Source organism: Macaca nemestrina, chromosome 7 (genome assembly GCF_043159975.1).
Source record: "Macaca nemestrina isolate mMacNem1 chromosome 7, mMacNem.hap1, whole genome shotgun sequence".
In the NCBI taxonomy this organism is placed as follows: Eukaryota; Metazoa; Chordata; class Mammalia; order Primates; family Cercopithecidae; genus Macaca; species Macaca nemestrina.
The window spans coordinates 125,496,026-125,617,921 of record NC_092131.1 but is presented as its reverse complement, the minus strand read 5'-3'; the positions used below and the strand labels follow the sequence as shown (position 1 = coordinate 125,617,921).

The following is a 121,896-nucleotide window of genomic DNA, read 5'->3' as shown; positions in this document are numbered from 1 at the left end:
TCCCTTCTTATCTGTGGATCAGCTTCCTCTCCTATAATAAGAGGATAACATAGCAATCCTTGCCCTGTTATGAAGATCAAATGTGATGATAAAGTGTGCTTTATCACCTGGTAAGGTTCTGAGCTGCTGTGGAAGCCAAAGACCCAGCATTTGACAGTGATACTAGGTAGCACATGTGCTATGGATGCAGTTACTCATGGAGGATTTACAACTGGAACAGTTACCGCCACTCAGAGAACCAGGCTTTGCTGACACTGTCCATGGTCCTATGTGTGCCACACTGGTGGGGACCTCCTTCTGAACACTTGGCAGACTGAGTTTCTTGAGGACAGACACTTTGATTCACCTCTGAGCCCCCAGAGCTCACTGTAGTCAGGTACATGGGGCCCTTTGGAAGGGTCCAGTGATGGTTTCTGACTCAGTATGTTGACACCTGGACAGCAGAGCAAGTCCCACATTCTTTGGAAAAGAGAATCCTTGATTTGGTGACATTGTCCCAAATGTCACCTGCCAGCTGCCAGCTGCACTGAGGGGTTGCATCCATGCTACTCCCCCCACTACCCTATCAGTGAAGACAAAACTAAGTGGACTTTGTGAACCAACTGGTATAGGTAAAAATAATAATGATAATAACAAAATAAAATTAAGTGGACTTGGGTAAGGGCCCTCCTAGGAGAAATCACATTGGTAGGTCAGGTTCTGTTTCCTGGAGGCCCCTTTTATGTGAAAAGTCTCATAGACCAGCCTGGGGAACACAGTGAGACTGTCTCTACAAAAACTAAAAACAAATTTAGTTGGGCATGGTGGCATGTCCCTGTGGTCCCAGTTACTCAAGAGGCTGAGGCAGGAAGTTCACCTGAGTCTGGGAGGTTAAGACTGCTGTTAGCTGTAATCACACCACTGCACTTGAGCCTGGGAGACAGAGCGAGACCCTGTCTCAAACAACAACAACAAATTCTTGTAGAGTTTGTGAGTTAGGGATTATTATCCTTAGTTATAGATGAGCAAACTGAGGCCAACAGCAGTAGAGTGACTTGCTCAAGTCAAATAGTTAAGGGAAGTCTAGGTCCAAAGCCTGAGCTTTACCTACACTCCCACATGCTGTCTTTGTGCACTCCAGCTGGTGACCCAGGTTGGGGCCTGGAGAAAAACAGCCTGACTCCCCTGTTGTTCCACACTCCTCACCTCTCTAACTTAAAGATCAGTTTATCCTTAATTCTAAATGATTTCTGGCCTTTTCCAGAAAATTATCCAGAAAAGCAACATTTGTCTGATGCACATACATACATACACAAAAGACCTAAACTCACAACACATAAACTCAAATCTGTCACACCTCCTGACACCCTCAATCTCACAGGCATCTCACATACACCCTCTCTCATTCACAAAAAGGACTCATTCAAAGTTCTTTAGGGCACTTATGGTAGGTGGTGATTGAGAGACATTTAGGGCCTGCATTCCAGTGACTCTGCCAAGGATATCAGTGCCAGCACCCTGTCGACACAATCTCTGAGGGCTAATTCTCTCAGTAATATCCAGGTAAGGAGGATATGAGGCTGGCTCCCACAACCCAAAGCATCTTCTAGGTTCAAGGCAAGATGATTTTGGCAAATCATTTATCTTTTCAGTTTCTTTATCTGTAATCTAAGAATCAGAATACCTACTTCAGTGGGAAGATGTGAGATTTAAAATTAAGTGTGCCTGCCAGGCGTGGTGGTTCACACCTATAACCCCAACACTTTGGTTAAGGAGGTCAGGAGATCAAGACTATCCTGGCTAACACTGTGAAACCCCCGTCTCTACTAAAACTACAAAAAATTAGCCGGGCATGGTGGCACACACCTGTAATCCCAGCTACTTGGGAGGCTGAGGCAGGAGAATTACTTGAGCCGGGGAGCCAGAGGTTGCAGTGAGCCGAGATGGCACCACTGCATTCCAGCCTGGGTGACAGAGCAAGACTCTGTCTTAAAAAAAAAAAAATTAAGTACCCCTAGCATTCAGTCAAGAGTTCTACCTTTTTTCCCCTCCTTTATCTCATCCCTACTTCCCTCTTCTCCTGGCCATTCAAATGCAAAGCCCATTTGAGCAATGAGCCCTGCCAGCAGGCCTAGAGGGCCAAATAATCCCATGATGTGAAGAAACTCCATTTTTCTTGCAACCAGGTTTAGATGGTATATATTCCATAATTTCTGATTTCTGGGTGGCCTTGGAGGCTCGGAATTTTTGAAGGAGTTTTATGACTGCTACTCACTGCCTTGAAATGTTTCACTGGCTGAGCAGTAGTTTACCCTTCTGGGACACTCAGCATGTTCCTCAGTTTACCTGGCTTTATGTTTTCAAAGTGTTTACTTCTCTTTACCTTTTTTTTTTTTTTGAGACAGAGTTTCGCTCTTGGTGCCCAGGCTGGAGTGCGATGGCGCGATCTCGGCTCACCGCAACCTCTGTCTCCCGGGTTCAAGTGATTCTTCTGCCTCAGTGTCCCGAGTAGCTGGGATTATAGGCATGCACCACCATACCTGACTAATTTTGTATTTTTAGTAGAGACGGGGTTTCTCTGTGTTGGTCAGGCTGGTCTCAAACTCGGGGAACCTCAGGGGTTCCGCCTGCCTTGGCCTCCCAAGGTGCTGGGATTACAGGCGTGAGCCACCGCACCTGGCCTGGCTTTTTTTTTTTTTTTTTTTTTTAAAGCAACAAGTTCCTTTGTTACTGCTTTTTAAAAATAGAATAGCTTGCCATATGATAATTTTTTATTTTTATTTATTTTTTTAGAGACGCAGTTTTGCCATGTTGCTCAGGTCGGTCTGAAACTCCCGGCCTCAAGTGATCCTCCCACTTCAGTCTCCCAAATCGCTGGGATTACAGGCCTGAGCCACTGCACCCAGCCAGCAAGGTCCTTTGTTCAAAGAAAATCTTATTCAGAAGCCTAATGTATAAGAGATCAAGGTGGGCCTTGTTTTGGTTTAAGTGAGGACAGCCTGAGCACTGCAGTCAATTCCTTCACATCTCTCTCATGCAGCCTCCCTGACAGCCACATAGTCCCTTCGAAGACTTCTAATGAACCCACATTTCAGATCTTGTTCATTCGTCCCAGCCACTACCTACCTCTCAGCAGCCTGTGACAGAGCAGCCTGGCTTTGTGCTCAGTTACCTCTGCCTGTTCATTAGTATCCTTCAGCAGCTCTTCTTCCTCCACCCATTATCTAAATGTTGGTGACATCCAAACATATCTCCTCTCTTGCCTTCCTCATTCTCACTTCAAGGCTCATTGCTTCTGTCTAACTAAGTCCTAAATTAACATCTCCAGACCAGTATCTGCCCTGAACATCAGACTCCAGACTTCCACTGGATGCTGGCCGGAGAAAATTTTTTTTATTAAAAATTCATTAAAAGTCAAGAAAGAGCCCCCAGATAAAATGGCCGACTTACTCAGGTGCACATCTGGCCAGTCTTGAGGCTTTAAGACAAACAGCAGCATTAGAGAAGGAGCCAGATTATAATGTGCAGGGAGGGGAGACGGACGTGAGCCTGGAACATATTCCCCTCAATTGCTGAAAGCACTATAGTATCTCCATCCAACACCCCCAGCCAGGATTCTAGTGGAGTTAGCTATGTCCACCATGGCCTTAGCCTGAAAAATATGGGTATTTAAGACTTCAGCAGGCCACATTTAGCTCAAAACAGGAGGATTTTATGACAACCAAGGTGAAGAAGGGAGATTTAAACATTGTACCAAGTTTCAAAGTTCTAGATTTTTTTTCCCCCAAGAAAACATCTCCAAGTAAAAGTGCTAGATTTCTATTTGTGGAGAAGACCCCAGTCTTCTCTGTAGCCAATTATAAGCAGTACAGTCCAAAACACTTGATATTCACAAGTGTCATATAAAGGGAACTACAGGGCAGATACCTCCTAACAGAAAAAGATGGTTCCCAGGCTGATGGGCACTTCCACTCCTGCCCTTGGTAGGCTCACAGTGGTTTGTGGGTAGTAACCAAGGCCAGAGAGAAATCTAAGGACTCGGTTGGCAGCTCTGGGACCCTTGGTCAGTTCATGCTTTGCCTCTGAGTCACCCTGTAGACCCCACATTAAGAAACAGGGAAACTTTAAAGGCCTATAGGCTGGTCTTGGAGATGACAGGGACCTGACCTGCTTTTCCTCCAATTAGAAGGCCAAGGGGGAAAAGAACTGAGGGAAGCTAGGGGAGTAGCAGCAGCTTGAAAGAAGAGACTCTGAAAACACACTAAAACTGGGGAGGCTGTTTTACAGGGTATGGTGGCCCATGCCTGTAATCCTCTCATTTTGGGAGGCTTAGGCAGGAGGATCGCTTGAGGCTGGGAGTTTGAGACCAGCTTGGGCAACAGTGAGATCCTGTCTCTAGAGAGAGAGAGAAAAAAAAAAGCAGATTTCCTGCTTGAGCCCAGATGTTGAGACTGCAGTGAGCCATGATCATGCCACTACACTCTAACCTAGGCAACAGAGCGAGACTCTGTCTCTGGAAAAAAAAAAAAAAAAAAAAAGTGGGGCGTGCCAGTGGGAGCTGACTCAACCCAAGTAAGGGCCTAATAGCTCCTCTATGGGTGTTTGCACTGTCCAACAAAGCACTGGACCCTTACAGTCAGAGGACCCATGGTAGGATCATCTGGTGTAGCCCCTTTTTTTACAGAGGGAACCTAGGACTTGGGTTGGGTTGAGTGGTAAGACCTCAAAACCACCAAAGAGCTGGGTCACTCTAGAGGAGCCTTTCTACTTGGCCAGTGCCTCTTGGCCCAATTCCCTCTAGGTCTCTGATTTATAAAAGTTTTTGTATGTGTGTCTGTCTGTCCCAATAGACAAGAAGCATCCCTTTCAGGGAAGGAACCAAATTTCCCTAGGGCTGTGATGCTAAATAGTCTATTCTCCCAAGAACAAGTCCTACTCTGTCATTTACCTGCATACTGTCACATGAAGACTGACAAGGGTGGGCCTCCTAGGCTGAGGATGCTGGCGCACCCTTCACCTCAGAAGTCCCATCCTAGCCAACAAGGATGGGCAAGATGAAGGGAGCAATGGGAAAAAGGACATGGGGATTCTCTCATGTTTGAAAAATTATATAGCATAGGAATGTTAGAGAAAGGTGAAAAAAACAGCAATCAAATCAGAAGCAGAAGCCTGCTTTAGCTCACAGTGTTTTCTTCTTTCCTGAACATTGTCTTTCTTTTTTATTTATTTACTTTTTTTGAGACGGAGTTTCACTCTTGTTGCCCAGGCTAGAGTGCAATGGCACGATCTCAGCTCACTGCAACCTCTGCCTCTCAGATTCAAACGATTCTCCTGTTTCAGCCTCCCGAGTAGCTGGGATTACAGGCACAAGCCACCGTACCCAGGTAATTTTTGTATTTTTAGTAGAGACGGGGTTTCATCATATTGGTCAGGCTGGTCTCGAACTCCTGACCTCAGGTGATCTGCCCACCTCGGCCTCCCAAACTACTGGGATTACAGGCGTGAGCCACCGCACCCAGACCCTGAACATTTTCTCTTGCTTTGTTCAGTAAGTCTCCTATATGAGAACCCCGACTTGCCAAACAGATTCTGGGTTGCGTCTCTGCCTTCCCTTTCCCTCCTCCTTTAACACCTAACACAGGTAGGATCAAACTGGTAAAAGCTACAAACAATGGCAGTGGGAGGAGTTCCTCGAGTTTTATTGAAAATTTAGGAGACATCAATTCGTTAACTCTCTACAGAGTCAGAAACATGAACTAAATCTGTGGTTCCCAAACCTGGATCATCCTGTCACTCACTAACAACCTACTGGATGGACCCAGGAATCAGCATTTTATGGAGCTCAAGTGATAGATAACCTCACCAATCTTCAGATATGCAATGAGGAATTCAAGCATAACTTTATATTCACAGGGCAGTTGGGTTACAGCCTCTTCAAATAAATGACAATTTAAAGTTACCTCCTCCAGGCCTTTTATCATTAATCCCATTTCTTACACGTTCCACTAAACCCCTAACCTCTCTGGTTTCTCAAATTTCCAAGAATCTCTGTTCACTTCTTATGTTTGTGCACTCCCAAGAGAATGGAGGCTTATCTGGAGAAGGAACTAGATTAATCTTCTGCTCTACACTTGAGCTCCTGATTATAGTAAGAAACTCAATAAAAATTTATTGGCAGATCAGAAGATGGATCCTTAGAGGAAGTCTAGTGTAAGAGTTGAAAGAAGGTACTTTGGAGTCAGATGGTCTGGATCCTGGCTGTAGCAAATTAACATTCCTGTCTCTCAATTTTTTTCTTCTGTCAATACCTACCTCAAAAGGTTGTGGAGGGTGAATGAAATGATACCTAGAAATTAAACAGTGCCTGGAATAGAGTAAGCATCCAGTAAATTGGTTGCTATGACTATTATTAAGAACACCTTAATATTTCCCAGCCACAATTGCCCCAACTGGGCAAGCCATCACCAGCCAACAGGTGTGATATGGGGAGTGGTCTTCCATGGACAAAGCTTCTGGTTCCATTCTTTCTACGAGAGAAATGCAAATGACTCAAAATCTTCTCACAAACACCATGTATCCATAGATAGGGAGTTTCCTGGGGAGAATGACAACCCTTTTGGTACTCTGCAGACATGAGGACCCTACATCAGGAGGTCCTAGCTAGGAAAGTCAGTCAGACATGAGGACCCTACATCAGGAGGTCCTAGCTAGGAGAGTCAGTCACCAACCCTGTCGCGCTTCGAGTCTACTACATGAAGCATGGGCACAAGAACAACAACCTGGAACTTAAGAACTATTTATACTCTGAAAGGACAGCTAAACAAACCTCTGTTCTCCAAAGACAAGATCTCCATCTTCCATGCAGTGAGGAGACCACAGGCTTTGTAAGCAGACCAACTTGAGCTCGTTTTAGAGCAAATCACTGTAACCCTCTGGACCTCACTTTCCTCATCTATATAGAAATGAGAAAGGGGTGCACAGGAGAAGGGAGAGAAGATAATAATATCTCACTGAATTGTTGTGAGGTTTGAATGAAGCAATGAGGAAAAAAGCACCTAGCATAGCACTTAGCACATCTCAAGCACTGAACTGGTGCTGGTCCCTCTGTCCAGATATAGGGCCATGGCTTACAGACAAGGTGAACTCATAGTGTCAGAACTCTAAGTCTCAGATACTGAAGCCTTGGGTCCCTCCCTGCCTCCCTCATCCCTCCCAGACCAGCTCCTGGACCCCCTCCCTCATGTCCCAGGCTGCTAAATTGATGAAGCTAAAAGGGTTTTGATCATGTCGGTATATTTATATGTAAATACAAAACTGTATCACTGTAAGATATTGAATATGAACATTACAATTATTTTCTGAATCTGCCTCAGTCCATTGATATTAAATACAAAAATGAAATGATTGTAAAAAATAAGAATATACACATTCAAAGAGCTTATTACAATATAAAATTATTGAGGTCTCATCAGCTGCCAACCTCATCTTCTGTGACAGGGGAAGGTTTAGGAGTTCCTGGGATTTTCTTGGGAATGTGGAGTGCTAAGGACTCTTGATTTATCCCTAGCACATAAGGATGAGTGGGCTGGGAGCAGGCAGGGACAGGCTGGGTGGGTAGGGGACAAACAGTGATTGCAGGGGACCACCTCACTCAGCCAGAGGGTAAAGCTTTTTATTGACACAGAACCCACCCAGTTTGAGGGTCTAGCAGGCTAGCAGGCAGGAAGAGATGGGCATCTCAGTAGACGGCCAAGCTTCATAAAGGAACCATCCAGCAAAAGAAAAAGGGCCCCAGCCCATCCTCCCAGGGAGGCATTTTCTTAGTAGTTTTTTCTCTCTCATACCTGGGCTACGCCTCCTTCCTTCTAAGACTTCGTACCGATTGCATGTGGCTCTGGCTGCTCAGTGAGTTCATCTCTACCCTCCGCCTCCCATCCATGGGATAGTGAAAGCAAAGAGAGAGTATGGAATCACAGTGGAGGTCTGTTCCCCAAATTGGCCAAGTAAACACAGAAAAATCATCAGATAAGGGAAATCCATGCTGAGCTAACCCAGTGTCACCACAAACTAATACATTCGTGGCTCCAATAGGAGGGAGATAAGTCATTACTTAAGGAAGGGGCCCTGTGGCAGGAACATGGAGAAGTGTGTGTGTCCTCTTCCACCACTCTGTAGCCTGACAACAGGAGACATGATCACCAACCCAAGCTAGTCCAGGATAAATAGCAGGGTCCAAGAGCAAGGAGTCCTGAACTGCAACACAGAGCCCCAGGAACTTCTACAAAGGAATATCTGTGTGTATATGTATTTATAGAATACGATCATATTATCACATACAATATATATTATATACACACGTACATATGGACCCATACACATAAGTACACACACGCACACACACAGAATGACAGGACTCGAATACACGCCCTACTTATAAACGTGCTTGGCACTCAGGACGATCTCTAGAATATGTAACTTGGTCAAGCTCTCTGGGGAGAAAGGCAAATGCTCATCAAACCTCCCCATAAAATCCTAGCAAAGGGAAGGAGTGGGAGACAGGAGACCTCCAGAAAGAGAATGGTGGGAGAAAGGAGGAGGGAGGTTCCTTCCCCACTTACCTCGGGGACCCTGGCAAAAATCAATAGCCACAATTTGGTTTTAATAAGGCACAGTTTGATAGCAGGTGCTAGGAATTAAGAACACATTGCTGCTGGCCCTTTCTAGTGGCAATTTCACCACATTTATCTAGCCAAAGGGAAAGGCTGCCTTGTGTGCACACGTGTGCCGGGAGACAGAAGAAAGAAGTTGATCCATGGCTTCAGCGTAACTGATGGCAACCTATAGGCTCAGCGGTGTCCAGGGTAGTTTAAGGAAGGCTGGCCAGCAGGTAGGAGGTTCGTGGGAGAGTTACTGACCCTCCACAGCCAGCAGGTTTTGGCCAGAGGATACCATGCCCTCCTTCTCTGCGAACTCCAGGATGGCCTTGTAGCAAAAATAGTACTGCTCAGGGGTCTGGATGCTGAAGGCCCTCTGGGTCCTCATGCGTGACACCGTCTGGAACACATTAAGGGTGCCAAGCTCCTCCAGCTGTGCCAGGCAGATGTCCAGTGAGCAGAAGGTACCTGAAGAAGGAAGGAAGTGATCACATCTGGTTTACCTCTCCTCTCCTCCTCCCTCTACCAAATAACCCAGGGAGAACTGAATGAATGAATTCAAAGGCAAAGCACCTCTTGGCAGAAGGCCAGGTGGCCTTAGGCCTGAAAGGACTCGAGGAGGAGGTCACAGGGAGTGTTGGAGGCCAGAGAAATGAGAAGGCCTCTTACCTCTCAGGACATACACTGGGGTAACAGGAAGTGGAAACGGGAAGGTGACATAAGGGAACTTCCTGCTTCAATCCCAGACAGACAGACTGACAGCACTCCCACACCTAATTTCCAGAGTCCACAAGTTTTTCAGAGGCCTAACACAAACCTATTCCCAACTTTCTCCCAAAGGACCTTTGAACTAGAAAGGCCAACATTTTCTACCATGTACATGCCCTTAAGACAAAAGCTGCTAACTGGCTCCAGAATGGAGAACACAGCACAGGGTGGGGAGTCCCTCCAGGGAGGGCTATATGGGAAGGAAGCAGCAGACCAGCTGAGCTCCCTGGGATACCTGCAGCGACAGTGCTAACAAGTGACAGGATCAGCGTTATGATGGGGTATATAAAACATCAACCCCTAGAGGACTTGGCTTGTGAAATATATATTCTGGCCATCACTTGGTCCACCAAAAGGACATTAGAAGAGGGATTTTTCACAGCAATTCACCACCAAGGGAGCAAGTGAGTTCCTTCTCCAATCACAGATGTGGGCTAAGAGCTTTGTTTTTCCTCCTCCACCCCTACTGCCTCTGCAGACACCAACAGCTGCATTAGGTGCATTACCTGTCCTGCCAATGCCTGCACTGCAATGGACCACAATGGGTGGCTCAGAGCACTGCCCTTTGGAGCGTGCTCCCATGTTGCTCACAGCCAGGCTCTGCTGGTTTCTGACCACTCTCAAGAAGTCAATGAGGGAAGCTGCTGAGGAAGGGACACCATAGTCTGGCCAGCTCAAGAACTGGAAGTGGGTCACCTGGCGTTTCTGCCGTTCCTTAGATGAGAAAAGAAGTAAACGTTAACGAGGTTATTTCTGCCTGCCCCTAGCTACCACTGGCTTTTCCAGATTCTCAACACCCTGGTTATCCCTACCACCAAGGCTCCTATCCACCACTGTCAACTTTTCCCGTAACTGCTTCTTTACTATAAACCCAAAGGAAGGGTTGGTTAATTGTTTGGAAAAGAGAGAATTCCTATACTGTAAGATCCAGAATTTTTTTTTGAGACAGGATCTCACTCTGTCGCCCAGGCTGGAGTACGGTGGCATGATCAAACTTACTGCTGCCTTGACCTCACAGGCGTGTGCCACCATGATCAGCTAATTTTTTCTATGTTTTGTAGAGACGAGATCTCACTGTGTTGCCTAGATTGTCTTGAACTCCTGGGCTCAAGTGATCCTTCCACCTCTGCCTCCCAGAGTGCTGGGATTATAGACGTAAGCCATTGCATCCAGCCCCAGATTTCTTTCTTTATTTTACTTTTTTTTGAGACAGTCTCTCACTGTCGCCCAGGCTGGAGTGCAGTGGTGAGGTCTCTGCTCACTTCAACCTCCGCATTGTGAGTTCAAGCGATTCTGCCTCCCAGCTAATTTTTTCTATTTTTTAGTAGAGACAGGGTTTCACTACATTGGCCAGGCTGGTCTTGAACTCCTGACTTTGTGATCCGCCCGCCTCAGCCTCCCAAAGTGCTGGGATTACAGGCTTGAGCCACCGCGCCCGGCCTTACCCAGCCCCAGATTTCTATAAGCTTTACTCCTATTTAATGTTCCTCTTGTGCTGCAGTAATATGGCTATATTGGCTGTGAGTTAAATATCCTCATCCTGTCCCTAGAAAAACAGAAGCAACTCATAACCTCCCTGGTATCCTATCTATTCCCTCTGGAGATTTTCATGACAGTAAGTATTCTCCCCCTGTTTCAATAAGGTGAGAAAAAAGAAACCTGGATTTACCTCTGTGTTGTGAATTTCTAGTGTTGTTTTCTTATAATGATTCATGTTCTCCACGCCTAGATTGGTCACTGTGAGGAAGCCAAATCGGATCCGAGAGTCTTTTTCTAAAGGCCAGTACTGGCCACACTTTCTCCTGCCGCCTTCTTCAAAGCTGAAGACACACAGAGCAAGGTAAGCCTTCCATCCTTCCTCTCCACAGCAGTAACCGGGCTTCCACAAAGACCTGATATACCCCCAGGCAGCAATATCATCTCTTGCATTGCTTCTAACTTACACCATTTATTCTCAGCAGAAAGGAAAGGAAACCTCTTCATTCTAAACAAATGTACTCACAGCCAAAGTTTCTGCATGTACTCATATAGCATACAGTTACTGAGCACTTACTACAGCATTTAGTCTTTTTCCTAATATGCAATAGTACTTCTCATATATGTGGGATAAATACCAGGTGAACAGAGAAAAAAACAGTATAGTAGCTGGGGGTAGTAGTACATGCCTGTAACCCCAGCTACTTGAGAGGCTTAGGAAGGAGAATCACCTAAGACCAGGAGTTTGAGACCAGCCTGGGCAACATGGTGAGACTCCATCTCAAAAAAAAAAAGAAAAAGAAAAAGAAAAAAAAAAACAGTAGAGAAAATATGATAGGTCAGAGAGAACTCTCTGGCCTATACCTCAGCCACTGCTTATTGTATTCCCCAATAAGAGATGTTGGATAATAGAGAACTGATAAACACACATCTCCTGGAATGTTAGCAGGAGGTTTGTGTAAAGGCCTAAAGTCCCAGCCCAGGTAACATGGAAACCCTGTCTCTACTAAAAATACAAAAACTAGCCAGGCATGGTGGTGGGTACCTGTAGTCCCAGCTACTTAGGAGGCTGAGGCAGGAGGATTGCTTGAATCCAGGAGGTTGAGACTGCAGTGAGCTGAGATGGTACCACTGCACTCCAGCCTAGATGACAAAGCGAGACTCTGTCTCAAAAAAAAAAAAAAAAAAAAAAAAAAAGCTTAGGCTGGGCGCAGTGACTCGTGCCTGTAATCCCAGCACTTTAGGAGACTGAGGTGGCGGATCGCCTGAGGTCAGGAGTTCAAGACCAGCCTGGCCAACATGGTGAAACCCCATCTCTACTAAAAATACAAAAATTAGCCAGGCATGGAGGTGGGCACCTGTAATCCCAGCTACTTGGGAATTCTTCTGCTGAGGCAGAAGAATCGCTCGAACCTGGGAGGCAGAGGTTGCAGTGAGCTGAGGTCGCACCACTGAACTCCAGCCTGCGCAACAGAGTGAGACTCTGTCTCAAAAAAAAAAAAAGCCTAAATCTACCTTGCCACCCTCCAGTGCCCCCAAGGTATTCCAAGGTAGAACTTCTCCCACTACCTCCTCTCCAAATAAGAGGTGGTTATAACAGTGCTAAGGAAGGAAATTGAACATTCATTTTTTTCCTTCCTCATCTGAAATAGGTTATTCCTGAAATTTGCCAGATTTGTAGACCAAACTTTCAAAAATATTCCTTTCATTAAAACCTTCCTGGCCGGGCGCAGTGGCTCACACTTACAATCCCAGCACTTTGGGAGGCTGAGGTGACAGATCATGAGGTCAGGAGCTCAAGACCAGCCTGACCAACATGGTAAAACCCCATCTCTACTAAAAATACAAAAATTAGCCGGGCATGGTGGCACATGCCTATAATCTCAGCTACTCAGGAGAATCACTTGAACCCGGGAGGCGGAGGTTGCGGCGAGCTGAGATAGAGCCATTGTACTACCGCCTGGGTGACAGAGCGAGACACCATCTCCAAAAAAAAAAAAAAATTAGCTGGGCGTGGTGGCACATCCTAGCTACTCAGGAGGCTGAGGCAGGAGAATTGCTTGAACCTGGGAGACGGAGGTTACAGTGAGCCAAGATCACGCCACTGCACTCCAGCCTGGCGGCAGAGTGAGACTCCATCTCAAAAGAAAAAAAAAAAAGTAGCAACAAATGGAGAGCAAAGGGGATCTGGTAATTCGGTAGTCAGGAAGAGAGCACCCCTCTGGAAATAGGGAACACATTAAAGAATTGTCCCATGTTTCCCAGAACTTCCTTTAGTGGATAAGGCCAGGACCTCAAAATAGGGTATAACTGGCACAGGGTTGCCAGAGCCAGGGATTAAAGCTTTAACAAGTTAGATCTATTCATCTCCACGATATCCGGGTTGTGGATTAGCTAAGAGATATCTCAAAATCTTTGCCATGGCTTTCCTAATCCTCAAAAAAATTTTTTTAAAAAATTGAGACATAGTCTCGCTCTGTAGCCCAGGCTGGAGTACAATGGCGTGATGTCAGCTCACTGCAACCTCTGCCTCTTGGGTTCAAGTGATTCTCCTGCCTCAGCCTCCCGAGTAGCTGGGATTACAGGCAAACACCACCATGCCTGGCTAATTTTTTGTACTTTTAATAGAGATGGGGTTTCACCAGGCTGGCCAGGCTGGTCTGGAACTCCTGACCTCATGATCCGCCTGCCTCGGCCTCCCTAAGTGCTGGGATTACAAGCGTGAGCCACTGCACCAGGCTGGCCCACATTATTTCTAAAAGCTAAACTTCCCTCTTCAATCACCTATGCTTAGGGGACAGAGTAGAGGTGGAGACCAGTGGAAAAAAGGGATTAACTCACCGGGTGGTCATGACAATCACCAAGACTTTTTGCTCCCATACCATGAGCCAGAAATCACGATAGGTATTCTCCAAAGGACCTGTAATAAAAATAGAATACAAGAAACATGACTCTGGGAAACACTTTTTTTCCTTTGTAGGCTCTTCTGTTTTACTCCCCAATGGTAACTCCAAACCATAGATGTTAGCTCCTTGCTCATCTTTCCACATCCCTGCTATTCAGTGTGGTCCGTGGACAAATCACACCAGCATCGTATGGGAGAGTGTAAGAAACATGAATCTGCATGTTAACAAGATCCCCAGGTGAGTCATAGGTAGGTTTGGGAAGCACTGCTACATACCCTCTCAGAGCCTTAATCATCAGAACTTCAGCCATCACATCAGGCCGACAGTGTCAACTGTGTATGAGTCTCTAGCTGTTTTCATCTCACCTAAGCTTCAGTTTTATAATCACAGATTGCTTACTAAACCATTAACCTTCTGTTTCCCATCATCTCAGATCCATTATGTCTGCAACTAAGTCTCCTCCTTCAAAATTAGCTTTATCTTGGCCAGGTGCAGTGGCTCATGCCTATAATTCCAGCCCTCTGGGAGGCCAAGGCAGGCAGGTTGCCTGAGCTCAGCAGTTTGAGATCAGCCTGGCAACATGGTAAAACCCCGTCTCTATGAAAAATACAAAAATTAGCCGAGTGTGCTGGCACATGCCTGTAGTCCCAGGTACTTGGGAGGCTGAAGCACAAGAATTGCTTGACCCCAGGAGGTTGAGGTTGCAGTGAGCCAAGATTGCACCACTGCACTCCAGCCTGGGCAGTAGAATGAGACTCCGTCTCAAAAAAAAGAAAAATTAGCTTTATCTTGCAACTTTCTTATCTCTGTTAACAATACTAGCATTCTTAAATCATTCAGTCTTAAAAAGTTGAAGTCAACACTGACTTACCCATTTCCTTCATCTCTCACAAGCAGTCACCAAATCCTAGAGATTTTTTACCTTTGAAATGTTTTTGCTTTTTATTCTTTTGCCCCCCATTTTCTCCCCATCCTGCTCTTCCTGCTCAATTTCACTGACACAAAGACCACATCATCTTCTGTCTAAGTTACTGTAACACCCTCTTAGTCTATTTTTCTGAATAGGCCTTTTTCCGTTCCAGTCTACTCTGGGAAACCCCACCAGTTTAATCTTTCTTAAAAGTTTCTTCATCAGAACATAGACACACCATGCTCACCTTGGCCTCTATTCTTTTGCTCAAGCTGTCTCCATTACCTCCAATGCTATTCATTTTCTACCCATTTTCAAGTGCCGCCTCTTCCTTGAAGCTTTCTCTGACCTCCTTATTCCTTGTGAAGCTTCTTCTCTTTTGCTTTTGATGGCATAGCTGGCTAACCATTTAATTTATATACTCTTCCATCCATTATTTTACTTTGTGGGAATTAATGATATCTCAGTAAACATTATCCTAAGGGATTACAGGCATGAGCCACTGCGCCTGGCCGAATTCTCCTTTTTTAGTTAGAACCTGCATAGGGCTGAGCACTCAGCAATAACTTTGAAGATACTTGTGGACTACCAACTCCACTTTGATCAAGACAGTAACCGGCCAGGCGCAGGGCTCACACCTATAATCCCAACACTTTGGGAGGCCAAGGCGGGCAGATCACTTGAGGTCAGGAGTCCGAGACCAGCCTGGCCAACATGGTAAAACCCAATCTCTACTAAAAATACAAAAATTAGCTGGGCATGATGGCGGGTGCCTGTAATCCCAGCTACTTGGGAGCCTGAGTTAGGAGAATTGCTTAAACCCGTGAGGTGGAGGTTGCATTGAGCCTAGATCGCACTGTTGAACTCCAACCTGGGTGACAGGAAGACTCCATCTCAAGAAAAAAAAAAAGTAACAACTCAAGATAATTCCTCATACTTTCCGGGTGTTTCTTCCCTCTCTGCTTTCAGGAAAGCAGGGCAGTACTAATGGTTAATTTTGGCCTAGAAGTCTGCTGGTTCTACTACCATTATTGCTAAGTCTTTTAGCAAGCACTAACATGATACTGGAATGCCCTCTCTGCAGAATTGGATGATGTCAAAAGCATGTGAGGTCTTAGAAATACGCTAAATATCCAATAAGAGAGGATTAATTAAATTATGGCATGTCAAGTGTAATCCCAGCCCTTTGGAAGGATGAGGTAGGCAGATCACTTGAGCCCAGGAGTTTGAGACCAACCTGGGCAACATTGTGAAACCCTGTCCCTACAAAAAATACAAAAATTAGCCAGGTGTAGTAGCACATGCCTGTAGTCCCGGCTACTCAGGAGACTGAGGTGAGAGGATCACCTGTGCCTGGAGAGACCGAGGCTACATTGAGTCATGATCATGAACCATGATCATACCACTCTGTCACCCAGCCTAGGTGACAGAGTGAGACCTTGTCTCAAAAATAAATAAATAAATAATAGCATACCCATAATTTATACAGTCTATAAAGCTGATGTTGTAAGAGCTATATTTTTTGCTATGGAAAGGTATTCACAGATACCATTAAATGAAATAAGAGATGTGTATAGAAAGAGCATATTTGGTTAAATTAAAAGTTTAGTTTTTTTTTTTTTTTTGAGACCGAGTATCACTCTGTCACCCCGGCTGGAGTTCAGTGGCGTGATCTCAGCTCACTGCAACCTCTGCCTCCCGGGTTCAAGCGATTCTCCTCCCTCAGTCTCCCAAGCAGCTGGGACTATAGGCGCCCACCACCACACCCGGCTAATTTTAGTAGGGACTGGGTTTCACCGTGTTAGCCAGGCTGGTCTCGAACTCCTGACCTTGAACTCCTGACCTCAGGTGATCCACCTGCCTCGGCCTCCCAAAGTGCGGGAATTACAGGCTTAAGCCACCGTGCCTGGCCTTTTTTTTTTTTTTTTTTTAAGACAGAGTCTCACTCTGTTGCCCAGGCTGGAGTGCAGTGGCACAATTTCGGCTCACTGCAACCTCCACCTCCTGGGTTCCAGCGATTCTCGTGCCTCAGCCTCCCAAGTAGCTGGGATTACAGGCGCACACCACCATGCCTGGCTAACTTTTGTATTTTTAGTAGAGACAAGGTTTCACCATGTTGGCCAGGCTGGTCTCAAACTCTTGACCTCAGGTGATTCACCCACCTCGGCCTCCCAAAGTGCTGGGATTACAGGCTTGAGCTGCTGTGCCCAGCCTGGTTAAATATTTTGTATGCCTATATCTGCATGTATGCATAGATAAAGGTCTAGGAGGAGACGCTGTAAAATGTTAACATTATCTCTGGGTCCTAGGGTTATAAGGGATTATTTTTATTTTCTAAATGTTCCACAATGGACATGCATTACCCTAGTATACACATCAAGAAGACAGTAAGGACACCTTTTCTACATCTCTGACCCTCAGCCTCATCCACATCCTACTCTCCTGCACCACAGCAACTCTCATATACTTCATTTTCCACATTCAGACAACTAGCAGAATTGGAGTACTGAGCAGTCAGAGCACATGGTAACTCAGTTACCAGACTCAGACTGGGCAAACTTCTCACAGGCTCAAGAGAGATACTTAGAAGGGAAAGTTGTACTTCCCAGCTTAGACCCTTTAACAGTAGACTTCTCTCAAGAAATAAAGTCAGCAGTTTATACTGACATAGGTGAAACAATCCACTGACTTGGCTTGTAAAAACTTCTGAATCAAGCAAACATGGGTTCAAACCCTGGTTCTGTCACTTACTAGCTGCATGGTCCAAGGTCATGTCAACTTTTGGGTTTCAGTTTGCTCATCTATAAATTAATAAACTTCCCTTGCAGAGTCTCTATAATAATTAGATAGCATTTATGCATCTGATATATAATAGGTCTTCTCATTAGATTACATCATTAGTAGAAATATAGGCCAGGCACAGTGGCTGATGCCTGTAATCCCAGCACTTTGGGAAGCTGAGGTAGGCAGATCACTTCAGGCCGGGAGTTCAAGACCAGCCTAGGCAACATGGCGAAACCCTGGTTCCACCAAAAATACAAAAATTAGCTGGGCATGGTGGCAGGTGCCTGTAATCCCAGCTACTTGGGAGGCTGAGGCAGGAGGATCATTTGAGCCCTGGAAGTGGAAGGTGAAGTGAGCCGAGATCACATCATTGCACTGCAGCCTGGGCGACAGAGCAAAACTCCATCTCAAAAAATTAATTAATTAAAAATAAAGAAGTTGCAGACATTATGATATTTTATTCCCAAATACTTGAGCATTTACTAGGAAAACAAGGACATCTTCCTATACAAGAATACCATTATCACCTTAAGCATACATTAAACATGGATATAATGTTGGCTAACACAAAGTCTCCAATTGTCTCAATAGTTTGTCTTCAATAGTTTTTTTCTCCCAATTGAGGATCTAATCACAGATCCTCTTATTTTTTTTCTTTTTGAGACGGAGTTTTGCTCTTGTTGCCCAGGCTGGAGTGCAATGGCGCAATCTTGGCTCACTGCAACTTTCGCCTCCTGGGTTCAAGCGATTCTTCTGCCTCGGCGTCCCAAGTAGCTGGGATTACAGGCATGTGCCACCACGCCCGGCTAATTTTGTATTTTTAGTAGAAATGGGGTTTCTCCATGTTGGTCAGGCTGGTCTCGAACTACCGACCTCAGGTGATCCACCTGCCCTGGCCTCCCAAAGTGCTGGAATTACAGGTGTGAGTCATTGCGCCCAGCCTTTTTATTTATTTATTTATTTTTGAGGCAGGATCTCGCTGTGTCAGCCAGGCTGGAGTACAGTGGCGCAATCTCGGCTCACAGCAACCTCTGCTTCGTGGGCTCAAGTGATACTCCCACCTCAGCCTCCCAAAGTACTGGGGTTACAGGTGTGAGCCACTGTGTCCGGCCATGGTTCTCTTTAGTCTCCCTTTAATCTAGAACAGTTCTCTGCCTTTTTGTTTTTTATGGCATTAACTTTGGAGAGTCTGAGCCAGTTTTCTTATAGTATGTCACACAATCTGGAGTGTTTCCCATAACTAGATTCAGATTTTAAAACTCGCAATACACAATGCAGGTGATATTTATTTCTCAATGTATCATATCAGGAGTTATACATAATGTCCCTTTGTCCTTTACTGGTGATACTAAGTTTGATCACTTGATTAAGGAGGTATCCACCATATCTTGCTCTGCAGTGGTCAAAGGGCCTTATGCCCATTGATGGTTTGTTGTCTTTTTGTGTTATGATTTCCTCCTACCATCTTTGAAAGTGACATGATATTCTTGAGATGGAGAGGCCAGGTCAGAAAGAGTACTAGGATCATAGGAACAGTTATAGAAACTCCATCTGAAATCCTCCTAGAGGCCGGGCATGGTGGCTTATGCCTATAATCCCAACACTTTCGGAGGCCGAGGTGGGCAGATCACGAGGTCAGGAATTCGAGACCAGCCTGTCCAACATGGTGAAACCCAGTCTCTACTAAAAATACAACAATTAGCTGGGCGTGGTAGCACACACCTGTAGTCCCAGCTACTCAGGAGGCTGAGGCAGGAGAATCACTTGAACCCGGGAGGTGGAGGTTGCAGTGAGCTGAGGTGGTGCCACTGCACTCTAGCCTGGGTGAAAGAGCAAGACTCCGTCTCAAAAGAGAGAGAAAAAAAATGAGAAATCCTCCTAGAGTTCAGTTTTCACTGTCAGACTTACTAGCACATATTATCTATGTCAGAACATTTATTGGAGTGCTCTGTGATGGTATAGGAACCAGCCTAGGCCTATTAGGACAGCAATACTCATTCCTAGATTGGACTCAATCTCTGGGGTGTCCGCTATTCTTGGCCTCTTACTAGAGAGGAAGAGCATGAAGAGCTCACTGGCTGATGAATTCTGATACCCTACACCCTTGCCAATATTAAGAAATAGCCCAAAACTTGCAGGCCATAGTGTTATGTGTTTAAATCTCCAGTTTATCTCCATGCGGTGAGTTTCCAGGCACACCTGGTACAGAAACCCCAGACTTCTTATCTGCTTTTCTCAACCACCACCAATCTTTATAAAAGGCCAGGATCTAGTGGCCAAAACCTCCACTCAAGTTACCATTCGTTTAAAAATTATGCTATCATTTGGCACAAGGAATCATAAGTAGATGGCACAAAATCAACATGGGAGGGACGGACCAGCTTACCTTGTGTGCCAATGTAAGCATTCTTCTGCTTGTAGCCATCCATGAAGCTGGCATTGATGTAATCTGTCTAATGATAAAAAAGGAGACATCACTATAGCTACACAGAATATACCATTTGGGTCATAAAATGATGTACTCAGTAAGTAAAACCCAAGGTGTGAATATTCTCTTCTTGTTGAGCAGAAAATGAGCAGTGAAATGGTCAGCTCAAACCCTCAGTTCAATAAATGGTGCTGGGACAAGTAGATATCTACATGCAGAGAAATCAAGCTGACTCCTTCCTCACACCATACACAAAAACTGCAAAATGGATCAAAGACCAAATGTAAGGGATTAAAACTATTAAAACTCTCAGAATAAAATGTAAGGTAAGAGTAAATCTTTGTGACCTTGGTTTAGGCAAAGTCTTCACAGATATGACAGATATGACACCAAAGGCATAAGTGACAATAGAAAAGAGATAAACTATATTAAAATTAAAAACTTATGCCAGGCATGGTGGCTCACGCCTGTAATCCCAGCAGTTTGGGAGGCCGAGGAGGATGGATCACGAGGTCAGGAGATCGAGACCATCCTGGCTAACACAGTGAAACCCCATCTCTACTAAAAATACAAAAAAAAAAAAAAAAAAAAAAATAGCTGGGCATGGTGGCAGGCACCTGTAGTCCCAGCTACTCAGGAGGCTGAGGCAGGAGAATGGCATGAACCCAGGAGGCAGAGCTTGCAGTGAGCCAAGATGGTGCCACTGCACTCCAGCCTGGGTGACAGAGCAAGACTCCGTCTCAAAAAAAAAAAAAAAAAAAAAATCTTTCATCATTAGCCATCAGGGAAATGCAAATCCATACTACGATACTAATCACCCACTAGGATGACTACAGATATCAATTATAGATAATATTGCTGGCAAGGATGTGGAAAAACTGAAACCCTCATACACATGTATACCATGCTTATACATTGCTAGTGATAATGTAAAATGCTGCAGTTACTTTAGAAAACAGCCTGGTTGTTCCTCAAAAGATTAAAAAGTTACCATATGACCCAGCAATTCCACTCCTTAGCAAAATAATAACATACGTCCATACAAAACCTTATACATAAATATCCATAGCAGCATTATTCATAATAGCCAAAAATGGAAACAACTCAAATGTCCTTCAACTGATAAATGAATAAAGGTGGTATATCCATACAATGGAATATTATTTGGCAGTAAAAAGGAGTGATGTGATAATACATGCTATGACATGGATGGACCTAGAAAACATTACACTAAGTAATAGAAGCCAGACACAAGAAGTTACATAGTCTAGGATTCTCTTTGTATGAGATCCCTAGAACAGGCAAATCTATGGAGATAGGAAATAAATTAGGGTGGGTTAGAGGGAAATAGGTAGTAACTGCCAATGGTGTGAGGTTTCTTTGGGAAATGAAAAACATGTTCTAAAGTTGATTGTGGTGATGGTTGCACAACTCTGTGAATATATTAACAGCCATTGACTTATATACTTTATTTTTATTATTATTATTTTTTTGAGATGGAGTCTCACTCTGTCGCCCAGGCTGTAGTGCAGTGGCGCAATCTCGGCTCATTGCAAGCTCCGCCTCCCGGGTTTATGCCATTCTCCTGCCTCAGCCACTCGAGTAGCTGAGACTACAGGTGCCCACTACCATGCCTAGCTAATTTTTTGTATTTTTAGTAGAGACGGGGTTTCACCGTGGTCTTGATCTCCTGACCTCGTGATCTGCCTGCCTCGGCCTCCCAAAGTGCTGGGATTACAGGCGTGAGCCACTGCGCCTGGCGACTTACATACTTTAAATAGGTAAATTGTATGGTATGTGAACTGTTGGAGGCCGAAAGAATGAGGGTCATGATCAACTCAGTATACCACTGGAGGCTATATGAGCAAAAAGCAAACTTCTCATGAAAGCAGGATGTTAGCAAACTGACAAACTGCGTCTGCCACCAAGAAGGAATGCCGAGGGCAGTCACGACCAAGGCACAAGTGTTGCTTGTGATTAGGCACATCTGAAGCCTGTCAACAATAATATGAACCTGTGATCAATTAAGCAGCTGACCAATAGTTACCTCCTCCTCCCTGCTCTTGCTACCCAATAAATACAAAGGGCTGTAGAAGCTCAGGGCTGCCTTTGCTCAGTAGAAGTAGGGAGATGTCTTCTTCTTCCCCATGTTACCCTTCCTTTAGAGTAGTTATTTTTGTCTTAAGTTTTCATTTCTATGTTTGTTCCCCTTCATTCAGTCTCCTAATGACAGTCTCAAGTATTAACAGTAGTAACTGCCCCAGTGACATCTCAAGTAGTAACAGTGGCAGTATGCCAGAGTGAACTATAACTCAACAGAAACTGTTATTTACAAGAAAAGGGTCCATCAGGACTTGCAACACTGTAGCACAGGACCAAATGAGCAAGGCAAGCAAGTAGGAATATCTGGTCCGTCCTGCCATACACAAAAGGCAAAATGTGAATGGAGAAGAAATAAAGCTACACCTCATACTTAGGACCATTAACAGGGCAGGCCATACACCTGAACTCCATTACTACCTGAATTAATGCAAAGCAACTTCCAGTCAAATTCAAAGGCATCTCAATGAATAGCTCCTGACTCCCTCACTTCCAGGGTATTCTCCCACCTTTTAATGTCCTCAGTCTTAATTACTTCAACATCATTTTTTATTAATACCTACTCAAAAGATCCTTTGATCCAGGCTGATAAAAGAGAAACATCGATCAGCTGCAGTTTCATGTTATAGTATAACTAGTTGAGAGTTGAATGGATGGAGGCAGTGGAATGGATAAGGGAAGGTGTGAAGGGTTACAGAGGACAAAAGAAAAGTTTCAATAGCAAACTAGGGAAAACTCATAACCCACTGCACTACAGAGAGGTCAGACTGACTTTCCTCAACCTATCACTCTTTCTCCTGTGGGTCCTATCACTGGGAGGGCAGTCTGAACTGTCAGTATTCCATAGCTAACCTCCTAAGATATCTCTACCTCATGGTCAAACCCGTGTTATTTGGATTTGTGTTCCTTAGCCAGTCAGTCTACCAGTTTATCACTCTACTACTTATTTAGTCAAGACTTTCCTCCTTAGAAACTATTTCTTTGACTAAATAGTGGAGTGATAAACTCACAGTTTTCCCTCCCATAGCAGCTAGTATTGGCCTCATACGATTACTGTCCTACCCTAACTCAGACAACTTCACTGAGCTAACAGACCACTTGCAGCAGACTCAGCATGCTAAAAGCCTCACTCACTTCCAAACAGGCTTCTCAATCCAGGGTGCAGTTAGCCTAAGCCTATCCTCTACTCAACCTGGCACATACAAATGGTATAACCTCTTGAGGACCAAGGGAGAAGGTATGGAAAAGTACAAAAGATTTACCTGGTATATGCCAGTCAACATTAGTAAGAACATAAGGAGGAACTAACTTCATGCTTCGAAAAGAATTGTCACTTCTTTACATTATTGCTTTATAACTAAGAACTATCAGCTTTAGCATTGGTCTCTGAGACTGCTGATTTTTAATTCCCAGGGAATTAAAATTTTTAATTTCAGCAACTTTGGAAGAATCATTGGATATTAAAACTGAAGGCTGGGCACAGTGGCTCACGCCTGTAATCCCAACACTTTGGGAGGCCGAGATGGGCGGATCACGAGGTCAGAAGATCGGGACCATACTGGCTAACACAGTGAAACCCCATCTCTACTAAAAATACAAAACAAAACAAAACAAAAAAATTAGCCGGGCGTGGTGGTGGGCGCCTGTAGTTCCAGCTACACAGGAGGCTGAGGCAGGAGGATGGTGTGAACCCAGGAGGCGGAGCTTGCAGTGAGCTGAGATCGCGCCACTGCACTCCAGCCAGGGCGACAGAGTGAGACTCCGTCTCAAAACTGAAAATGACCCAGAGGCAAAGTATATACTTGGGGGCAAATTGAAATAGCAGGAAGAACAAACCCGGCACACTATGTTATGGGCCATTGCTATAGACTGAACATTTGTGTCCCCCATAACTTTAAATGTATACATCCCAACCCCAAACCCTCAATGTAATGGTATTAGGAGATGGGGCCTTGAGACAGGTGATTGAGTGATGAGGACCATGAGGACAGAGCTCTCACAAATGGGATTAGTACCCTTGTAAAACAGAAGAGTTCTGAAGTGCTCCCTCACCCCTTTCCCTTCTGCCATGTGAGGATGCAATGAGTAGACGGTGGTCTATGAACCAAGAAAGGGGCCCTCACCAGACCCCAAATCTGCCAGCACATTGATCTAGGACTTCCCAGACTCTACAATAGTGCGAAATAAATTTCTGTTGTTTATAAGCCATCCTGCCTGTGGTATTTTTCTTGCAGCAGCCCAAACAGATTAAGGTAGCCGTGTTCAACAGAAACTGGGACTAACAGCTTTAAAATTCCAGAAGCAAATCAAGTGAACAAGTCACTAAAAAGCCTGAATCCTCCAATTAACAAGGTATTGTATACTTGAAAATTGCGGACAGCAGATTTTAAGTGTTTTCACCACAAAACAAGGTAAATATGTGAAGTAATGCATATGTTAACTAGCTTGACTTAGCCTCTCTGCAATGCACAATATTTTAAAATATTATACTGTATACCATAAATATATAAAATTTTATCACTTAAAATTTAAAAACAACTAAATATCAGGAAACAATGGAAAAATAGCCCCATAGGTGGAAATTTCATGACAGTGTTAAGTCCCCAAAGCTAAGTAAATAATTTTTTTTTTGCTTTCCTAACCCCCCAAAGTGAATAATGTCAAAAAAACACTAAAATCAAAATAAAACAAACAAAAGCCTAAATACTCCATTTGCTATAAAAATAAAGCCTCCACTAATGTTTCAGTAAGGAGAGGGACTACAAATCAGACAATGATCTTCATATTAACCACAGGATGACTAGAAGAGTCTCCCGGTACACTAAGATTCACTGATTCACAAATATGTCCTGAGTGTCTAATACGTATCAGGCACTGTTCTAGGTACTGGAGACAGGGAAATCAACAAAATGGATAAATACAGATATCTCTGACTCCAAAGCCCCAACTCAACCGCTGTACTCTACTCCTTCAGGGCATATATGATGATGATCTCAGCAGTACTTATGAATTTACCCTCCAGCCAGCCAGTCTCTTAGCTCAAATGCTCCTGCAGGAAAATCTTCTCCAAGGGTCCTGGATAAGGCTGTGAATTCAGTTTATGTGCTTGAAACAACAGGGACAAGAGAGTTGGAAACCATGATCCTGGGGTCCCAACCCACATATCATATATGCCCAAATACAAGGCAATAATTTTTCCAAAAATTATTCCCCAGAAAGAGAAGGGATATAACAAGTCCTTACAGTGTGTATCATGTTTTTTTTTTTTTTTTTTGAGACGGAGTCTCGCTCTGTCGCCCAGGCTGGAGTGCAGTGGCGCGATCTCGGCTCACTGCAAGCTCCGCCTCCCGGGTTCACGCCATTCTCCTGCCTCAGCCTCCCGAGTAGCTGGGACTACAGGCGCCCACAACCGCGCCCGGCTAATTTTTTGTATTTTTAGTAGAGACGGGGTTTCACTGTGGTCTCGATCTTCTGACCTTGTGATCCGCCTGCCTGGGCCTCCCAAAGTGCTGGGATTACAGGCGTGAGCCACCGCGCCCGGAGTGTGTATCATGTTAAAGAGGTACTATTTAAATTACTTTACTTTGCTGGCGCAGTGGCTCATGCCTGTAATCCCAGTACTTTGGGAAGTCAAGGCAGGCAGATCACCTCAGGTCAGGCGTTCGAGACCAAATGATGAAACCCGTATCTACTAAAAATACAAAAATTAGCTGGGTGTGGTGGCATGCACCTGTAATCCCAGCTACTCAGGAGGTTGAGACAGGAGAATCGCTTGAACCCGGGAGGTGGAGGTTGCAGTGAGCTGAGATCACGCCATTGCACTCCAGCCTGGGCAACAAGAGCGAAACTCTGTCTCAAAAAAAATAAATAAATAAAAATAAAATAACTTTACTTTGAACAACACCTCAGTCAATGCTGCTTTTTTTTTTTTTATGAGATCACCTAACAAAATTGGTTTTTTTAGAGACATCACCTAATAAAATTGGTATATCAGAAGGGAAAAAAAGGAAGATAATAATTTAGTCATTCATCTCAAAATTCTAAGGTTGGATGTTGCTATAAACAAGTTATATTAAAAAGGAATTTATGGCCAGGCACACTGGCTCATGCCTGTAATCCCAGCACTTTGGGAGGCCAAGGTGAGAGGATTGCTTGAGCCCAGGAGGAACCTGGGCAACAGAGTGAGACCCTAGCTCTACAAAAATTAAAAAAAAAAAATCAGGCATGTGTAATGGCATGTGCCTGTAGTCTCAGCTACTTAGGAGGCAGAGGTGGGAGGATCGCTTGAGCCCAGAAGTTCAAGGGTGCAGTGAGCTATGATCAAGTCACTGCACTCCAGTCTGGGTAACAGAGTAAGACCCTGTCTCTCTATTTTTTTTTTAAGGATTTTACAAAGGAATAAGTGAATGAATCACATTATAGGGGATGCATAAGACGCAGGATGAATTAAAAAACCAACTTGTCCTAATGTTACCCTAACAGATTTTCCTGTTTTAGGATAAAATTTCAGTCACAATGCCACACACTTAAAAATAAATAAAGACACTGTACTCTGGAAAACCTTGTTAGACTGACTCAAAAAGTGGCCTGTAATTCCAGCACTTAGGGAGGCTGATGCAAGAGGATTGTTTGAGCACAAGAGTTCAAGACCAGACTGGGCAACATAGTGAGAACTTGTCTCTACAAAAATATTTTAAAATTAGCCAGGTATGTGGCACATGCCTGTGGTCTCAGCTACTTGGGAGGCTGAGGTACAAGAATCACTTGAGCCCAGGAGGTCAAGGTTGCAGTGAGCTGTGATCACTGTACTCTAGCCTGGGCAATAAAGCAAGACTCTGTCTTGAGGGAGAAAAAAAAGTGGCTCAAATGTGACAAAGACACTAAAGACACCTTTAACTTTAGTTAAAGGTGTATGTAAAGTGTTTGAATAAAATGTTTGTTAAATATCTCGTAATAGATTACATATGAGGTTTTTAACATGTAGATATAATCAAATTAATATATTAAATAAATAGTCATTTGACCATTTCATCTCTATCCCTAGACATTTATGTATACATAAGTTGTCCACAGTTTCCTCAGATACAGATGGAGAAATCAGAGGTCACTTAAAATCAAGGTTGCTTTGTATTGATGCATATATACTCACCAAAGGAATTGGACTATATGACCATGACTTTACAACTAAGGAGTAAAGGATAAATAATTTAACACCTATGAAGCACCTACAATATATCAGACCTTGCACTATCAGCATTCATATAAAGAATTTCATTTAATTTCCACTCAATACTGTGAGATGGGCATTCAAGGACTTGCCTATGGTCACAGACTAGTATGTAGCAAAATATAAACTCAAACCTAATCTCTCTGGCCTCGGAGTCTACTTTCATTCTACTAAAGTATTAGTAAGCTTAACTCTGGAAGAAGCTCAATTTCCCCCAGTGCACGTAAAAAGATTACATTTATCTGTCTACCTGAGTATGGCCACTTCGCTTTGTTAGCTTCACTCTAGTTTGGTCCAGGCAGGGTACATCCCCATAACGGTTTTTCTCTAGGTTTCCCGGAGACCTGAAGGAAATGAAACAAACAAGCAAGAATAAAGAAAAAGTAGGGACAGTATGTATGTACAAAGTCTGACTATGCAAAAGGGGTGTCAATTACTCTTAGGGGTGGAGACATGGAAGCTTTTCAATCTCTAGCCCATACAGTTCCATATCATTTAACATTTTTTGTGGTAAGTACATACTACTTCTAAAAGTAAACATATCTCCATTCAAAAGACAGAGGGAAACCAGGCATGGTGGCTCACACCTGTAGTCCCAGCACTTTGGGAGGCAAGAGGATTGCTTGAGGCCAGGAGTTTGTGACCCCTCTGGGAAATGTAATGAGAGCTTATCTCTCTCTCTTTTTTTTCTTTTTTTTTTTTTTGAGGCGGAGTCTCGCTCTGTTGCCCAGGCTGGAGTGCAGTGGCGCGATCTTGGCTCACTGCAAGCTCCACCTCCCGGGTTCACACCATTCTCCTGCCTCAGCCTCCGGAGTAGCTGGGACTACAGGCGCCCGCCACCACACCTGGTTAATTTTTTGTATTTTTAGTGGAGACGGGGTTTCACCATGTTAGCCAGGATGGTCTCAATCTCCTTACCTCGTGATCCACCCGTCTCGGCCTCCCAAAGTGTTGGGATTACAGGCATGAGCCACCACACCTGGACTAATGAGAACTTATCTCTAGAGAGAAGTCAAAAAATTAGCCAGGCATCATGGCACACACCTGTACTCTTAGCTATTCAGGAGTCTAAGGTGGAAGGACTGCTTCAGCCCAGGAAGTCAAGGCTGCAGTGAGCTATGACGGTGCCACTGCACACCAACCTGGGTGACGGAGAGACACCTTGACTTAAGAAAAAAAAAAGAGAGAGAAGCTGGGCATGGTGGCTTATGCCTGTAATCCCAGCACTTTGGGACGCCAAGGCGGGTGGATCACCTGAGGTCAGGAGTTCAAGACCAGACTGGCCAAGATGATGAAACCCCGCCTCTACTACAAATACAAAAATTAGCCAACTGTGATGGCACACACCTGTAATCCCAGCTATTCAGGAGGCTGAGGCAGGAAAATCACTTGAACCTGGGAGGTGGAGGATGCAGTGAGCCAAAATCCCACCACTGCACTCTAGTCTGGGTGACAAAGCAAGGCTCTATCTCAAAAAATAAAAATAAATTAATTAAATTTTAAAAGAGAGAGAAAGAGTGGGGATGGGAGTCCCCACTCTTTCTCTCTTTCTGCCAAACGGCCAAGGCAGAAATTGGTACTAAGAAGTGGGGTGCTGCTGTAACAAATAACTAAAAATGTGGAAGCAGCTTTGGAACTGGTTAATGGACAGAGCTGATAGAATTTGGAAGTACATGCAGAAAAAGCCTATGTTACCATAAACAGGCATAAAAGTCTATTCTAGTAAGGGATCAGAAAAAGGAGAGCTGTAGAGAAAGCCTCAATCTTCTTAGAGATTACCTAAATGATACTGATCAGAAAACTGGTAGAAATATGGGTGGTAAAATCCATTTTGATAAGGTCTCAAGACAGAGATGAGGAGCACATTAGTAAAAAAGAGAGAGGGAGAGAAGGGGAGAGTAATGGGGCATACCACCAAAAAAACTCTAGCTGCAGATAAAAATTTCTACTACTTATTTGTCAAAAGATTTTCAAACCAAATCTCCTAAATTCCAATTTCATTTACTTTTTGAGACATCTCAAAGGTTTCCAGGGTCACCCAGGCTGGAGTCCACTGGCACAATCACAGCTCACTGCAGCCTTAATCTCTCTGGGCTCAAGTGATCCTGAGCCCAGGAGTAGCTAGGACTACAGATGAACACCACCACGCCCAGCTAATTTTTAAATTTTTTGTAGAGAAAGGGTTTTGCCACATTGCCCAGGCTGGTCTCACACTCCTGGACTCAAGCAATCCTCCCGCCTCAGCCTCCCAAAGTGCTGGGATTATAGGTGTGAGTCACCAAGCCTGACCTTAAATGCCAGTCTAACACATATTGACTCCACTCCATTCACCCAGTAGCTTCACTAAAATGATGATAAAGGAATATTCACTACAAACCCAAAAAGTGACAGTGGAGACATCAGCACACAAAGAGTGTTCAACCCATTTTGACAGAGAAAAATCAGGAGGATTTTGGCTGACATGGCCAAACATAGAAGCTAGGACCAAGGGAGGTACCTATAGAGAGACAAGATGGCACACCCTCAGAACTCCCTTACCATGGAAAGCAAGGTGAGGAACAGAGCTAAAAATGGGAATAAAATGAAAATCTGAATGTTATATAGTGAAAATCCCTGACCCATTTTCACTGTCCTGTCCTACACTCATATTCAAGCTCAGATCCCATCAGTGGATCCAAAGGATGGGAGAACTCTTCTCTGGATAAAGTAAACAGCATCAGGTTAAAGAATTCTGTCATTTGGAGTATACCCAACAACAAGCTAGTTGTCTGATCATTATAATCTGAAGCTCATCCATGCAAAACGAGCTTCCATGCAGCTTGTTTTTGTTTTGTTCATCACTATCTGCTTTCGTAACCATGCAGCTTTTAAGGACCATAAATGTGAACTAAAAGCCAAGGATCTCAATGTAATTAAGGAAAGCCCCTAACACAAATACTTTAATACACAATTCAAATAACACAATTCAGGCTGGTCATGGTGGCTGATGCCTGTAATCCTAACTCTTTGGGAGGGCCAAGGTGGAGGATCACTTGAGCTCAGGAGTTCAAAGACCAGCCTGGGCAACATAGCAAGACCTTGTCTCTACTGAAAATTTTAAATATCAGCTGGGCATGGTGGTACATACCCGTAGTCCCTGCTATTTAGGAAGCTGAGGTAGGAGGATCACCTAAGCTTGGGGGACAGAAGCTGTAGTGAGCTATGATTGCATCACTGCACTCCAGCCTGGGTGACAAAGTGAGACCCTGTCTCAAAATCAAACAAAAAACAAACAAATGGAAAAACTCATAATTCAAACACATGGGGGCTACAGAAGTTTTAAAAAAAAGTCAGTAAGAGAAAACCTCTAAAAGGCTATCATTAACATCCTCAAAGAGAAAAGAGATGATACAATTATACATAAAATAAGAAGAGTACAATGAAAAAGGAACAGAGAAGAAAAGCTCTTGGAAATTAAAAATAATATCAAAAATAAGAATTTTAATAGATGAGATAAAAGAGAAAGTTGAGGAAATTTCCAGAATACAAAACAAAATGAAAAAAGTGATGAAAATATGAGAAAAACTGGCCAGGCACAGTGGCTCATGCCTGTTATCCCAGCACTTTGGGAGGATGGGGCGGGCGGATTACTTGAGGTCAGGAGTTCAAGACCAGCCTGGCCAACATGTTGAAACTTGTCTCTACTAAAAATATAAAAATTAGCAGGGTGTGGTGGTGTGCGCTTTGTAGTCCCAGCTACTCAGGAGGCTGAGGCATGAGAATCGCTTTAACGCGGGAAGTGGAGGTTGCAGTGAGCTGAAATTGCACCACTGTACTCCAGCCTAGGCGTCAGAGTGAGACTGTCTCATTTAATTAAAAAAAAAAAAAAGAAAAAAATGAAGAAAGTTAAGAGAATCATTCTGAGACACAAGTCAGTAAACTATGCCCTGGCCACTTGTTTTTGTAAATGAAGTTTTACTGAAACATAGTCAAGCCCATTTATTTCTGTACTCACTAAGTATACATTGACAGTGTTGAGTCAGTAAACTATGCCCTGGTTACTTGTTTTTGTAAATAAAGTTTTATTGGAACACAGTCAAGCTCATTTATTTCTGTACTCACTAAGTATATTTTGGCAGTGTTGAGTACTTGTAACAAAGACTGTAAGCCCCACAATACTGAAATATTTACTATCTTGTCTTTTAAGGAAAAGTTTGTCAATTCTTACTCTAGAAGATCCAACCAGACTGATAGGAATATATATATATTTACATATATAGAGAGAGAGAACTAACATAATGCAAGGAAAGAAATCATTTAAAAAACAATGTAACAAGAAAAACCCTGTAACTAAATAACAAGCCTTCAGATTAAAAGAATCTATCAAGTAACTATTGTAATAAATTTTAAAAGAGGACCTACACTAAGGCACATCATTGTTAATTTTTTGGGGGGCGGGGTGGGGACAGAGTCTCGCTCTGTCCCCCAGGCTGGAGTGCAGTGGCGCAATCTCAGCTCACGGCAACCTCCGCCTCCCAGGTTCAAGGGATTCTGCCTTAGCCTCCGGAGTAGCTGGGATTACAGGAGACTCCCCACACCTGGCTGATTTTTATATTTTTAGTAGAGACAGGGTTTCGCCATGTTGGCCAGGCTGGTCTTGAACTCCTGACCTCGGGTGATCTGCCCTCCTCGGCGTCCCAAAGTGCTGGGGTTACAGGCGTGAGCCACCATGCCCAGCCTCTCTCAATCCTTTTAAATGATCTATTGTTTTTCTTTTTTCTTCCCTGAGCATTTTAAAGATAATTTCTTTTTCTGTTTAAGAAATTTAGACTGGGTGAAGTGGCTCACTCCTGCAATCCGAGCACTTTGAGAGGCCAAGAAGGGCAGATCTCCTGAAGTCAGGAGTTTGAGACCAGCCTGGCCAACATGGTGAAACTCCGTTTCTACCAAAAATACAAAAATTAGGTGGGCATGATGGCACACGCCTGTAGTCCCAGCAACTCAGGAGGCTGAGGTAGGAGAATCACTTGAACCCAGAAGGTGGAGGTTGCAGTGAGCCGAGATTGTGCCACTGCACTCCAGCCTGGGCGACAGAGTGAGACTCCATCACAAACAAACAAACAAATAAATAGATTGAGAAAGAATAAGATCAGACAATTCACAGACAGCATAACTAGTAATTGGAAAGGCATTGCCTTAAAAATTCTGAGATAAAGTTATTTCCAACCTAGACTCTAGCAAAACAGAATAAAAGTAAAGAAAGAAGATGGTCTACAATTAGGAAACAAGATCCAACAAAGGAAAGAGGGAAAATTACAAGATAAAAAGTGAGGAACAAGCCTACAGAATAACCAACCACAGTTTAGACTAGAACAAAAGAAAAAGTTCTGAAAGTGAGGTCTCAGGAAAAAAAAAAGACACAATTGACTATCTGATACATTCAACCACTTGGAAACTAATGATGACACTGTAAAATAATTCTGATTGTGCATATAGAAAAATAATGAAGGGCCAAGCACAGTGGCTCACACCTATAATCCCATCTCTTTGGGAGGCCAAGGTGGGCAGATCGCTTGAGGTCAGGAGTTCGAAACCAGCCTGGCCAAAATGGTGAAACCATGTCTCTAATAAAAATACCAAAAAAAATTAGCTGGGCGAGGTGGCAGGTGCCTATAATCCCAGCTACTCAGGAGGCTGAGATACAAGAATCGCTTGAACCCAGGGTGTGGAGGTTGCGGTGAGTCGAGATCATGCCACTGCACTCCAGCCTGGGTAACATCAAAAAACCAAAAAACAAAAAGAAAAAAAGAGAAAGAATGAGGAACGTACACAGAAAACTAAAGGAAATGAAAAAATTTGGTAATTAACTCCAGAAGAAACAAAAAATTGAATTCATAAGATTATTAGGCCAGGTGTAGTGGCTCATTCCTGTAATCCCAGTACTTTGGGAGGCTGAAGCAGGTGGATGGCCTGAGCTCAGGAGTTTGGGACCAGCCTGGGCAACATGGCCAAACCCCATCTCTACCAGAAATGCAAAAAATTAGCCAGACGTGGTGAAGCATGCCTGTGGTCCCAGCTACTCTGGAGGCTGAGGCGAGAGAATTGCTTGAGTCTGGGAAGCGGAGGTTGCAGTGAGCCGAGATAGAGCACTCCAACCTGGGTGACAGAGTGAGAGCCTGTCTAAAAAAAAAAAAGAAACAAAAAAGGCTGGACACAGTAGTTCACACCTGTAATCCCAGCACTTTGGGAGGCCGAGGCAGGTGAATCACTTGAGGCCAGGAGTTTGAGACCAGCCTGGCCAACATGGTGAAATCCCACCTCTACTAAAAAAAAAAAAAAAAAAAAAAAAATTGTTAATATATTTGATCATTTCATAGTAGCCCATGTAGCTCTCCAGTAAAAATAATTTATATAGTCACAATAATGTACAATGATGATTCAATTTAAGAATGTTACATGTAATTATTATATATCGGAAGAGTAGTCAAAAGGAAAGTGGAGACATAGTATAAGAGCTAAATGAGCACCTACAATAAAAGTCACTAAAAGTACTATTAAGTTTTTTTTTTGTTTTTTTGAGACAGAGTCTTGCTCTGTATTCCAAGCTGGAGTCCAGTGGCACAATTTTGGCTCACTGCAGCCTCAACGTCCCAGGCTCAAGTGAGCTTCCCACCTCAGCCTCCTAAGTACCTGGGATTACAAACACACGCCACCACACCCAGCTTATTTTTGTAATTTTTGTAGAGACAGGGTTTCACCATGTTGCTCAGGCTGGTCTTGAAATCCTGAGCTCAAATGATCTACCCACTTCAGCCTCCCAAATTGCTGGGATTACAGGCATGAGCCACTGTGCCTGGCATATTATAAGCATTTTAATTTAGAATTAGGGATGAAATACCAGGGGCAACAGCTACAAGAGGTGAATACATGATTATAGGTAATGGAACTGAGGGTAAAATGAGAGTTTGCTATTTATTTTGTCATTGCTTGTCTTCTCTTTTTTTTTTTTTTTTTTTTTTTTTTTTGATATGGAGTTTTACTCTGTCGCCCAGGCTGCAGTGCAGTGGCATGATCTCAGCTCACTGCAAGCTCCACCTCCCGGGTTCACGCCATTCTCCTGCCTTAGCCTCTGGAGTAGCTGGGACTACAGGTGCCCGCCACCAGGCCGACTACATTTTTTTTTTGTATTTTTAGTAGAGATGGGGTTTCACCATGTTAGCCAGGATGGTCTTGAACTCCTGACCTCATGATCTGCCTGCCTCGGCCTCCCAAAGTGCTGGGATTACAGGTGTGAGCCACCGCGCCCGGCCATTGCTTGTCTTCTTTAGAACTTTTGGTTTTGAAAAAAAATTATTTGCACATATTAACTGAAAGCAAAGAAATTACAAAGGTCACACATATAAAATAATACTCTATATTGTTCATAACTGCTTATGTATATATAACAGTATAAACAAAATAAACTATGAAGAAACACCATATTCATACTAGTAGCTGCTTATGATGACTGGGGAGAACTAAGAATGAGGATTAGAAGGAATTTCAACTTTATAATAAATTCTTTCTTTTATATAATAACAAAAAAGATAGCTGGGCACAGTGGCTCATGCCTAAAATCCTAGTGCTTTGGGAGGCTGAGGTTGGAGAATCACTTGAGCCCAGGAGTTTGAGACCAGCCTAGGCCAACAGAGCAAGACTCCATCTCTACAAAAACTTCAAAAAAATTAGCAAGATGTGGTACCCCACACCTCTAGTTCCAGCTACTAGGAAGGCTAAGGCAAGAAAATCACTTGAGCCCAGGAGGTTGAGGCTGCCGTAAGCTATGACAGTGCCACCGCACCTGCACTCCAACCCCCAGAGCAAGAACACATGTCTCTCTTAAAAAAAAAAGGGGGGGGGGCGGCTGGGCACGGTGGCTCAAGCCTGTAATCCCAGCACTTTGGTAGGCCAAGGCAGGTGGATCATGAGGTCAGGAGATTGAGACCATCCTAGTTAACATGGTGAAACCCCGTCTCTACTAAAAAAAAAAAAATTAGCCAGGCGTGGTGGCGGGCACCTGTAGTCCCAGCTACTCGGGAGGCTGAGGCAGGAGGATGGCATGAACCCAGGAGGTGGAGCTTGCAGTGAGCCGAGATCATGCCACTGCACTCCAGCCTGAGCGACAGAGTGAGACTCCACCTCAAAAAAAAAAAAAGGCCGGCCAAAGCGGGTGGATCACCTGAGGTGAGGAGCTCAAGACCACCCTGACCAACATGGCAAAACCCCGTCTCTATGAAAAATACAAAAAATTAGCTGGGCTTGGTAGTGGGCACCTGTAATCCCAACTACTTGGGAGGCTAAGGCAGAAGAATCGCTTGAACCCAGGAGGCAGAGGTTGCAGTGAGCTGAGGTCACGCCATCGCACTCCAGCCTGGGCAACAAGAGCAAAACTCTGTCTCAAAAAAAAAAAAAAGAGATGAAGTAAATATAACAAAATATTAACAAGAGTCAGTATTGATTCTGTAGTAGGAACATAGTTGTCTATAGTGTCATACTGTGTATTTTTCTGTATCTTAAAAAATTTCAGCCCGGCGCAGTGGCTCATGCCTGTAATCCCAGCACTTTGGGAGGCCGAGGCTGGCAGATCACCTGCAGTCAGGAGTTGGAGACCAGCCTAGTCAGTATGGTGAAACCCCATCTTTACTAAAAATACAAAAAAAATTAGCTGGGCATGGTAGCGGGCACCTGTAATCCCGGCTACTTGGGAGACTGAGGCGGGAGAATCACTTGAACCCATGAGGCAGAGGTTGCAGTGAGCTGAGATCGTGCCACTGAACTCCAGCCTGGGTGACAGAGTGAGACCACATCTCAAAGAAAAAAAATATATATTTCCCCCTTCCCATACAAATATGCCTAATGAATAAAACCAATCCTAAAAGATTACATACAGTATGTATCTAATTTTTTTACATTTTATATAATGTTATTTGATATAACAACAATTTGGAAAGGACAAAATTATAGAAATGGAGAATAGATTAGTGGTTGCAGGGGTTAGGAATGGGGAGGTGGTGGGAAGGAGGTATATGTTTATTAAAGGGCAACGAGGCTGGGTGCAGTGGCTCACGCCTGTGATCCCAGCACTTTGGGAGGCCGAATCAGCTGAGGTCAGGAGTTTGAGACAAGCCTGGCCAACATAGTGAAACCCCAACTGTACTAAAAATACAGAAGTGCGCCAAGCATGGTGGTGCATGCCTGTAATCCCAGCTACTCAGGAGGCTGAGGCAGGATAATCACTTCAACCTGGGAAGCAGAGGTTGCAGGGAGCCAAGATTGTGCCACAGCACTCCAGCTTGGGTGACAGAGCAAGACTCCATCTTAAAAAAGTAAATAAAGATAAAAATATTGAAGGGCAACGAGGGGAGGCTTGTGGTGATAGAACTCTTTGTATATTGACTATGGTGACAGATACACAAACCTACATGTGTGACAAAACTGCATAGAACTAAACACACACAAACAAAGTAAAACTGGGGAAGTCTAAATGAGATTGGTGGATTGTATCAATATTAACATTCTGGCTGTGATATTACACTATAGTTCTGGAAGATGTTATCATGGGATAACTGCAGAAAGGGTACATGTGATATGTCTCTATTATTTCTTACAACTGCAGGTGAATCTACAATTATAAGAAAAAGTAAAAAGAGAAAAGGGAAAGAAAGTCTCTTGGTCCAGGGGAATCCTGGGCAAGAGTGAATATACACTGATAGCCACTTCATAATCCAGAATTCCAAGAGAAACAGTTTGTTCTGTGTTAAGTAGCTCTACTGGGAATTGGTGTCAGAGGCCTGGAGCTGATGAGGATTCTAGGTTCTAAATTATCAAGTGGGGAATCAATCATTCAATAGGCAAGACTAGTAAGTCCTCTCATTGGATGAGGGATCTGTTCTCTGATTGTCAAATGGTAGCTGGTTTGGATGATGCCAACAAGACGATCTAAACCCACTTTTTTTTTTTTTTTTGAGACAGTCTTGCTCTGTCACCCAGGCTGGAGTGCAGTGGCATGATCTCAGCTCACAGCAACCTCCATCTTCTGGGCTCAAGCAATTCTCCTGCCTCAGCCTCCCGAGTAGCTGGGGCTACAGGTGCATGCCACCATGCCAAGCTAATTTTTGTATTTTTAGTAGAGATGGGATTTCACCATGTTGGCCAGGATGGTCTCAATCTCTTGACCTTGTGACCCACAGCCTTGGCCTCCCAAAGTGCTAGGATTACAGGCGTAAGCCACCACGCCCAGCCAAACCCACTTTTTTAATGGAGGAGGGAAGACTCCATAGTAGAAGTGACATCTCAAGGGCCTCACAGCAGTTGGTAGCTGCAGAAGCACCAAGAGCAAGGTGAAGAATCCCCAGGAAAAGTGTGCATACTCTTAGATCAGCCTAGCATTCCTCCCTGCTCCAACGTACTTCCTTGATTTAAGACTGCAAGGGAGGTTGGGCACGGTGGCTTATGCCTGTAATCCCAGCATTTGCGGGGCCGAGGTGGGCAGATCACTTGTCAGGAGTTGGAGATCAGCCTGGCCAACGTGGCAAAACCCCATCTCTACTAAAAATACACAAATTAGGCCAGGCACGGTGGCTCACACCTGTAATCCCAACACTTTGGGAAGCCAAGGAGGGTGAATCACCCGACGTCAGGAGTTTGAGACCTGCCTGGCCAACACGGTGAAACCCCATCTCTACTAAAAATACAAAATTAGCTGGGCATGGTGTCACATGCCTGTAATCCCAGATACTCAGGAGGCTGAGGCAGGAGAATTGCTTGAATATGGGAGATGGAGGTTGCAGTGGGCCGATATCGTGCCACTGCACTCTAGCCTGGCCAACAGAGTGAGACTCTGTCTCTAAATAAGTAAATTAATTAATTAATAAACACACACACACACACACACACACATATATATACACACACACACACAAATTAGCTGGGTGTGGTGGCACACACCTGTAATTCCATCTACTTGGGAGACTAAGGCACAGAATGGCTTGAACCCACGAGGCGGAGGTTGCAGTGAGTTGAGATCACACCATTGCACTCCAGCCTGGGCAATGGAGTGAGACTCTGTCTCAACAACAAAAAAGACTTTAACGGAATAACGGTTCTGTTTGCAAAAGAGATTGGATGTAAACAGGGAGTCTGGTAGCTGGGCATAGGTAGCACCTATAATTCCAGCACTTTGGAAGGCTGAGGCAGGAGGATCACTTGAGTCCAGGGGTTCAAGACCAACCTGGGTAAGATAGGGAGACTCTACAAACAATTTTAAAAAATTAGCCAGGCATGGTGGTGCATGTCTGTGGTCTCAGCTACTCAAGAGGCTGAGGCAGGAGAATCAACTGAGCATCAAGTGATGGAGGCTGCAGTAAGCCATGATCATGCCACTATGCTCCAGCCTAGGGGACAGAACAAGACTCTGTCTCTAAAAATAATAATAATAAAATAATAAATACAATAAATAAAATGAAATAAAAATTAAATAAAAATAGGGGTCTGGAGCTGGTAGGGAAGAAACAGAGCTGTATGGGAGAAAAGAATACTTTCCCTTGTTGATATGGGATCTGTGTCCCCTATGTCTCCTCTTATTTTCTTCTGCATTCTTGCTCTGATTGACTTCCTTCCCAAGTGCCTCTTCTCTCTGACTTTCCCTGTCTCATTATTTTCCCTCTTTGCTTTGCTAAAAGACTCTGTCCCTGCATCTTATTCACAGCACACTGACTACACTGGGCAGGAGTTACAAGAGAGAAGAGGTACTCACAGAATCCTAGATTTCTAAAACATTTAAGCTACAAAGGTAGGTGAATATCAGAGTCCAGCAGTCACATATTACACAGAGGAAAACCGAAGTGCTGAGAAGGGAAATAACTTGTGTCGCTCACAGAGGGAATTTTTGGTTAAGTTGGAATATGAGGCTGGGACCCACTAGGACAGCTTCCCTAATTTTCTTTCCTTTTTTTTTTCTTTTTATTTTTTTTCCTTAGACAAAGTCTTACTCTGTCACTCAGGCTGGAGTTCAGTAGCGTGATCATAACTCACTGCGGTCTTGACCTCCCCGGCTCAAGTCATCCTCCAGCGCAGCTGGGACAACAGGAGTGTGCCACCATGCCTGGCTAATTTTTTTGTTTTTTATTTTTGTAGAGGTGGGGTCTTGCTATGCTGCTCAGGTTGGTCTCAAACTCCTGGGCACAAATGATCCTCCTATTCCTTTACTCCCAAAGTGCTGGGTATAGGCCTGAGACACTGCACCCAGCCCTAGTTTCTGCAGTTTTCAAAAGACACAGCTCACTAGTTGGAGAGAAAGAGATTTCTGGGGCAGCCAATTAAAACATGGTAAGAGAAATGACAGTAATATGGTAGATAAATAATCTGACTGGGTGCACTGGCTCACGCCTGTAATCCCAACCCTTTGGGAGGTTGAGGCAGGAGGATCACTTGAGCCTCGGAGTTTAGGACCAGCCTGGGCAACATGCTGAAATCCCATCTCTTCAAAAAATAAAATAGTAGCTGGACATAGTGGCACATACCTATAGTCCCAGCTACTCAGGAGGCTGAGGTAGGAGGATCACTTGAACCTAGGAATTTGAGGAAAATAAAATAGAAGAAAAGGAGAAGAGAAGAGAAAAAAGAAAAAAGGCCGGGTGTGGTAGCTCATGCCTCTAATCCCAGCACTTTGGGAGGCTGTGGCGGGCAGATCACCTGAGGTCAGGAGTTCGAGACCAACCTGGCCAACACCGTGAAACCCTATCTCTGCTAAAAATACAAAAATTAACCAGGCGTTGTGGTGCGTGCCTATAATCCCAGCTACTTGGGAGGGTGAGGCAGGGAGAATTGCTTGAACCTGGGAAGTGGAGGTTGCAGTGAGCCGAGATCATGCCATTGCACTCCAGCCTAGGTGACAGAATGAGACTCCATCTCAAAAAGAAAAAAAAAAGGAAAGAGGGAGGGAGGAAGGAAGGGAGGATCTATGTTCTATGGCCAACAGTACTTATCAAGTAGTTATGAGCCAGAGTTATAAACTAGCTAGATGGTTTTGTGGTAAGATTTGAGTAGAATGAAAATCTCAAGGGGTTAAAGTCCTATGAGGCAACTGTACTCTCTTACTAACTGTGGATTATTTTAAGTGTACTACACCCCTCCTCAAGATGTAATGTTATACCATAAATGTTATGGGGAGAAACTGCCTAAATGAACAAACCAGCGCTCACACTGAGAACTGGAATAGAGAGTAGCCTATTTTGAACCTACTTTAAAAAAAACACTTGCATTTCAGAAAAATATCCAAAAATATGTCCAACAGGTTTATCCTGTTGGTACCAAAGACCTTCAGAAATTTCAGAGCATAGGATGTTGGCAAGAGCACCAAAGCAGAAAGTACCTCTTTCTGCATGCAAGAAACCATCATTTATGTGGGAGTGATGTTGGCTAACACAAGGAAGGGTCTCTGTTAAGCAAGTGAAGGGTGGAAGGAGCTGTTGCCAGAGCCCGCCAGAAGCATCCTGGTAACCAGCTGCTGGCCCACACCTTTCCTACTTACATGGAACAGTGGAAAGTGCCAACAGGGTTCTCACGACGAATGTCTTCATATTCCTCATAGATTCCTTGCTTTTGCCTGGCGTTAACATAGTCCACCAACTCTTGGATGGTCATAGCATGGGGACCTGGAACATGTACTGAGTCCCAGTCTAAGGCAGGAGGGAGGGAGAACAGGATGATCTCATCGAAGGGATCTGGATGGCCGTTCACCTGTGGTAGGAACTGGAAATTCCAAGTGGCGAGATCAATTTTGACGTACCCACCCAGGTTTTCTGGAAGACACTCCCTGGGCAGATGCTGCGTGACCTCAGATGTCTTTAGTATCTGAATCTAGAAAGTTAGAAAGAACCATGTGAGTATGTGGGGAGAGGGAAAGGCATATAGAGAGTGATAAAGAATAAATGTGTTGGGCCGGGCGCGGTGGCTCAAGCCTGTAATCCCAGCACTTTGGGAGGCCGAGACGGGCGGATCACGAGGTCAGGAGATCGAGACCATCCTGGCTGACACGGTGAAACCCCGTCTCTACTTTAAAAATACAAAAAACTAGCCGGGCGAGGTGGCGGGCGCCTGTAGTCCCAGCTACTCGGGAGGCTGAGGCAGGAGAATGGCGTGAACCCGGGAGGCGGAGCTTGCAGTGAGCTGAGATCTGGCCACTGCACTCCAGCCTGGGCGGCAGAGCAAGACTCCGTCTCAAAAAAAAAAAAAAAAAAAGAATAAATGTGTTTATATCAGGTTTGGGGGATGGGATGAGATTTTCTTGAAATACAAGGTATACTGTAAAAGTAATAGACTACATTTCATCTGCCTGAGATTTAAGTCCTATGAATTTGCCAGATAAAAGTATGAACTCCCAGAATGTATATAAAATTCACTCCTGGAATTAGGGACACTGTTATACATCTTCTGAAAGGATGATATAGTGAATGAAAGCTTTATATTATTAACAAGGCTTCCCAGCATCGCTGCATGCTGGTGACTCTTTTTTTGGCCACTAAGAATGCATAGGTAGTAGTTATTTTTGTCAACCCCATACTCAGACAACCAATTCTAAGACCTGTTGGCTTGTGTTTTACTCAGCTTGGTATAAGTGTTCACAAAGATAGGATTCTATGAAAGCAACACACCCAGAGGCAGGGTAGCCCAGGAATAATGTTAGATAACACTTTTGTTTTGAGACAGGGTCTCACTTTTTCACCTAGCCTGGAGTATAGTGGCGCGATCAAGGCTCACTGCAGCCTCAACATCCTGGGCTCAAGTGATCCTCCCACCTCAGCCCCTCAAGTAACTGGGACTGCAGATGCACACCACCACGCCCAGACAATTTTTTTGTAGTAATCATAAGACTTAATGCTGCTCTTTGCTTGGACATAGCCATGCTGGAGCAAATTAGCTTAACTGGTTCTCCTTAGGATCTCTGTGGAATGGGGATGCTCTTCCTCCTAAAAGCTCATCTCTTTTGCTGTTGCCTCTTCTTGGAATGCCTTCTTTTCCTCCTCTGCCTCTTCATGGACCAGCACAGCTCACCTCTTCTGTGAAGTCTTTCCTGACTGCTTGAGGCAATATGCCCCTCTGCATTCCTGCAGAGCCAAAGTTCTCATACGTGTATCTCTGTGTTCCCTATCAAGACCATAAGCTCCTTGAGGGTGGACTATCTCACTTAATTTTTAATTATCAGGAACCAGTGCTTCATCTACAAAAAGTACTTAATATATTTTGAGTTTATACATGTATGCATAATTCCTATCATTCAAGTGCAAGAACTTGCCTATGGAATCCTCTCAAAGAGTTATCTTAGAAAAGATCTCTCCAGCTGGCATGGTGGCTCACACCTGTAATCCCAGCACTTTGGGAGGCTGAGGCAGGTGGATCACCTGAGGTCAGGAGTTCGAGACCAGCCTGTCCAACATGGTGAAACACCATCTCTACTAAAAAAAAATACAAGAATTATCTGGACGTGGTGGTGGGAGCCTATAATCCCAGCAACTTGGGAGGCTGAGGCAGGAGAATCACTTGAACCTGGGGGTTGGAGGTTGCAGTGAGCCAAGATCATGCCATTGCACTCTAGCCTGAGCGACAAGAGCAAACCTCCATCTCAAAAAAGAAAGAAAAGATCTCTCATGGCCGGGCATGGTGCTCACGCCTATAATCCCAGCACTTTGGGAGGCCGAGGCGGGTGGATCACAAAGTCAGGAGATCAAGACTCTATCTTGGCTAACACAGTGAAACCCCATCTCTACTAAAAATACAAAAAATTAGCTGGGCGTGACAGCATGCGCCTGTAGTCCCAGCTACTAGAGAGGCTGAGGCAGGAGAATCGCTTGAACCTGGGAGGCAGAGCTTGCAGTGAGCTGAGATCGCACCACTGTACTCCAGCCTGGGAGACAGAGCAAGACTCCATCTCAAAACAAACAAACAAACAAAACAACAACAACAACAAAAAACCACGGTGGCTCACGCCTGTAATCCCAGCATTTTGGGAGGCCAAGGCGGGCGGATCATGAGGTCAGGAGTTCGAGACCAGCCTGGCCAATATGGTGAAACCCCATCTCTACTAAAAATACAAAAATTGGCTGGGCGTGGTGGCGTGTGCCTGTACTCTCAGCTACTCGGGAGGCTGAGGCAGAAGAATCACTTGAACTCAAGAGGCGGGGCTGCAGTGAGCCGAGATCATGCCACTGCACTCCAGCCTGGGCGACAGAGTGAGACTCCGTCTCAAAAAAAAAAAAAAAAAAAAAAAAAAGAAAGAAAGAAAAAAAAGAAAAGATCTCTCCTACTTTGTGTCATTAGGTGTTTAAGTAGCTAACACAGAAACAAATGTCTTCATTTTCATATGTCCTATCTTTTAATGGCTGCAATCAGTAACTGAGACCATAAAACTTTTAATCATGGGACACTCAGGAGATTATAACAGAATTAAAGTTTTCGGTTTTATTGTGGTGACAGGGTCTCACTATACTGCCCAGGCTGGTCTTGAACTCCTGGCCTCAAGCGATCTTCCCGCCTTGGCCTCAGACTCCCAAAGTGTTAGGATTATAGGCATGAGCCACTACACTCGGCCCAGAATTAAGGTAATTTTGAACGCTTTTGAAATTGGGAAGCAACAAGATGTTCTGAGAAAACAAATGCCAGGAATAAACGTAGAAAGAGACATAATGAAAAACTTTCCTCCACAACCCTGGTGGTCAAAGGGATTGAATGATGTTTCCAGTTGAACAAATTCAAATGCCAGTTCAATGAATACAATTATATTACAAGCTGTTAAATATTAAAGGCCTATGCAGCTCTAGGATAAATTTTGGAAGTAGCAGCTATCTCTAAGTTACCTCCAGGACACAATCCTTCAGTACTATCTTATGCAAGGTGCTATAGGAAGTGAGAACCAGATAAACTGTGTCTAGTTTCAAACTTCAAGAAGCTTGTAGTACAGTAAGAGAGGCAGTCTGTATTGAACTGACTAATGAATCAGGTAGAGAATATGAGTGAATGCACTAACAGAAGCAGAACAGGCTCTAGGAGACACGCCAAGAGGATTTTTTGAAGGTAGAAAATTAGTTGGCAGGAATTCAGTGGTAGAGATGAGAATGTATCTATTCCCCTCCAAATAAAAAAGGGCGAGCTTGCCTTACCCTCTCCCGGACTTTGTCCTTCAGGAGGAGGCTGATGATGGAATAGGGCACTCGGAACCATATGGGTGCCCCCACAATCAGTACTTTCTTCAAACGAGCTGGAAATGCTCCCTGTGGAGAAAACACATAAGTGTAATGGAACCTGTGACTCTTCAAGCCCAAGTTTAGGTTTTCTGCTCTTCTCCCCATTCTTACCCAGCAGGGGGAGTCTATAGCCTAATTCAGGTTTGACCTCAGCAGCTACAGGAAAAGTGGTTAAACAAACTAAAGAAATTAGAAGCTGATTTACCTTTAAAAATAACAATGTTAAGTTCTTGTCTACCATAAGCTTTATGAATCAGAAACTATTCTGACTTCTCAACAGATATCCTACACATACCACACATCAACATACATATGTGCCTCCTAAAAAAGTTCTGTTACTAAAATGAAGAAAAAATGATATTATGAATAAACTGAACATTAAACATTTCTCGACCAGGTGCGGTGGCTCATGCCTATAATCCCAGCACTATGGGAGGCTGAGGTGAGTGGATCACTGGAGGTCAGGAGTTCAAGACCAGCCTCGCCAACATGGTAAAACCTGTCAGTACTAAAAATACAAAACTAGCCAGGTGTGGTGGCAGACACCTATAATCCCAACTACTCAGAAGGCCGAGGCAGGAGAATCACTTGAACCCAGGAAGCAGAGGCTGCAGTGAGTTGAGATCACGCCATTGCACTTTACCCTGGGCAACAAGAGCGAAACTCTGTCTCAAAAAAAACAATATGGCTGGGCGTGGTGGCTCACGCCTGTAATCCCAGCACTTCTGGAAGCCGAGGCGGGCAGATCACTTGAAGTCAGGAGTTTGAAACCAGCCCGGCCAACATGGTGCAACCCCATCTCTACTAAAAATACAAAGATTAGCCAGGCATGGTGGCATGCGCCTGTAATCCCTGCTACTTGGGAGGCTGAGGCAGAAGAATCGCTTGAACCTAGGAGGTGGAGGTTGCAGTAAGCCAAGATCGCGCCACTGCACTCCAGCCTGGGCAACAAGAGCAAAACTCCATCTCAAAATAATAATAATAATAATAATAAATAAATAAAAATTTAAAAATTTAAAAAATTTCTCTTTCATAACTTTTCATTCAGTCTGATGTATGCATAATCATTTTTTAATCTATTCGTTCATCTATGTATTTACCAATCAATAAATATAATCTAATGTGCACTATGGCAAACGAGATCTAAAAAAAGGAGATACCCTCATCCACACATGATATGAAGATGAAAAAACCATTCATTCCTACTCCACAGTGCTTAGTTTTTTTGTTTGGTTGGTTGTCCGGTTTTTGTTTTGTTTTGTTTTTGAGACAGGGTCTTGCTCTGTTGCCTAGGCTGGAGTGCAGTGGTACAATCACTGCTCACTGCGTCCTGTACTTCCCAGGCTCAAATGATCCTCCCACCTCAGGCTCCCAAGTAACTGGGACTGAGCCACTACACTTGGCTAATTATTGTATTTTTAGTAGAGACAGAATTTCACCATGTTGGCTGGCTGGTTTTGAACTCCTGACCTCAAGTGATCTGCCTATCTTGGCCTTGGCCTCCCAGAGTTCTGGGATTATAGGCATCGATCCACTGCTCCTGGCGTGAAGTTCTTAATTTTTTTTTTTTTTTTTTGAGATGAAGTCTCGCTCTGTCACCCAGGCTGGAGTGCAGTGGCCAGATCTCAGCTCACTGCAAGCTCTGCCTCCCGGGTTTACGCCATTCTCCTGCCTCAGCCTCCCGAGTAGCTGGGACTATAGGTGCCCCGCCACCTTGCCAGGCTAGTTTTTTATATTTTTTAGTAGAGACAGGGTTTCACCATGTTAGCCAGGATGGTCTCGATCTCCTGACCTTGTGATCCGCCCGACTCGGCCTCCCAAAGTGCTGGGATTACAGGCTTGAGCCACCGTGCCTGGCCAAGTGCTTAATTTTAATATGGTTAAATGTTTTCTTTTCTGGTTAGTGTATTTTGTGTCTTAAATCCTTTTCTATTTTAATGTCAGAAAAAGTACTATTTTTTTTTTTTTACTGGTCTACCACTGATTCCACCATGTGTATTGATTTTTCTAAGTTGGTTTTTTATTGTAAAATATACACAACAAAATTGACCTTTTAAAACATATTAAGTGTACAATTATTGGCATTAAGTATGTTCACAATTAAGCCATCACCACTATTCATTTTCAGAACTATTTCATCATCACAAACAAAAACCCTGTACCCATTAAACAACATATCCCTATTCCCTTCTCCCCCTAATCCCTAGTAACCTTGGTTCTACTTTCTGTCTCTATGAATTTGCATATTTTTGGTCCTCATATTATTGGAATCGTACTATAGTTGTCCTTTTTTGTCTTGTTTATCCTACTTAGCATAATGTTTTCAAGGTTAATCCATATTGTAGCATGTCTCAGAATTACATTGCTTTCTAAGGCTGAATAATATTTCCTCATAAATATACCAATTTTTCTTATCTATTAATCCGTTGATGGACATTTGAGTTGTTTCCACTTGTGCACATTGGTTGTTTCCACTTGTCCATTTGAGGAGCTATTTTCTTTTAAAAATTTAAACTTTTGTTTTTGTCCTTTTGTTTTTTTTGAGATAAGGTCTCACTCTGTTGCCCAGGCTGGAGTACGGTGGCACCATCATGGCTCACCATAGCCTTGACCTCCCAGGTTCAAAGTGATCCTCCTACCTCAGCCTCACAAGTAGAATGTGCCACCATGCCTAATTTTTGTATTTTTGTAGAATAAAAATACAAGTGGTTTCATCGTGTTGCCCAGGCTGGCTTCAAACTACTGGGCTCAAGCAATCTGCCTGCCTTGGCCTCCCAGTGTTGGGATTCCAGGTGTGAGGCTCCACACCTGGCCTGTTTTTGCTATTTAAGACTTTAATCTATCTGAAGTTGATTTTTGAACATAGTATGAGATGTAGGAATCTGACATTTTTTTCTATATGGGTAGCTGTTTTGTTTTCCACCTTTACGTATTAAAAAGTCCCTCCTTTCCCCAACTTAGACTTTCTATTTGTCAGTTTTAACAAAGTCACAATATCCGGGGGAATAAATATGACACAGGTAATTTAATTAACCATGTAACCATCATTCTGATTATTCAGTTTGTTTTCAGGCCTAAATAATCCTGATATGCTCATTTTATCTTTTCCTTTTCATTCTTTTTTGAAACTCAATTCATTTTTTTTTTTTTTTTTTTTTTTTTTTTAGTCTCACATGGTCACCCAAGCTGGAGTGCAGTGGCACGATATCTGCTCAAGGGTTCAACCAATTCTCCTGCCTCAGCTTCCCGAGTAGCTGGGATTACAGGCGTGCACCATCACGCCTGGCTAACTTTTTTGTATTTTTAGCAGAGATGATCTTTGACCATGTTGGCCAGGCTGGTCTTGAACTCTTGGCCTCAAGTGATCCGCCCATCTCGGCCTTTCAAAGTGCTAGGATTACAGGCATAAGTCACTGTACCCAGCCTCCTTTTAAATTATTTTAAGAAGCTGTTTCTAAGACTGGGATTATTTGGCTAAAGATTATGAATATTCTTTTTTTTTTTTTTTCTTTTTTTTAAAGACAGGGTGTTATCAACTGGGCTGGAATGCAATCATATGATCATAGCTCACTGAAGCCTCATATCCTGGGCTCAAGTGATCCTCCTGCCTCAGCCTCCTGGGTAGCTGGGACAATAAGCACATACCACCACATGCAGCTAAATTTTGTAGAGTCAGGGTCTTGCTCTGTGGCCTAGACTGGTCCTGAACCCCTTGCCTTAGGCAATTCTCCCACCTCAAACTCCCAAAGGGCTGAGATTATAGATTTAAGTCACTGGAGTCAGCTTAAGATATTATTTTTAATTATCTAAAATAAATATGCAGTAAATACTCTTTTTATAAATCTTTGTTTTCCTGATTGTTTCCTTAGCATATAATCTCAGAAATACAACTGATCAAAGGGTATGTGCATTTTTTTTTTTTTTTTTTGAGACGGAGTCTCGCTCTGTCGCCCAGGCTGGAGTGCAGTGGCGCGATCTCAGCTCACTGCAAGCTCCGCCTCCCGGGTTCACGCCATTCTCCTGCCTCAGCCTCCCGAGTAGCTGGGACTACAGGCGCTGCCACCACGCCCGGCTAGTTTTTTTTTTGTATTTTTAGTAGAGACGGGGTTTCACCGTGTTAGCCAGGATGGTCTCGATCTCCTGACCTCGTGATCCGCCCACCTCGGCCTCCCAAAGTGCTGGGATTACAGGCGTGAGCCACCGCGCCCGGCCGGTATGTGCATTTTTAAGGATTTATAATGCCAGATGCCTTCCAAAAGGTGTTAACAACTTACTGAACTGACAGTATATGAGGGTGCTATAGAGTCATTTATTTATTTGAAAAACAAACAAATTTTTATTGTCTAGAAATATATATTTTAAAAATCCCCCAGAAAAGATGCTATTCTCTCATTTTCCCATCCTCTTCCTCTTTCCACACCTCTGAGACAAAGGACATTATTATAGTTTAGTAAAACTTCATCCAGATGTCCAGACAATACCCCAACTATGTATTCTTCTGTATTTGCAAGCTACATGTTCATATAGATACATCTATAGATCTGGTTCATCTACAGATACCAGTTAGCCTTTGTAATCCATTCCCCACTTAAGTTTCACCATCACTGGCTTTTCTGTTAATCCCTTGAGGAAAGGTTTGGGATTCAGGGGTAAATCCTTTATAACCACAGGAGAACGCTGCAGGCTATTCTCCACTGACCAAGCTGCCACCCATCTCTCGTGACTGCAGCAGGTACCCCCAGACAGTCATGTAAATGGACTAGGCCCAGGTCTGTAGTTCTTTGCTCTGAAAAAACAGATGTAATAGCTTCTATTTTCTATTTATCATTTTGTGGAAATAACAGGTGTTTCCCTAGAATGGTTTTTGATTTGGTGTTAAAAGGACCTTGGACATTTAGGCCCTGAAATAAATTGTTGCATCTTTGAAGGAAAAGATGAAAGTAGTTTATCACACTTCAGTGAAGAGGCCTTTGGAGAAGTTTGTTCTAGATGCTGTATATTCGCCGTAGAGGAGTGCTGGGGATTCCCCAAATCAGTAGAACTAAAGGAAAACTGAAGAGAACAGAGTGACCTGTCAGACTGAGAATCAGTCTTTTGAGGCTGGGCATGGTGGCTCACACCTGTAATCCCAGCACTTTGAGAGGCCAAGGTGGGCAGATCACTTGAGGTCAGGAGTTCGAGACCAACCTGGCCAACATGGTGAAACCCCATCACTACTAAAAATTAGCCGAGTGTGGTGGTAGGCACCTGTAATGCCAGCTACTTAGGATGCTGAAGCAGGAGAATCACTTGAACCCAGGAGGCAGAGGTTGCAGTGAGCCGAGATCACGCCATTGCACTCCAGCCTGGGGGACAGAGAGACACCCCGTCTCAGAACAAACAAACAACAAAAAAGAATCAGTCTTTTGAAAGTGGCAAAAAGGGCTGGGCACAGTGGCTCACGTCTGTAATCCTAGCACTTTGGGAGGTCAAGGCTGGTGGATCACTTGAGGTAAGGAGATCGAGTCTAGCCTGGCCAACATGGCAAAATCCTGTCTCCACTAAAAATACAAAAATTAGCTGGATGTGGTGACAGGTACCTGTAATCTCAACTACTTGGGAGGCTGAGGCAGGAAAATCGCTTGAACCTGGGAGGAGGAGGTTGCAGTGAGCCGAGATAGCACCACTGCACTCTATTATGGGAAAAGGAGCGAAACTCTCTCTCAAAAAAAAAAAAAAAAGAAAGAAAAAAAAGTGGCAAAAAGAGTAGGCTAGAAGATACTAGCTACAATTCCTCTTTTTTTTTTTCTTTTCTTTTGGATTTCTTGGGAACGATTTCTTCCTAGTTAGACCGCCAGTGTTGCATGGTAACCCCATCCATGAAAAGGGCTGGAATATTGAAAAACTGCATGAAACTAAGTTCTGTGGGTCGGGCACAGTGGTTCACGCGTGTAATCCCAGCACTTTGGGAAGCCAAGGTGGCTGGATTGCTTGAGCTCAAGACCTTGAGACCAGCCTAGGCACTATGGTGAAACTCCATCTCTACAAAAGATACAAAAATTAGTTGGGTGTGGTGGCGCATGCCTGTAATTCTAGCTACTCAGGAGGTTGAGGCATGAGAACTGCTTGAACCCAGGAGGTAGAAGTTGCAGGAGCCAAGATCGTGCCACTGCACTCAGCTTTGGCAACAGAGCAAGACTTGGGTCTCAAAAAAAAAAAAAAAAAAAAAGAACTCTGTTAGTCAAAGAACTTCATAAAAAGTGAAAAAACAAGCTATAAATTAAGAGACAGTTTACTGTGCGCACACATTATATGTGTGTATATATATATGTATCTTTATGGATTAGAATCAATAATATATTAAAAACTATTAATTCCTAAATGGAGAAATCATAAATAGACATTTCACAGAAGAAGAAAAAATATACAGCTAACAAATATATGAAGAGATAGTTAATTTCACTAATAAAAGAAACGCAAGCTGTACCACAAGATACCATTTCATATCCATTTGATTGAGAAAAAAATTAAGAAATCTGACATTAGTAAGTGCCGAAGAGGATGCAGACCAACGAAAATCATTACACATGGCAAGGGGGTACGACCACTTTGAAACACAGTTTGACATTGTCTTATAAAGTTAAATCTTCACAGACTTTAGGACCCAACAATCCACTCCTAGGTGTATACCCTAGAGCATGCATTCTCAATGGGGGAGATATCACCTCACCAAAGGGGTAAAATTAGTAGAACAGGGTGAGGTGAGCCAGAAAAAAAAAAAGAAATCGGGCCGGGTGCGGTGGCTCACACCTGTAATCCCAGCACTTTGGGAAGCCGAGGCGGGCAGATCACGAGGTCAGGAAATTGAGACCATCCTGGCTAACACGGTGAAACCCTGTCTACTAAAAATACAAAAAAATTAACCGGGCGTGGGGGTGTGCACCTGTAGTCCCAGCTACTTGGGAGGCTGAGGCAGGAGAGTGGCGTGAACCTGGGAGGCGGGGCTTGCAGTGAGCCGAGATCATGCCACTGCACTCCAGCCTGGGCGACAGTGCGAGACTCCATCTCGGGGGGGAAAAAAAAAAGAAATCTTACTCTTTTTATGTATACAGAGTACATAAAGAGGCCAGGCACAGAGGCCATACCTATAATCCCAGCACTTTGGGAGGCCAAGGAGGTGGTACTGCTTGAGCCCAGGAATTCAAGACCACCCTGGGCAACATAGCGAGACTCTGCCTCTATTAAAAAATAAGGAGAATCACTCAAACCTGGGAAGCGGAGGTTGCAGTGAGCCGAGATGGCGCCACTGCACTCCTGTCTGGCGACAGAGTGAGACTTCGTCTCCGAAAAAAAAAAAAAAAAAAAAAATGCACAGGAACATTCTGAGTCATAAAAGTGGAATGGGCTGGGTGCCCTGACTCACTCCTGTAATCCCAGCACTTTGGGAGGCTGAGGCACACTTATGTGTATAAGGTGTATATGAAACATACATAAATTTAGGCTGGGCGTGGTGGCTCACGCCTATAATCCCAGCACTTTGGGAGGCCGAGGCGGTGGTCAGGAGTTTGAGACCAGCCTGGCCAACGTGGAGAAACTCCATCTCTACCAAAAGTACAAAAATTGGCCAGGCGTGGTGGCGGGCGCCTATAATCCTAGCTACTCAGGAGGCTGAGGCAGGAGAATCACTTGAACCAGGAGGTGGAGGTTGGCAGTGAGCCGACATTGCACTACCACACTCCAGCCTGGGCGACAAGAGCAAAAAAAATAAATAAATAAAATATAAATAAATTTTAAAGAGTACATAGAGATATGCAGTATATCTATGGTATTTAAATTTCATTAGAAGAGGAATTATTAGGGGAAAAAAATACTGAAAAAGGTTCCTTAGTGAGGCAACAATGAAAAAAGGTTGAGAAACACTCCCCTAGAGACCCTCTTACACATATGCACCAGAAAACATGTTTAAGAATGTTCGTAACAGCACCATTCATAACACAGGTTGGGTATTCCTTATCCAAAATACTTCGGACTAGAAGTGTTTCAGATTTTGAATTTTTTTCAGATTTTAGAATATCTGCATATACATAATGAGATATCGTAGGGATGGGACCCAAGTCTAAGCAGGAAATTTATGTATGTTTCTTTTTTTTTTTTTTTTTTTTGAGACGGAGTCTCGCTCTGTCTCCCAGGCTGGAGTGCAGTGGCACGATGTTGGCTCACTGCAACCTCCACCTCCCCAGTTCACGCTATTCCCCTGCCTCAGCCTCCCGAGTAGCTGGGACTACAGGCACGCCCACCACCACACCCAGCTAATTTTTTTTTTAGAGATGGGGTTTCACCGTGTTAGCCAGGATGGTTTCGATCTCCTGACCTCGTGATCCACTCGCCTTGGCCTCCCAAAGTGCTGGGATTATAAGCGTGATCCACGCTCAGCCTAAATTTATGTATGTTTCATATACACCTTATACACATAAGTGTGCCTTAGCCTCCCAAAGTGCTGGGATTACAGAAGTGAGTCAGGGCACCCGGCCCATTCCACTTTTATGACTCAGAATGTTCCTGTGCATTTTTTTTTTTGGAGACGAAGTCTCACTCTGTTGCCAGACTCACTCTGTCGCGAGATCGCAGTGGCGCGATCTCCGCTCACTGCAACCTCCACTTCCCAGGTTTGAGCGATTCTCCTGCCTCAGTCTCCCAAGTAGCTGGCACTACAGGCACACACCACCATGCCCAGCTAATGTTTGTGTTTTTAGTAGAGACAGAGTTTCACCATGTTGGCCAAGATGGCCTTGATCTCTTTTTTTTTTTTTTTTTTGAGACGGAGTCTTGCTCTGTCGCCCAGGCTGGAGTGCAGTCGCTGGATCTCAGCTCACTGCAAGCTCCGCCTCCCAGGTTCACGACATTCTCCTGCCTCAGCCTCCCGAGTAGCTGGGACTACAGGCGCCCACCACCGCGCCCGGCTAATTTTTTGTATTTTTTAGTAGAGACGGGGTTTCACCGTGTTAGCCAGGATGGTCTCGATCTCCTGACCTCGTGATCCGCCCGTCTCGGCCTCCCAAAGTGCTGGGATTACAGGCTTGAGCCACCGCGCCCGGCCGGCCTTGATCTCTTGACCTCATGATCCACCCACCTCGGCCTCCCAAAGTGCTGGGATTACAGGCATGAGCCACCATGCCCAGCCGTTCCTGTGCATTTTTTACCTTAATTTCTCCCACTTCACTTTTAAGGTCATTTCTTGTTCTATGGAAGCAGAGAGTAGTCATCATTTACAGATGGCCTTTACATTGAACATAATTTCTGAAGTTTGTATCTTTCCTAAATCTTTTCCCAAAGAATTAAAAAAAAAAAAAAAAAAAATCCCAAGCATTGAAGGAAAGTTGAGAGGGCCTTCCATAGCCTTACCTTCAGCAGGTTTAGGACTTTCTTGCCAAGATCCAGCTCAAAGTTGGCATAATTGGAACCACACATGTCATAGATAAACACGAGTCCATTCCTCTGAGTTTCAAAGCTGTAAATCAACCATTGAACAAAAACATTTGTAAGTAAGAAAATGGATGAGGCAGGTTGAAAGCCTAATGCCAAAACAAAACCCGACAGTATGAAACATCTAGGATCAAAACAACTGCCTGACTGCACATTGGTCTTACAAAAAGATCTCTTATCTTTTGTATCTGCTATGTTTATTAAGGCAGATTTATCCAGATTTACCAAATGCCAAACTCGTAGGTTGAGAATGATCTATAGCAACTAAGTTATCAAAATCTGAACTGTTTTCTCCCACCCTTCTGAATCTACCTACCCAAATCCTGTAACATATTCCGTACTCAACCCCAAAGTCTCCTCTTCCATGAAAGTCTCGCTGGTAACTGTAATCAAATATGCTACCGATCATTTTTTCCTTTAAAGCCCCATAAATCTTTCTGTGGATTTTTCTTGTGGCCTTAATATACTCTATGTAGCCATCTAATTCTATCCTAAAGGACAAGAACTTGTTGTTCAACTCATTACACCCAATAGTCCCTAGCACAGCCCTTAAAAATAAATGGTCACTGAATTGTAATTCAGTAGACTGGAAGCCCATCTCTAAGAAAATGTTTCAGACCTATGGAAAACTGTGTAGAACAAGAATGCCTCTAAGCTCATTGATAGTAAATCTGTCTCTTACGACCCAATAGAGGAAGACAACAAACCCATAAATGGCCTTTGGAAAGCATTCCTAAAAAGTAGATTAAGGCGGCATGGTGGCTTATGCCTGTAGCCTCAGTACTTTGGAAGGCTAAGGAGGGCGGATAGCTTGAGCCCAGGAATTTGCGACCAGGCTGGGCAACATGACAATACCTCATCATGTAGTGACCTGTGCCTATAGTCCCAGCTACCCAGGAGGCTGAGGTGGGAGGGTCGCTTGAGTGAGGAGGTCGAGGCTGCAGTGAGATCATGCCACTGCACTCCAGCATGGGAGACAGAGTGAGATCTTATCTTAAGAAAAAGTAAGGCTGGGCGCAGTGGCTCATGCCTCTAATCCTAGCACTTTGGGAAGCCAAGGCAGCCGGATCGCTTGAACCCAGGAGTTTAAGACCAGCCTGGGCAACATGGCAAGACCATGACTCTATTTAAAAAAAAAAAAAAAAAAAAAAGGGAAAGGAAGGAAAAAAAAAAGTAGATTAACAGGTATTAATAGTAAGCCATGGCCGGGTATGGTGGCTCACACCTGTAATCCCCACACTCTGGGAGGCAGAAGCGGGTGGATCACCTGAGGTCAGGAGTTCGAGACCAGACTGACCAATATGGTGAAGCCCCATTTCCACAAAAAATACAAAATTAGCCGGGTATGGTGGCACATGCCTGTAATCCCAACTACTCAGGAGGCTGAGGCAGGAGAATTGCCTGAGCCCAAGAGGCAGAGGTTGCAGTGAGTCGAGACTGTACCACTGCACTCCAGCCAGAGCAACAGAGTGAGACTCCATCTCAGGGGAAAAAAAAAAAAGAGTAAGCCTATTCCCAGACCAAAATTAGGAACATTTGAAGATATAGAAAGTATTCCTCAGTCCAATTTCCCAGATTTATAAAGATTTCTCAAAGATGTACTCTTCCACCAAGCCAGATTCGTACGTATTATATGTGATTTGCAGACCCAAATGGTCATTAGGAATAAATTATTTGATTGGACTACTCACAGATGACAGCAACAGTTTTCACATCTATTTAGAATTGAGAAAATGTTTGGCACAAAATACATTCCTGAAATCTCAAAGTTATTGTTTTTTGTTTTGAGACAGAGTTTCACTCTTGTCACCCAGGCTAGAGTACAATGGCACGATCCCGGCTCACTGCAACCTCCGCCGACCGGGTTCAAGCAATTCTTCTGCCTCAGCCTCCCGAGTAGCTGGGACTACAGGCATGCACCACCACACTTGGCTAATGTATTTTTAGTAGAGACAGGGTTTCGCCATGTTGGCCAGGCTGGTCTTGAACTCCTGACCTTAGGTGATCCACCCACATCGGCCTCCGATGTTGGGATTACAGGCGTGAGCCACCATGCCCAGTCTCAAAGTTATTTTGTATCTTACTATTTTTGCACCAGCACCTCCTGGGAACCTCCATATCTTCATCCCTTTAACAAATTCCAAGGCAGAAGCACCCGCCCATGAGCTAACATTTCAAAAATGTCTAATTCTGAGGTACATGAAAGTTTCTCCAGCAGACTTGGTTTCAACTGGCACCTAATGTGTTACATTAGTGTTAAATCTTTACTCCTTTTTCTTATTTATTTACTTATTTTTAAATTTTTAGTAGAGATGGGGTTTCATTATGTTGCCCAGGCTGGTCCCAAGCTCCTGACCTCAAGTGATCCACCCCCCTCAGCCTCCCAAAGTGCTGGGATTACAGGTATGAGTCACTGCGCCCTACCCTTGACTCCTTTTTCACAACCCAAGAGAGACTATGATCCACGAAGATCCAAGATGCTGTTAAAATGTGTGGCACAGGACAGGTGCAGTGACTCACACCTGTAATCTCAGCACTTTGGGAGACTGAGATGTGAAGACTGCTTGAGGTCAGGAGTTTGAAACCAGCCTGATGAACAGAGTGAAACTCCATCTCTACAAAACAATTTTTAAATTGAACAAGTTTAGTAGTACGTGCCTGTGGTCCCAGCTCCTTGGGAGACAGAGGCAGGAGGATCATTTGAGCCTAGGAGTTGAGGCTACTGTGAGTTATGATGATGCAACTGCACTTCAGCCTGAGCAACAGAGTGAGACCCTGTCTCTTAAATAAAAAGAACGAAACAAAGAAAATGTGTGGCACAATTATTGAACAGGCTATCCAGATCTAGATACTTGCTATTTCTCCATGAGCTCCTAAAGGGTCAAATTCAACTTATGGGCTCTCTGCTCATGACTCCAGCTTGTGGCAGGGGACTAAAACAAAAACAAGTCAGTAAGGGGGCAAAGAGAATTTAAGAAAAAGAAGCTTGGATGCATAATGAATGATCCAGGTTCTATATTCCCAGATCAAAGTGCTCATCCTGTGAAGGCACATAAAACATGAATGCAGTAAGATTTTTACACTTTAGGGTATAGAATAGACAGATAGATGTGTGTGTGTTTATATATATGTGTGTATATATTACACACATATATATATACACACACACACACTTTTTTTTTATTTGAGACAGAGTTTTGTTCTTGTTGCCCAGGCTGAAGTGCAATAGCGCGATCTCTGCTCACTGCAACCTCAGCCCAAGTTCAAGCGATTCTCCTGTCTCAGCCTCCTGAGTAGTTGGGATTACAGGCACCCATCACCATGCCCGGCTAATTTTTTGTATTTTTAGTAGACATGGGATTTCACCATATTGGCCAGGCTGGTCTCGAACTCCTGACTTCAGGAGATCCAACCCCTTGGCCTCCCAAAGTGCTGGGACTACAGGCATGAGCCACCAGAATATATATATATTTTAAGACAACATTTTGCTCTGTCGCCCATGCTGTAGTGCACTGGCACAATCATGGCTTATTGCAGCCTCAACCTCCCAGGGCTCAGGTGATCCTCCCAGTTCAGCCTTCTGTGAGTGTCTGGGACTACAGGCAAACTTCACCATGCCCAGCTGGCTAATTTTTAAACTTTTTGTAGAGACGAGGTCTTGCTATGTTGCCCAGGCAAGTCTCGAACTTCTGGACTCAAGCGATCCTCTCACCTGGCCTCCCAAAGCATTGGGATTACAGGCATGAGCCACTGCACCCAGTTTAAGATTTACAATGGGCCGGGCGCGATGGCTCACGCCTATAATCTCAGCACTTTGGGAGGCCAAGTTGGGTGGATCACGAGGTCAGGAGATCGAGACCATCCTGACTAACATGGTGAAACCCTGTCTCTACTAAAAATACAAAAAAATTAGCTGGGCATGGTGGCCAGCGCTGTAGTCCCAGCTACTCAGGAGGCTGAGGCAGGAGAATGGCATGAATCTGGGAAGCGGAGCTTGCAGTGAGCCAAGAAAGCACCACTGCACTCTAGCCTGGGGGACAGAGTGAGACTCTGACTCAAAAAAAAAAAAAATTTACAATGACAGCTGACTGATTCCCTACTGAGTTTGATTCCTGAGCTACATGTTACAGAAAACACCAAGAAGTTTAAAACACAGTCCCTGACATTTGTTTTTAAAACACTGAGAAGCCAGATGCAGTGGTTTATGCTTGTAATCTCAGCATTTTGGGAGGCCAGGATGGGAGGATCACTTAAGGCCAGGAGTTCAAGGCTGCAGTGAGCTACAATCATGCTACTGCACTCCAGCCTGGGTGACAAAGCAAGACCTAGTCTCAAAAAAAAAAAAAAAAAAAGGAAAGAAAGCAACTGAGGATAGGAGATCCATGAGAGGCTACCAATGAAACAAGATGGTTACAGATCACTTTGAAGAAGATGGATGATGGATATGTGGATGTTCATGATACCATTCTCTCTCTACATACAGAGATTCAGATATTTTCCATTATATATGTTAAAAAGAAAGTTCCCTGCCCTCAAGAAATGGGTGGTTTCATCATGTTTCCCAGGGCTGGTCTCAAACTCCTGGGCTCAGACAATCTGCCAGTCTCAGCCTCCCAAAGTGCTAGGATTACAGGCATGAATCAATGCACTTGGCCTCAATATAGCACTTCTAAGCCGGAGGACCAGCCAAAGATGTCAAGAGCAGTAAGAAACTGTAAATTGCAAGCACCAGGGAAAAAGAAATAGCAGAACAACAGCGTGAGAGGATAGAAATAACTCTGCCCAAGAGTGAAGAAACCAGGATCTTAGAACCAGCTGGACTAACATGTGATGACTGTAAAAAACTTCTTGGGGCTTGAGTTTAATTGTCAATTGAATTGTAACAATACCATTTACCTTAGCAGGGAGAGAGTGATGACCTGAGCTCATTCTTTATGCTTATGCACCTGTTTTTATTAAGGATGGTTTTTGCTTAACTTGATACTTTTGGACTTCTCCCTAAATGTTTTTTGTTGTTGTTGTTTGTTTTGTGTGGGCTTTTTTGTGTTTTTTTTTTTTGAGACAGGTCTTCTCTGTCACCCAGGCTGGAATGCAGTGGCGTGATCATGGCTCACTACAGCCTCACCCTTCTGGGCTCAAGTGATCCTCCCACCTCAGCAACCTCTCCCACCTCCCCCAAGAAGCTGGGACTAAAGGCACACACTACCACACCCAGCTAATTTTTTGTATTTTTATCAGAGACAGGGTTTCACCATGTTGTCCAGGCTGGTCTCAATTCCTGGCCTCAAGTAGGATCCGCCTGCCTCGGCCTCCCAAAGTGCTAGGATTATAGGCGTGAGCCACTGCGCCTGGCCAAAAGTTAAATTTTAAAAAAATTTTTCATAATCTGCATTTCTTTTTTGTATGTTTTATATTGGCTATATTAATGTGGTAATTAATGTTTATTATTTATAAATATAGATTTGTGAATTTTTACTTGTTCTTCACTACTAGAAATGTGCAAAAAGTTTGGAGTTTTGTATTTTTTAAATTTGCCTGCCCAGAGAGACAGGAAGGTCCATGAAAGTAATGACCTTCCCATTATATTCCCCACAGGGCTAATACCTTGTGTAGCATGTAAAATACTAATTTGGGGCCAGGCATGGTGGCTCACGCCTGTAATCCCAGCACTTTGTGAAGCTGAGGTGGTTGGATTACCTGAGGTCAGGAGTTCGAGACCAGCCTGGCCAATGTGGTGAAACCTAAAAATACAAAAATTAGCTGGGCATGGTGGCAGGCACCTGTAAGCCCAGCTACTTGGGAGGCTGAGGCAGGAAAATTGCATGAACCCGGGAAGTGGAGGTTGCAGGGAGCTGAGATCACACCACTGCTCACTGCTCTTCAGCCTGGGTAACAAGAGCAAAACTCTGTCTCAAAAACAAAACAAAACAAAACAAAAAAACCTCATTTGGGAATACAGCTTATTGTTAAAACACCATTCTGGAAAGAAGGATTGCTCACCTGGCTTCCCATTTATGGATATCTCAATCCTGACTTCATTGTCAGTTGAGTTTAAATCTATGTGATCAGTCTTAGTACTCAGAAGACTTTATTAACTTGAGGTTTTATAAAGAGAACATAAAAAGATTGAGACTGATTAAATCTATGTTATGGAATTTTATAAGACTCAGTATAAAATGGATATGAAATCCCAAATACTATAGAAGACAGTTCTGTTTTTCATGCTTAGACCCTCCTTACTAAGGAATACTAAGAGAAGGTAAAGCCCTAAGTAAGATGTGGTTACAAAACATGTCCATTTCTCCTTGGTGTTGGCTCTGAGCGTTCGTCCCTTGCTTCTACTGCCCCACAAACATCTGGTGTGGATATGGTTGATGGCTTCCTCCTTGGAGGCCCTTCTGCTTTTAGAGAGCTCTCTATCTCTGTTAATTCCAATTGCTCTAAGTTCAGACTTCCCCAGGATTTCCTTAAGTTTCTTTAACTTGAGCACTCTCTTTTCTTAATTACACATTGCTTAAAGGAACTTCCTTGCTCCTTTAAGAACCTGGGTTCAGCCGGGCGCGGTGGCTCAAGCCTGTAATCCCAGCACTTTGGGAGGCCGAGACGGGCGGATCACGAGGTCAGGAGATCGAGACCATCCTGGCTAACACGGTGAAACCCCGTCTCTATTAAGAAATACAAAAAAAACTAGCCGGGCGAGGTGGCGGGCGCCTGTAGTCCCAGCTACTCGGGAGGCTGAGGCAGGAGAATGGCGTGAACCCGAGAGGCGGAGCTTGCAGTGAGCTGAGATCCGGCCACTGCACTCCAGCCTGGGTGACAGAGCGAGACTCCGTCTCAAAAAAAAAAAAAAAAAAAAAAAAAAGAACCTGGGTTCTGAGTTATTTTATCTGTGTATCTTCTGCTGGGCTGCCCTGTCTCCCAGAAGACTTCTAGATGGAACTGTAGCACTGGTTGATAGAAAAGTATATGCTGTTTACCAATCCATTTTTTTTTCTTTTTTTTTTTGAGACGAAATCTCGCTCTGTCACCCAGGCTGGAGTGCAGTGGCATGATCTCGGCTCACTGCAAGCCCCGCCTCCCAGGTTCATGTCATTCTCCTGCCTCAAGCAATCCGCCCACTTCAGCCTCCCAAAGTGCTGGGATTACAGGTGTGAGCCACTGCACCCAGCCCTCCCCTGAATGTTGAGTCTCAAAATCCTCTGAACTAAATGGCATTATTCCTGTTATGCAGACAAAGAAACTGAGGCCCTAGAGGGTTCTGATATGAGCAAAAAGAACCAGCACAGGTCACCTACCCTTCATTCTCTTCCAATAAGTAGTTTTCCATACACTGAAGATTGCCGATAATTGACTTTCTCAGCTTCTGTTTTCCTGACATAGAGCCAAGGTGGTAAAGAGAACACCCACCGGCCAGGCGCGGTGGCTCAAGCCTATAATCCCAGCACTTTGGGAGACCGAGGCAGGCAGATCACGAGGTCAGGAGATCGAGACTACGTTGAAACCCCATCTCTACTAAAAATAAAAAAAATTAGCCAGGCGCAGTGGCAGGTGCCTATAGTCCCAGCTACTCGGGAGACTGAGGCAGGAGAATGGCGTGAACCTGGGAGGCGGAGCTTGCAGTGAGCTGAGATCACACCACTGCACTCCAGCCTGGGTGACAGAGCAAGACTCCGTCTCAAAATAAAAATAAAAATAAAAATAAAATAAAATAAAAAAAGAACACCCACCATCTTGATAATGCCTGCAAACATGCCGCATCCTGAAGGACAGGGACTGTTTTCTATTCATAGCATTGCCCAGGGCACATCCTAGGAGAATGGTGAAGGCACTGCTGAATTTAATCAAGTAAAAAACTGTCACTTTCCTACCTGCATGTAGAATACCTAAAAAATAGTCTCAGTGCTTACCTATCCACAGCTCTGTCTAGCAAGTAAAACAGAGCCTGAAGTACCACATGTTGGACTGACTTGTGGGGATGATGCAACCTGGCAGTAAAGAGGGCAATGGAGGCTCCTGTTGGGTCCCGAACATTCTAAAGCAAATAAAACAAGAAACATTTTAAAAAATCAAATAGAAAATCACAGCAATTACTAAGACATACACTGGATAAGGGTTTGATACATGTAGAAAACAGATGCTAAGAATAATTCCCTGACTTCACCAATTGCTCCCCAAAGGGAAGAATGTTAATATCATCCCTTGCCTGATTCTCTCAGGACTCCCTGGACCATATTTCTGTGACAAGAAAAAAAAAAACACACATTCTCTTTGCTCTTCAACTGCAGACAGATCAAAGGATGGCTCTGCACTGGCTTCCTAGCTAACTTCCCTGGCAGAATGGCAAAAGAAACAAGCAGCAGCAGAGAACCAGGGAACAGGATCATGATTTCCACCCTCTGCCTTAAAAGTGCCATTGTATGTTTACTTGAAAGGCTGAGGTCTCAACTAAGTGGAGAGCTTGCGTTAAGTATGGAAGCATGGGTGTCTGACACATTGCATACCTATCCCAAAGACCATGATTAACCTTAATGGACCAACTGAAGAAACTTTTCTAAGTCTACTGTACAACTGATTTTCCATAATTTAATTATTCAATTATCATTCATAACTGTAATTACTAGAAACTATTAGTAATTCAGTTGTTACTAAAATAATTTTATACCAAACTGCATGGCTGTTTCACATCTGCTCCTAACTGTGGAGACTCTCTAGATTCAGGATAAGGTATATAGGAACAAAGTCCAAACAGGACACCAGTTAAAAAAGGAAGTAATAAGGCCCTACGAGATAGGGTCCCTAAACACTCACTAAGATGGTGAATTTTCCACTGAGGATCTCAGAACGAAGAGGTTCCTCATGAGGTTTCAGCTTCACAATGCCTTCCTTCCTTCGCGTTTCCTAAAAAGGAAGCATTCCAAAATGTATTAATATGAAAATACTGTATATTCAGGACAGTGCCATGTAACCACCAAATCTCAGAGATAAGGTGGTTATCAGTGAGTGAATGAATTATAAATTTCATAACTAAATAAATTTCATAACTAACTCTACTTCATTTAGTTGAACTAGAATTCAACTAAATGGGCCGGGTGCGGTGGTTCACGCCTGTAATCCCACCACTTTGGGAGGCTGAGGCAGGCAGGTCACCTGAGGTCAGGAGTTCCAGACCAGCCTGGCCAACATGGTGAAACCTTGTCTCGGCTATTAGCCTGGCATGGTGGTGCGTGCCCATAATCCCAGCTACTCAGGAGGCTGAGGCAGGAGAATCGCTTGAACCCAGAAGGTGGAGGTTGCAGTGAGCCAAGATAGCACCACTGCAACTCCAGTCTGGGCAACAGAATGAGACTCTGTCTCAAAAAAAAAAAAACAAAAAACAAAAAGAATTCAGCTAAATGAATAATGAAGTCAACTAAATGGATTATGAATTTCTTTGTAACCTGCCTCCAAGCCAGCCAAGCATTTTCAGAATTCCTGTCCAAATCTACTTTATCAGCCCCTCAGGTAGGGTATTTTTCTCTGACTCAGTAAGAATCCTAATCCTAACCCTGAAGAGTAACCAGTATGTTACATTCAGGTGCAGGATCAAGGTTCTTAAACATGCAGCAGCACTGACATGGTACCAGGACACTAAAATATGGACCTCAAAAATGTCTGGACGCATACATCCTCACACATTTTCTAGGTTTAGGCCTCTCCTATGTTTAAATAGGAGTCTTCTCTCCACCTGATATTGTCTCCAACAGCAGCTACGACGACTTCATTTTCCTCACTCTGATGACCAGATTCTTTTTTTTTTTTTTCAATCAAGACCGAGTCTCACACTGTTGCCGAGGCTGGAGTGCAGTGGCATGGTCTTGGCTCACCGCAACCTCTGCATCCAAGATACTCTCTTGCCTCAGCCTCCTGAGTATCTGGGATTACAGGCACATGCCACCATGCCTGGCTAATTTTTGTACAGACAGGGTTTTGCCATGTTGCCCAGGTTGGTCTCGAACTCCGGGGCTGAAGTGATCTACCTGCCTCGGCCTCCCAAAGTGCTGGGATTACAGGTGTGAGCTACCGCACCCTGCCTCTTCAGTCCTCCTCTTAAATGACAAGGTTGACCACTTACATTTCCTTTCTCCAGAGACATTCTCTACCTTTACATATCGATAACAAAAAAAAATATTATCTTGGTTTGTCCTATTTCATCAACTGCTTGTTTTTTTTTTTTGGTTTTTTTTGTTTTTTTTTTTTGAGGCGGAGTCTTCACTCTGTTGCCCAGGCTGGAGTGCAGTGGCACCATCTCGGCTCACTGCAAGCTCCGCCTCCCGGGTTCGCGCCATTCTCCTGCCTCAGCCTCCCGAGTAGCTGGGACTACAGGCGCCCGCCACCGCGCCCGGCTAATTTTTTTTTTGTATTTTAGTAGAGATGGGGTTTCACCGTGTTAGCCAGGATGGTATCGATCTCCTGACCTCGTGATCCGCCCATCTCGGCCTCCCAAAGTGCAGGGATTACAGGCGTGAGCCACCGCGCCCGGCCCAACTGCTTGTTTTTAAACCTCTTAGGCTGGGGACGGTGACTCACGCCTGTAATCCCAGTACTTTGGGAGGCTGAGGTGGGCAGATCACTTGAGCTCCCTCCCTCCCTCCCTCCCTCCCTTCCTTCCTTCACAGAGTCTCACTCTGTTGCCCAGGTTGGAATGCAATAGTGTGATCTCGGCTCACTGCAACCTCCACTTCTTTGGTTCAAGTGATTCTCCTTCCTCAGCCTCCTGAGTAGCTGGAAATGTGGGTGCCACTATACCCAGCTAATTTTTGTAGTTTTAGTAGAGATACGGTTTTGCCATTTTGGTCAGGTTGGTCTCAAACTCCTGACCTCAAGTGATCCACCTGCCTTGGCCTCCCGAAGTGCTGGGATTAAAGGCATGAGCCACTGCACCCAGCCCTAGTCTCTCTTTCTAAATAGTAATCTCTGCCCCTGGAACACAGTAAGTATAAAATAAGTATCTGTTGAGTAAATGAATAAATATTGAATGAGTTGGTCCACAACATAGATGTAACTGAACTTCAGTTAAGCTAATCCTAGTGCTTGTTATCCCAGTTTTTTTTTTTAGGGAGATTTTGTATTTCTTTAGAAGGATTCTGACCCCAAAGTAACATGCTGTATAGTGTTTTATCAAAGACACTACAAACTGAGAAAGCAAACAGAAGCACAAAACCAAAGTGTGTGCCCCCTCAAAAAACAAAAATCAAAACAAAGTAAAATCCAGATGCCGCTACATTTGCATAAAGATGCTTTAAGATAATGGACCTAGCTAAATGCAGTTGCTCTTCTTTTCCAGGGTTAAAACTTCCCTTCCTAAAAATAAAAAAAATAAAAAAATAAAATAAAAAACAACTTCCCTTCCTAAACTGCCCACTAAGCTCAGCATTCATCTGAATGGCAAGTTTCTAAAAGCCCTAGACATCCTAAAAACCAACAGATGTTCATGTGGCCAGAGTCCAGTGAAAAGAGCTAGGATTAAAATTCTAGGAAGGGTGAACCCCTGTCCTGCCACCAGGATGCTGTCAGGCTACTTCCTCCATCTCAATCATTAGATGTGGCATCCTGGTGTACAATCAAAACTTAGATACAAAAGTAGTGACTTCCAGCAGCTGCCTTGCCCAGCTTCAGCTCTCACAAAGGCTCCTAGATATGGATTCATTTTTTATGGGAGTGGGGAGGAACACTTAGAGAACCGATGTGTGTGTCGAGCATGATAGGGACAACAGCAACACTAAGCCCAACTGCCACAGGTCTAGTCCACCCCTGAGCAACATACTCTGTAGGAGTGGAACAATTCTATGGCACGGAGCACATCAAACTTCCTTGCCATGAGGAACTTGACAGCCACATTCCAAGACAGCGGGGAAACATTGTACTGAACTGTCCACTTGTTAATCTCTTCGAGAAACTGCTTGGTAGCCTGTTTGACAAAGAAAGAAAGAATAATTAGTAAGAAGAGAATATATTTATGGAGTCAAAAAACAAACAAGTAAAAACTATCATCCCTTCCCCAAGCAAGTCTGAACCAGTTTGCTACAGGGAGCAGAGAAAGACAAACAAAAAGGTAGAAACAGGTCTGAAACTGAAATAGTTAAAATTTGTATAATTCAGTGAAGCCAGAAGCCAGATCTAGGTTCAGAGAACAGGACTTAGCACAGGTACGCATGAAAAAATGAGGGGGGAGAAGAGCTATCCTGAATGAAATGCAAATTACTGGTCCCAAAGCAAAAAAAAAAAAAAAAAAAAAAGCTGGGAGGCCACATTTTGGGAGGTGGAAGCAGGAGGATCACTTGAGGTCAGGAGTTCAAGACCAGCCTGACCAACATGGTGAAACTCCATCTCTACTAAAAACACAAAACTAGCCAGACGTGGTGGTGCATGCCTGTAGTCTCAGCTACTTGGGAGGCTGAGGTAGGAGAACTGCTTAAACCCAAGAGGCAGAGGTTGCAGTGAGCTGAGATCACGCCATTGTACTCCAGCCTGGGCAACAAGAGCAAAACTGTCTCAAAAAAAAAAAAAAGAAAAAAAAAAAGAAAAGTGGCCAGGCCTTCCAAAGGATTATTGCCTAATACACAGTGTAGTATAGCAGTCTCAGCTGCTGCTTTGGTCCCACAAGCCAATTGGACACAGCAAAAGAATCAGAAAATGGTTTTGGCTTTGGAATTTGAAACCAATAAAACTATTAAGAAGAATTTAACAAATCAAAAGAGCAGCTATTCTTTGTGCTGACTGACCCCACCACACCTTTTCATGCTTTACATGGCAACCCCAAAACTGGATACTAGTATCCACAGTCAGTAATAGCCCCTCTGGATAGTGGTTTTGGAAAGGGGAGGAAATTTTTCATTTTTACTGTCTGAGCCAGGCTGGCAAGATGCCTGCTTCCAGAACTGTTTCTATCTCTCAACTAATTCATGTTCATTTATGTACTCTCACCCTATTTCTCCTTACATTATAACCAATTTCCTTTTTAGACAAACTACTTTTCTCTTTCTTCATTTTAGAATGATTTAAATTGGGATTTTTATTTTTTTCTTTTTTTGAGACAGGGTCTCACTCTGTGACCCAGGCTGGAATGTAGTGGCACAATCTTGGCTCACTGCAGCTTCAACCTCCTGGGCTCAAACAATTCTCCTGCCTCAGCCTCTCAAGTAGCTGGGACTATAGCCATTGCATGTGTCACCATACCCAGTAATTTCTTTGTTATTTTTAGTAGAGACAAGGTCTCACTACATAGCCCAGGATTGGTCTCAAACTCTGGGGCTCAAGAGATCCTCTCACTATCCCTCTCAAAGTGCTGGGATTACAGACATGAGCTGCTGCCCTCAGCATTTTTTTTTTTTTGAGACAATGTCTCACTCTGTCACCCAGCAGACTGGAGTGCAGTGGCACAATCACTGCTCATTGCAGCCTTAAACTCCTGGGCTCAAGGGATCCTCCCGTCTCCGCCTTCTGAGTAGCTGTGACTACAGGTGCATACCACCACACCTGGGTAATTTTTTTGACTTTTTTGTAGAGACGAGGACTCCCTCTGTTGGCCAGGCTGGTCTTGAACTCCAGTGCTCAAGTGATCATTCCATCTTGCGTTCCCAAAGTGCTGGGATTGCAGCTGTGAGCTAAATTAGGATTTTTTTTTCCCTTTTTTTTAGACAGTCTTGCTCTGTCGCCCAGGCTGGAGTGCAGTGGCGCGATCTTGGCTCACTACAACATCTGCCTCCTGGGTTCAAGTGATTCTTCTGCCTCAGCCTCCCAAGTATCTGGGACTACAGGTGCACACCACCACGCCCAGCTAATTTTTGTATTTTCAGTAGAGACAAGGTTTCACCATATTGGCCAGGCTGGTCTCCAACTCCTCACCTCATGATCCGTCCACCTCAGCCTCCCAAAGTGCTGGGATTACAGGTGTGAGCCACCATGCCCAGTCAGGAATAATTTTTTTGTAGGCATTCTACACTACTAAAAGCTTCATGCACAGCTATTCTGTCCCTTCCATCCAGAAACTTTTCTCAGCTGTTTGTCTACAATATGATGAATCTGATGAGAATTCTGAATTTTAACCATACTTCTATTCCCAATCAACCCACAGTTATGAGTTATTTATTCATATTTAATAAGCACCTGTTATTTGTGTTTTTTTGTTTGTTTTTTTGTTTGTTTGTTTTTTGAGATAGAGTGTCACTCTATCTCCCAGGCTGTATGTAGTGCAGTTGCCCGAGCTCAGCTCACCACAACCTCTGCCTCCCAGGTTCGAGCAATTCTCCTGCCTCAGCCTTCCGAGTACTACGCCCAGCTAATTTTTTGTATTTTTAGTAAATATGGGGTTTCACCATATTAGCCAGGCTGTTCGCGAACTCCTGACCTTGTGATCCGCCCTCCATGGCCTCCCAAAGTGCTAGGATTACAGGTGTGAGCCACCATGCCTGGCCATAAGCACCTGTTATTTGTTAAGCTAATACTTGCACTGAGAGGTATAAGGAATACAAAAATGAGGTTTGCTTCAAAAGGTATAAAACTAGCTTACCATGTGACCATGGACAAGGTAATTCTGTCTTTGCTAATTTTTCAATTGAAAAATAAAGGGAGGGCTGGGCATGGTGGCTCACAACTATAATCCCAGCACTTTGGGATGCCAAGGTGGGTGTATCATTTGAGGTCAGGAATTCAAGACCAGCCTGGCCAACATGGTGAAACCCTGTCTCTACTCAAAATACAAAAATCAGCCAGGTATGGTGGCGCATGTCTGTAATCCCAGCTACTCGGGAGGATGAGGTAGGAAAATTGCTTGAACCCAGGATGTGGAGGTTACAGTAGCCAAGATCGTGCCATTGCACTCCAGCCTGGGTGACAGAGCGAGACTCTGTTTCAAAGAAAAAAAATGGTTGGGTGCGGTGGCTCATGCCTGTAATCCCAGCACTTTGGGAGGCTGAGGAGGGTGGATCACGAGGTCAGGAATTCGAGATCAGCCCGGCCAATATGGTGAAACCCTGTCTCTACTAAAAATACAAAACTTAGCTGGGCGTGGTGGCATGCGCCTGTACTCCCAGCTACTCAGGAGGCTGAGGCAGAAGAATCGCTTGAACTCAGGAGGCGGGGTTGTAGTGAGCCAAGATCGTGCCATTGCACTTCAGCCTGGGCGACAGAGCGAGACTCCACCTCAAAAAAAGAAAAAGAAAGGGAGGGCTGGGTGCGGTGGCTCACACCTGTAATCCTAGCACTTTGGGAGGCCAAGGCAGGAAGATCACTTGAGGCCAATTCTAGCCTGGCCAACACAGTGAGACCCTGTCTCTAGAAAAAAAAAATTATATATATATAGAAAAGAAAAATAAAGAGAAAAAGCATAATAGCAATGACCTACTTCGGAGTCTTGGCAACAAGTCCTACCTTGCAAATACAATCCAAATTGCTACACACTGGTTAAACAACTGGCAAACTAAAATCCCAGGAGAGTCAGCAATACCTCATAACAGAGCATCTGATTCATCCTCCAATTTCTAGGAAAGGACAAAAGTACTTGGGGAAAGTCTAAACGGCCTGAGGCTGCACCTGAGCTTTACAGCCTTACAATTAAGGCAACATAGCTTACACCATTGGAGAAGGAAAGCACCAGCAAAACCAATCAGGCAAAGTGCATGAAAAGAGCCAAGAAATAAAGGCCATGAAGAAAAGTTTTCAGAAGATCATTTTGGCCTGGAACCAGCTAAAGCCACGCCAGAGAAAATAGTTTGACTTGCCTCTGTGGAGTGAGTAGCCAGCATCAGAATGAGGAAAGATGGAAGGAAAAAGAAGTGAGCACAGAAAGATCCCAGAAATAAAACTCTAGCCAGTCAGTAAATTCCCCAGGAGACTTGGTACCTGTTTGTTTGTTTTTTTGAGATGGAGTCTCACTCTATTGCCCAGGCTGGAGTGCAGTGGCGCAATCTTGGCTCACTGCAAGCTCCGCCTCACCGGTTCATGCCATTCTCCTGCCTCACGAACTCCTGACCTCGTGATCCGCCCACCTCAGCCTCCCAAAGTGCTGGGATTACAGGTGTGAACCACCGCGCCCGGCTGAGACATGGTAACTGATTTTTAATTAACCTATTATATTTTAAATCCAGTTCTCTAGTGGGCCTCTCTGATGTTGCTTATAGAATAAAACACCAGAATAATAGAACATATTTTTCCTGCTACTTAGCTGGGTATACAATTTCTAATGAGAAATAATCAACAGATAAATCAATGTATAAGTAGAATCAGAAAATCTAAATGACCAAGAGGTGATATGAACTCATCACATATCCATCTGTTAAGATAACTTTTCATTTTTTGGCCGGGCACAGTGGCTCACGCCTGTAATCCTAGCACTTTGGGAGGCCAAGGCAAGCGGATCACGAGGTCAGGAGTTCGAGACCAGCCTGGCCAACATAGTGAAACCCTGTCTCTACTGAAAATACAAAAAATTAACAGGGTGTGGTGGCAGGTGCCTGTAATCCCAGCTACTTGGGAGGCTGAGGCAGGAGAATAGCTTGAACCTAGGAGGCGGAGGTTGCAGTGATCCAAGATTGTGCCACTGCACTCCAGCCCAGGAGACAGTATGAGACTGTCTCAAAAAAAAAAAAAGATCTTTTCATTTTTCATAAATAAACCATGTCCTAATAAGAGAAAGGCACACAGGTTTCACACACTTCCTTCAAAGTACATCTTGCCTTCCTTTTTATTAAGCTCAGTTACTCCAAGTTTCTTAGTGTTCTGTAGCTCCCAAGAGCTGTTGCCTTGAGCTGACCTCTGTCCTCCTGCTGGTCAGGATGTTATTCTTGGCTTTAAGCACAGGAACAGTTCCTCCTGGTTTGGTCTGACCAGGCCTTGCATGTAGAGAGTCCAGTGTACTGTAAACAGTGATGTGATATTTACAGATACAAATACACACGCATAGCACCTGCTCTGTTCAGCCTCAGATTACCCTCCTGCATACCCATCCCTCTGGTGGAAGAGATGAACCTCTAAAAGGAGTCAGAAAGAAGGGTCTCATCTTCAACAACCTTCCTTTAGACAGTTAATCAGATTTCTCCCTCTGTTTACACATGGGTTTAACATAACCACTGAGTACAAACTAATTTGTAGCCCTACTGGTTACCAGAAAAACAAGTCCCAGCAACTTTAATGAGCAACACACTCTTCAGAAGGGATAACTGAAATTCTCGAAATTAAAATTCAGTGTATTTCCTAGTGAAAGAAAGAATGGGTCAAAAGATGAGTCACAGCTTAGAAAATATTTTAAGTCCAGGACAGTGGTTTGAATCTATCTACGCTTATGAAACACAAGTTGTTAACACCTGGCAGCTAAGGAAGAGCTGGAGTTCAAACAGCTCTGGTCTTCCTTTGGGATAAGATCTGAATCGATAATATGGAGAAACTAACATTACCACTTACAACTCTCCTTAACCAGTTTTTCAGGTAAGAGTGAGATTTGTTTTGTTTTGCTTGAGATAGGGTGTTGCTCTATCACCAAGGATGGAGTGGAGCGATCATGGCTCACTGCAGCCTCAACCTCCTGGGCTCAATTGATCCTCCTGCCTCAGTCTCCTGAGTAGCTGAGACTACACGCACGCGTCATCATGCCTGACTAATTTTTTCATTTTTTAGTAGAGACGGGGTTTCGCCATGTAGCCCAGGCCGATCTCAAATTCTTGGGCTCAAGCAATCCGCCTTCCTCAGCCTCCCAAAGTGCTAGAATTACAGGCATGAGCCACCATGCCTGCCTGGCCTCAAGGGTAAGATTTGTTCCTGCATAGTCAAAAAGCATACTATAGTTACCTACTCCCATAATCATGTTTAAATAAATAAAAACAAGTTTCTTGACTATAGCCATGAAGATAAAGATACTGGAGAACCTGCTATAAAACAGCTGAGAAAGCTGTCAATTAAGCAGGGTACACACTGGACACAATTCACTAGTGTTCAAATAATGGTATCAGAGAGAATAAAACCAACAACATAGTCTCCATGTTACATCAAACTCTCAAGAGCAGCTATAATTTTGAGATGAGCTTTGGGTAAGGAACTAGTCACTCAAGAGGTCAAGAATAATGTGCTGGCACTCTCAGTTCCACAGGTAGTACCTTAAATCCTATAACCCAAGACAACCTAGGAGAGTGAAGAGCCAGACCGATAAGAAACCTGCTCCTGAAATTAAAAAAAAAAAAAAAATTTTGTCTCCTGAAATTTCAGTCAGCTAACCACAAAGGAGAAAGTTTAGTGTGGTTTTGGAGATTATAAAGTACCAATCCATCTTCTTATTCACTACTGTGTGTTATTTGGGCAAGTCATTTAACCTCTCTGTGCCTCAATTTCCTCACTTTGAATGAGAAATGGATGGAAGAGCACCCACTGCCATACCTAGCACTTGGTTGTCTCTGATTGGATGAATGTTCATTCTCTTTTTTCTTTACTCTGGTCATTTCACACTAAAACTTCTTTCAACAGAGATAGAGTTTCTTAGAATCATATGACCTCTGTTGCTTCCCTTTAGCCTCTATCAATGCAATCTCTCTAATCCATTTTATAAAAAACCATACATTTAAACTAGAAATATGTGTTCAGGCCAGGAGTGGTGGCTCACATCTATAATCCCAGCACTTTGGAAGGCCAAGGTGGGAGGACTACTTGAGCCCAGGAGTTAGAGACCAGCCTGGGCAACATGGTGAGACCCATCTCTACAAAAAATTTTAAAATTAGCCATGCATGGTGGCACATGCCTGTGGTCCCAGCTACTCGGGGAGCTGAGGTGGGAGGATTGCTTGAGCCTAGGAGGCCAAGGCTGTAGAGCGCCAAGATCATACCACTGTACTCCAGCTTGGGTGACTGAGACTCTATCTCAAAAAAAAAAAAAAAAAAAAAAAAAAGGCCAGGTGCAGTGGTTCCCACCTATAATCCCCAGCACCTTGGGAGACCAAGGTAGGTGAATCACCTGAGGTCAGAAGTTTGAGACCAGCCTGGCCAACAGGGTGAAATCTCATCTCTACTAAAAATACAAAAATTAACCAGGCATGCTGGCTTGCTCCTGTAATCCCAGCTACTCAGGAGGCTGATGCAGGAGAATTGCTTGAACCCAGGAGGCGGAGGTTGCAGTAAGCCAAGATCACGCCATTGTACTCCAGCCTGGGTGACAAGAAAAAAAGAAAAACAAAAGAAATAAGCATTCAACTGAAAACACTTTTTTAAAGGACCAATTCTTCCTCATTCAGGGCTCTGTGGCTATAAAAAAAAGCTGAGGCCAGAAGTATTTAGACTTCAGTTCCCATCTTTTCGTCCCTACTTTCAGACTACTCTGGTAGCTCCAGAGATTAACACTGCCATCCTAGGCACAAGCTCCTTTTAACAGCGCAAACTAACTATGGAAAGGTCTCAATACAATAAAGAAGCAGGTGTTGATACAGGTGTTGTGCAGAACAAATACCATGAAAAAATGCAGTCAGTCATCCTGCAATGAAAACCGAAATAAGGAAAGTGATTCAATGTAAGACGCAATGTCTGGCTTTCTTTTTTTTTTGTTTTTGAGACGGAATCTTGCTCTGTCGCCCAAGCTGGAGAGCAGTGGCACAATCTCGGTTCACTACAAGCTCCGCCTCCCGGGTTCACACCATTCTCCTGCCTCAGCTTCCCAAGTAGCTGGGACTTCAGGTGCCTGCCACCATGCCCAGCTAATTTTTTTTTGTATTTTTAGTAGAGACGGGGTTTCACCATGTTAGCCAGGATGGTCTCAATCTCCTGACCTTGTGATCCACCTGCATCAGACTTCCAAGGTGCTGAGATTACAGGCATGAGCCACCACACCCGGCCGCAATGTCTGGCTTTTACCAAATTTGAAGATACTTCTGTATTTCAACAAATATGCCATTTCTCCATTATTTCAGTGACGGATGCATTAATGAACTCCTTCCTCTCATGCCTCTCTCCTTCATTGTGAATTACTGCCTTTTTATATATATTGATACCTTCAGTCCACATTAATCTGCTGGGAGACAGACTCTGAGCAAAGACACTGGTTTGCTATAAGGCAACAAGAGGTTTGATGAATTTCCAAACTAAAACTACAATTTTTCCATAAGCACTTTGTTAATGTACCAAAAAAGGAAACAAATCCAGTCCCTTTAATATTTACTGGTTTATCTCAAATATTTTCCACTTATCAGGAAAACATTGCCTTTTCTTAAAATGTGATTTTAAAAGAGATAATGCTTTCTTAAATAGGCTCTTACTGCATTTGGGAAAAGTTTTAAGTATATTTTCTAATTTTATCGTATTATAAAACAATGTAATAACAAAAATTTGCAAAAAAGTGAAAGGCCAGTCATAATCCCATCACCCTACACAAGTGTTTTCATGTTTTTTAATGATTTAAAAATTGAATTCAGGCCGGGTGTGGTGGCTCACGCCTGTAATCCCAGCACTTTGGGAGGCCAAGGCGGGCGGATCACGAGGTCAGGAGATCGAGACCATTCTGGCTAGCATGGTGAAACCCTGTCTCTACTAAAAAATATAAAAAATTAGCTGGGCATGGTGGCGAGCGCCTGTAGTCCCAGCTGCTCAGGAGGCTGAGGTGAGAGAATGGCGTGAACTCGGGAGGCAGAGCTTGCAGTGAGCCAAGATCGCACCACTGCACTCCAGCCTGGGCGACAGAGTGAGGCTCTGTCTCAAAAAAAAAAAAAAAAAAAATTGAATTCAATGGAAACATACTAATAAATACACAATTTTATAAGTATATATCACCACAAGCACCATACACTTTTAAAGAAAAACTTAGGGAAGGGGAGAAGAAAGGATTAGTCAAACATTCACAACAAGTATTTGCTGAGGGCCCATTCTGTGCTAATCAGTACAGTAGTTGTTGAGAAGACACAACATAGATCGCTCCTAGGCCTTTGGCTAAGATCAAGTGAGAAGACACACACAGAGACATACAAACCCTATTCCAAACAGTTTACAATCATTTAACTATGGAGACAGATGTATAAATAAGTCTTCACCATATAATGTAATAAGTTCTAGGAAGGCTCTATGAACAGAATGCTATGGGATTCAAACTTTCTCTACGGATATAAAAAAATTTTTTTAGGAGTGCCTTGAAGGATGAGTAGGAATTTGTCAGGCAGAGAAAAGTACTCTAGTCAGAGAAAACAAAATGTTTCAAATCAGGGTCATAAAAGAACAGGGCTTATTGGGGATATCACATGGATATCACATAGCTAGTGTGTCCAATGTGTATGAGGGAGAACAGTGGGAGATGTGTGAACAGGGGGACTGAACCAGACCAGGAAGGCGCTTGTAAGCTACACGTCAAATTCCAGACATGGTCCTATAAACATAAAAGATTCAATAGAGATCTTTAAGCAAAGGGATGAGATGATGAGTTTGGTTCCCCTCTCCCACCTCAAAAAATAACTATAAGCAGTGGGGAAGTCAGACTGAAAGGAAAAAAAATCTAGCAACAGGGAGGTAAGTTCCCTGAAGACAGGGATCATATCTATTTTATTCACCTAGTTCCTAGTACTGTGCCTGCCACAAAGCACTTACTTAATAAATACCTACGATAAATGAATTAATTAATTACTGAAGTCTCAAGAATATTAACATTTAGAGGGCAGACAGAAGATGAAGAACAAAGGAACTTTTAAATTTTCCTTTTAGAAATACTAGTGATTGCAGGCTGGGCGCGGTGGCTCACACCTGTAATCCCAGAACTTTGGGAGGCCAAGGCAGGCGGATCACCTGAGGTCAGAAGTTCGAGACCAGCCTGACCAACAATGTAAAACCCCATCTCTACTAAAAATACAAAAATTAGCCAGGCGTGGTGGTGGACGCCTGTAATCCTAACTACTCAGGAGGCTGAGGCAGGAGAATCGCTTGAACCCGGGAGGCAGAGGTTGCAGTGAGCCGAGATCGCGCCATTGCACTCCAGCCTGGGCGACACAGTGAGACTCTGTCTCAAAAAAACAAAAACAAACAAAAAAAAAAACTAGTGATTGCTGAAAATCAAAGAAATGGAGATTTAAACACAAACAAGAGGAATTGTCAAATATCTTCCTTAAAAAAAAATAGGCCAGGCTCGGTGGCTCACGCCTGTAATCCCAGCACTTTGGGAGGCCAAGGTGGGCAGGCCATGAGGTTAAGAGATCGAGACCATCCTGGCCAACATGGTGAAACTCAGCCTTTACTAAAAATACAAAAAACTTAGCTGGGCGTGGTGATGCACACCTGTAGTCCCAGCTACTCCGGAGGCTGAGGCAAGAGGATCACTTGAACCCGGAAGGCGGAAGTTGCAGTGAGACGAGATGGTGCCACTGCACTCTAGCTGGGTGACAGAGCGAGACTCTGTCTCAAAAAAAAAAAAACTTGCCAGGCACAGTGGCTCATCATGCCTGTAATCACAGCACTTTGGGAGGCCGAGGTGGGCAGATCACGAGGTCAGGAGATTGAGACCATCCTGGCTAACACGGTGAAACCCTCTCTCTACTAAAAATACAAAAAATAAGCCGTGCGTAGTGGTGGGTGCTTGTAGTCCCAGCTACTCAGGAGGCTGAGGCAGAAGAATGGCGTGAACCCAGGAGGAGCTGAGATCGCGCCACTGCACTCAGCCTGGGCGACAGAGCAAGACCCCGTCTCAAAAAAAAAAAAAAAAAAAAAAGGCTAGGTGCGGTGGTTCACGCCTGTAATCCCAGCACTTTGGGAGGCCAAGGCAGGCAGATCACCTGAGGTCAGAAGTTTGAGACCAGCCTGACCAACACTGCAAAACCCCGTCTCTACTAAAAATACAAAAATTAGCCAGGCGTGGTGGTGGGCACCTGTAATCCCAGCTACTCAGGAGGCTGAGGCAGGAGAATCACTTGAACCCGAGAGGCAAAGGTTGCAGTGAGCTGAGATCGTGTCACTGCACTTCAGCCTGGGAAAAAGAGCGAGACTTTGTCTCAAAAAACAAAAACAAAACAAAACAAAACCAAAAAACTTCACAGTAAAGATAGCTCTCACATTATAGGCTTCTCCAAGGAATGTAAAGACTTGGTTTAACATCAGGAGATCTATCAAAGCAATTTTTATGTTAACAGGAAAAGAAAAAAAGTATATAACCTTCTCAACAGATGCTGAAAATGCACTGCATAAAATCCATCACACATAAGCCCCATAATTTTTTTGTATTAAAGATGGGAAGGCCAGCAGGTCTGCTATTACCACCATTATGCAACATTGCACTGAAGGTCATGCCTAACACAGCCAAAAGATGCGTAACAACCTGATGCATAAAGACAGGAATTTTAGGCCAGGTGCACTGGCTCCAATCTATAATCCCAGCACTCTGGGAGGCCACGGTGGTCGGACTGCTTGAGCCAGGAGTTCAAGACCAGCCTAAACAACATGACAAAACCCGTCTCTACAAAAAATACAAAAATTTGCCCAGCATGATGGCACACGCCTATAGTCCCACAAGTGGGAGGATCACTTAAGCCCGGGAGGCAGAGGCTGCAGTGAGCTGAGACTGCACCACTGCATGGCACCCCAGCCTGGGTGACACAGCCAGACTCTGTCTCAAAAAAAAAAACAAAAAAAACAAAAGGAATGTTAAGGAAGAGAATAAAATTCAGAAACCATACGGTGTATATCTAAGTATATAGTATATGAAACAAATAATATGACAATTAGTAAGCAAAAAGTATTATAGGAATTTATATATGCATATAAGTATTTGTAGGATACACAAAAAACTGGTAATAATGGTCACCTCTGGGGAGAAAAAATGAACTGAGGCTGGGTGCAATGCTTCACACTTGTAACCCCAACACTTTGGGAGGCTAAGGCAGGAGGATCACTTCAAAGTCCAGGAGTTCCAGACCAGCCTAGGCAACAAAACAACACCCTGTCTCTATAAAAAAATTAAAAAATAAAAAAAGAAAGAAAAGAAAAGAGAAAGGAAGGAAGGAAGGAAGGAAGGAAGGAAGGAAGGAAGGAAGGAAGGAAGGAAGGGAGGGAGGGAGGGAGGGAGGGAGGGAGGGAGGACGGACAGACTGGGAAACAGCATGGGAAGATAAACTATAAGCAACCCTTAAAATTTGTTTTTTTGGCTGGGCGCGGTGGCTCACGCCTGTACTCTCAGGGGTTTCACCATGTTGGCCAGGATGGTCTTGATCTCTTGATATCATAATCCGCCTGCCTTGGATTATAGGCGTGAGCCACCGTGCCTGGCCAGTGATTTATCTTTAGTAAACAAATTACCATTTACTATCTTCTCTCTGAAGGAAGCTGGTATTTAGAAGATTTTTTTTTTTTTTTTGAGATGGAGTCTGGCACTGCCGCCCAGGCTGGAGTGCAATGGCTCAATCTTGGCTCACTGCAACCTCCGCCTCCCAAGTTCAAGTGATTCTCCTGCCTCAGCCTCCCGAGTAGCTGGGATTACAAGTGTATCTGGCTACTTTTTCTATGTGTTTTTAGTAGAGACGGGGTTTCACTACTTTGACCAGACTGGTCTCAAACTCCTGACCTCGTGATTTGCCCGCCTTGGCCTCCCAAAGTGCTGCAATTACAGGCGTGAGCCACCGCACCCGGCCTAGTACAGAATATTTAATTGGAGGGCCACGAAGACAGAAATGTTCACCTATTTGAATATGTGAACTTTTTTTTGTTTTTTGAGATGGAATCTCCCTCTGTCACCCAGGCTGGAGTGCAGTGGTGCGATCTCAGCTCACTGCAACCTTGGCCTCCCAGGTTCAAGTGATTCTTCTGCCCCAGACTCCCGAGTAGCTGGGATTACAGGTGCACACCACCACACTAGGCTTACTTTTGTATTTTTAGTGGAGACGGGGTTTCACCATGTTGGCCGGGCTGGTCTCGAACTCCTGGCCTCAAGTAATTCGCCTCAAGCAACTCCCCTGGCCTCCCAAAGTGCTGCAATTATAGGCGTGAGCCACCACTCCTGGCCTGAATGTGTGAACTTCTAAATTATATGTCACGTTTTATTTATTAGCAAGTGTGGAATATAGAATTTCTTATGGCTAAGACCTGTAAAGGTATCATTAAAAAATTTAAAGACATAGAATACCCCACAGTTTCTCTACCTTTTTGAAGGAAAGCATCAGAAATAAAAAAACAAAAGTGGGCCTGGCGCGGTGGCTCAAGCCTGTAATCCCAACACTTTGGGAGGCCGAGGCGGGCGGATCACAAGATCAGGAGATCGAGACCCCAGTGAAACCCCGTCTCTACTAAAAATACAAAAAATTAGCCGGGCGCGGTGGCGGGCGCCTGTAGTCCCAGCTACTCAGGAGGCTGAGGCAGGAGAATGGCGGGAACCCAGGAGGCGGAGCTTGCAGTGAGCCGAGATCGCGCCACTGCACTCCAGCCTGGGCAACAGCGTGAGACTCCGTCTCAAAACAAAACAAAACAAAACAAAAAAAAAACAAAAGTGAAACTGACTTTTAGAAAAGTTTAGTCCATAGAGATACAGCAAATAAATAGGCACAATAAAAGAAAGGGGAGTAGAGTCAACTAAGTTTGAGTGCACTGTAAATAGTTTTTAAAAAAATAAGGTGTGACGGGCACATTGGTTTACGCCTGTAATCCCAGCACTTTGGGAAGCCAAGGCAGGTGGATCTCAAGAGTTCGAGACCAGCCTGGCCAACATGGCAAAACTCTGTCTCTACTAAAAATACAAAAATTAGCTGGACGTGGTGGCACATGCCTGTAATCCCACACTCAGGAGGCTGAAGCAGGAGAATCACTTGAACCCAGGAGGTGGAGGTTGCAGTGAGCTGAGATCGCACCAGCCTGGGTGACAGAGCACGACTCTGTCAAAAAAAAGAAAGAGAGAGAGAGAGAGAGAGAGGAAGGAGGGAGGGAGGGAGGGAGGGAGGGAGAGAGGGAGGGAGGAAGGAAGGAAGGAAAGAAGGGAGGGAGGGAGGGAGGGAGGAAAGAAGAAAAGGAAGGAAGGAAGGAAGGAAGGAAGGAAGGAAGGAAGGAAGGAAGGAAGGAAGGAAGGAAGGAAGGAAGGAAAAGAAAATGTGAAGCAGGTCTCATTGGAAGCACTACTTCTGCTGCCTTCCTGTTTGTACTTTTCAGCTGCTGAGAATGATCCAGACGGCTGCTGGGTGAGGTGATTCACGTAATCCCAGCACTTTGGGAGGCTGAGGTGGGAGGATTCCTTGAGACCAACATGGGTAACATAGTGAGATCCTGTCTCTATTTAAAACAAAAAAAGGATGATCCAGGTGGGATGGGATGACTCACACCGGTAGTCCTAGCACTTTGGGAAGCTGAGGTAGAAGGATCGCTTGAGCTCAGGAGTTTGAGACCAGCCTGGGCAACATAGGGAAACCTCATCTCTAAAAAAAATAAATAAAAATTAGCCAGGCATGGTGATGCACACCTGTAGTCCCAGGTACTCGGGAGGCTGAGGTAGGAGGATCACTTGAGCCTAGGAGGTCCAGGCTGCAGTGAGCCGTGATCATTGCACTTCAGCCTGGGTAACAATGAAACCCTGTCTCAAAAAATAAAATAAAATAAAATAAAATAAAATAAAATAAAATAAAATAAAGAGACAGGATCTTGCTCTTGCCCAGGCTTGAGTGCAGTGGCATGATCATAGCTCAGTGTAACCTTGAAGTCCTGGGCTCAAAGGATTCTCCTGCCTCAGCCTCCCTAGTAGCTGGAACTACAGGTGTGTGCCACCACGTCTGGCTACTTTTTAAATTTTTGTAGAGATAGGGTCTCACCAGCTGAGACTGGTGTCGCAATCCTGGCCTCCAGTGATCTTCCCCCATCAGCCTCCTGAAGTGCTGGGATTACAGGCATGATCCACCACACCTGGCCTCATTTTATTTATTTATTTGTTTGTTTTGTTTTATTTTATTTTTCTGAGACAGAGTCTCGCTCTGTTGCCCAGGCTGGAGTGCAGTGGTGCAATCTTGGTTCACTGCAAGCTCCACCTCCCGGGTTCACGCCATTGTTCTGCCTCAGCCTCCCGAGTACCAAGTAGCTGGGACTACAGGCGCCTGCCACCACGTCCGGCTAGTTTTTTGTATTTTTATAGAGATGGGGTTTCACTGTGTTAGCCAGGATGGTCTCGATCTCCTGACCTGTGATCTGCCTGCCTCAGCCTCCCAAAGTGCTGGGATTATAGGCGTGTGCCACCGCGCCCAGCCTCATTTTGTTATTATTATTTTTATTATTTTTGTTTTTTGAGAGAGAATCTCGCTCTGTTGCCCAGGCTGGAGTGCGGTGGTGTGATCTCGGCTCACTGCAAGCTCTACTTTCTAGGTTCACGCCATTCTCCTGCCTCAGCCTCCTGAATAGCTGGAACTACAGGCACACGCCACCACACCCAGTTAATTTTTTGTATTTTTAGTAGAGACGGGGTTTCACCGTGTTAGCCAGGATGGTCTTGATCTCCTGACCTTGTGATCCGCCCACCTCGGCCTCCCAAAGTGCTGGGATTACAGGCGTGAGCCACCATGCCTGGCCTTTATTATTATTATTTTTTGTTTTTGAGACGGAGTCTTGCTCTGTCACACCCAGGTTGGAGTGCAGTGGTGCAATCTCGGCTCACTGCAACCTCCACCTCCCAGGTTCAAGCAGTTCTCCTGCCTCAGCCTCCCAAGATTGAGAATCGCTTGAACCTAGGAGGCTGAGGTTGCAGTGAGTCGAGATGGTGCCACTGCAGTCCAGCCTGGTGACAGAGCAAGACGCCATCTCAAAAATAAAATAAAATAAAATAAAAATCATTAATAGGACTACTCCCAGCAATCTAGATAAATGTACATACTGGGAACTCAGAACAAACTGCTTAAAACTACATCTGGCACAGAATCTTTCACAGTGAGTTTACAAACATTTTCTTACTTTAAAAGATAACCCATACTATCAGGTCTCTTTATTCTGATATCCACGTGTTGCAAGATAGGAAGTCTTTCTTGTTCACCCATTAAGGGACTATGTGAACTTCAAACTCAAAGCCCTACACATCTCATCAGAAAGAGTAAGGCCAAATAACTATGAAGAAAGGCCTAACACCCATCTGCCTGATGAAACCAAACGGGATGGTTCTGAAACCATGGGACTCTTCCATCTACCACATCAAGCATTATGCAAGAACCCAAGAAGAAAAAAAGCTAACTGCTATTAAAGGATTAATATCACACTGGGAACAGAACAACAGGAAACCAGGGTTGACCACGTAAAGCTTCCCATCTGAGTCCAAAGCTTCAGGCAACACTGAGGGGCCACAGTTAACTTGAGCTGTTAAACATGAAAAGCTCCTCAGTGTTAATGACTTCCTACCAGCAGAAGTGAAAGGCTAAGGTTTATTAGCACTCCATCAGCCAAACGTCACAGCCCAGATCAGGAATAGTTTGTCTCTAATACCTGATGAGCAGAAAATGTTCTATTCCTTTTCAAATGCTATTTCTGTCTCCCTTGGCTTATGGTTCCTTTGCATACATAAGACAGCATTAGTCACATATTACAGTAAAGAAAGCAATTCAATGCCTTCATTTTTTTAGAGCAAGATTTTGCCCCTCCCAGTTCACATAGACCAAACAGCAAGGTCCTGCAAGAAATCACAATGGTAGCAACCATGTGTGAAGCATTTAAGATATACCAAAGGAGTCATACTATATCATACTCAACACTGACAAGCTAGGTATTATTAACCGCATAAAGAAATCAAAGTCTCACAGAGCCAAAGCAAACTGTCCATGGTTACTCAACCAATAAATGGTAGAGCTGAGGTTTTGAGCACTGAATCCAAGTCTTTTCAAATCCTTATAGTCTTTCCACTCCACTAAATGGGCATGAGAAATACAAGACATATCATTCATCTTATTAGGTAATATATATGTCATTTGTTGATCTACACACAAAATTACTCTTGAAGAAACTCATATAGCATCATCAACTGTCTCAGAGGAGAACTACGTAGCTGGGAGACATGGTGAGAAGATTAATATTTTCCATATTCCTTTCTGTATCTTTTTAAGTTCAAATCATATGACTATATTATCCACTCAAAAAATAAAAATAAAACATATTAGTTTTATATAGGCTTTAAGTAAAATATACATAACAGGAATTTCTGAACATAGTATTTTTGCAGGCCGGGCGCGGTGGCTCAAGCCTGTAATCCCAGCACTTTGGGAGGCCAAGAAGGGCGGATCACGAGGTCAGGAGATCGAGACCATCCTGGCTAACACGGTGAGACCCCGTCTCTACTAAAAAATACAAAAAACTAGCCGGGTGTGGTGGCAGCGCCTGTAGTCCCAGCTACTGGGAGGCTGAGGCAGGAGAATGGCGGGAACCCGGGAGGCGGAGCTTACAGTGAGCTGAGATCTGGCCACTGCACTCTAGCCTGGGTGACAGAGCGAGACTCCATCTCAAAAAAAAAAAAAAATTAAAAAAAATAATATTTTTGAAACTATGCCACCAAACAATAATAAATTTGTTGCTAATCTTCATTTCAGGGCCAAAAATTGAGTTAGGGAGCTCTACATAGGGGTAAAGGATGACAGCTGTTTTATGAACTGCTAGCCCTAGATGGGGATGCTTCAATGCACTGCAGGAGTGTGCCACACTGACTCTCCTGTTGGAGACATTTGCCAATAGCATATTTACTAAAAACAAGCTGGCATCTCTCCTCTCAGGTTTAAAAAACACTTCCCAGGCCAAAGTTATCAGAGGATGAAGAATTCCCAGAGACAACAGAGGAAATAATTAAACAAGGAAACAAGGAAGTAAACAATTCTAAATTGTCATAGGAGAAAATTCATGTTAGGAGGTTGAAAGGCAGAAGAATATAACACAGAAGAGCACAGAAAAAAACGAAATCTGCCAAGTAAACAAGAAGCTCCTGGCCAGGCGTGGGGGCTCACACCCATAATCCCAACACCTTAGGAGGCCAAGGCAGAAAGATCCTTTGAGCCCAGGAGTTTGAAACCAGCCTGGACAACATAGGGATATCCAATCTCCACAAAACATGAAAATAAATTAGCCAGAAGTGGCAGCGTACAGCTGTGGTCCTAGCAGGATGCTGAAGGGGGAGGATCACTTGAGCCTGGGAGTTCAAGGCTACGTAGAGTGAGCCATGATGATGCCACTGCATTCCAGCCTGGGTAACAGAGCAGAACCTGTCTCAAAAAGCAAAACAACAACACACACACACACACACACACAAATAAGAAGCTCCTCATCCACCAACAAGAGCAGTCATCTAGGTTCCCAAAGGGAGGTAACAGGGGTAGCTGGTCACACTCTCCACAAGAACCTGAAGACAGCTTGCCAACTGCCACTCATTCCAGCTAATGAGGGGGTGACCCACACAACCAGAAGAAACCTATAAAGTCTTTCTGGGGGAAAAAATCTTTAAAGAGCTTGGTAAACATAGAGGGTGGGGGGGCCTTTGGTAACATTTTTTTTTTTCTCTTCCTCCAACTGATAGCTGACACTTTAGGAAAGAAAGGAGGAATGTAAATGGCTGTGAGTAAATTGAAGTTGGCTTTCCAGATCATGCTAAAACTTTCTTCCCCTTCCTCTACTCCCAAACCTGGCTTATTCCTATTTATTCTTCAGGTCAGACTAAATCCCACTTCATCCTATAGATTTCTACTGCTTTCCAACTAGCACTGACCAAACAGTATTATAAAGCTTATGTTATTGTCTATCTGCTCCCACTGAACTGTAAGCTTGGGAAGATGCAGGGGCCAAGGGTTCTATGCCACAACTGCATACTCAACACCAAGCACAGTGATGTCATTCTGATAAATAAATGTGTCAATGGTGATGGGCTCTTGGCCTGCTAAAAGAGTGCTGTTCAGAGAGTAGGAAGAACATATTTGAATACTTGCCAATCTGATTATGAAAACTTAAAATTTAAAATACATGAGAGGGCCGAACATGGTGGTTCACACTTGTAATCCCAACACTTTAGGAGGCTGAGGTGGGTAGAATGCTTGACCCCAGGAGTTCAAGACCAACCTGGGCAACAAAGTGAGACCCCTATCTCTACAAAAGATTTAAAATAAAATAAAATTAAAATTAAATAAAACGGCCGGGCACGGTGGCTCAAGCCTGTAATCCCAGCACTTTGGGAGGCCGAGAAGGGCGGATCACGAGGTCAGGAGATCGAGACCATCCTGGCTAACACGGTGAAACCCCATCTCTACTAAAAAAAAATACAAAAAACTAGCCGGGTGAGGTGGCGGGCGCCTGTAGTCCTAGCTACTCGGGAGGCTGAGGCAGAAGAATGGCGTAAACCTGGGAGGCGGAGCTTGCAGTGAGCTGAGATCCGGCCACTGCAGGGCGACAGAGGGAGACTCCATCTCAAAAAAAAAAAAAAAAAAAAAATTAAACAAAACAAAATAAAATAAGAGGAGAGCAAAAAGTTCCTAAATAAAACTGGGAAAGAACATCAGGAAAATAACATGAGAAGAAAAGCAATGGAAGAGGTGACTATTAAATTACAGAAGAAACTATCTGGAAATTAGATATCTTAATTCCCTGACAATATCTTAACGTCAGACATCTATAATAGGATATACAAAATAAAATAAAGTAAATTTATGGCCAGGAGCAGTGGCTCACACCTGTAATCCCAGCACTTTGGGAGGCCGAGGCAGGTGGAATCACTTGAGGTCAGGCATTCGACATCATGACAACAGCCCGGCCAACACTGCGAAACCCCATCTCTACTAAAAATACAAAAATTAGCTGGATGTGGTGGTGCACGCCTGTAGTCCTAGCTACTTGGGCGGCTGAGGAACAAGAATAGCATGAGCCAAGGATGGGAGGATGCAGTGAGCCAAGATCACACCACTGCACTCCAGCCTGGGTGACAGAGCAAGATTCTGTCTGAAAAAATAAACAGATAAACTAAATTTATTGACTTTGTAAAGTAAGACAAGGTCTCTACCCATAAAAATTTGAGTTTGGCAGAACTGTGAACACAATACACCAATGAATGGGCAAATGTAATTCAAATCTTTATTATTTTTATTTATTTATTTTTGTCTTTTAAGTCCAAAGTAAGTATTCAAATCTTAAGAGGGGAAGGGGAATGACAGCACATCCCAAAATGATATTCCCTGGAGAAATCCACAAACCACACTAGAAAATTTCTGAATGAAATAAGAGAGTAATGGACATGACACAGCTATTGAGAGACCCCTTCAAACTGCTCAATAACAGAAAATATGAATTGTTTTCTTGACTCAGATCCCAAAATTGTCAGGGTGATAATGGTGTATAAAAATAGGGAACTTTGGCAAGGCGCAGTGGCTCACACCTGTAATCCCAGCATTTTGGGAGGCCGAGGCGGGTGGATCACGAGGTCAGGAGATCAAGACCAGCCTGGCTAATACAGTGAAACCCCGTCTCTACTAAAAACACAAAAAATTAGCCGGGCGTGGTGGCACATGCCTGTACTCCCAGCTACTCAGGAGGCTGAGGCAGGAGAATTGCTTGAAACTGGGAGAAGGAAGTTGCGGTGAGCCGAGATCATGCCACTGCACTCCAGCCTGGGCCACAGAGCGAGACTCTGTCTCAAAAAAAAAAAAAAGAGAGAAATAGGGAACTTCATGAACCTTGACATTTGCTGGATATCACATTTAACTTAAAAAGGGTGGGTGGGTACAGAAAGCCTGAGAAATTATTGTGGATAGTTTCATCCTAAAATGATAAGAGAACTACTACACTGGACATTATCCAGACTAAGGAGAAATACTAGGTGAAAAATTGACAGGGTTTCAAGAAGAAAGTAACCACGTAATCCTTACAAGTGTGATAGCCAACAACTAAGTGTTGTCAGGAGGCAGTTAAGAATGCAAGTTCTAGCCAGAGCACCAGTCATTCTACATTAAAGACCCAGTTCTGCCACAGCAGAACTCTGACTCAGGCAAGTCAAAAACCACCTGTGCCAGACTAGGCACGGTAGCTCACGCCTGTAATCCCAGCACTTTGGGAGGCCTGGGTGGGTGGATCACCTGAGGTCAGGAGTTAGAAACCAGCTGGCCAAATGGTGAAACCCCGTCTCTACTAAAAATACAAAAAAATTACCGGATGTGGTGGCGTGCACTTGTAATCCTAGCTACTAGGGAGGCTGAGGCAGGAGAATCGCTTGAACCCGGGAGGCAGAGGTTGCAGTGAGCCAAGATCGCGCCACTGCACTCCAGCCTGGGTGACAGAGTGAGACTCCATCTCAAAACAAAACAAAACAAAACAACCCTCTGTGCCATACATTTTCTCATCCAAAAAAGGAAACCTGCCTATGCCGTCTCATATGATCAAATAACTGACTATCCTTGAAGGCATTGTGTAAAACTTACTACAATGCATAAAGTAACACCAGACCTTAACAATAGCTAATATTTACTGGATATAGGGTTGTTTTTTTCTTTTTTTTTTTTTTTTTGAGATAAAGCCTCACTCTGTCACCCAGTTTGGAGTGCAGTGACTCGATCTCGGCTCACTGCAACCTCGACCTCCTGGGTTCAAGCAATTCTCCTGCCTCAGCCTCCTGAGTAGCTAGGATTACAGGCATGCACCACCACACCCAGCTAATTTTTGTATTTGTAGTAGAGACGGGGTTTCACCATGTTAGCCAGGCTATTGTCGAACTCCTGATCTGCCTGCTTTGGCCTCCCAAAGTGCTGGGATTACAGGCGTGAGCCACCATGTCTGGCCCCTACTGGGTATAGAGTTCTAATCACAAGTCAGAGATTAAGATTTAGATGGATTATCTAATTCTCTCAATAGCCCTTAAAGATTGACACTATTATTATCCCTATTTTACAGATGAGAAAACAGATTTCCAACTGTTAGGTAACTTGTCCAAAGTCCCAGAACAAGAAAAGTGGTAGAGCCTGAATCAAAACACAGGTTTTCTGACTTTAGAGAGCCCACATTGTAACCACTATATTACAGTGCTTTCAAAATGCAGATTTGACTAAACTAAAATATCATAATATAAACTTTTTTTTTTTTTTTTTGAGATAGAATCCCACTCTTGTCACCCAGGTCGGAGTGCAGCGGCATGATCTCGGTTCACTGTACCCTCCACCTCCCAGGTTCAAGCTATTCTCCTGCCTCAGCCTCCCAAAGTGCTGGGATTAACAGGTGTGAGCCACTGCACCCACTCAGATGCTGGTGTTTTGTAAAGAAATCCTTAAAAGTGAGATAATATGAATTATGCAATTTATAAATTATTCCAATTTCATTTTTTTTTTCTTTGAGACAAGGTCTCACTCTGTAACTCAGGCTGGATTACAGTGGTGAGGACATGGCTCACAGAAGTCTTGACCTCCCACATGCAAGTGATCCTCCTGCCTCAGCCTCCTGAGTAGCTGGGACTACAGGGGTGGACCACCACACCTGGCAAATTTCTGTATTTTTTGTAGAGACAAGGTTTCACCATGTTCCCCAGGCTGGTCTCTAACTCCTAGGCTCAAGCGATCTGTCTACCTTGGCCTCCCAAAATGCTGGGATTACAGGTGTGAGCCACCGCACCTGGCTGCTAATTTCAATTTTTTTTTTTTCTTTTTTGAGACGGAGTCTTGCTCTGTCTCCCAGGCTGGAGTACAGTGTTGCGATCTCCGCTCACTGCAAGCTCCGCCTCCCAGGTTCACGCCATTCTCCTGCCTCAGCCTCCCAAGTAGCTGGGACTACAGGTACCCGCCACCATGCCCGGCTAATATTTTTTGTATTTTCAGTAGAAACAGGGTGTCACCGTGTTAGCCAGGATGGTCTCCATCTCCTGACCTCGTGATCTGCCCGCCTCAGCCTCCCAAAGTGCTGGGATTACAAGGCCTAATTTCAAATTTAAAAAGGGAACAATCTGAAGAGACTAGCGCAATCAAAAAGCATTCTCAAGTATAGATGTTAAAAGGCCACTCACAAACATGTACAAAAAATAGAGGGCATAGTAAAAAAAAAAAAAAAAAAAAAAAAAAGAGTGGTGGCTCTAACCTAAAAGAAGAGTAACAGCCCATAATGAGGCAAGGCTTGTTAATAAAGCTAAGGATAACAAGAAGAGTTTCGTGAGAACTGTCTAGATCTTGGAAGGCTGGGGCAGGATTGCTTGAGACCAGGGGTTCAAAACCAGCCTAGGCAACATGGCAAGCCCTCGTCTCTATTAAAATTAAAAAATTAGACGGGTGTGGTAATACATGCCCAGCTACTCGGGAGGCTGAGGTGGGAGGATTGCTTAAGGGAAGTTAAGGCTGCAGTGAGCCGTGATTGCATCATTGTACTCTCACTTGGGTGACAGAGTAAGACCCTGTCTATCCCCATCCCCCACCCAAAAAAAAACTGTCTTGATCAATTCCTTTTTCCATTTCTCTGTCAAGTACAATGTTCAGTTTGAAGTGGGAAAAAACAAGCCCTGTAGAAAAAGACAAGTGAATTTCAAAACAGCAGAGACCCTAACAATCTGACAATCCTGAGAACTCCAAGGAAGCCTGATAAAACCCTGTTGTAGATCTTTGGGGTTTTTTTTGTTTTTTTTTTGTTTTGAGACAGAGTCTTGCTTCTTTGCCCAGGCTGGAGTACAATGGCGTGATCTTGGCTCACTGCCACCTCCACCTCCCGGGTTCAAGCGATTCTCCTGCCTCAGCCTCCTGAGTAGCTGGGATAACAGGCGCCTGCCACCACATCCGGCTGATTTTTGTACTTTTAGTAGAGATGGGGTTTCACCATGTTGGCCAGGCTAGTCTCGAACTCCTGACCTCAGGTGATCTGCCTGCCTTTGCCTCCTAAAGTGCTGGGATTACAGGCGTAAGCCACCATGCCCGGCCAGTGGGGTCAATTTTAAAGGACATAAAAAATAAAAAGATTGGCCGGGTATGGTGGCTCATGCCTGTAATCCCAGCACTTTGGGAGGCCGAGGTGGGCAGATCATTTGAGGTCAGGAGTTCCAGACCAGCCTGTCCAACATGGTGAAACTCCATCTCTACTAAAAATACAAAATTAGCTGGGCGTAGTGGCGCATGCCTGTAATCCCAGCTACTAGGGAGGCAGAGGCAGAAGAATCGCTTGCACCCGGGAGGAGAAGGTTGCAGTGAGCCAAGATCGCACCATTGCACTCCAGCCTGGGCAACAAGAGCAAAACTCCATCTTGGAAAATAAATAAATTAATTAATAAATAATAAAAATAAAAAGTTTTTTTCTTTTTTGTTGAGCAGGGTCTCACTATGTTGGCTGCTCTTGAACTAGACTCAAGTGATCTTCCTGTTTTGGCCACCCAAAGTGTTGGGATTACAGGCATGAGCCACTGTGCCCAGCCAAAAATTAAAAGATTTTAAAGGAAAGGCCTAGAAGGAGAAAGACAAACAAACCAATGCTTACTGAGTGCTTATAGTGTGCTGGGCCATGAGGGAAGTACTTTACATCCATGTTTTATTCAACCTTTCCAACAGGCCCATTTGTAGATATTAAGACTTTTAAAACAAATTTTTTTCAGACACGAAATCTCACTATTGCCCAGGCTGACCACGAATTCCTAGGATCAAGGGATCCTCCTGCCTCAGGCTCCAGTGTAGCTGGGAGTACAGGCATGCACCAACCACCCTGCCAAGGACTGTTAAGACATTTTAAATATGAGGAAATGAAGGCCCAGAGAAGTTAATGACTTTACCAAGTCACATTGCTTCCCATGATACAACCAAGACTGCAAAACCAAGTCTAACTCTAAAACCCATGCTCTTTCTTTTTCTTTTTGAAACGGAGTCTCACTCTGTCACCCAGACTGGAGTGCAGTGGCACAATCTCGGCTCACCGCAACCTCTGCGTCCCAGGTGGGTTCAAGTGATTTTCCTGCCTCTGCCTCCCGAGTAGCTGGGACTACAGGCATGTGCCACCAAGCCCAGCTAATTTTTTCTATTTTTAGTAAAGAGGAAGTTTCACTATGTTGGACAGGCTGGTCACCCCATGCATGCTCTTTCCATTAATTTACTCTGCATCTGTCTCAATTGATGGCAAGGAGCACATTACAGAGGCATAGCATCCGAAACAAGGAGGCTTACCAGACCTCATCTGTAATATAGACGGTCCCCAATTTATGATGGTCTGACTTACAATTTTTTTGACTTTAGCCAGGCGTGGTGGCTCATGCTTGTAATCTCAGAACTTTGGGAGGCCAAGGTGGGCAGATCACTTGAGGTCAGGAGTTCAAGACCAGCCTGAACAACATGGTGAAACCTCGTCTCTATTAAAAATACAGCTGGGCGTGGTGGTGCATTCCTGTAGTCCCAGCTACTTGGGAGGCTGAGGCAGAAGAATTGCTGGAATCTGCCTGGGAGGTGGAGGTTATAGTGAGCCAAGATTTCACCACTGCACTCCAGCCTGGGTGACAGAGTGAGACTCCATCTCAAAAAAAAAAAAAAAGAAAAGAAAAGAAAAAAAAATTTGTTTTGATTTTACAATGGTACAAAAGTGATAAGCATTGCCGGGCACAGTGGCTCACGTCTGTAATTCCAGCGCTTTGGGAGGCCGAGGTGGGGGTGGATCACCTGAGGTCGGGAGTTTGAGACCAGCCTGACCAACATGGAGAAACCCCATCTCTAATTTAAAAAAAAAAAAAAAAAAGTACAAAATTAACCGGGCATGGTGGCGCAAGCCCGTATTCCCAGCTACTCGGGAGTCCAAGGCAGGAGAATCACTTGAACCCAGGAGGCGGAGGTTGCGGTGAGCCAAAATTGTGCCATTGTACTCTAGCCTGGGCAACAAGAAGGAAACTCCATCTCAAAAACAAAAAAACAAAACAAAAAAAAAAAACAAAAAAAACAGTGATAAGCATTCAGTAGAAACTGTACTTTGAACACCCATACAACCATTTTGTTTTTCACTTTCATTATTCAATAAATTACATGAGATACTCAACACTTTATTATAAAATTAGCTTTGTGTTAAATGATCTTGCTTAATTCTAGGCTAATGTACGTGCTCTGAGCATGTTTATGGCTCAGATATGAGCTGAACATCATAGGATAAGCTATGCTCAGTAGGTTAGATGTAGTAAATGCATTTTCGACTTACGATATTTTCAACTTATGATGGGTTTATTGGGACATAACCCCACAGTAAGTCAAAAAGCACCTAGGCTGTCTTCAGTTCTGAGTGCTGAACTTTAAAAGAGTCACTACCAAACTAGATATGGTCCCATAAAAGATTTAGATAAGGGCACTGGGTCATGCTGACCAGACAGAAGGAGGGCCTTTAGCTAAGAGAACAAATATATGGTAAAAATAGAACACAAATCCAAAAGATCAAAACTGGATGGAGCAATAGGCTAGAATGGTACTCAAAAGCAACAGGCTTTAGAGTCAGACAGCCAAGGGTTTGTATTCCAGATTCTATCACTCACTGTTTAGAATCCAGGCAAGTTACTTAACTTCTTTGAACCTTAATTTCAACATCTATAAAACGGGGATAATACTACACAAAATTGCAAGAAGGGAGACAGGGTAATATTTGTAAAATTCTTGGGACATAAGACTCAACAAATGGTAGTACACATTAAATCTAACAAAATGAAATTTAAGGATAAGTACAAGTAAATCAATTTTAGAAGCACCAGATGAAACTTAACAGTACATAAGAAAAGAATTAGGGATCTTAGTTGACTTGAATCTGTGAGTCAATGGCTTGCTAAGACTGTCAAAAATTATTGTGAATTTGGAGCCCATTACAGAAGCACAGTGTCTAAAACAAGGAGTCCTATCGGACTTCATTCATGATACTGTCTTTAGTCCTGAGTGCTAAACTTTAAGAGGGTCACCGGCAAATTAGAATCAATCCAGGACAGATGAGAACAGTTAGTAGCTCTGAAAACACAGTAACTTGCCTCTTCTTCCTGGCTCTATATTCCCTCCACTCCATCCAAAGCTACCTGACTACTGCATCCATCTCTATGCCCCAGTAACACTTTCATGCTCATATATCCCCCGCTACAACATATTCACGTCCCTCAGATTCAATTTTGCCCCAGTCCCAAAGCCCCAAATGGATCTGAAAGAGTAATTTGTTCACTTCTAGTCCAAAAATCTAGGATGTGGCATGTCAGACTTGCTGCTAATCTGGCCCTGACCTGCAGATTAGACTTGCTGCTAATCTGCACCAAATCCAATGGCCCCTGCATTCTTCCTGAGGCTGAGACCCAACCCTGTACCCTGGGTAACTCAATCAATCCTAGTCTGAGTCACATACTCAAGAAACTAGGACTCTTCCTGAATGTCTCCTTGACCCACAGCTCCATTACTCCCTTAAAGGGATGCAGCTGGTCAGGAGTATACACTTAGGCAATGTCAGTCATTTCAGCCATTTCAAACCTGCTAGACCAGTACTTTATTTTTTTATTTTTTATTTTTTTAATTTTTTTAAGACAGAATCTTGCTCTGTCACCCAGGCTGGAGTATTGCAGTGGCACAATCATGGGTCACTGCAGCCTCAACCTTCCAGGCTCAAATGATCCTCCCACCTCAGCCTCCCAAGTAGCTGGGACTACAGGAGTATGCCACCATGCCCCGTTAATAAAAAAAAAAAATTTTTTTTTTTTTTTTGAGACGGAATTTTGCTCTTGTTGCCCAGGCTGGAGTGCAATGGTGCAATCTTGGCTCACCACAACCTCCGCCTCCTGGGTCCAAGCGATTCTTCTGCCTCAGCCTCCCAAGCAGCTGGCATTACAGGCATGTGCCACCACTCCCAACTAATTTTGCATTTTTTGTAGAGACAGGGTTTCTCCATGTTGGTCAGGCTGGTCTCAAACTCCCAACCTCAGGTGATCGCCCGCCTCAGCCTTCCAAAGTGCTGGAGTTACAGGTGTGAGCCACCACATCTGGCCTTTAAAATTTTTTTGTAGAGACAGGGTCTCCCCGTGTTGCCCAGGCTGGTCTCGAACTCCTGGACTCAAGTGATCTTCCTGCCTCAGCCTCCTAAAGTGCTGGGATTACATATGTGAGCCACCATGCCCAGCCTAGATCAATACTTTGAAATCCACAAAGGCCCTCAGATAAACTCAGGAACAAACCTATATATGCTCACAGAATGATACAAGTTGATCAGCTTATTGTACCTAAGAAACTATTTGCAAACCTACAAAAAATGAAGTCTTAAATAGCAGCCTATAATCTGGATGTCCTCACTGCAGTGAGGCATCAGCTCCCCAGCAGAACCCAGATAGTAAAATCTAGTAACTCCCATGTCTAGACTCTCAGGGCAACTGACACTGGAGTAACATGAGCTTCCCTATGGAACGGTCTTGTCAAAATTGGCAGGTTTTCCTGGCTGAATCAGAACAGCCTGTGTCTTGTTTCATTCAATACTCCCTTGGAAGCCAAGCATCTCTCTAGGGAATGCCATCTGCAGTGGATATCAGGTGTCTCAATGCCCTCTTTGCAACCATGCAAATATCCTGGTTCCATTTCTATATCTCAAGAGACTCTGCTCTTTCTTCAGATGAGAAAAATCATGATAAATGCTAGTCTTTGAGAAGTCTGCCTTGCTGTTCCTCTTCCAGGGAACAGTTCAGTTCTAGTCCAGAACCAAATGATTCCTGGAGCTTTCATCCAGTTCACACTGCTTCTATACCTAGTTCCAGAGCCAATTTGTAAATTCAAGACTTCCCTTCCTGAACTGTACCTGAATGTCTAAATTCACTTCTAGATGTTTCCTTGATCAACAACAGCACCCTAGATATTCTCTGGATCACTCGTTGTCAGACTTTGAGTATGCATTTAGAGACGTTAAAATATATATTACTGGATCCCACCTCTGGAGTTTCTGATTCAGTAGGTCTAGGGCAGGACTTGAAAATGTGCATTTTTATGTTTTTATTTACTTTTCATTTTATTATTTTTTTTGAGACAGTCTCTCGCTCTGTCGCCCAGGCTGGAGTGCAGTGGTGTGATCTCAGTTCACTGCAACCTCCACTTCCCAGGTTCAAGCAATTCTTGTGCTTCAGTCTCCTGAGTAGCTGGGAATACAGGCATCCGCCACCATGCCCAGCTAATTTTTGTATTTTTTGTAGAGACGGGGTTTCGCCATATTGGCCAGGCTGGTCTCGAACTCCTGGCCTCAAGTGATCCACACACCTCGGCCTCCCAAAGTACTGGGATTACAATTATAAGCCACTATGCCTGGCTGAAAATTTGCATTTTTAACAAACTCCCAAGGGATGCTGATGTTGGTGGTCAGGGAAACACACTTTAAGAACCACTGCTCTAGCCAGGTGCAGTAGCTCATACCTACAATCCTAGCACTCTGGGAGTCTGAGGCAGGACGATCCCTTGAGCCCAGGAAATGGAGGTCGCAGTGAGCTATGACTGCACCACTTCATTCCAGCCTGGATGACAAACAAAGCAAGACCCCCGTCTCAAAAAAAATAAAAATAAAAAAAGAGAGTCACTACTCTAGATCAACTTTTTTTTTTTTTTTTTTTTTTTTTGAGACAGAGTCTCGCTCTGTTGCCCAGGTGGGAGTGCAATGGCACAATCTCGGCTCACTGCAACCTCCGCCTCCCAGGTTCAAGCAATTCTCTGCCTCAGCCTTCTGAGTAGCTGGGATTACAGGTATGTGCCACCACACCTGGCTAGTTTTTGTAATTTTTTGTAGAGACAGGGTTTTGCCATATTGCCCAGGCTGGTCTCAAACTTCTGAACTCAAGTGATCCACCTGCTTCAGCCTCCCAAAGTGCTGGGATTCAGGTGTGAGTCACCACACCTGGCCTCACTTTCGTTATTGTGGTAAAATATACCTAACAATATTTATCATTTTTACTATTCCTAAATATGCAATTCAGTTGCATTAAATAAATTCACATTGCTGTGTAACTAGCACCTCTCTACAACCCAAAACTGTTTTATCATACCCAGCAAAAACTCTGTACCCATTAAACAACTCCCCCTTCCCAACTTTCCACAGCCTCTGTTATTCTACTTCCTGTCCCTATGAATGTACCTATTGTAGGTACCTCATACAAGTGGAATCATACAACCGTTGTCCTCCTGTGTCTGGCTTATTTCATGAAGCAGAATGTTTCCAAGGTCCATCATGGTATAACATATATCAAGACTGCCTTCCTTTTAAGGCAGAGTAATATTCCATTATATGTATATACACCATCTTGTTTATTCATCTGTTGATGGACACTTGGGTTGTTCCACCTTTGGCTATTGAGAACAGTGCTGCTGGATCAGACACGGTGGCTAATGCCTGTAATCCCAGCACTTTGGGAGGTCAAAGTGGGCAAATCACCTGAGGTCAGGAGTTCAAGACCAACCTGGTCAACATGGTGAAACCCTGTCTCTACTAAAAATACAAAAATTAGCCGAGTGTGGCAGCGCATGCCTGTAGTCCCAGGTACTTCGGAGGCTGAGGCAGGAGAATCCCTTGAACCTGGGAGGCGGAAGTTGTAGAGAGCTAAGATCACGCCATTGCACTCCAGCCTGGGCGACAGAATGGGACTGTCTCAAAAAAAAAAAAAGGATAGTGCTGCTATGACATGGGTGTACAAGTATCTCCTTGAGGCTCTGTTTCAATTCTTTTAAATATATACTTAGGCGTGAAATTTCTGGGTAATCTGGTAGTTCTATGTTTAATCTTTAGAAAAACTGCTAAAGTGTTTTCCACAGTGGCTGTACCATTTTACATTCCTAACAGCAACGCCAACACTTGTTTCCCATTTTGTTGTTTCACTTCTAACCATCCTAGTAGGTAGCGCTTAGCCATTATTATTATCGCAAGTTTTGATGTGCGCTTTTACCAATACTAGTAGCACTGTAAAGACAGCATGACAACAATGAGAGGTTCTGACTAGTTTGCAGCTTCAAATGGTTCCAGCAGCTCCATTCAAAAGACAAGTTTTCACAATTGCTTCTAATTTTCTTGAAAAATCACCTCCAAGGCTAGCATTTACCTAGCTTCATGTTGACTAAGAAAGAAAATGGGCTGGGCATGGTGGCTCACACCTGTAATCCCAGCACTTTGGGAGGCCAAGGTGAGTGGATCACCAGAGGTCAGGAGTTCAAGATCAGCCTGGCCAACATGCCAAAACCTCACCTGTACTAAAAATACAAAAATTGGCCAGGCGCAGTGGCTCACACCTGTAATCCCAGCACTTTGGCAGGCCGACACAGGCAGATCACTAGGTCAAGAAATCAAGACCATCCTGGTCAACATGGTAAAACGCTGTCTCTACTAAAAATACAAAAATTAGCTGGGTGTGGTGGTTTGCATCTGTAGTGCCAGCTACTTGGGAGCCTGAGGCAGAACTGCTTGAACCCAGGAGGCGGAGACTGCAGTGAGCCAAGATCACGCCACTGTACTCCAGCCTGGCAACAGAGTGAGCTTCTGTCTCAAAAAAAAAAAAAAGAAATACAAAAATTAGCTGGACATGGTGGCACGCGCCTGTAATCCCAGCTACTCAGGCGGCTGAGGCACAAGAATTGCTTGAACCTAGGAGGCGGAGGTTGCAGTGAGCCAAGGCCACACCACTGCCCTCCAGCCTGGGCGACAAGAGTGAGACTCTGTCAGAAAGAATGAAAGAAGGAAGGAAAGGAAGGAAAGGAAGGAAAGGAAGGAAAGGAAGGAAAGGAAGGAAAGGAAGGAAAGGAAGGAAAGGAAGGAAGGAAGGAAGGAAGGAAGGAAGGAAGGAAGGAAGGAAGGAAGGAAGGAAGGAAGGAAGGAAGGAAGGAAGGAAGGAAGGAAGGAAGGAAAGAAAGAAAGAAAGAAAGAAAGAAAGAAAGAAAGAAAGAAAGAAAGAAAGAAAGAAAGAAAGAAAGAAAGAAAAGAAAGAAAGAAAGAAAGAAAGAAAGAAAGAAAAGAAAATATTTGGGGTGGCTGAAGAAAAAAAAAAAACGAATATTTTTTTCTTTTTAAAAAATTTCTCACAGGGTGTGATGGCTCACACTTGTAATCCTGGCACTTTGGGAGGCCAAGGTGAGTGGATCACTTGAGGTCAGGAGTTCAAGACCAGCCTCGCCAACATGATGAAACCCCATCTCTACTAAAAATACAGAAATTAGTTGGGCGTGGTGGCATGCGCCTGTAATCCCGGCTACTGGGGAGGCTGAGGCAGGAGAACTGCTTGAATCTGGGAGGCGGAGGTTGTAGTGAGCTGAGATAGTGCCACTGCACTCCAGCCTGGGCAGCAGAGTGAGACTCCATCTCAAAAAAAAAAATTATTTTCTCTGATAACTTAATTCCATAATAATGTTGTTTTACCCATAAACAAAATGGCACACTGGCATTCAGTTTCCGGAAATGTCTAATGGTTTCTCTAGAGCATTTAGAAATTAATCTAGAAAGGTTATTTTTGAAAACAAAAGTATGTGGAAAATCCTGTATATTTAATCTTGCTAGCTACATCACTTCTAAGTCCCTAACCTAGCCAGAAATACCATTTTTTCTTCATTTTTGGGATTTTCAAGGCATGGAAGAGCTAGAGCCTCCTTAGTGAGGCAAATGGCCATCCCCAAATAAAAATGTTTTATTGTCCTCATGTATTACGTTTAAGTGTTCAGGCCTTTCTCTCAGTAACTCTTTTCCTTCATGATTCCAAGAAAAAATCAGGAAAATATAGAAAGTACAAAAGAGCAGTAAAAATAACTTCCTGGCAAGGTGCAGAGGCTCACACTTGTAATCCTAGCACTCTGGGAGGCCAAGGGAAGAGGATTGCTTGAGCCCAGGAGCACGAGACCAGCCCAGGCAACACAGTGAGACCCCCATCTCTATTTTTTGTTTTTTTTTAATTACTTTAAGGTCGGGCGCGGTGGCTCACACCTGTAATCCCAGCACTTTGGGAGGCCAAGGCAGGCGGATCACAAGGTCAAGAGTTCAAGACCAGCCTGACCAACATGGTGAAACCCCGTCTCTACTAAAAATACAAAAATTAGCCAGGCATGGTGGCTCATGCCTGTAATCCCAGCTACTAAGGAGGCTGAGACAGGAGAATCACTTGAACTCAGGAGTCTGAGGCTGCAGTGAGCCAAGATTATACCACTGCACTCTAGCCTGGGTGATGGAGTGAGACCCATCTCGGAAAAAAAAAAAAAAAAAAGTACTTTAAAAAGCCAGGCACAGCGGCCCACGCCTGTAATCTCAGCACTTTGGAGGCCAAGGCAAGTGGATCACTTGAGGTCAGGAGTTCGAGACCAGTCTGACCAAAAAGGTGAAACCCCATCTATATTAAATATACAAAATTAGCCAGGCATGGTGGCGCATGCCTGTAATCCCATCTACATGGGAGGCTGAGGCAGGAGAATGGCTTAAACCCAGGAGGCAGAGGTTGTAGTAAGCTGAGATCACACCACTGCACTCTAGCCTGGGCAACAAGAACAAAACTCCAACTCAAAAAAAAAAAAAATTACTTAAAAAAAATTCCATTGTTTGGAAAATTTTTGTCCTCAACTTTCTTACTCTTGACAGAAGTTGAAAAAAAATCTAGCTTAAAAAAAGAAAGGGAAAAAAATATGGGCAAAATGAAAGTATCATGGAAAAACAATTTCAAAAGCTGTTGTCTTGTCCCAGATATTGATATGAAATATACTTTCCCATTATACTCACTGTGGTACTTGAGAGATTAAACTGTACATATGTAAGACTATGGCTCCAGCTGGAGTGCAGTGGCATGACCATAGTTCATTGCAACCTTAAACTCCTGGGCTCAAGTGATCTTCCCACGTCAGCCTCCCAAGTAGCTGGAACAACAGCATGTGCCACCATGCCCGGCTACTTTGTTTTTTATTACTTTTTTTTGAGACAGAGTTTCGCTCTTGTTGTCCAGGCTGGAGTGCAATGACATCATCTTAGCTCACCACAACCTCTGCCTCCTGGGTTCAAGAGATTCTCCTGCCTCAGTCTCCTGAGTAGCCAGGATTACAGGCATGTGCCACCATGCCGGGCTAATTTTGTATTTTTAGTAAAGATGGGGTTTCTCCATGTTGGTCAGGATGGTCTCGAACTCCCAACCTCAGGTAATCCTCCCGCCTCAGCAGCCCAAAGTGCTGGAATTACAGGTGTGAGCCACTGCACCCAGCTAATTTATTATTATTACTTGTGTAGACATGGAGTCTTGCTATGTTGCCTAGGTTAGTCTCGAACTCCTGGCCTCAAATGATCCTCCCACCTTGGCTTCCCACACTACTGGGATTATAGGCGTGAGCCACTGTGTCTGGCCAAGATGGATTTTCATAAAGGCAAAGAGCAGACCTTCTATTCTGAGAGGTACAGCCAGAGGTTTATATGAACTCCCCAACTTCATTAACCTCATTAAATCATATAATTTCTGTCATACGTAAATGTACATTAAACAGCGTCACCTCAGAACAATAAATAACTGAGAACAATGTAGCCACACCTCTACAGGGAAACTTGTGAATGGCTGAAACCAGGAATTTTGAACCCACAAATGTCCAGGGTGAGCTATTTCTGGGGTGTGTGTGTCATACATAAACATACACGGTTAAAGGCAGATGAAGTGCACTGGAGACAGCAGTTAACCAGAAGAGTGAGTCTCAGTTCTTCTACTGAAAGCCTCAGAATATCATCCCTATATCTTAAAGACAATCATCCTAAGCAAAACAATACCTGCTTCGTAGGCTATGTGAGGAACAAACAATTTCAAAAAAGTTTCACTCATTCTTCAGCAAACCTAGTTTAGTTTAGTTTTGTTTTTTTTTTTTGTTTTTCTTTCCAACTTTTATTTTAGGTTCAGGGTATACATATGCAGGTTTATTACATAGGTAAATTGTGTGTCACAAGGTTTGGTGTACAGATTATTTTGTTACCCAGGTAATAAGCATAGTACCCAATAGGCAGTTTTTTGATCCTCACCCTTCTCCCACTCTCCACACTCAAGTAGGCCCAGGTGTCTGTTGTTCCCTTCTTTGTGTCCATGTGTACTTAACGTGTAGATCCCACTTGTAAGTGATAATGTGTGGCTTTTTTTTTTCTTTTTTCTTTTTGAGATGGAGTCTCACTCTGTCGCCCAGGCTAGAGTGCAGTGGCACGATCTCAGCTCACTGCAACCTCTGCCTCCCAGGTTCAAGCAATTCTCCTGCCTCAGCCTCCCAAGTAGCTGGGATTACAGGCACCTGACACCGTGCCCAGCTACTTTTGGTATTTTTAGTAGAGAAAGGGTTTTGCCATCTTAGCCAGGTTAGTCTTGAACTCCTGACCTCAAGGGATCCACCTGCCTTGGCCTCCCAAAGTGCTGGGATTACAGGCGTGAGCCCGCGCGCCTAGCTGGCATTTGGTTTTCTGTTCTTGCATTAGTTCGCTTAGAATAATGGTCGTCAGCTCCATCCTTGCTGTGAAAGATACGATCTTTTTTATGGCTCTGTAGTATTCCATGGTATATATGTACCACATTTTCTTTATGCAGTCCACTGCTGATGGGCACTGAGGTTGATTCCATGTCTCAGCAAACATATTTTGAACCCTCCAATATATACTAAGAATTCAGAAGTTCGAGTCCCTGTCCTCATTGCATGTAGCAAGTCCTCCTCCTTGACAGGTACTCTATAGTTTAATAATTGCCTTCAAAGAACTAGAAGGCAATTCCTGAAGGATAGAGAGTTCCAACCTTGCTATACAAGGACCTGGCACATACCAACAGATAATAAATGATTGTTGAATGAACAAACTATATTTCTGCTTATGATCTAAAAAATATCCTCAGTTGACATTAACATGAAAAATATAAAATAACACTGTGTGGTGATTATCAGGGAAACAAAGACACTTCATAGCAACACTCAGAAACATTTGGAGGTATACATGTACTGAAACATCACAATATGTACAATTATTATGTACAATTATTATGTCTTTTTAAAAATAGAGATAGGGCTTACTTTGTCACCCAGGCTGGAATGCCGTGGCGAAATCATAGCTTTGTAAACTTTGTAACCTCAAATTCCTGGGCTCAATCGACCCTCCTGCCTCAGCCTCCCAAAGTGTTGGAATTACAGGCTTAAGCAACCACACCTGGCCAAAAACAACAATAACTTGAAAAGGAAAAATAAAAATGACACCACATTATCATGCCATGGCAAGGCTCAACAGTGTTCTGTCATATAAAATCCATCTTGAGTGCAGTGGCTTATGCCTGTAATTCTAACACTTTGGGAGGGCAAGGTGGGAGGATCCCTTGAGGTGAGGAATTTGAGACCAGCCTAGGCAACATAAGACCCTCTCTCTATTAAAAATAAATACATAAAAATAAATTGTGGCTGGGCACGGTGGCTCACGACTGTCATTCCAGCCCTTTCGGAGGCTGAGGCAGGCAGATCACAAGGTCAGGAGTTTGAGACCAGCCAGACCAACATGGTAAAACCCCGTCTCTACTAAAAATACAAAAATTAGCTGGCATGGTAGCATGCGCCTGTAATCCGAGCTACTCAGGAGGCTAAGGCAGGAGAACTGCTTGAACCCGGGAGGCAGAGGTTGCAGGGAGCCGAGATTGTACCACTGCATTCTGGCCTGGGCGACACAGCAAGACTCCATCTCAAAAATATATATAATAATCATCATCATCATCATTTTTTAAAAAGCTGAATAAAATCCCTCCATCTCTGAAAACCCCTGCAAAGGGTGTGGAAATGGCTCATTTTACCCTCTATGATGGTTATGCTATAGAACAATTGGTTTTAGACTAGAACTTTTCAGTATGAGAAGTCAATTGCTGCGATCAGTATTTGGTGACACATAGTTTCATAAGTACTAAATGTGTTGAGCAAAGACCTATCTTTAACTTTAAAGTGAAAACTTCAAACTGTTCCTAACTACAAAATTTTTCAGAGATAAACCATGGTTTCTCAACTGTGGTGCTACTGACATTTTGATCAGATAATTCTTTGCTGTAGGGAGCTGTCTTATGCATTAGAGGATGTTTAGCAGCATTCCTGACCTCTACCCACTAGATGCCAGTACCACCTCCCACAGTCATGACAACTAAAGAAGTTTCTAATATTGACAAATGTTCTAGGGGGAGGATCATCCTGATAGGGAACCAGAGATAAACAATGGAATGATAATTTTTTTCATAAAGACTGTTTAAATAAGATATGGAAGATAATACAAACTGTCATTCTTAGCACTCATTTGCGAGTCATTTTTAGATCATCAGATGACCTTTTAATATTTTATGTGAAAAGCAGCAGCAGAAGCAGACCACCACCACCAGTGCACCTAAAGGTAATGTGTAACCTAGAAAGAAGAAATAAACCAATGAACCAATGGATGATGCAAAAAGTCTTAACAGTAAAAAATGAGCTAAGGTAGCCTCAGTACTCTGCTATGTCTATTACTCATGCATGGTAACTGTTAGAATTCTTAGGCTATCTTGAAATCTTTTATTTCAATGCTACAAAGTCAGACTCCATTTTTCTTCCTATTCTTATCTAAAAACAAAAACAAAAACAAAAAGTTTCCTGTATCACAGAGAGCAAGAATACTTACCACTATTTATTGAGCATTTTGTAAATACAAGGGATTTTACTTAATTAAGCAGATCTCCAAAAAACTTAAGGAAATAAGACAAAATAGATTCAGAAACGTTAAATAAAACACCAAGAGCCACAAAGGAAGCTGAGGGATTCCTGAGGTCTACCAAAGGGTCATCACCATCACATCCCAAAAGGCCTAGGTTTTACTTATAAATCTTTTGGTTTATAAAAAGGCCAGATTTGCAATAATATTAAAAATTGAGATCTCAGCATTTAATAGTATAATCTTAAACGTGTAAAGAACACATAGTACTTTTCAGAAAATGTTATCATTTTTCATTATAAAAGAAACATATGGGGCTGGGCGCAGTGGCTCACACCTATAATCCTAGCACTTTGGGAGGCTAAGGCGGGCAGATGACCTGAGGTCAGGAGTTCGAGACCAGCTTGGCCAACATGGCAAAACCCCATCTCTACTAAAAATTTAAAAACTAGCTGGTCATGGTGGCGGGCGCCTGTAGTCCCAGCCACTTGTGAGGCTGAGGCAGGATAATCACTCGAACCCGGGTGGTGGAGGTTGCAGTGAGCCGAGATCACATCACTGTACTCCAGCCTGGGCGACAGAGTGAGACTGTTTCCAAAAAAAAAAAAGAAAAGAAATATATGGGCTGGGCATAGTGGTTCATGCCTATAATCTCAGCATTTTGGGAGGCTGAGGCAGAAGGATAGCTTCAGCTCAGGAATTTCAGATCAGCCTGGGCAACATAGTGAGGTCCTATCTGTATTTATGAGAAAAAAAAAATTAGCTGGACGTGATGACACGGGCCTGTGGTCCCAGCTACTCAGGAGGCTGAAGTAGGAGAATCACTTGAGCCGGGGAGGTCAAGGCTGCAGTGAGCCATAACTGTGCCACCACATTCCAGCCTCGCAATAGAAACATATGATCATTGTAGATAATCTAAGTAGCCCATTTTTTTTCTTTCTTTTTTTTTCAGATGGAATCTCACTCTGTTGCCCAGGCTGGAGTGCAATGGCATGATCTTGGCTCACTGCAACCTCTGTCTCCCATGTTCAAGTGATTCTCCTGCCTCAACCTGTGGAGCAGCTGCAATTACAGGCGTACACCACCACGCCTGGCTAATTTTTTGTATTTTTAGTAGAGACGGGTTTTCGCCATGTTGGCTAGGCTAGTCTTGAACTCCTGACCTCAGGTGATCTGACTGCCTTGGCCTCCCAAAGTGCTGGGATTACAGGCGTGAGCCACCGCGCCCAGCCTTAAATAGCCCATTTTTTAAAACACTGGTTGTAATAATGATGTATATAATGAATTATATCATCATATTATCATACTGACATGTATCTCTAATAATGATTCACATCAAAACAAATGCAAAGGTAAAGATTAGCTAGGTGTTCAAGCAATGAACAAGTAACTAATGGATGAACATCCCAGACATTTCAGTCCTAAAGTCACAGATGACCTTCTTTAGAACCTGCCCAGAATTTACTGTAGAAATAAATTTTGGGCCGGGCGCGGTGGCTCAAGCCTGTAATCCCAGCACTTTGGGAGGCCGAGGCGGGCGGATCACAAGGTCAGGAGATCGAGACCACAGTGAAACCCCGTCTCTACTAAAAATACAAAAAGTTAGCCGGGCGCGGTGGCGGGCGCCTGTAGTCCTAGCTACTCCGGAGGCTGAGGCAGGAGAATGGCGTGAACCCAGGAGGCGGAGCTTGCAGTGAGCCGAGATCGCGCCACTGCACTCCAGCCTGGGCAACAGCGTGAGACTCCGTCTCAAAAAAAAAAAAAAAAAAAAAAAAAAAAAGAAATAAATTTTGGCTTCAGAATAATTCAATATACCTACCTGTGCTACCTACACTGAAAAAAAAGACAAGTACTGTGCATGTATGTTGTGGATGGGTTTGGTATTTCAGAGGAAACTGGTACATACTACAGAAACTGCCTTTCCCAGAGAAAAAATGAAATGCTTATCTCAGAAGCAGAAATTAAAGAAAAAAATCATCTCTAATCTACCCTTTTGGTCTTATCATTTTATAGTTTGGACCTAAGAGATCACCAATCCTTAATAAATAAGGTTTCCCATGAATTCTGGAGCTTCTCTGCCTCCTGTCCGCACCCTCCATGTCCATGCTTAACAACCTAATGCCAGCCAGGTGCAGTAGCTCACGCCTATAATCCCAGCACTTTGGGAGGCCAAGGCTGGAGGATCACTTGAGCCCAGGAGTTTAAGACCAGCCTAGGCAACAGAGCGAGATCCTGTCTCTACAAAACAAAAAATAAAAAAATCTAAGTGGGCATGGTGGTGTGGTGGTGCACACTTTTAGTCCCAGCTTCTCGGGAGGCTGAGGTAGCAGGATTCCTTGGGTCAGGGAGGTCAAGGCTTCAGCAAGTTTATGATCATGCCACTGCACTCCAGTCTGAGTGACCGAGTGAGACCATGTCTCCAAAAAAAAAAAAAACAACAACCTAATGCTGGACAGACACAGTGGCTCATGTCTGTAATCCCAGCACTTTGGGAGGCCGAGGCTGGAGGATTGCTTGAACCCAAGAGTTTGGGACCAGCCTGGGCAACAAAGCAACACCCCTATCTCTATTTAAAAAAAAAAAAAAAGTGCCAGGCATGGTGGCACATGATTGTAGTTCCAGCCACTAGGGAAGCTGAGGAAGGAGGATCACTTGGGCCCAGAAGTTTCAGGCTGCAGTGAGCTAGGATCAAGCCACTACACTTCAGCCTGGGCAACAGAGCGAGACCCTGTCTCTTAAAATTTAAAAAAATTTTAAAAAGTGAACCAAACGCTTAAGAAACTAACTCGGTTAGGTTCCTAAGGGGCCTTTTCAAAATCAGATATAAAAGTGCTGATGCCAGGCCCTCCAGCACTGAGAAGTGTAGGCTAAACTACTTTTCTAGGAACATCTTGCCTTAGTCCAAAAGAACAGGAATAGAAAACAGTGGTTATTTTAGTGGTCAGGAAGAGCAACCAAGATCTCATATGGAGGTGTGCTTAGGGGGAAAATGTTAAAATAATTGATTAGGAAAAAGAAAGTACCAGAATTGTCTGATATACCAAGGCAGGATGGTAGACAGAAGCAGTGAAATGGCTGATATTACACTAGAGGTTGTATCTGAACAAATAATCAGGGTTAGGTTCTATGACTTCTTATCTTGGCACTGCAATGGACCAGCCACACTGCCGTAAAATGGGGCTTAATATTTAGAAAATAAAGTTTAAGTATTCCAAAATTACTATGTTTTTTCCAAGATAATAAAGGCATAAAAGTCAGAAAATGAAACTCAAATATACCCGCAATGAGTCTTAACTTTTACCTCTTTAAAACAGTTTAGCTCCTGGCCAGGCAGGGTGGCTCATGCCTGTAATCCCAGCACTCTGGGAGGCTGAGGCAGGCTGATCGCCTGAGGTCAGGAGTTCCAAGAGCAGCCTGGCCAATAAGGTGAAACCTCATCTCTACAAATAATACAAAAATTAGCCGGGTGTGATGGCGGGTGCCTGTAATCCCAGCTACTTGGGAGGCTAAGGCTGGAAAATCCCTTGAACTCAGGAGGCTGAGGTTGCAGTGAGCAGAGATCGTGACAAGAGTGAAACTCCACCTCAAAACAAAACAAAACAGTTCAGCTCCTTTCTAAAGGAGGGTCTTTTCAAGTCATTCATAAGTACTAGGTTGGGTTCCTTAGAGAAAACCTCCAGGCCCCTTAATATTCACAAAATAAAAGTCTAAGACTCTTGATGTGCTCAGAAAGTTTTTCCTTTTTTTTTTTTTTTTTTTTTTTGAGATGGAGTCTCGCTTTGTCACCAGGCTGGAGTGCAGTGGTGCAATCTCAGCTCACGACAACCTCTGCCTCCCGGTTCAAGCAATTCTCCTGCCTCAGCCTCCCAGGTAGCTGGGACTATAGGTGTGCACCACCACTCCCAGCTAATTTTTGTATTTTTACTAGAGACAGGATTTCACCATGTTGGCCAGGATAGTCTTGCTCTCTTGACCTTGTGATCCACCCACCTCGGCCTCCCAAAGTGCTGGGATTATAGGCATGAGCCACCACACCTGACCAGAAATTAATAGTGAAATTCTCACATCCAAATGAGATTTTACCTAATTGCTATATACAATATCATAAACTATCAGCAGTAATGAAAATAATAAGAGTTCTTCACCTTTCCTTCCTTCTTTCTCTCTGTAGAAGGCCTCAATTTAACATCATGAATCATTTGGTCCTTGACATAATGGTAACTTCCGGGAAGACAGATGACATTTAGCACAGGACATGTAAGACTGTGGGAAAAGGGAAGTTCTTGGCCACAAGAAATGGGACAAAACCCTTGCCCTTGGGAAAAATGCCAAAAATCTCTTAAGTACACGGTAAAGCAGTTAAATTTTTAGCTTTAAAAGATTCCATTATAAAAATACAAACCAGACTGGGCACAGTGGCTCATGCCTATAATCAAAACACTTTGGGAGGTTGAGGCGGGAGGACTGCTTGAGCTTAGGAGTTCATGACCAGCCTGGGCAACATGGTAAAATCCCCCTCCACAAAAAATATAAAAAATTAGTTGGGTGTGGTAGCATGCCTGTAGTCCCAGGAACCCGGGAGGCTGAGGTGGAAGGATCACCTGAGCCTGAAAGGCTGGGAGGTCGAGGCTGCAGTGAGCTATGATCATGCCACTGCATTCCAGCCTGGGTGACAGAGTAAGACCCTATCTCCCCCCCCCCCAAAAAAAAAGCAAAAACCACATCATGCAATTAGAATAATTAGAATAGGCTTTTGAAAACTACATTATAAAAATGGAAGATAATAATTTTCTGGAATTCATAAGAACCTGTACTAGGTGATGGTCCCCAGGGTGGATATGAATATTTTTTCCCCTCATAATTGGCTTAAACTAACATGGTTCTAAAATTTTTTGCTATTCAAAAATGATGAGGATGAGCATGGTGGCTCATGCCTGTAATCCCAGCACTTTGGGAGACCAAAGCAGGCGGATCACCTGAGGTCAGGAGTTTGAGGCCAGCCTGACCATCATGGTGAAACCCCGTCTCTACTAAAAATACAAAAATTAGCTGGGTGTGGTGGCAGGCACCTGTAATTCCAGCTACTAGGGAGGCTGAGGCAGGAGAATTGCTTGAACCCAGGAGGCAGAGGTCGCAGTGAGCCGAGATTGTGCCACCACACTCTAGTTTGGGCGACAGAACAAGACTGTCTCAAAAAGAAAAAAACAAAAAACAATGATGAATATCATAATAATGGCTAACTTTACTGACTACTTATTATATAACCATTGGGCTAAGTGCTCTACATGCATCTCCTTACTAATCCTTACAACACTGTAAGGTCTAAATAACATAAACTTTAAGAATTTTCGAAAAAACAAAAGACATAAAATTAAAATAAAAAAAACCAAAAAAATAATTTTCAGGCTGGGCATGGTGGCTCATGCCTGTACTCTCAGCATTTTGGGAGGCCAAGGTGGGTAGATTGCATGAGCCCTGGAGTTCAAGACCAGCCTGGGCAACATAGTGACACCTTATCTCTATTATTTAAAAAATAAAGTAAAATAAATTGGCGATGGCTCACGCTTGTAATCCCAGCACTTTGGGAGGCAGAGGCGGGTGGATCACAAGGTCAGAATATAGAGACCATCCTGGCCAACATGGTGAAACCCCATCTCTACTAAAATACAAAAATTAGCCGGGCATGGTGGTGCACACCTGTAATCCCAGCTGCTCGGGAAACTGAGGTGGGAGAATCGCTTGAACACAGGAGGTGGAGGTTGTGCTACTGTGCTACAGCCTGGTGATAGAGCAAAACTCCATCTCAAAAAAATAAATAAATAATAAAAATATTAATAGAAGCATAAGTACTTTAGAAAACTACTCTATTGTCCTATCAATCACCACTGGGATATCCCTGCAAAACCAAAAGACCCTAAACAGCTATAATTACACAGAATTTTAATCTAGTAAGAGTTCTAGTTAAGAGTCTTGGCAGGGCGAGATGGCTCACACCTGTAATCCCAGCACTTTGGGCTGCTGAGACAGGTGGATTGCCTAAGGTCAAGAGTTCAAGACCAGCATGGGCAACACGGTGAAATCCCGCCTCTACTAAAAATACATAAATTAGGCCGGGCGCGGTGGCTCAAGCCTGTAATCCCAGCACTTTGGGAGGCCGAGACAGGCGGATCACGAGGTCAGGAGATCGAGACCATCCTGGCTAACACGGCGAAACCCCGTCTCTACTAAAAACACACACACAAAAAAAATTAGCCGGGCGAGGTGGCGGCGCCTGTGGTCCCAGCTACTCGGGAGGCTGAGGCAGGAGAATGGCGGGAACCCGGGAGGCGGAGCTTGCAGTGAGCTGAGATCTGGCCACTGCACTCCAGCCTGGGTGACAGAGCGAGACTCCGTCTCAAAAAAAAAAAAAATACATAAATTAGCCAGGCATGGTGGCAGGCACCTATAATCCCAGCTACTCGGGAGGCTGAGGCACGAGAATCACTTGAACCCGGGAGGCAGAGGTTGCAGTGAGCTGAGATCGCATTACTGCACTCCAGTCTGGGTAACAAAGCAAGACTCCGTCTCAAAACACAATACCATAATGACAATAAAGATTAATACTTATATATAGAAATTGTCCTTCACACTGCCAAACTGCCAGCCCATTAAGAAAGGCTTTTACGGCCAGGCATGGTGGCTCATGCCTATAATCCAAGCACCATGGGAAAGGCAGGCGGATCACTTGAGGTCAGGAGTTGGAGACCAGGCTAGCCAACATGGTGAAACCCCATGTCTACTAAAAAGAAAATACAAAAATTAGTCGGGTGTGATGGTGCATGCCTGTAGTCCCAGCTACTTGGGAGGCTAAGGCAAGAGAATTGCTTGAACCAGGAAGATGAAGGTTGCAGTGAGCCGAGACTGTGCTCCAGTCTGAGTGACAGAGAGAGACTCTGTCTCAAAAAAAAAAAAAAAAAAAAAGAAAAGAAGAAGAAAAGCTTTTACAAGCCTTCTTGTGCAAAAGAACAACAAGATATAAAGAAAACAAAATTTTACTGTAGTTGTGACCACACCTTGAAATGGAGAGTTGACAACTCTGTTTTAAGGAACAAACTCTTTTCCTATAGTAATTTCATCATAATTTCTTGCACAGAGTATACAATATGTTTCTGCTGGCAATATACAGTTGAGTAAAGGCTTTCTAAATCTTTTCCTCTGTACTTTCCAAACTATATTTTAAGAAACATTAACAAAACCAAACACATATATCAATACCAAAACCCACAAAATTAGCTATTTTATACCCACTTAGGCATCTAAGTAAACTGGCTAATGGCTTTATGGGAAGTAATGTACTGTAAAAGAGGAAACACTGGCAATGAAGGCAGAAAACCTAGACCTGGGTGGAAATCATGGCTACATAACTTGCTAACTCTCTGACCTTGGGCAATTTCCTTCTCTCAGTCTGAGTTTTCTTATTTGCAAAGTGAGAGTAGTAATTCCAATCTTGGGAGGGAGGATTAATTGCATGTGAAATGCCCACCACAGAGCCTGACTCCAAGCAGGAGTTTAGAAAAGATATTGCTATGATTGTTATTCATACAAGTTCCTTAAAAGCAAGAACATCATATTTGTCCTTGTAGCCCAACTGTAGGCTTTATAATTATTGAGGAGCTGAAAAAACAAGAAACACCAAAGTTACAAATGAGGATTTGTATCCGTTCAACACACGCCTAGACAGAAAATGAAACTAAGAAGTAATCATGACTTTCAAAAACTGTATCAACGCATACATAAGAGTATAAATCAAAGTATATACTGCCATTTGATGGGGAAAAATATCAAAATATGCAATGTGCTTATTTTTAAGCCACTCTGAAAGAAGATGATGCTGCCTGTAAACAAATCAGGAGTACAACTACTCTTCATTTATTCTGCAAGTATTTCCGTAAGTGCCAGTCATTATGTTGGTCATTATGCTAGGCAATGTGCATATGATGGGGAGCAAAAGCGAAAATAGTCCCAACCCTCATAGAGCTTGCTTGCAGTCATGTAATCACACAAATAAGTGTTAACTTGTGATAAGTGATGTGAAGGATGGGTAAATGGTGCTCTGAGAACCTATTAGGTTAGAATCTAATCTAACTGAAATCAAGGAAGGCCTTCCAAGGAGGTGAAACCTGAGAGCTGAAGGATAAAGAGGAGGTTAACAAAGGGAGGTGTTTCCAGATGGAGTAAAGTAGCTACTGCAAAGACCCTGTAAGCAGAAGCAAACATGGCAAGAACGCAGGACTATAAGGGCAGTGTGCATGGAGCAGAGACAAGTATGAGAATTAGCTAGGGTCTAGGCTGCACAAGGGCCTATATCGCCTACATTCAAAAGTTGTACTTTGATCTCAAGAGCAATGACAAGGCCTGTAATCCTAAGGCTTTGGGAGGCTGAGGCAGGAGGACAGCTTGAACCCAAGAGGTCGAGGTCATAATTACACCACTGGACTCCAGCCTGGGTGACAAAGTGAGATCCTGTCTCCACAAAAAAAAAAAAAAAAAAAAAAAAAAAAAAAAAAAAGAGCAACCAGAAGCCACTAAAGAATTTTATGAATGCTTCTTTGTGGGGCAGGCAGGCTGAGGGGAAGATGAAATCAGATTTTCAATAGGACTCTGGCTTCTGGCTTCTGGAATACGGATGGATCAGGTGGGAAACAAAAGTCCTGTCAGGATACAATAGTAGCTCGGAATAGGGTGATGGCAGTGATGGTGGAAGAAAGCCAATGAATTCAAGATATATTCAGGAAAATCTAACACTGTATTGTACACAAGGGCAGAGAGATAGCAGTGTCCAAGACACTGGGTTTCTGATTCATATGACTGTACAGAAGGAGAAGGAGATACCACTCAGGAGGTATTCTGCTTCCGAAATGTCTTTAAGGAGCCGGGCGCAGTGGCTCACTCCTGTAATCCCAGCACTTTGGGAGGCTGAGGTGGGTGAATTGCCTGAGGTCAGGAGTTCGAGACCAGCCTGGCCAACGTAGTGAAACCCCATCATTACTAAAAATACAAAAAATTAGCTGGGTGCGGTGGCGGGCACCTGTAATCCCAGCTACTAGGGAGGCTGACGCAGGAGAATTGCTTGAACCCAGGAGGCAGAGGTTGCAGGGAGCCAAGATGGCGCCATTGCATTCCAACCTGGCAACAAGAGCAAAACTCTGTCTCAAAAAAAAAAAAAAAAGAAAGAAAGAAAAGAAATATCTTTAAGGCTGTTCACACAGGCCAAAAAGGGCCTAAGTGCACTACACTTTTGCATGAAAATGTGTAAACCCAGTTTGATCCCCTACTTTAAATAAGGGTCTAAAAGATTTTTTGCTATTTACAAAAATCAAACTGACTCTAAAAAATACAAGGATTTTCCCACACTGAAGAAATTTCAAAGATTCTGCCACAAGCTTCTAAATCAACTTCCAGTGAATGTTAAATTGGTTTGAGCAATAGGGCAGCATTATGGAGTGAATGTGTCATTTCCCATGAGGACCACTTTGATAAGGCTAACACTTATTTACTGCCAATTAATTTAAATATTTTAAATAAATCTTAATAGTTAAGAGTACTCTTGGCCAGACGCAGTGGCTCACACCTGTAATCCCAGCACTTTGGGAGGCCGAGGCGGGCGGATCACAAGGTCAGGAGATGGAGACCATCCTGGTTAACACTGTGAAACCCCGTCTCTACTAAAAAATACAAAAGATTAGCCGGGCATGGTGGCGAGCGCCTGCAGTCCCAGCTACTCGGGAGGCTGAGGCAGGAGAATGGCATGAACCCGGGAGGTGGAGGTTGCAGTGAGTCGAGATCGCGCCACTGCACTCCAACCTGGGCAACAGAGCAAGACTCTGTCCAAAAAAAAAAAAAAAAAAAAAGTATCCTTGGCCGGGCACAATGGCTCAGGCCTGTAATCCCAGCACTTTGGGAGGCAGAGGCGGGCAGATCACGAGGTCAAGAGATCAAGACCATCCTCCAACATGGTGAAACCCCGTCACTAGTAAAAATACAAACATTAGCTGGGCGTGGTGGGCACCTGTAATCCCAGATACTCCCGAGGCTGAGGCAGGAGAATCGTTTGAACCCGGGAGGTGGAGGTTGCAGTGAGCCGAGATCACGCCATTGCACTCCAGTCTGGGCAACAAAACCCAAACTCCGGCTGGGCGCGGTGGCTCACGACTATAATCCCAGCACTTTTGGAGGACAAGGTGGGCAGATCACGAGGTCAGGAGTTCGAGACCAGCCTGGCCAACATGGTGAAACCCCATGTCTACTAAAAATACAAAAATTAGCTGGGCATGGTGGCAGGCGCCTATAATCCCAGCTGCTCAGGAGGCTGAGGCAGGAGAATCATTTGAACCCTGGAGGCGGAGGTTGCAGTGAGCCAAGATCAGGCCACTGCACTCCAGCGTGGATGACAGGGCGAGACTCCGTCTCAAAAAAAAAAAAAAAAAAAAAAAACCGAAACTCCAACTCTAGAAAAAAGAGAGTACTCTTATGTGACATTAAACTAGAATATGATAACATCAGGCATTACCATAATTAGAACTATACTGTTTTTGTTTTAATATTTTGAAATGCTTGTAAAAAATAATATTTTGTAGGAAAAAAAGAGATAAGATTTTAAAAACACACAGACACATAATCTCTTGCCTTTAATAAATATTTTGCCATTTCCATCCTAGTCCTTGTTAATGCCCATCACATTCAATTCAGGGTAAAAAATAAGGTTTTTACTAGTTAAACACATTTGTATATGTGTATGCACTATATACAAAGTAAAGCCAATATATGTCAATACTATCAATACTTTAATATTTACTTTTCCTGGTTTTAGTTTTCAAATTTGCAACGGATGCTATTTGCATAGAATACTGATGCCTTTAAGTCTTAAAAACAGAAATCTGCCTGACCCAAGAAAAAGGATGAAAGAAAGAGATTTGTCCCTTTAAAATCAGCCAACACGTCCTATGTTAGTACTGAAGTACTTTCCAATTCTGGCAGGATGGGCTCCATGGCCACCTGCTTGCACTAGGGCCTGACTAGCATTTTATTAACATCCAACTGCAATTACCAGGACATTCATTACCACTGCTTGTACAAAGCAGAATTCTCTTTAAATTTTTTTCCCATACTGATTTCATCACCAGGTGTCAAAAGGCAAAACCGTGGCCTGAGGCCAAATAGAAAAATGTCATCTCTACAAATGAGGAGAAAAGACAAGGACTTTAAAAAATCAGGTCAACAAGCCCATTAGCCAATAATAGTTTGTAAAACTAGACTGTCTTCACACTAGAGGCTGTGCTAGCAAATGTGGTCCTTGGAAACAACCGCTGTAGAGCTTGAAATGGGTTGCCAGCATGGTTTGCCTTTTTCGTTTTTCATGTTTATTTTTATTTTTTTATTTATAACATGGAATCAGACTATGACTATAATGGAGCATAGCTATGGCGGGGTATAGGCACTGCCAAGGAAGAGACAGCGAAAAGCCCGTAGGGTTCCCAATCTAAGCTAGCAGACCTTCCCATCTTCCTCAGGAGTGGTCCCTGTCTCTGCAGCTGGAATGTGCGGGAGGGAAAGTTACAAGGGCCCCCAAAATGAGACAGCAAAACACTTCCTTCCGAGAACTAAAGGTCATAGGCTTTTAAGGAACAATAGAGCTCAATGTAAGCTTCAGAAAGATGATGACAGTCAGATGAGACGGGGGTAGGGAAGCAGGGGTGAGGAGATGCTCCCCGTCTGGGATAGCTAAATAGGAGAGTCAAGGCCAGGAACTTTAGAAGCACGAGAAGGGCTGGATCTTCCAGAACCTGCCCCAGTGGGCCTGAGAAACCTAAGAGGCTCCTCTGAAAATCTAGGGCATCTATGCATCCAATACTCTCAGCCCTCTCCTCGGGAAGGGAGATAATCCCCACAGGAAGCACCCCCCAAACTGGGGCTTTTCCTACCCTTCAAAAGCCACAAACCCTCACGGAAAACATTTACAAGGGAGTGGAAAGGCCGGGGGCAAGCAGCGGTTCTGCAAACCTCAGGAAGGAGGCCCCTGGATCCAAAGAACTTTGCCCCTGGAATAGGGGGTGGGGTGGGGAGGGCACCGTCTGAGGCCCGTAAGCCTCGGGGAAAGAAGCTGCAGGAACTGGAGCAGGGTCCCGTGGGTGCACTGACGAGGGGGTGGCGGCCTGGGGCGCGGTCGCCGGTGAGGGAGGCCCGCGGGCCGGGCACGAGAGCGGGGGCGCTGCGGGCCCGTGGCTGCAAAGAGCCGGGGCTTGGGAGGCAGAGGCCGGCGTAGGCCTCGGGGGCCCGGACACACCCACCGTGGCGGCCTCGGGCCCGCTTACCTGCTCCTCCTCCGGGGTCAGCTCCGGCGCCATGTCGGGCCGGGGCGCGGTCGCGGGCTCCATCCCCCAGCCACCGCCGCCGGGCGGACAGAACTCGCTCGCGAGCGCGGGAGCCCGGCACGCTCGGCCTCCGCTTCCGCGTCCCCGCGCCTCAGCAGCCCCGGGCAGGCTCGAGCATGGTGGGGCCGGCCAGGGCCCGGCGCCCGCAGCAGCCGCAAACGCCGCTTCTGCTTCTTTAAGAAAAATCTCTCCGAACTGCCCCTCTCTTCCGGGAGGAAATCCTTTTTTATATTATTCGCTCCTTTCCTCACACTCCCCCTTATCTCCTGGGGAAGAAAAAGTGCAGGCGAAGAGCTAACAGCCGCTCGGGATTTAAAAGGAAATCGGAAATCAGGAACTTTTAGAGCCGGGAGCGAAGGGTCGGCGGAAATTTCACGAAGGCCGCCGGCCCCCTCGGCGCCCCGCTTCCTCGGCCGCACTCCCGCTTCTCCACAGCGCCACAGCACTCGGGGCCGCCCAGCCGGGCCGTCCTCGCGGACGCTGGCCCTGCGACCTGCGCGGCTGCCTCAGCCAGGCTTCTTGCGGGCGGCCGCAGCGAGAGGGAGGGAGCGAAGAGGGAGCGAGGGAAACGCGCCCCCCTCCTGGCTCACGGCCAACGCTGCGGCCGCCCCGCGGCCGCCCGAGCCCCCCGCGGCTCCATTGAGAAACTGAGCGTCTCATTCACAAGCTGGTGGCGAGGAGGGCCCAGCGGAGCGAGGACGCCGTCCGGGAGGGGGAGACAGAGAGGAGCCCGGGCGGGGGAGGGGACCCGGGCGGGGAGGGGACCCGGGCGGGGAGGGGACCCTAGCAGGACGGAAGGCGACTCGACTGCGGGAGGGAGGAAAAGGAAGAAAAGAGTGTATTTCGTGAGGCTCAGATCTTCGGAGGAGGAGGAGAATACATTCGTTTGCAAATTATCTGCTGACTGGCACCTCTCCTGGGGTTAACTTGCCGCTGCCACCTACGCGTGAGAAACCCACAATCCTCATCTATTTGTCACTTGCAGCCTGAAAGACCCTGGAAAGGTTGCCTGCCAGGCCAGGAAGCTTAGGTGGAAGGAATCGCACCTGCCTCCCTCTCTCTCCCTCCTTACTGGCTGTATCCTGTAATTCTTCTCCAGTGTAGTTAATGTTAATCCCCCACAGAAACATCAGACTCCGAACCTCATTCAGGAATGACGCGGCCTTTGCAGACCTTTGATTTTCACTAGGGCAAGTGCAGCAAAGGATTCAGGATTAGGTGTACACTCTTGGAATCATTTGGGGAGGAATGCATAGAGAAGGCAAGGCTGGGTCTAGTATGTTGTTGCATTATTCCAAGCCAAAGATAAATATTCCTAAGGGACTCAGAGAAGTCCACAACTAGTTCCAAGGCTGAAGCCCTGGAGCCAGTCCTGTGAGAGACCCAAAGGAGGGGCCTTCACACAACAGGAGGGTGCTGTGAGTTGTGATGCTCCCACGATTTTTTTTTCTTTTTTTCTTTTTTTTTTTGAGACTGAGTCTCACTGTGTCGCCCAGGCTAGAGTGCAGTGACGCCATCCCGGCTCACTACAACCTCCGCCTCCCGGGTTCAAGCGATTCTCCTGCCTCAGCCTCCTGGGCAGCTGGGATTACAGGTGCGCGCCACCACGCCCGTCTAATTTTTGTATTTTTAGTAGAGACAGGGTTTCACCATGTTGGTCAGGCTGGTCTCGAACTCCTGACCTCGTGATCCGCCCGCCTCGGTCTCCCAAAGTGCCAGCATTACAGGCAGGCGTGAGCCACCGCGCGCCCGGCTATTTTTTTTTTTTTTTTTTTTTTTTTTTTTTTTGAGACGGAGTCTCGCTCTGCCGCCCAGGCTGGAGTGCAGTGGCCGGATCTCAGCTCACTGCAAGCTCCGCCTCCCGGGTTCACACCATTCTCCTGCCTTGTGATCTGCCGGCCTCGGCCTCCCAAGGTTTCTTTTTTTGTTTTGTTTTGAACAGAGCCTCACTTTGTTGCCCAGGCTGGAGTGCAGTGGCGTGATCACAGCTCACTGCAGCCTCAAAGTCCTGGGCTCAAGCAATCCTCCTGCCTCAGCCTCCTGAGTAGGTAGGACTACAGGTGCACACCACTGCACCTGGCTAATTTTTTTTTTTTTAATTTTTTGTAGAGATGGGGGTCTTGCTATGTTGCCCAGGCTGGTCTCAAACTCCTGGTGAACCGCCTTTGCAAAATTATAACTGAGGATTTTATGACAGTGAAAGAAATCAGACCTGACTCTATCTTGCTTCTAACCCTTAAGCTGTCCTTGTTCATTCCTGGGCATAGGCCGAACTAACTTGGGGAAGGAACTCAGTTCATGGTTTGACTCTGAAACAAAATTGATAACAGCCCTTCCCGAAAAGACCTCCTTCTTCCCTGGGGTCCAGTCTGCCTTTGCAAGATGAACAAATTAAGCTACAAAGATTAGAAATTACAATTTAGGGGTCATGCAGCCTTGGGCTCCAAGAGTCTAAACCTCCCCAGATTGCTCCTGGGGATAACATCACTATTGTAAAACCTGAGATCAGTGCTTGAGATATTTTGCAGACCCTGCACCGGATGGATCAGCTGATACCACACAGACCAGTAATCTGGCCCAAAGAGGTCTGCCATCTCAACCAGGAACAGAAGACAGCAAGAAAAACTCATTTCAACTCCCTATGATTCCATCCCAAGCCTGACCAATCAGCACTCCCCACTTCCAAATTATCTTTAAAAACTCTGATCCCTTAATGCTCCAGGGAGACTGATTTTAGTAATAAAAAAACTACAGGCCAGGCACGGTGACTCACGCCTGTAATCCCAGCACTTTGGGAGGCTGAGGCAGGCGGATCATGAGGTCAAGAGATCGAGACCCACTTTGGGAGGCCGAGACAGGCGGATCATGAGGTCAGGAGATCGAGACCATCCTGGCTAACCCAGTGAAACTCCGTCTCTACTTAAAAAAAATACAAAAAACTAGCCGGGCGAGGTGGCGGGCGCCTGTAGTCCCAGCTACTCGGGAGGCTGAGGCAGGAGAATGGCGTGAACCCGGGAGGCGGAGCTTGCAGTGAGCTGAGATCCGGCCACTGCACTCCAGCCTGGGCGACAGAGCGAGACTCCGTCTCAAAAAAAAAAAAAAAAAAAAAAGAGATTGAGACCATCCTGGCCAACATGGTGAAACCCCGTCTCTAGTGAAAATACAAAAATTAGCTGGGCGTGGTGGCACACACCTGTAGTCCCAGCTACTTGGGAGTCTGAGGCAGGAGAAGCGCTGGAACCCAGGAGGTGGAGATTGCAGTGAGCCAAGATCACACCACTGCAGTCCAGCCTGGCGAAACAGCGAGACGCCATCTCAAAAATAATAATAAAACTCCACTCTCCTGCACAGCTGGCTCTGCGTGAATTACTCTTTTGCCATTGCAATTCCCCTGTCTTGATGTATTTGCTGTGTAGGCAGCAGGCAAGGTGATCCTATTGGACAGTTATACTGGGCTCAGGTGATCTTCCTGTCTCAGCCTCCCAAAGTGCTGGGATTACAGGTTTGAGCCACTGTGCCCAGCCTTCTAGGGTTTTTGCTTTTGTTTTTGTTTGAGATGGAGTTTCACTCTTGTTGCCCAGGCTGGAGTGCAGTGGCACGATCTCGGCTCACTGCAACCTCCACCTCCCAGACTCAAGCGATTTTCCTGCCTCAGCCTCCCTAGTAGCTGGGATTACAGGCACCTGCCACCACGCCCAGCTAATTTTTTGTATTTTTAGTAGAGATGGGGTTTCACTATGTTGGCCAGGCTGGTCTCGAACTCCTGACCTCAGGCAATCCACCCACCTCAGCCTCCCAAAGTGCTGGGATTACAGGCATGAGCCACCACGCCCGGCTCCTCCTAGGATTTTAAAAGCAATCCCTGACCTCAACTAATTTCTGCATTAATGCAATAGGAACTTCAGGCTGCCCTTGGCGAGAATCAGAGAAGATATCCTTGGTGTTTGAATCTTTATCTCAGCTAGGATATTTTCTACTTTGCATCAATACGGCTGACTGGAGGTTGACTTCATCACTACTTTAGTTTCAGTATTGCAACCAGTCTGGAACTTTTTTTTTTTTTTTTTTTTTTTTGAGCAGGAGTCTTGCTCTGTCTCCCAGGCTGGAGTACAGTGGCGCAATCTCGGCTCACTGTGACCTCTGCCTCCTGGGTTCAAGCAATTCTCCTGCCTCAGCCTCCCAAGTAGCTGAGATTACAGGCGCTTGCCACCACACCCTGCTAATTTTTGTATTTTTAGTAGAGACAGGGTTTCACCATGTTAGCCAGGATGGTCTTGAACTTCTGACCTCAGGCAATCTGCCCTCAGCTTCCCAAAGTGCTGGGATTACAGGCGTGAACCACTGCATCCAGCCTATTTTCTTTTTATTGAAGTGTAATATACAGAAAAAGTGCAAATATAAGTGTACCACTTGATGAATTTATTTTATTTTATTTTTTTTTTTTTTTTTTTTTTTGAGACGGAGTCTCGCTCTGTCACCCAGGCTGGAGTGCGGTGGCCGGATCTCAGCTCACTGCAAGCTCCGCCTCCCGGGTTCACGCCATTCTCCTGCCTCAGCCTCCCGAGTAGCTGGGACTATAGGCGCCCACCACCTCGCCCGGCTAGTTTTTTGTATTTTTTAGTAGAGACGGGGTTTCACCGTGTTAGCCAGGATGGTCTCGATCTCCTGACCTCGTGATCCGCCTGTCTCGGCCTCCCAAAGTGCTGGGATTACAGGCGTGAGCCACCGCGCCCGGCCGAATTTATTTTATTTTTTGAGACAGGGTCTCACTCTATTGCCCAGGATAGAGTGCGACAGCACAATCCTGGCTCACTACAACCTCCACTTCCTGGCTTAAGCGATCCTCCAGCCTCAGCCTCCCAAATAGCTGGGACTACAGGTGCACACCACCAGGCCCGGCTCATTTTTGTATTTTTTGTATAGACAGGGTTTCACCACATTGCCCAGGCTGGTCTCAAACTCCTGAGCTCAAAGCAATCCACTCACCTCAGCCTCCCAAAGTGCTAGGATAACAGGCGCGAGCCACTGCGCCCAGCCAGATGAATTTTCATAAACTCATGTGTCTGTGCCCAATGCACAGATCAAGAAATAGAATATTCTCAACTTGCCAAAGCCTTGCCTTTTGCCCACCTCCCACTCCCCACCCCCTAGTCAGTTACCACTCTGCTGAAGGGTAACCACTATCTTGCCCCCACTTTTTTTTTTTTTTTTTAAAGAGACAGGGTCTCTCGCTCTGTCGCCCAGGCTGGAGTGCAATGGCGCGATCTGGGCTCACTGCAACCTCTGACTCCGGGTTCAAGCGAATCTCCTGCCTCAGCCTTCAGAGTAGCTGGGATTACAGGTATGCACTACCATGCCCATCTAATTTTTGCATTTTTTTTAGTAGAGATGGGGTTTCACCATGTTGGCCAGGCTGGTCTCGAAGTAGTACAAGTCATTGATTGGAGACAGGAGAGGATGGAGTCTCTCAACTCACTATTTACACTTCACATTTGTTTTGCCCACTGATCCTCAGGACACCAGGGGTCAGTGATTTATCCAAAGTCACACAACTAACTAATTAGTATTGAGCTAGAACTTGAACCCAGGCATTCTAACTCCTGATCTAGGGACTGGGTGAGGAGGATAATTAATAAAGATATTTAACTGAGTGGGCTGAGAGAGAACTCAGCAGTGTTTTCAGAGGCACAGCTGTGTGTGTGGGCGTGTGGGTGTGTAAGGGAAGAGAATCACTGTTTTAACAGGACAATGTTTGGAAATTTCTGAGCACAAACATGAATAACAAAACAAAGTACAAGGCAGCTGGCTGGCCGGCCACTTTGTTCTGAGAGGTAAATCCAGGAGACCCAGAGTAGAGAGGCAGCTACCTGGCTTGCCTCTAACTGCAGGCTTGAACCAATGAACTCCAATATGGTACTGTCATCCTGACCAATCAAATCTTAAAGGCTGGGCTGGGCACTGGGGCTCACACTTGTAATCCCAGCACTTGGGAGGCCCAGATGGGTGGATCACTTGAGGTCAG

The 121,896-nt window shown here is 44.3% G+C and overlaps 1 protein-coding gene, 1 long non-coding RNA gene and 1 pseudogene across 5 annotated transcripts; 1 reads left to right on the top strand and 2 right to left on the bottom strand.

Annotated features, from left to right (window-relative positions):
- Positions 1-7,255: 7,255 nt before the first annotated feature.
- LOC105490988 (protein tyrosine phosphatase non-receptor type 9) lies at positions 7,256-116,058 on the bottom strand. 2 transcript variants are annotated; one of them, XM_011757037.3, is made up of 13 exons: positions 115,815-116,058; positions 65,756-65,899; positions 62,761-62,850; positions 61,860-61,984; positions 53,872-53,977; positions 44,407-44,517; positions 40,782-41,110; positions 27,483-27,576; positions 19,864-19,930; positions 13,719-13,797; positions 11,071-11,221; positions 9,908-10,115; positions 7,256-9,101 (listed from the first exon to the last, which is right to left on the bottom strand). In XM_011757037.3, the coding sequence occupies exons 1-13, from the start codon at positions 115,875-115,877 to the stop codon at positions 8,887-8,889; spliced, it is 1,782 nt and encodes a 593-aa protein (XP_011755339.2). In that variant the 5' UTR covers positions 115,878-116,058; the 3' UTR covers positions 7,256-8,886. The 2 variants fall into 2 exon arrangements, with proteins under 2 accessions (XP_011755339.2, XP_011755340.2); XM_011757038.3 differs by lacking the exon at positions 115,815-116,058 and adding an exon at positions 107,610-108,127.
- LOC139364419 (uncharacterized) lies at positions 11,128-25,451 on the top strand. 3 transcript variants are annotated; one of them, XR_011626335.1, is made up of 3 exons: positions 11,128-11,241; positions 13,858-14,020; positions 24,243-25,451. It is a non-coding gene; the product is annotated as an uncharacterized lncRNA (long non-coding RNA). The 3 variants fall into 3 exon arrangements; XR_011626334.1 differs by having other exon boundaries at positions 24,240-25,451; XR_011626336.1 differs by lacking the exon at positions 24,243-25,451 and adding an exon at positions 20,047-20,347.
- LOC105490986 (small nuclear ribonucleoprotein F pseudogene) lies at positions 47,622-49,233 on the bottom strand (annotated as a pseudogene).
- Positions 116,059-121,896: the final 5,838 nt, after the last annotated feature.

Bases quoted from the DNA above. Each gene is read 5' to 3' on its own strand.
- LOC105490988 (XM_011757037.3), bottom strand. From the start codon at position 115,877: ATGGAGCCCGCGACCGCGCCCCGGCCCGACATGGCGCCGGAGCTGACC. The intron at 62,851-65,755 runs GTATGTTGCTCA...CTTCCTTTTTAG, and splicing joins AATTGTTCCACTCCTACAGA to GAAACGCGAAGGAAGGAAGG. The intron at 27,577-40,781 runs GTAAGTAGGAAA...CATTTCCTTCAG, and splicing joins GGCACTTTCCACTGTTCCAT to GTCTCCGGGAAACCTAGAGA.